This window comes from Oreochromis aureus, linkage group 17 (assembly GCF_013358895.1).
Source record: "Oreochromis aureus strain Israel breed Guangdong linkage group 17, ZZ_aureus, whole genome shotgun sequence".
NCBI classification, from domain to species: Eukaryota; Metazoa; Chordata; class Actinopteri; order Cichliformes; family Cichlidae; genus Oreochromis; species Oreochromis aureus.
Window position 1 is genome coordinate 22,157,294 of NC_052958.1, and position 143,372 is coordinate 22,300,665.

General features: G+C 40.9%; 7 protein-coding genes and 1 non-coding gene across 21 annotated transcripts; 2 read left to right on the forward strand and 6 right to left on the reverse strand.

The window, feature by feature from the left end:
• Positions 1-7,259: 7,259 nt before the first annotated feature.
• LOC116317972 (class II histocompatibility antigen, B-L beta chain-like) lies at positions 7,260-9,612 on the reverse strand. The gene is made up of 5 exons (XM_031736873.2): positions 9,532-9,612; positions 9,178-9,444; positions 8,618-8,911; positions 8,392-8,526; positions 7,260-8,058 (listed from the first exon to the last, which is right to left on the reverse strand). The coding sequence occupies exons 1-5, from the start codon at positions 9,581-9,583 to the stop codon at positions 8,009-8,011; spliced, it is 798 nt and encodes a 265-aa protein (XP_031592733.2). The 5' UTR covers positions 9,584-9,612; the 3' UTR covers positions 7,260-8,008.
• A 3,254-nt stretch (positions 9,613-12,866) lies between these two features.
• Positions 12,867-29,816, reverse strand: LOC116317950 (H-2 class II histocompatibility antigen, A-Q alpha chain-like). 3 transcript variants are annotated; one of them, XM_039600891.1, is made up of 4 exons: positions 29,659-29,816; positions 13,640-13,885; positions 13,222-13,503; positions 12,867-13,133 (listed from the first exon to the last, which is right to left on the reverse strand). In XM_039600891.1, the coding sequence occupies exons 2-4, from the start codon at positions 13,698-13,700 to the stop codon at positions 13,003-13,005; spliced, it is 474 nt and encodes a 157-aa protein (XP_039456825.1). In that variant the 5' UTR covers positions 13,701-13,885; positions 29,659-29,816; the 3' UTR covers positions 12,867-13,002. The 3 variants fall into 3 exon arrangements, with proteins under 3 accessions (XP_039456825.1, XP_039456824.1, XP_031592709.2); XM_039600890.1 differs by lacking the exon at positions 29,659-29,816 and adding an exon at positions 14,020-14,098; XM_031736849.2 differs by lacking the exon at positions 29,659-29,816 and having other exon boundaries at positions 13,640-13,930.
• Positions 20,495-25,506, forward strand: LOC116317949 (protein NLRC3-like). Its single transcript, XM_031736847.2, has 3 exons — positions 20,495-20,655; positions 23,000-23,028; positions 23,669-25,506. Exons 1-3 carry the CDS (start codon positions 20,495-20,497, stop codon positions 25,504-25,506), a joined length of 2,028 nt encoding a protein of 675 aa, XP_031592707.2.
• A 1,743-nt stretch (positions 29,817-31,559) lies between the features above and the next one.
• Positions 31,560-74,244, reverse strand: lrp6 (low density lipoprotein receptor-related protein 6). Of its 4 annotated transcripts, none has more exons than XM_031736859.2 (23): positions 73,798-74,244; positions 67,023-67,419; positions 54,123-54,320; positions 53,846-54,042; positions 52,664-52,795; positions 50,348-50,744; positions 49,891-50,062; positions 46,152-46,368; positions 45,774-46,063; positions 44,314-44,540; positions 44,055-44,239; positions 43,595-43,921; positions 43,150-43,352; positions 42,293-42,504; positions 41,052-41,242; positions 40,205-40,414; positions 40,001-40,126; positions 39,026-39,262; positions 38,661-38,771; positions 38,070-38,300; positions 37,811-37,947; positions 37,331-37,428; positions 31,560-35,966 (listed from the first exon to the last, which is right to left on the reverse strand). In XM_031736859.2, exons 1-23 carry the CDS (start codon positions 73,850-73,852, stop codon positions 35,666-35,668), a joined length of 4,851 nt encoding a protein of 1,616 aa, XP_031592719.1. In that variant the 5' UTR covers positions 73,853-74,244; the 3' UTR covers positions 31,560-35,665. The 4 variants fall into 4 exon arrangements, with proteins under 4 accessions (XP_031592719.1, XP_039456805.1, XP_031592718.1 ...); XM_039600871.1 differs by having other exon boundaries at positions 39,017-39,262; XM_031736858.2 differs by having other exon boundaries at positions 52,664-52,798.
• Positions 74,245-77,613: 3,369 nt separating this feature from the next.
• On the reverse strand, positions 77,614-88,549 carry mansc1 (MANSC domain containing 1). 3 transcript variants are annotated; one of them, XM_039600882.1, is made up of 5 exons: positions 88,292-88,549; positions 87,386-87,593; positions 82,734-83,060; positions 81,585-81,725; positions 77,614-80,603 (listed from the first exon to the last, which is right to left on the reverse strand). In XM_039600882.1, exons 3-5 carry the CDS (start codon positions 82,984-82,986, stop codon positions 79,519-79,521), a joined length of 1,479 nt encoding a protein of 492 aa, XP_039456816.1. In that variant the 5' UTR covers positions 82,987-83,060; positions 87,386-87,593; positions 88,292-88,549; the 3' UTR covers positions 77,614-79,518. The 3 variants fall into 3 exon arrangements, with proteins under 3 accessions (XP_039456816.1, XP_039456815.1, XP_039456817.1); XM_039600881.1 differs by having other exon boundaries at positions 87,414-88,549; XM_039600883.1 differs by lacking the exons at positions 87,386-87,593; positions 88,292-88,549 and adding an exon at positions 85,474-86,000.
• trnat-ugu lies at positions 80,845-80,917 on the forward strand. Its single transcript has one exon. It is a non-coding gene; the product is annotated as a tRNA-Thr (tRNA).
• Positions 88,550-89,278: 729 nt separating the features above from the next.
• On the reverse strand, positions 89,279-92,647 carry c17h11orf98 (chromosome 17 C11orf98 homolog). The gene is made up of 4 exons (XM_031736856.2): positions 92,491-92,647; positions 90,580-90,704; positions 90,406-90,503; positions 89,279-90,093 (listed from the first exon to the last, which is right to left on the reverse strand). Exons 1-4 carry the CDS (start codon positions 92,524-92,526, stop codon positions 89,978-89,980), a joined length of 375 nt encoding a protein of 124 aa, XP_031592716.1. The 5' UTR covers positions 92,527-92,647; the 3' UTR covers positions 89,279-89,977.
• A 7-nt stretch (positions 92,648-92,654) lies between these two features.
• LOC116317968 (NACHT, LRR and PYD domains-containing protein 12-like) lies at positions 92,655-112,950 on the reverse strand. 7 transcript variants are annotated; one of them, XM_031736869.2, is made up of 14 exons: positions 112,861-112,950; positions 112,591-112,695; positions 112,153-112,272; positions 109,497-109,732; positions 107,634-109,413; positions 102,803-102,976; positions 100,529-100,702; positions 99,930-100,103; positions 99,337-99,510; positions 98,749-98,922; positions 97,256-97,429; positions 96,481-96,654; positions 96,176-96,349; positions 92,655-94,183 (listed from the first exon to the last, which is right to left on the reverse strand). In XM_031736869.2, the coding sequence occupies exons 2-14, from the start codon at positions 112,686-112,688 to the stop codon at positions 94,156-94,158; spliced, it is 3,654 nt and encodes a 1,217-aa protein (XP_031592729.2). In that variant the 5' UTR covers positions 112,689-112,695; positions 112,861-112,950; the 3' UTR covers positions 92,655-94,155. The 7 variants fall into 7 exon arrangements, 6 of the variants coding, with proteins under 6 accessions (XP_031592729.2, XP_039456806.1, XP_039456807.1 ...); XM_039600872.1 differs by having other exon boundaries at positions 107,634-109,416; XM_039600873.1 differs by lacking the exons at positions 96,481-96,654; positions 97,256-97,429; positions 98,749-98,922; positions 99,337-99,510; positions 99,930-100,103 and having other exon boundaries at positions 107,634-109,416.
• Positions 112,951-143,372: the final 30,422 nt, after the last annotated feature.

Genomic DNA, 143,372 nt, shown 5'->3' on the forward strand with positions numbered 1-143,372 from the left:
ATTTAAAATAATTAAGAATAAGCCGAAGATAAGAAAAGCGTTAGGCTGACTATCAAGCAAGGACTAACTGGTAGAAAAGGCGAGGCTAAATAGGTGGGTTTTTAACCGCGATTTAAAGGAATGGATGGAATCAGACTCGCGTATAGCGATGGGGAGGTTATTCCATAAAACGGTGCAGCCAAGGCAAACGCGCGGTCACCTCTAGTCTTCAACCGGGATCTCGGGAGTACCAAGAGTGACTGGGAAGATGATCTTAACGCTCTAGTAGGGGTGTATGATCTAAGTAGCTCGGTAAGGTAGCTTGGTGCTATATTGTTGGCGATTCGGTAAGTAAGCAGCAAGATTTTGAATTGAATGCGGTACTTAACGGGAAGCCAATGCAGATCAGCAAGGACAGGGGTAATAGAGACACGCCGCCCACTACTAGTAAGGAGACGAGCAGCTGCGTTCTGAACAATTTGAAGTCTATGGAGGAGAGTAGAGTTAAGACCAAGTAAAGTGAATTGCAATAATCCAACCTAGATGTCACAAAGGCATGGATAAGCTTTCCAAGGTCACTATGTGGAATATAATGTCTGGCCTTGCTAATAAGACGCAATTGATGGAAACAAGATTTAACAACAGAAGACACTTGTTTATTGAACTTAAACGAGCTATCCAAAAATACACCCAGGTCACTAACAGTGTCTGTGAGGAAACTGTTAAAGGAACCGAGGCGCGCCACAAAGTTGGCCACGGGGACTCTACTGTCAAACACAATAATTTCCGTTTTCCTGTCGTTTAGAATAAGAGAGTTACCTGCGAGCCAATTTTTGACCTCACGCATGCACTCAAAGAAGCCATGGAGAGACATAGAGGGATCATCAGTTAGCTCGAAATATATCTGTATATCGTCGGCATAACAGTGATGTGCGATGTTATACTTCTCAAAGATTGTGCCTAAGGGCAGCATATACAATGAGAAGAGCAGGGGGCCAAGGACAGATCCTTGAGGCACGCCGCAGGAGACAGGTGCAGCAGAGGAGAAATAAGGGCCAAAATTAATCGAGAAGGACCTATTAGAGAGGTATGACTTAAACCAATCTAAGGCGGCACCTCCAATGCCAACTGTGTGCTCAAGCCTCGCTAATAGGATGTTATGATCTACCATATCAAAGGCCGAGGATAGATCTAGTAGGACCAAGACTGAAGAGCGTCTGGAGTCGGCAATCAGAAGGAGATCATTGAGGACTCTGAGCAAGGCCGTTTCAGTGCTATACCAGGGTTTGTAAGCAGACTGAAATTTATCATAGATGGCATTCGTATCCAAATATGGCTGGAGTTGTGAAAGAACGATCCTCTCCAGTATTTTAGACAGGAATGGAAGCTTAGAAATCGGCCTATAATTCCCAAGATCGTTATGATCAAGGTTCCTTTTTTTAAGAACGGGCTGGACAACAGCGTGTTTGAAGGCTAAAGGAACAGAGCCCACAAGTAGTGAAATATTCATTAGAGATAGGATGCTGGGTCCAATTACACTGAAGCAATCCTTAGCTAAACGAGATGGAAGGATATCATAGGCAGGAGAGGTGTTCTTTGATTGGTCAATAAATCGCTTGAGAGTATGGAGTGACACCAGCTCAAACTGTTGAAATGATGATGAACAACCAGGGGTGGGAATAAAACTCGACACTGAAGGGAGCGAGGACTTAAGATGTAAGACTTTACAAATAAAATGAGTTAAAAAATTTTCACAGAGAGAAGGAGAGCACGCCAGTGGCATTTCAGGACAGGGGTTAACCAATGAGTTGAAAACATTAAAGAGGGATCGGGGGTTATGACCATGAGTAAGAATAATTTTGGACAGAAAGGCAGCTTTGGCCATTTTGGCAGCAAGTTGAAATTGCAACCGGCTGGCACGCAGGATATCATAAGAAACCTGGAGTCTATCTTTCTTCCATCTTCTCTCATCCCTGCGGCACACACGTCGCAAAGCACGTGTAGAATCGTTTAGCCAGCATCGGGAAAAGGATCTAGGGTGCTTCATTTTAACAGGGGCAACAGTATTGAGGATGGAGGAGCATGTGGAAAAAAAGGTGCTAGCAAAGTCATCGGTCGTGGAAGCCAGGGAACAATCAGGAATGGAAGAGGCAAGTTTCAAAAAAGACATTGAAAAATTCTCCACAGTTCCAGAATTAATTATACGTGTAGGGCGTAGGAGAGCATCAGGGTGAAGTTCAGAAGTACATAAGTTCACATCAAAGATAACAGGAAAGTGATCAGAAATGCCAACATTGCTTATGTCCTTAATGCTAATGTCCAAGCCATATGAAAAAACCAGGTCAAGGGTGTGGCCCCTAGCGTGGGTTGGTTGATTAACCCACTGGGCAAGATTAAAAGAGTCCGTTAATGCAAGGAAGTCTTTGGCTAACGGATCATCATTACAACAGATATGAATGTTAAAATCACCCATAATAAGCACACAGTCATATTTAAAAATAACTGAACCTAGAAGGTCAGCAAATTCGTGAATAAAAGTCTTATTGTATTTGGGTGGCCGGTAAACCAAAACAATCAGAGAAGTTCGCGCAGCGGTCATCTCCAGAAGTTGAGCCTCGTAACTGATGTAGGAAGAACAGGGTAACTGTCGGACTTTGTATTTGCATTTAGAGACCGAGGCTAAACCGCCGCCTCTGCCGGTGAGCCTCTGAGAGCTAAAAAACACACAGTCCGGGGGGAGAAGCTCAGAAAAAGGAAGCGACTCACCAGGGCGAATCCAGGTCTCCGTCAGAAAGAGAGCATCGAGGCTCATGGTGGAGAAAAAGTCGTTTAACACAAAGGTCTTATTTACCAGCGACCTGACATTGAAAAGAGCCATCCGTGTCCAGGGCGTAACATCCGCACGAGTAGCACGTCGCAGGGCTCTGAGGTTGCTGTGGTTGACACCACGTCTGTGCGGGGCGATCCAGGTCCGAGCAGGTAAAGTGAACTGTATAACAAAACCTCATATTCTGTCGCAAAAATAAGGCACCTAAATAATCTCTGCAACTAACTACAAACTTCTTACAAACTATTTTTCATTTTCAGTGAGTTTCCAGAATGTGTTCACTTGTATTGGTTTATTTATATATATTTTAAACTTAGTTTTCACATCCTTGTTAATAAAAGTGTAGTAAGTAATCACACTTATGAAGTGTGATGACTTACAATCAGGTAGCTGTCTCAGCAACAATGTGTTTAATACGTTTATGGATACATTCTTTTTTCTAGTCTGGTTTTTTATTTTATTTCAGTTAAAAGAAAAACAGCATAGTTTGTTTAAAGTTTCATTCTACTTGACAAATGCACCTAATATGATTTTAGAGTGATGGATCATTAATAAGGCATATTTCAGCACTAAAAACAAGGATAAGAGTAATGCAGACTTTAAGCTCTGTACTAACTCTAAGAACCAAAAATGTGCAGCAGTGCGTCACATCTGAAAATGTATGTATGTGTGAAAAGTGCTGATACCACTGTTCAGCTTTACTGCACAGTATGAATAGTATTGTGGCAGCACGACATGGGAATAAAGTAAATACGCTTCACAGTTTAAAAGACAACGCCACCCTTGGAATTTCACCCAGAGAATACTGGAAGTAACACTAATCACCAAGAAGGCACTTAGGTTTGTTATACTCAGTACAGAGACGAGGTTCAATGATAAAACGGTTTGACAATTTATTAATAATTATTTAAAACAACATATAAAAGCACAATCATAAATATCAATGTACAAATGTGCTTTAAAAAAAAAAGGTATTCAGAGCTGAGGCTTACCAAAAAAAGAGAAGAAAACACACCAAGACACAAGTGCAGCACACAATCACACACTCACACTAATAAACTAAAAAAAGGCAGGTGTGTACACTCAAAGGATCCCACCACCAAGGCACCCTAGTCTCCTCCACGTCGGCACTCCGCATCTGAATAACAGAACGCCGACGTCTACTTTAAAAGGCTGGCAGCAGCAGGAAAAGTAACCTCCCGATAACAGTGTATGCCCCCCCCCCCCCCCTCGGCCAATGCGGATGCAGCCTGTGACACTCTCCACTCTGTGGTCAGCAGACTGCAAACACAATCTCCGAGAGCCCTTCTCGTAATATCAGGGGACTTTAATCATGCCTCATTGGACTCCACACTGCCCACCTTCACCCAGTATGTGACCTGCCCAACCACAGACAATAAAACACTGGACTTACTGTATGCCAGTGCAGAAGAGGCATACAGTTCATCACCTCTCCCTCCCCTGGCCAGATCTGATCATAACCTGGTGCACCTTGTCCCTGTGTATGAGCCCTTAGTGCGCAGGGAGCCACCAGCCACTCGCACAGTGCAGAGATGGTCGGAGGAGAGCGAGGAGGCTCTTAAGGATTGTTTTGAGTCGACTGTGTGGGAGGTGATCTGTGATGACCACGGAGAGGACATCGACAGCCTTACTACATGCATTACTGACTATATTCATTTCTGTGTGGATAACACCGTGCCTACCAGGAGTGTACGGTGTTTCTCCAACAACAAACCTTGGATTACCCCAGAAGTTAAAGCTGTCCTCAGGCAGAAGAGGAGGACCTTCAAATCCAAAGACAAAGAGGAGTTGAAAAGGGTGCAGAGAGAGCTGAGGGGACTGATAAGGAATGGGAAGGACAGCTACAGGCAGAAGATGGAGAACCAGCTTCAGCAAAACAATGTTGGTGAAGTCTGGAGAGGCCTCAGAACCATCTCGGGCCACAAACATCAGAACTCTCTGCCTGGGAGTGATGTGAGGTGGGCAAATGAACTGAATCATTTCTTCAACAGATTTGATTCATCCATGAGGCAGTCTCCAACATGGGCTGCAGACTCACCCACCCCCATTGCTGCTGTTCCACCTCAGACACTTCACACCTCCTCTATTCACCCTGCTCATTCCTCCCCACCCCCAACAACAGCATCCAATACACACTCAACACAAGGCTCCAGCCTGTCTCTCTCAACCACCCAGGTTAGGAGGGAACTGAGGAGGATTAAAGCCAAGAAGGCAGCGGGCCCAGATGGCATCAGCTCAAGGGTTGTCAGGTTCTGCACGGACCAACTGTGTGGGGTGATGGAGCACCTCTTCAACCTGAGCCTGAGGCTGGGGAGAGTCCCACAGCTCTGGAAAACCTCCTGTGTTGTACCAGTGCCAAAGACTTCACGCCCCAAGGACCTCAAAAGCTACAGGTCGGTGGCCACTGTGAGAATCATGTTCTTTGATTTCTCCAGTGCCTTCAACACTATTCTTCCCTCGGTCCTGAAGGACAAGCTAGAGAACTCTGGAGTGGACCATCACCTCACTACCTGGATTCTGGACTACCTCACCGACCGACCACAGTATGTGAGAACTCAGGGCTGTGTGTCGGACAGGGTCGTCTGCAGCACGGGGGCAGCACGGGGGCCCCACAGGGAACGGTTCTGGCTCCGTTCCTCTTCACCATCTACACTGCAGACTTCTCCCACAACTCCACCCAGTGCTTCCTGCAGAAGTTCTCTGATGACTCTGCAATAGTCGGCCTCATCACTGATGGGGACGACAAGGAGTATAGAGAACTGACCCAAGACTTTGTGGACTGGTGCCAGCAGAACTACCTCCAGATCAACACTAGTAAAACCAAGGAGCAGGTGGTAGACTTCTGCAGGCACAAACATCCTTCACTGCAACCCCTGAACATCCAAGGTATGGACATTGAGGCTGTGGACAGCTACAGGTACCTTGGTGTTCATCTGAGCAACAAACTGGACTGGACTCATAATTCAGAAGCCCTCTACAGGAAAGGGCAGAGCAGGCTGTACCTGCTGCGGAGACTCAGGTCGTTTGGAGTGGAGGGCCCTCTCCTGAAGACCTTCTATGACTCTGTGGTGGCCTCAGCCATCTTTAACGGTGTGGTCTGCTGGGGTGGCAGCATCTCTGCTGGGGACAGGAAGAGACTGAACAGGCTGATCAAAAGGGCCAGCTCTGTTCTAGGATGCCCTCTGGACCCAGTGGAGGTGGTGAGTGACAGGAGAATGGTGGCTAAGCTGTCATCCCTGTTGGACAACATCTCCCACCCCATGCAGGAAAGTGACAGCACTGAGCAGCTCCTTCAGTGGCAGGCTGCGGCACCCACGGTGTGGGATGGAGAGAGGTCTTTCCTCCCTTCTGCGGTCAGACTCTACAACAAAGACTTTAACTGATCAAACACACACATCCACACATGTGCAATAACACTAAGTGCAATAATCTTTCTGGCATCGTTGTATTTTTACTCAGCTGTATATAGCATTTGTATTCTATTTTTATCCTATTGCATATTTTATTCTATTTTATTCTACTGTATATAGTATTTTATTTTACTCTATTCTGTACAGTTGTGTACGGTATTTATTCTTATTGTATTCTAATTTTTGCTTCATAACTTTTGCACTGTCCACTTCCTGCTGTGACAAAACAAATTTCCCACGTGTGGGACTAATAAAGGTTATCTTATCTTATCTTATCTTAAAAACAATATCTGTTTACCACCAAGTAAGGTAATGTACGCACTACACTGAGTGAACACCTACCAGCCGAGATGGAGGCTTCAGAAGGGTAACCCGCAAATGATCCCTGCAACACCAAAGGGAAGTCAGGTGACCAAAAAGGAGATCACAGGTAAGCGATCCAGGAATGCTCAAATGGCCACTATTTATACTAGCGCCCCCCTAATGCGCCAGGCTGAAAGTGGGTTGAAACGAGAAATAACATTCATCCTGCCACAGTATGAAAGGGAAAACTGAAGTTTTACTACTGAAACACCGACATATCAGCCAAAGAAGTGCAGTTTTATAACTGACCTGATATTTCTGAACTGACCTCACAGCCCATTGTTCATTCAATGGGGTGGTTTCACATATTGTGCAATGTACTGTTTATTAGGTTGGGAAACCTGCAGTCAGCTGAGACTGAATAAGTCATTTGGATGAGTAATAAAACGTTTCTCTCACTGATCCTGATTCCTCACAGCAACACATCTCAAAATAATTCTTCTCTTACTTATTCGTACTTATTTATAAAAGTTCCACGTGGGTGTGCACACTGTGAGTAGCTTTTGAACCATCCTAGTGTTCCAGGGTTTTTCTACTTTTCCACCTCCATCACTGGTTAACTCGCAGGGTTTACTGCTTCATGAGGGTTAATGCCAGTATATACAGTAGTCAAGTATCATGTGAAAAAAATGACTTAAAATCTGAAACAAAACCTTTTTCTTCAAATTTATTTGCTATCATGGCAATACGGACAAAAATCTCTGAGGACCATTACCTACAAGAAGTTAGCACTGGAAGTTTTGGAAGGGAAAAGATAGTCCAAGCTGGTACTCAAGGTGTACTTAACAAATTGGCTCATGTTTGGAAATACAAACCTGGGCTGGGATGCTATGTAAAATGTAAATAAAAGTAAAATGCAATAATTTGCAAACCTCAGAGTCACATTTTATTCACAATAAAAGAAATAAAAAGCATAAAACAAATAAACGGAGAAGATGTTCAATTCTAAAAGAATTTCACTTTATGTTGAATTTACTGAGAGTCGTAGTGACTGAGAAAGAAAGGGGCAGCATCAGCATCAAGCATGTGCTTAATGCAGCAGGACGGCACAGTTGTTCCCATTTGCTTTATTTTCAAATGTCACAAGTGGAACTTGTGACTTCTACTATGATACCAAAAAGTCAGAAAAATTTTTATTAAGATGAGAACTCTGCTTTACTATCATGACTATATTACCACAAAAGCTGTCAAATAAAAGTCCAGTCACAATGCAGCTGTAAATGTATTCATTTTTCTATAAAACTATATTATAATGTATAAGAACTACATTACAAATGTATCCTCTGTCCCGTAGGTAAAAGATGCAAAGCCCCAAAACACCCACAGCAGCCATCATTATTCAGAGAGCTGTGATATTTGGGGCACCTTGGATGGCGCGTGCCCGTATTAATAGTGTTTGCTCAGGCTGTTAAGTTGCTCCAGCTTCAGGAAGGGATTCCACAGGAATGAACACTTGTCCTGTTAAAAAGAAGAACATATTTATCATTTTAACAACTCTACTGGTCAGATTTACTATGTAAGCAAAACTGAATGTTGTTGCAACCACAGAAAAGGTCAAATTTATAAACACAGCAATAACAGAATAGAAAACATGATGATGATGATGATGAGGCAACAGATCTACTTAATAACAATCTATGCTATAATAAGTATAGAAACAGTTTTTTAAGGATTCTCTTGAAAACAGAAAAGAGACAAAGTCAAGAAAGTTACTGAGTGCTGGGCACACCGAGGCTTTCAGTTTTAGATCAGAATATGTTAGAATATGCACACTTCCAACAAACTCCTTACTTTGACACACAGTGATGTATGCAGCAGACTTCTTATTGTAGTAGATGAATCCAGATATTGCAATAACAAATCCAATCACGAGTCCACACAGTCCAACAGCTATCTGAGTTCGTTGTGCCACTGGGAGGGAGGGGTCTGAAACAGTGAGATAAAAAGTGAAACTGGTAATTATGCAGCTTCAATTTTATCTCTCTAACTTTAATTGGCATCACAGCAGCAAACTTACCCCAGACCACAAACATCGGCTCAGAGAGACCAAGGTGTTCGACCATGCAGGCAATTTTTTCTGCTGAAGTTGGGATGTACTCCAGGTAAGAATGAGTCTGGTAGTACCAGTCACCATCAGGCATCACGTCAGAGTAACTGACGTCTGTGGTCACCTCCTGGCCGTTCCTCATCCACATCATTCTGATTTGTTTTGGATAAAAGTTGTAGGCACTGCACACAAGCGTAGATGCGTGCTCGCCATTAGGCCTTTTCACTGATTTTAGTTTGACGATGGGTATAGTTGTCAGATAATCTAAAAAAAAAAAATGTACAAAAAAAATACATAGTGTAATATATTGTAGCTGAGTATGTTGTCAATTATGGCATACTTAGAAATCAGCTGTAGTGTCATGCAACTGAGCAAAACTCATAAAGCACTATTGTTATTTACAGTAAAACAAATAAAATAATCTTATGTCATCAAAAATGATCATAAAAATATTTGATGTAAAAAGTTCACAGCATCAAAACCCTATTTAACATTTGATTTAAAACATTATTAAGAAACAAATCTCTTACCTACGTATTGGATGGCATCTAACGCGTCCGTACACAACAGTTTACTTTCATTCTTTCTATATAGTGCTTGAAGGGGATCACTGTTCAACCATTTTACAGCTTCAATTGAATACGCTGTGAATCCCGTCCAGTTGCCTCTTGTGCTGTTGTACTCCATCATCAAGTTTTTATTAAAAAAACTAGTTATTATGTACTCAATTTCTTCAAAGTGTGGCCCTTTGAATGTACAGCATGCTCTCCCTTGGTAAAAATCTTCATCTGTGAGAACTGAAATAAAAGGAAATAAATGTACTGATGTTAAAAATAATAATTAGACTTTAATATTTCATTGATTTGTTCAAACACAAAACTCACCCAGACTGAAAAGAGAGAAAGCCACGAACAGGATAAACTTATGTAAGTACATGTTTCATGTGTCTTATAAGATGATACAGGAAGAAGACTTAATCTGCAGCATTTACATGTTCACCAGAACGAGGAAGTGAAAGCAGTGGAAACTCCCTCTCTCCACTACATTTATCCTATGTTCAGCTAGCAATTGTTTGTGCACTAATACTAAATGAAGTGACTTATGTGGACAATTAAACTGTTGTTTCACAATCAGAAACAGTAGAGAGATGTGTGAGAATTTTGTGTTGACACTGTAAAGAAAAATGTTTTGAACTGTAGATTAAATCTGCATAAATCATAAAGATTTGACAAGTTGGTTAGTTTCCTCACCAAGTTTTACTTCATGTTACAGCTGAATGTTTTCTGGCTTTCATTCTTCTGCTGTTCTGGACCTTTGGCTAAAATTTAACCTCATTGTTGTTTTGTTAGATTTTCTAAATAGATGCTAAATAGATGAAAAATTCATATACAGAGACCGATATGAACCTGTCTCCAGCAGCAAATGAATGTTTAGAGGTTAAAATAGATTACAGAATTCAGCCTACAGAAAGCATTGTTAAGATATGCTTTCAATCTTCTTACAGCTCTTGGGAAAAACATTACTGAAGTTTTCTTGTCAGTAAAGTGAACTGTATCACAAAACCTCATATTCTGTCGCAAAAATAAGGCACCTAAATAATCTCTGCAACTAACTACAAACTTCTTACAAACTATTTTTCATTTTCAGTAAGTTTCCAGAATGTGTTCACTTGTATCGGTTTATTTATATATTTTTTAAACTTAGTTTTCACATCCTTGTTAGTGTAGTAATTAATAATACTTATGAAGTGTGATGACTTACAATCAGGTAGCTGTCTCAGCAACAATGTGTTTAATACGTTTATGGATACATTCTTTTTTCTAGTCTGGTTTTTTATTTTATTTCAGTTAAAAGAAAAACAGCATAGTTTTTTTAAAGTTTCATTCTACTTGACAAATGCACCTAATATGATTATAGTGATAGATCATTAATAAGGCATATTTCAGCACTAAAAACAAGAATAAGAGTAACGCAGACTTCAAGCTCTGCACTAACTCTAAGAACCAAAAATGTGCAGCAGTGCGTCACAACTGAAAATGTATGTATGTGTGAAAAGTGCTGATATCACTGTTCAGCTTTACTGCACAGTATGAATAGTATGAAAGGGAAAACTGAAGTTTTACTACTGAAACACCGACATATCAGCCACAGAAGTGCAGTTTTATAACTGACCTGATATCTCTGAACTGACCTCACAGCTCATTGTTCATTCAATGGGGTGGTTTCAGTTATTGTGTAATGTACTGTTTATAAGGTTGGGAAACCAGCAGTCAGCTGAGACTGAATAATTCATTTGGATGAGTAATAAAGCGTTTCTCCCACTGAAAAAGCTACGTTCAGATGAACAGAATCAACATTTAATGATTTACTGCAGTGATTGAGCATGCATCAAGACATGTTTTATAACAATTTTTTTCTAGAAAGACTCAAATCTGTGGGACTAGTGCGTTCATAATGAAAACTGTCAATCACCACCAGCGCCGTAGCTCCGCAAACGCACATAACGCACACTGCGTAGGGCACCAAATGGCCGGTAGGGCACCAAAAAAATCAGGGTCGTAAAAAAAAAAAAAAAGTAAACCATATTAATACTATAAATATCATATGCATTAATATGGTTAAACAATACAAAAGCAACATAAAACAATTTTCCCAAGAAAAGGGGTGAATCTGCTTTGTGCCCTGTCTCCAGTCTCCTCCTGGTGCCCCCCACTCCCAGTGGTCTGTTCTATAATGCCTCAATTCGGTATTGGTAAACACCTGTTTGAACATGGCCTCAAACGGCAACAGGAGTCGGGAGCGGAGAAAAGAAAGAAGAAGAGGAAGCGTGATGAAACTCAGGCGTCGCTTGCCGGTAAGGCAATGTTTAAATAATAATAATAAAAAGTTCATTATTGTAGCCCTTGCTTGCACGCTCATGTCCGTCAACTCTGTGATAGCTCCTGTTAGCAGTGTTCATACTGTGTTAACAAATGTTGCAAATGATTGATGTTGGGTAGTTTGTTTACGTTGTGGATATGAATATAGAATGGACTACTAAAAGCAACTCATCATGGTCACTCAATTGACGGTTTTCAGATAACGTTAGCAATCGTGAGACTAGCATTTCCCTCCTCAGGTTGCTAGCTGGCTAACGTCATGCATGCTACTGATTAACCTTAACTTTGGGATAGGTCAGTGATGCAGTCAAGTATTATTATCAGATTAGACAAGATTACTTTGTATGTTGCTGCATTTCAGGATATCTATAAAGACGCATATCTTATTTATGCGGCATAAATAAGATATAGGTTTCATATTACAGTGTAATATGAAACCTATATCTTCCAGTAATATAGATTTCCTACTTGCGCATTTATATCAAATTATGTACAGCATGTTTATATTGCCATTTGCCATTATGAAAATCTATACATGTAAAATATAGTTAGTAATTTTTAAATGTACCAGTGACTTACTTAATTTATTAGTCTTATAATGCAATTTTTCGTAGGCCTACTGTAGATTCAAAATTGTATTTCTGTAAAATCCCTGAATATTTTCTCTTGTATGCAGGGTCAATGCTTAAATATGTTCAAGGAGGATCTCAAGGACAGGATGAACCATCCAGTAGTAGTGCCATCCCTGGACATCAACCACCAGCCATTGTAGACCCTGCAACAATCCCTAGCCAAGAAGAACAAGAACCATCAACCACCAGTTCAGGTACAGTTCCATACACAAGTACCACTGAGAGTCCTGTCACTGAGAGACTATCAGAAAGTGACACTGTGGAGACATGTGTGCCCCCTTCAACCGATCCTGCTCTTTGGCCAGCTCACATTGTAGATGCTGATCGTGTTGAAATTGTGCGGAGAGGTCCTTTTAATGTCAGCTCTGATTTTAATTTTCCAAAGGGGCCTGAGTATTTATTTGTAACAGTATTTTTAACCTCCTTTAACCTTATTTATTTGTTTAACTGTCATGTTTGTTGTTATTTAATTAAACAAATTCCACTGAGAAATTCAAAAGTATTAATGTTTTTGTTTTTTTTTTTTAAGTGGCGGGGGGGGGGGGCACCATAAAGCATTTGTGCTTAGGGCACCCAAATGGCTAGCAACGGCCCTGATCACCACTGGTAATTTTAACACAGCATATAATAGTGATGCTAACTTGTACAAAACATAATGACAGTGAAAATATTTTTTTATTTATTAAAGAACTTTAAAAAGCCAATGAAACATACAGTATACAGCCATTACATAAGTGATGCAAATAAGAGACAGTTCAGGTTTGTCACAGATGAAAGTTATGCCCACTGGGAAACAAACTAAGGATTATGCAATCTGAGCTCTATACAATATGTAGTATACATCTCAACCAGCGGGACCAGAGTGCCCTGCTTTAAAACAAAAGTAGGTTCCTATGAAAACTCCAAGCAATCCAAGACTCAGGCCAAGTCCACAGAAGACAGCTGGACCTTTGCTGATCTCATCTGTTTCAACCTCTGCAGAGGACAGCAGAAAGAAATGATGAATTCTAAACATTAAACCGTATTATCTGTGCTAAAATATCTGAAGCTTCTTTGTTCTCACCCCAAAACCTGGTCTGAGGCTCATCCAGCGCTTCATGTTCCACAATGCAACTGTAGATGTCTCCTGTCTCTGGCACAAAGTTGAGGTAGGACAAAACATAAGCGGTCCCATCAGGATTGGACAAAGTTTTGATGAAAGGGTCTTCCACTGTTACTTCTACATCATTCTTGGTCCACTTTATGTTGATCGAAGGAGGAAAGAAGTGGTTGATGAAGCAGATGAGGGTATTATTTTCCCCTGTTATCACTTCATCTCTGGGGTAGATGATGAATTCTGGTGGTTCTAAATTAAATGAACACACGATTAACTTAAATTCAACTTTCTGGCTTTTGAAAAAAGAAACCTAATCTGTACTAAAAAGTCACAGCATAACCAGTGAAATATGAACAGGAAATATAACAGTTTGAGTTTCACTGACCTTTTTTCTTTATTACGGACTTGTCTGGCTTCCATATGTGGATGTGATCATTTTTGCACATACTTCGATAAAATACTGCATATTTGTAGGCGTCAGGTGGACGGAAACTTTGGTGAATTTTGCTCTCCCAAATCAGCTGATCTTTTTTAAAGTCTGCATAGTATACTTTATCACCATCGAATGCTGCACAGATTTGAGTATCACTTGAGTCAAAGCATCCATAGATGTGACAAAGTGTATGACTTCCTAGGATCAAGTGACAACACAGTTAAAAACACAGTGTTAAAATACTCTAAATTATAAACAAATAAAAACATAAATACAGCTTACAAGATGAAAGTTTATGGATGAACCAGTAATGGGGGAATAATGATACCTACTTTCAGCTGCGACGCAGGCTGCTGTAAACAAAATAATTATAATTTTAAGGAACATGTTCAGTCTGTACTTCTCAGTCTTCTGCCTTGTCTCGCTCGTCTTTAGTATTAAAAGTTACTGTGATACATGACAACTTCCTCATTGTTAAACAAATCATATAAATGTTGCTGGGCAGAACAGGAGGAGGGGAAGAGTCAAGTAGATCTTGCTGAACAACTTAAACTAAGATAAATGCAATTTATTGAGCAAACAATCTAATCCAAATTCACTGTGGTTACTGTTGGGGATGTTTTATGAGAGAGAAGCCAAAAATGCTCAAATTATCAGTTTTCACGATTTATCATTAAACATTTAGAATTTCAGATTAGTTTTACATGGTGCCATGGACCTCCATCTCTCGGACTCAGAGACAAAATGCTGCTACACTCAGGAAGTAAACACTTTTATTGCGTGTGGTAAAACCAGAATGTTAACATGATTGGTCAGCAGGTGGAGACTTTAGACCCTATGTCAGACTCACGTTTCTTCTTCTGCACCTTTTTGCACATTCCCTAACACCAGAATTCATAGCCCTGTTGTTCTCTAGAAAAGTCAGCACTAAAGTTTTATACCTTCCAAAACTATCCTACAATGCATATCTGTGTGCAATAAAGGATCAAACATAATGTGTGATACAAATTGAGGTAATTGTGTAATTTAAAATAATGGGGGTACATGAGCTTAGCAGATATAACAGATGGTAAGTGTTGATGGCTAAAGTTGACTCTACTCATCCTTAATAAGCTGCAATTCATAGTCTTTACAAGCGGGGGACAAGAAGAGCTTTGTAGCTTTTGCAGGTAAAGCAGAATCAATGATCTGCCTGCTCGTTGTTCTTATAATAAATTCTAGGTGAGGAGGAAAAGCCACTGGGCACAGGGAGAGCCAACACCCCAGGAAGGTTTGAACCCACAATCCTGCAATCCTAATTACTGTATTTAGTTAAATGCTGCCACCTGGCATAGCATTTTAAAATCAAGAGCAAACAAGTTCTACTAACTTTCAAGTTACTTTTTTCTGTTTCACAACATACAGTCAGGCTCCACACGTATTTAAACGACAACAACATTTTTGAAATTTTGGCCATGATACACCATCAAAGTGGATTTTAGATCAAACAAATATTCATGTGATTGTGTAAGGAGCTTGGAAAGAAACGTGTCTGGACTTTTTTAAGTTGGACTTCGTTAAGTTATCCATTTTGGATAGAGAAGACCCATCCTGGGCCATTTGACCTCAGGAAATCACATGATAGGGTGGGGCCAGGTTTCACAGTGGGTTCACCCAAAGCCTTGGCTGATTGTGACCCACACCCGTTTTCTCACCTTGGCTCGTGTGATTAGGTAGAGGATCAACAGGGGGTTCATGACCTTCTTGGGGGGACACTCCCATAAGGCTTAAATCTGGGACTCCCCACCATTTGACCTTAGAAGAGAAGAAGATTCTCGGATGAGAGATGAAACATCTTCAAGCAATGTACAGAACAAGACTCAGGGAGGGGCAGCCAATACCTAGCTGCAATATGTTTTCTGTAGTAAAATATTGTGGTCAGTGGTATTAGATGCTGAGCTGAGGTCCAACAGGAAAAGCATTCCTGCCTTAACCATTTTGGCATCCTAACAAGATTTTAAGTCTGTAACCACTGCTCTCCAGTGCACACTGATATAACACCAAGGACAGCTGACTGTGGAATATTTGGTATCAAGGAAATGTCTCAACTGGACTTTTTACAAAAGTGTCATCCTGTCATAGTACCACACTGGAGCTCACTGAGCTCCTGAGAGAGAGCGATCCTTTCACAGATGTTTGATTGGAACCAAGGGCGTAAATTTGGAATGGACAGAAGGGACATGTCCCCATCAATATCCAGCGATTATTGAATTGTCCCCACCAATAATTTGATCTCTTCGAGTAAAGAAAAACAAACCCGATAGAAAGAAGAAAAAAAAAGATCTGTCAACGTCTCATTCACCCAGCGGTGCAGAAAGATTTAAATTACGTTCGCTACTGGAGTCCTAACTTATGTGACAAATATGGCCAATGTGATTAGCTGTGCCTTTCAGGGAGCTCTGTTTAGTTTTAGCAGCAGCAAGCCTGCACTGCAAGGACCTGCAAGGAGGAGAGGAGGATGGCAGCAAAAAGAACCTGGATATAAGAAAGTATTTTTCAAAGAAACCTGTAAGTCGCTTAAAGTCAAGCTCACTCATAAAATGTGTCCGTCCTAATAACGTTACAGGCTATGCTAGGCTTTGGCCCACATCAGTCTAAAATTGTATGTAACCATGAATAACATGTTTTGGAAACTAACTGCACAACAGGCAGCACTATTAGTTATCTCAGTTTCTAATTTCTAATTTTGATTGAAAGTGTCAGAGAAAACGGCAGCCTAGAGCAAGCAAGGATATTAGTTTACAGAGGCTGTTAAAATTATATGTCTAATGTTAAAATGTTGGTGACACAATAATTTCATCCTAATGGCACTGACATATTCATAGGGTTGATTTTTGAGACAATATATCATGAGGTAGTCATGATTTTGCAAATATTCCACCTTGTAGTGCAGTTTGCACAAATTGTTTTAAAAATGCACTCACCCTACAAACATTACTGATGAGTCAAGATCTGCACAAATTGACAGAAACACTGAAGCAGCTACACATTTTATTCTTATTGTCATGTATGTCCTATTTGTCAGGTGACAGAAGAACCAACACAAAGCTCAGAGAGTAATGGTGATACAAGATCACAGGTGGAATTGGAAGATGACTTGTTGGTTCATGACTGTATTTGAAGCACATGTGTGACTGCATGTATTTGGAATGTCTCACTGTTATTTATCAGGTGACAGAGGCACCTCTGCCATGTTGTAGCTCGGACAGAGGTGAAGAGGCGAGGTCACAGGTGACTGACTGATGATTTGGTGCTATAGATTAATTAGTATTTATTATCATGACAATTGTTAGGCTGCTGATGTAAATTGATTCATTAGTGTACATTTGACAAAGAATCTGAATTGACAAGTCTCACTTTTTATATGGCACGAATCAATGTGTTATTTTATCAAGTGGCAATATGTCCTAGTGCAGTCAGAGGGGAAGAGCCAGGGCCAAAGGTCAGGCACATCAAGCACATAATAATAATTTTGTGGTAATCTTAGATGAGTAGTTTTATGGACAAAAACCACCAGGTCATTCAGTGTTCCCTTAGTGCTGTTGAGAATAGATTCCTTAATATACATCAGAGTTAAAGAGAATATAGTTTGTGATTGCTTGCAACATTATAATATTGTGGTTAATGAGTGTAAGAATACAAAATAGAAAATAGGCCTGGAATGGCAACAAAGAACTGGGGTGCAGGGCAGGAGGACAATCAACCCCCACCCCCAGGCCAGGAAGCAAGAGTTACTGAGAGTGTGGGGCAGACAAAGGACAAACGGACACTACCTTAAAAGGAGGTGGGGGTCAGGGGGTCAGCACCCGTGGCCACTGTACTAGTGTATTTCCATTGTGGGGGTGTTTACTGTAGGGGGGAGGAGACCAGAGGTTATAACTGTAACTGTTGTGTGGAGTTCTTTAGATCAGCCTTTAGCATAGGGCTGCATAGGAATGCAGTGTGCTGATCTCCAGATGCATCTGTAAGAATAATGGGTAATAAAAGGATTGTGTAAAACATGGAAACATCTCAGCGTGATCTCTACCAGACCAAAAGAATCACAGAGACCGGCGTTGTCTCAACAATTTGGTGCCGTGAACCGGATCTTGGTAGTTGATCTCCATTTGGACCTTGGCTGAAGCAGAATGGACACTGAGGGTATTGCCGGCAACAAAACAAAAAAACAAGGTAAGCAGAGCCTGTTTAATCGAATCTGCATATTGGAAATTAAACTAAATTTCACCCAAAAGTGTCCTGAACGCAGAAGTCCGTAAATTTAGATATGAGATGTGTGTAGAAGAGAGCTGGTTTCTCTAAAAGTAAGGGTTGGAGTCCCGGAAAGCAGGACTTTCTAAATTCCATTGTCCTTGGATGTGGCTGCCCCTCCTATGAGTTGACAAATTCATAGGCCCAGACGGCGTTTCTGGAGCTAGGTTTGCGGCCTGGGAAATTCAGGACCCCCGAATTCTACTAAAACAGTTTGAGGCCGAGGGAGCAGATTGGTTAAATATTCCTCCCTAAATTCTACTTTGTTGTGAGTTTGTGTTGGACATGTGCAGAGAATAGCGTGTGGCTGAATTTGAAGAACAAAAGGTGTGTGTGTGTGGGGTACTCCTTTGAGGACAAAGGAAAGGTGTGTAGGTGTGTGTGTAAGCTACCTGAGGACCAAAATGGAGGAGGTGTGTGTAAGTGCCTTGAGGGGCAAAATGGAGGTGAGGACCAAAATGGAGGAGGTGTGTGTAAGTGCCTTGAGGGGCAAAATGGAGGTGAGGATCAAAATGGAGGTGTGTGTGTGTGTGTTCCTTTGAGGGACAAAAGGGGAGACAGAGCGGATTACAGGGGATTATTGACAAAACAATAATAGTAATAATATGGAGAATTTGATCAAGAACTAGATGAGAGAAGTTGGGGAGAAAGGAAAAGAGAGGTTGGAGAAGTGGATTAAGAGGTTGATGTGCGGGTGTAAAACAATGGGGTAAAAAAAAAAGCTAAAAGAAAAGAAAAAAAGGGAAAGAAATGAAAAAGAAAAAATAATGAAAACAAAACAAAACAAAAAAGAGTGTGGAATTGTGAGAGGGGAATTGTCTCCAACTGGGGGGAGTGGGTGATACTGCAGGTCACCAGCTGCCCTTAGTGGACACAAAAGAAAAACAGAATAGGAGTGTGGTTGATGAAAATAAGTAATAATAATATGAAGACGGTTTTGTTTTTCTCAGTAAAGAACTGAGAACCTTCACAGACTCAGTAAAGAACAACTAAAATCTTACTTTTGGGGGTTTTAAGAAAGGAGAGACACACGGCTGGAATTAATTGGACATTACGACACAAGGGGAAGTGAAACTAGAAACACTGAAAACAGACACGGACCTTCAAAATAAAACAGGAAACACACCAACTGAACTCTAACACAGACGCAAACTTAACACAGACTGGGGAGACAGAACATAGGAACCTGAAACATGGAACAGGAAGGCACAGAGGACACAAAACACTAGCGATAATAACAAACAACCCAAAATAAACAAAACCACAGAATGTTAATAAACTTAAACATAAACACGGAGTCCACAGACTCCGGACCAGGACAGTGAATGATCAAGTTGTCTCAGTGTGTCACTTGCAGGTGGGGAGATGGACCTGGATCAATTCTCCACGAGCAGCAGTCGGAAGAAAATTATAGGTTAACATCATTAGAAACACCCAGCCCGAGTTTTGGCTAAACTGTTTTGCAGCTTCCCTTCCTCATCCTGAAAAAGCAAGCTCCAAGGCATCTAATCTCTTCTTGAAGACACGGAGTGCAGTTCCAGAAGCACAGGCATGAACATTAACAGTGGACAGCAGTCCAAGAGACAACAGCAGAGTCCTGAGCAGAGAGGTCCAGCAGCGCTATGGGCAAACGACATCAGAGAGAGAAAGAGAAGATCCATCATCACGACTGGATGGATGGAGATGCGGTTCCAGCAAGCTGCAACTTCACTGTGGGTGAAGGACTTTTGAGGAGACTGTCTGAGTTTGACATTTGCCATGTTTGGAGCAAAATGGCAATGAAAGAGACAGTGGGAGAATACATGGGACAAAGCTGAAAAGAAGAACTGCCATTGGACTGCTGGGGAAGAAGAGACCACAGTGAAAGAAGGAGCAGGTGAGGACACAGAGGAATGCTGTTTTAGTGTGGGCAATCAAATTGAGTTAAGGAATCCAGGGAGACAAACGACTGACTTGAAGTGGAGGATTGAAAAAGTGTCCAGACCACCACAAAAGGGGGAGGAAGACAAGCACTGAGGTATGCAAGTGGACTGCTGGACAAAACGGAAAGGCAGCACCTCACATGCACACAACATGTACTGGGGGTAGCACAAAATCATACAGGAAGTGGCACACATCACAAGAGGGTACCTGTAGAAGGTGTTAACAACACATAGCATGGTTGTCTATGGTAACTTGCAAGCATTTAGGGTTTAGCTGTACCTGACTAAGACAGAGAATTTTAAATTTTTATTTAGGTGTTTCTGAAACAAAAAGGTGAAGCAAAAGAAATTTTGTTTCAGAAAAAAGGGGGAAGGTAAATAAAATGACATACATAAGTACAAAATGCATGAATAGGAAAAGTTTGGAGGATTTAATTGACTGATGCATTTTGCACGGAAGGAGATCATTCATAAGATGCAGACTGAGACCTGAAGAGAAGGCTTCAAGAGGACCAGATGGACGACCAGTCTTGCCCCCAGACATCAGAACGAGAGCTATTGAAGAGGCACATGGGTTGGAGAGAGCACAGCTCGATGCATGAAGCTCGCTGTCGGAAGCCTGTTGGGTACGTCTGAAAGTGATCAAAAGAAAGTGGTCGGAGCCGAGGTGGACAGGACATCACACGCTGTTCGACTGAAGGGCAAAGGCGAAGCCGGGTACTACTGGAGCCAGTGTGCAGTAGCTGAGGAGCCAGGAAGGTCGGTGAAGGAACAAGGAGCAACTTGAGCACCAAAGGGGGAATCAAGCCCTGACTCAGTCCAGTCAAAGAACACCCAGACCTCAACCACGGGGGCAGAATAATCCCCTGGTCTGTGGCAAGGTCTCAGGGTAGTCTACCCCTGAGACTGAAGAAAGAAGAGGAGGAAGAACGCAGGGACTCACCCCACGCTGGAAAAAGAAGACTGAGGGAATAGATGATGAAGGCCATCTACTTCATACCACCCTTTTCAAGCAGTTAAACAGATTTTATCTCAGGAAGTGAGGAAAGCATTCACACCAGGAGAGTCTGGTCAGGTTTAGGAAACCAGTTATGCTCGAGGATGAAGGAGAGCTGTGATGTGATCTCTCATTTGAGAGATCAAAAGGGGGATTGTTGAGAATAGATTCCTTAATATACATCAGAGTTAAAGAGAATATAGTTTGTGATTGCTTGCAACATTACAGGGAGTGCAGAATTATTAGGCAAGTGAGTATTTTGTCCACATCATCCTCTTCATGCATGTTGTCTTACTCCAAGCTGTATAGGCTCGAAAGCCTACTACCAATTAAGCATATTAGGTGATGTGCATCTCTGTAATGAGAAGGGGTGTGGTCTAATGACATCAACACCCTATATCAGGTGTGCATAATTATTAGGCAACTTCCTTGCCTTTGGCAAAATGGGTCAAAAGAAGGACTTGACAGGCTCAGAAAAGTCAAAAATAGTGAGATATCTTGCAGAGGGATGCAGCAGTCTTAAAATTGCAAAGCTTCTGAAGCGTGATCATCGAACAATCAAGCGTTTCATTCAAAATAGTCAACAGGGTCGCAAGAAGCGTGTGGAAAAACCAAGGCGCAAAATAACTGCCCATGAACTGAGAAAAGTCAAGCGTGCAGCTGCCAAGATGCCACTTGCCACCAGTTTGGCCATATTTCAGAGCTGCAACATCACTGGAGTGCCCAAAAGCACAAGGTGTGCAATACTCAGAGACATGGCCAAGGTAAGAAAGGCTGAAAGACGACCACCACTGAACAAGACACACAAGCTGAAACGTCAAGACTGGGCCAAGAAATATCTCAAGACTGATTTTTCTAAGGTTTTATGGACTGATGAAATGAGAGTGAGTCTTGATGGGCCAGATGGATGGGCCCGTGGCTGGATTGGTAAAGGGCAGAGAGCTCCAGTCCGACTCAGACGCCAGCAAGGTGGAGGTGGAGTACTGGTTTGGGCTGGTATCATCAAAGATGAGCTTGTGGGGCCTTTTCGGGTTGAGGATGGAGTCAAGCTCAACTCCCAGTCCTACTGCCAGTTTCTGGAAGACACCTTCTTCGAGCAGTGGTACAGGAAGAAGTCTGCATCCTTCAAGAAAAACATGATTTTCATGCAGGACAATGCTCCATCACACGCAGCCCAAGTACTCCACAGCGTGACTGGCAAGAAAGGGTACAAAAGAAGAAAAACTAATGACATGGCCTCCTTGTTCACCTGATCTGAACCCCATTGAGAACCTGTGGTCCATCATCAAATGTGAGATTTACAAGGAGGGAAAACAGTACACCTCTCTGAACCGTGTCTGGGAGGCTGTGGTTGCTGCTGCACGCAATGTTGATGGTGAACAGATCAAAACACTGACAGGATCCATGGATGGCAGGCTTTTGAGTGTCCTTGCAAAGAAAGGTGGCTATATTGGTCGCTGATTTGTTTTTGTTTTGTTTTTGAATGTCAGAAATGTATATTTGTGAATGTGGAGATGTTATATTGGTTTCACTGGTAAAAATAAATAATTGAAATGGGTATATATTTGTTTTTGTTAAGTTGCCTAATAATTATGCACAGTAATAGTCACCTGCACACACAGACATCCCCTAAAATAGCTAAAACTAAAAACTACTTCCAAAAACATTCAGCTTTGATATTAATGAGTTTTTTGGGTTCATTGAGAACATGGTTGTTGTTCAATAATAAAATTATTCCTCAAAAATACAACTTGCCTAATAATTCTGCACTCCCTGTACAAATTTTTAGTTAATCTTGAAAACTTAGATTTTAGACAAGGTTACGACTCTCTCACTCCATGACGGTGTAAAATTTGGTTCTCAGGGGACAGTAAACCAGTTCATGGCAGGCTCATTCCTGAATATCCTTTCAATTCTTCTCATCTGAGGGTGACAGTTCAGGTCTTCTTCCAAACCATGGCAAAATAGTGACATATTCAAATAACTTGTACTTATGTACAATTGCTTGAACTGACGATTTAATTAGAAATGGTTCTAAAAAAACTTACCAACCTGTGTACAATTCTACAAATCTACAATTCTTCGTCTGAATTCCTTGGACATCAGTGGACCCAGAGCTGAACTCCAGACTACCGGTAAGAGCAGCTGTGTATAAAGTAAGACTTAACATCTATCTGCTGATGGTCTCATTTCTGAAAACTGGACTTCGTGTTGTGATATTTGTTTTCTTTCACTATATTTTGTGAGGTTGGGTCTCATTTACAACAATGCATACACACAAGTCACAAAAAAACCCATGATTTATCAATATTTTTGTACCTGAATTTGTTCGCACTTCACAAACAAATTCAGAAATCCCTCTGACCACTCCCTTCATCAGTTCTAATGCTGTCTTTACCTGATCTACTTGCTTGTGATCCCTTTATTTATATAAACTATAAGAACAAAACACACCCAATCATATGTTGACAATATAAATTTAACATTACACTCTTTTTTTCACTGCATTTAGCTTCTCACATGGTGTTGATAGATTAGGGTTCATGGTTCTTACCCTTCTTTTTTCTTCTTTTTCTTGTATTGTGTTAGTCTGTTGTTTCTGAACAACTCTGATGTACTAACAAACGCACAGTGGTAAGAACAAAAGAGGCCAGTAATCATGTTTCATAAATCTGGCATGCTGATTTTGCATGGGAATACTTTATTTTTTCGAAGGGTAAGAATGATTGCATGCAAATATTAGTTAATGAGGCCAATGATTATTCTTTCTTTTAGCAGATGTTGGTCTGCAGGAGGTTTTAGATGAACATAAGATCAGTCTGAGGAGGAGATGTGAACGTGTGACTGAAGGAAGTGATGAAACAGGAAGTAGAACCCTCCTCAACAGGATCTACACTGAGCTCTACATCACAGAGGGACAGAGTGAAGAGGTTGATATACAACATGAGGTGAGGCAGCTGGAGACAGCTTCCAAGATCCTCTATGACACTCCAATCAGGTGCCAGGACATCTTTAAAGCCTTACCTGAACAACAGAGACCCATCAGACTGGTTCTGACAAATGGCATCGCTGGTGTTGGAAAAACCTTCTTAGTGCAGAAGTTCACTCTGGACTGGGCAGAAGGTTTGAAGAACCAACATGTCAGTGTGGTGATTCTGCTTTCATTCAGGGAGCTGAACCTGATCAGAGATGAGCAGTACAGTCTTCTGGAGCTGCTCCATGTTTTCCATCCAACATTACAGAAGGTCACAGCAGAGAAGCTCGCTGTCTGTAAACTTTTGCTCATCTTTGATGGCCTGGATGAAAGCAGACTTTCATTGGATTTCACCAACAGGAAGCTCATGTCTGATGTCACACAGAAGTCATCAGTCAGTTTCCTGCTGACAAACCTCTTCAAGGGGAATCTGCTTCCCTCAGCTCTCATCTGGATAACTTCCCGACCTGCAGCATCCAATCAGATCCCTCCCACATATGTTGACAGGGTAACAGAAGTACAAGGCTTCACTCGTGCCCAGAAGGAGGAGTACTTCAGGAGGAGATTCAGTGATGAAGAGCTGTCCAGCAGAATCATCTCACACATGAGGGCATCCAGGAGCCTCCACATCATGTGTAGAATCCCAGTCTTCTGCTGGATCACTGCTGCAGTTCTGGAGCACATGTTGACCACAGAGCAGAGAGGAGAGCTGCCCAAGACCCTGACTGACATGTACTCACACTTCCTGCTGGTTCAGACAAAGAGGAAGAAGAACAAGTACCTCGAGGGACATGAGACAAGTCCACAGGAGCTGATGGAGGCTGACAGGGAAGTTCTCCTGAAGCTGGGGAGGCTGGCCTTTGAACATCTGGAGAAAGGAAACATCCTATTTTACCAAGAAGACCTGGAGCAGTGTGGTCTGGATGTCACAGAGGCCTCAGTGTACTCAGGAGTTTGTACAGAGATCTTCAAAAGAGAGTGTGTGATCTTCCAGAAACCAGTCTACTGCTTTGTTCATATGAGCATCCAGGAGTTTCTGGCTGCTGTCTACATGTTCCACTGTTACACTGAAAGGAAGACACAGGTGGTGGAGGACTTCCTGATAAATATTTTTCCTCATTTATTTGGTGATGATGGTGATGATTATAATGATGATGACATGAAAAGCTCCTCTTTGGATGTGTTTCTCTGGAGAATCATGGAAAAATCCCTCCAAAGTAAAAATGGCCACCTCGACCTCTTTGTTCGTTTCCTTCATGGCCTCTCTCTGGAGTCCAACCAGAGACTGCTACGAGGCCTCTTGGGTCAGACAGAGAACAAACCAGAAATCATCCAGAGAATCATCAAGAACCTCAAAAAAATGAATAGTTATGAAATCTCTCCTGACAGGAGCATCAATATCTTCCACTGTCTGATGGAGATGAATGACCTCTCAGTGCATCAGGAGATCCAAGAGTTCCTGAAGTCAGAAAACAGATCAAAGGAGAAACTCTCTGAGATCCACTGCTCAGGTCTGGCCTACATGCTGGAGATGTCCGAAGGGGTTCTGGATGAGTTGGACCTTGGGAAATACAACACAACACCCGAGGGACAGAGGAGATTGATTCCAGCTGTGAGGAATTGCAGAAAGTTTCGGTGAGTCCAGATGTGATAATAGTTGTGCTTATGCTTATCCTGTCCCAGATCATGGGGGGCACTCTCGGATAAGACTCCCAATCCTCTCTTTTAAAGCTTCCTTCCAGTTGGACATCACCTCACCTAGGAGGCATTCAACAGTCATTTTAATCAGATGCTGAACCACCTAAATTGGATCTTTTTAATGTGCAGGAGCAGCAGGGTATTTACAGTTGTCTCAAGGCACTTTACATTTTAAGGTCAAGACCCTAAAATAATACAGAGAAAACCCTAACTATCAGACGACCCCCTATGAGCAAGCATTTGGCAACATTAGGAAGGAAAAACACCCTTTGAACAGGAAAAAAACTCTTGTAGAACCAGACTCAGGATTTATCACGAAGATTTTTAGATGTTAAAAATCCACATCCACATATTTAATTGTTATCATATTTAATCAGGTTCAGATCTGATACTGTCAAATGTTTGGTTTCATTTCTTTACTGCTTGACAACAGGCAAAGAGATCATCTTTCCAAATGGAACTGATGAACCACTGATATGAATAACAAAATGCCAAACAGCAAGACTCCAACTCAAATGTACAAAATAAATATAAAATGTCCCATTTATAATAACATGTTTTCTAATATTTTTGTCATTACAGACTTTCTAACTGTTGGCTCTCAGCAACTCACTATGAAATTGTGGCCTCAGCCCTGAAGTCCAGCCCTTCCCATCTGACAGAGCTGGATCTGAGTGGAAACCACCTGAAGGATTCAGCATTGAAGCAGCTATGTGCTGCTCTGGAGAGTTCAAACTGTAGACTGGAGACTCTAAGGTCATTTCAATGGGATTGCTTTTATTTCTGGAGATATCTCAGTTGTTTGACTTGTGAATTAAATTAATCTCCTTACAAAGGAGTCCATTGCTGTCCAATATACGTCATCAATGGTCATGGAAATGAAATAATAAGCAGCTATTTGAATTATTAATGACTTTATCTGTTTTTTTTTTCCTTTATTCAGATTGAAAAACTGCAGGTTGTCAGAGATCAGCTGTGCTGCTCTTGTCTCTGCTCTGAAGTCCAACCCTTCTCACTTGAAACATCTAGACTTGAGTGACAACAATCTGCAGGTTTCAGGGATCATACAGCTCTGTGGTTTTCTGGAGAGTCCAAAGTGTACACTTGAGACTCTGATGTGAGTTCATTTAGAGTCTGTTACTTAGAATTATAATAATGTTACAGAAGTCCAATATGCCTGCTCAAACTTAGGTAAAGAAAAACATGAAATTCAGTATGAAATATCTCATGATGAAGTCCTGACTTGTGTCTTATTGGAAGCTTTGGGATATAGTGGAATCAAATTGGGAAACAGCTAGAAACTATCTGGAACTCCCTAACAAAAGAGACTGTTAAAAGGTGCAGGAAAAGAATGCCAGCAGGAATGCCAAAACAAGAAATACAAAATAGTAAGTTCTTTAGTTATTGTTTGTATGCAAATAGTGAGTATTTAATCATTTAGTTTATTTGCCTAATAAACAATATAACGCTTTGTTATAAACAAGTTTTTACACATCTATTTCTTTCCCAAGCACTCTACTTCCATCCATAAAGCTGTAAATTTTCTTTCAATTATATTTTCATTTTTCTTTTCCGAAATTTAGTTTGTTTTCAAAGAAGGAAAATTTGATCTATTTAAGATAATGAAAGAGACACACACACAAAGAAAGCGAGATTAAAACACATATTTTTATATGTTTAACATATTTATATTGTACTGATCCTGTAACCCTGTAAGAGACTTGACTGAGGTCACCAGCATGATGTCTGTTGATATGAATATGTGTTTGAATGTCATGCTGACCTTTGCATGTGTGTAGCTGAGATGATTATGATCCACGATAACAGAATGAACAGTCACTACTCATTTCACAGAAGCTGATTGATTTTGGATTCAGTAATCCTGAGGTGCACATTTAAAACGTGAAATCATCTGAATGAATTATCAGTGATTTTATCTGCTTGCTTTATTCAGATTGGAGAGCTGTAATTTGTCAAATATCAGCTGTGCTACTCTGGTCTCTGCTCTGAAGGCCAACCCTTCTCACCTGACACATCTAGACCTAAGTAAAAACAACCTGCAGGATTCAGATGAGAAGCAGCTGTCTGATCTCGTGAAGAACCCAGAGTACAAACTACAGTTTTTTAAGGTCAGTAGAGAAGAGTTAGTCCATGGTGCTCTTAGCAATAGGGGGGCGGCGCGCGAACATTTTTCTTGTAAAAAAAGGGGGGCCTCGCAAAAAAAGTTTGGGAACCACTGTTCTAATATGAGCTGTGATATTAACTGTATTACTTCTCCTCAGGAGAGGAGAAGTAATAGAGAAGCAGAAGCAGTAGTATGGCATCACATTTATTAGTAACAAGTGAGATTTAAAAACAAAATCAAAATAATGTTTTTAAAAAGATTTTTTTGTTCACAAACTAATAATGCTATTTTATCGGTGCAGTTAGTATTATGATTAGGTGATTGATTGATGGCATTACCTTTAGCTCCCTCAGTTGAGCTCTGTATTCATTTGCATAATGAATGCAACACATAATGTGTAGGGATGGGGTGATCCGATATTATGTACCAGTATCGGTCCGATCCTGACCTAAATAACTGGATCGGATAGCGGAGAGAAATAAAAAATGTAATCCGATCTATTAAATATCACAAAAGCACCTGACAAAACTTGCGACACGGCGTAACCCAGCTCATGACCTTAGCACGTCGGAGCAGTATGTGTCACGTGATAGAGCGGCTGTGGCGTGTGAGACCTGTTCGCAGTCTAGTTGAGCATTTGGAGCCTCGCTATCAAACCGGCATTTCATCTCCGAGAAAGATATCCATGAGAAGTAAACCAAAAGAAAGCCAGACAGAGGAAACCAGCAGATAAACAACAGCAGCACGTTTAAGCTTGATAAGCTGTTGTTAGAATTTATTTAATATTACTTTCTACACTAGGATCCTTTTCTTCATACCTGGCAGTGGGTAACTGTGCAGGTGTGGGTGTAGCAAAGTTTTGCCAGGGGGCCAGGTAGGGCATTAACAGGGAAACGGGGATTTAAAGAAATACTTTTCTTTGTTATTCTCATTTAAAGTGTCTAGTTTTTAATAAATAATTATTTGAATTTTACCACCAAAGTTTTCATATGATGTAAAATGTATAGAAGTCCATTAGTGTATATAGTAACTATTAAGTCTAATATATACCCTAGTAAGCTATACTACTTGATGTTGATGTTGAATCTATTTAATTATTTTTACAAAAATAATTGATTTCTGTGCATTTATTTTACACGTGCATTAAATTAAAGTCGATTACGTCGATTAAGCATCATGAGGCGGAGGGTGGGGGGCGGTTCCCTATTTTTTTTGCTGGGAGTAGGCAACCCTATTAGTTAGTTTGTTTAATATTTCTGCTAAGTAGAGGTATAACAGAATAGCTTTAGTGTTTGTTTGTTTTAAACTCGAGTATGAACTTATACAAAATGCAGATATTTAAAAAAAAAAACAGTTTTATTGATTATAAAATACACTATATCGGATTCATATCGGTATCGGCACATATCCAAATTTATGATATTGGTAACGGTATCGGACGTTTAAAAAAAGTGGTATCGTGCCATCTCTAATAATGTGTTCATCATTATGCTGGAATTTTAGATAAAAACAAAAAGAAATGAATGACTGAATACTAGTTCACATTCTGAAGCTGCTAAAACTAAACTAATTCCCAGTAAGGAAATTTGTGCTTGATGGTGTAGTGCAGTCATGCTGGCCTACTGGCAGTCCTATGAGACCTGAGATTGGCTGTGTGCAGTCTGTTTGCACTGTGCAAATCTGTAGAAGACCACCTATGGTTCTTAAGTGCTTAGGAAATGGTTGTCTTTTTTGGAACAACCATTTTGTGCTCTGTTTCTGACATCCCCGATTATATGAAACTTGGCCTTCAATTTGGAGACGGTACTCCAAGATAATGGCTCACTCAAAATAATGCTGCAATGCCAGTAGGGTGCATGCTACTATAGCAAAATGGAATTCCTCATGTTTTAATTATAAAATAATCTAATATTTAATGACAAATAAAAAGTTTTACAGTGAGTATTAAATTTGAGTTTTGAAATTTACCTTAAAGCTTTAACTTTGATGTTTTCTCTCTCAGACCAACTGACGATGTGGATGAAAAGGAGGACAGAGCAGAAACTCCAGGATCCAGTCTGTCTAGGAACTCCAAAAATCTTCCTCCACACTTCAGGAATGAACATGGACCCTCAGACACAAAGAGGTGAAGAGAACTGTGAGAATCTGTAAAGTTAACAGTAGGGTGGGGGAACCCTACATTCATGGGTGGTGTCAGGAAATGACTCACTTACAAATAAGTCATGTAATAGTTTCTTTTCTAAGCTCCAGAATATTTTCTCTGTTATAACGACTCTTTGTTTAGTTTCCCAGTTACAGTAGATAGATCTCCATCTACCAATTAAGTCCATAATTTCATCAAAGAGAAATTAAAGAGTCAACAAGGTCTGCATTTGGAAAAACCTGTATCAAAATGTAAATTGTTCTCACACATGAAACTGTAATACTTCATAAATTGGGTTCATTTATTTTCACTAAGAATGTTGCTGCTTTAGTTTTTTTCACTGTATACACTGATAATGTGAGAATGCTGTAACCAGTTTGATTTTGTAATAAACAAAATTACATCATCAGCAAATAATTTAGTTTATTCACTGTCTGTCCCATTGTTTTTCTACAAATGTATGGGTGTGTTACAGACCAATCTTTTGAACATGTTGGGCATGTTACTGCCCAATAACAGTAACATGCACAAGAGACCGAGAAAATTTCCTGACTGGACCTGTTGCACAGGTGACATCCTATCACGGTACCACGCTGGAGTTCACTGAGCACCTGAGAGCGAGTCGTTCTTTCACAGATGTTTGTAGCAGCAGTCTGCATGCCCAGGTGCTGATTTTATACACCTGTGGCCACAGAAGTGATTCACCTAAATATTGTATTCTTCATTCAGACCATGGGACTTCAGGTTTTTTAGATATCAGCTGTGCTGCTCTGGTCTCAGCTCTAAAGTCCAGCCCCTCCCATCTGAAACATCTGGACGTGGAGTCCAGATATTAAGCAGCTGTCTGATTTTGTGAAAAGTCCACACTAGAGGATTTGAGGTCAGTATAGGGTTCAATTTAGTCCATGCGAATTTCAGTATTGTGCTAAATACATTTGGTATTAAAGTAAAGCTCCTCCTCACTGGCTGTTTTTCACAGTAAAGCAATGAATGGAGACTGATGACAAACAATGGTCAGCCAATTAGATCAGCCAGAAGCTTCTGGTAACCATGTGTCTGCATTGATGTGTAGATAACTGCTGTTGTTGGTAGTTTCATTGAGATATAGCATGACAGCATCCATGTTTTAAGTCATCTGATATTTCAGAAATACATGAATGTTCATCAATACACAGAGACTCTTGTTTCAGCAGGGATTCAACATTTTTTTTACTGAAGTATTCAGGATTGTCAGCGATTTATTCCACTGTGGACTTGAAATGTACTCAATACTAAAAGTTATCATGTCCGCCCTGCCTTCTCTCCACAACTGACTTGGTGTTCCCATTAGTTCACTGCTTCAGTGACTTTGAACTATGGGAAGTGGTTATGTGGTTGTTTTGTGCTACAGCTCCACCCTGTGGAATGATGAAGAGCTGCAGTTGATGTTTCAAACTTCAAAAGTTGATGTCACACAGCCTGCAGCCTAATTGGCATACACAGATTATCATTTCTTACAGTAGACAGTTGTATTCCCATTTTCTTTTAAACACAATAAAAGTTTTTGTTTTTTTGTTTTTATTTCTGTTCTTAATGATCAGGCTAAGGATGCAAAAAATACTAAAACTAAAGACAAATGCCTTAAATCTGATTTATTGGTACCTTCTCATATTTTGATGTATTGTGAAATCTAAATAACCATGTTTTTGGCATTTCTGCCTACTAAACATGAATCAGGACACAGATGCAGAGTTCACTCACTTTATATTTAACAAAAAGAGAAAAAAAAAAAATCAGCATTTGATGAGTTACAACAGCTTATGGTGGCAGCTGGATGGGCTGTACAGGTCCATCTGGTTTACAGGTAAAGCAGTCATCGTATAAAAAACGTACAGTTAGTGGAAATTAAACGAACATGACGAACCAAATGTTGGTCGTCTCCATGAAGCACCACAAGATCAAAACAGATCCCGACAGTTTTCCTGTCGACCCGCCAATAAACTGACAAAAGTGCTTTTAATGGGTTTTTTTAAACACCTTTTTACATTTCTACTTCCTGGAACCATTTTCATCCACATTCCTCGCAATCTGCACAGAAACGTCCCTGGATCTGCAAAGCCTGACGGTAGTCAGAAGGGACGTTTTCTTGGTAAATTCCTCCCAAATACAACAATCAAACTAGAGCTGCTACATCTCTTTAAACCAAGATTTATCCAAATTATTTTATTTACCAAGTGGAATTCCATGTAATATTTATCAGGACAAATGACTCATCCAATCAGTAAACTCATCATTTATTCCCTCAAATGTTTCTTTTGTACCTTTTAAATCCTTAAACCTGCCATCATATGAAAAAGTTTTGACTCCAATTCCAGTCAAGCTTTTAGATTGAGTAATTCTTAACAGTATTTTCTTCACATTTGACTTCCCAGATCACAGACTTGACACAACAAAGACTTTAATAAGCTCAAAAAACTCTTCATGGAAGCAAATGCCGATCAGAGGAGAACACAGAGGATCGAACCGTTGCAGATTATCAAATCAAGGGTTCATACTATGAGTTCTTGATTCGTGTCAGTCATCTTTTCTTTATCCGTCTTCACACAGTTTAAGTCAGCTACAACGGTTTGTACAGAAAAAAGTTTGATAAAGCTCAGAGAGCAAATGAGAACCTCTCCCAGAGCAGATCATTGTAACCAAAGAACAAAGAAGCTCTCGCACAGATATGGACACATGTCGAGACTGTTTGGGGGCAGTGGGCAGCTAAAAATACTAGGATAGGACAAAACCGGAGTGTAACAGTTTCTTAAAAGGAACTGTTATCTTTAAAGAGCAGCAAACTGGCAAAGGGGCCACAAGTCCCAGAGGGGGAAGAAAAAAATCTGAGATTAAAGTACTGTACTGGGTAATGTTATTGCACTGATGAGTGTATAATCCACCCCGTCAATGCTAATATGCAGATGATAAATGAACGTAATCATATCAAGTTCCTTAAACCCAGAAAAGCTGTTTTTGTCTGTAGCAGCTAAGCATCTGTACAAATATCTTAAACATAAAACATATTGCAGGGGTGTTTATTAGGAAGAAAACAGTTCTCACAGATTAATTTATTGAGAAGTCATTAAACTGTAACATGTCTCTGAACTTCACTGGCTCCGTAGAAGTTTGACCCCAGAATATCTTTCTACTTTCTACTGTCTGCAGATCATGAAGACATCGAGTGATGAAATGAGAACACTTCAGTGGAAATATGAAATTCAGCTAGTCTCAACAGGACGCATCAGAATAAAATCACTTTATCGCTACATGATACGTGCGGAATTTTGTCAGTGACTGAAAATTTGTCCTCATTTTCAGACTCCTGAATCTCAAAGTCCTGGCTTTATCTTTTTTTTTTTTTTTTTATACAAACTCCAAGATTAAATACTTTTTTGTTTTTGTTTTCATGAATAAAGGATGGGGGGGGAAAAGCAACACAAAACAATTATCAAGCAAGTATCAAGACGAACTGAAGTTTCTGCTTGCCAGTGGTTTGGAGTTCTGATTAAAATGTTAAAATGTCACGTTTTCACTTGCACCCTGTATGTGGATCTTGACGACAATAAGGTGAATAAAAAGCCAGAAAAATGTCTTAAAAACTGCATTTCGTTGCCCTGTACCTGTGACATGTGCAATGACAATAAAGCTGAATTCTATTCTATTCTATTCTAAAGACAAACACTAAAAAAAATGTGTAAAACATCAGATTGTCTTCGAACTCATGCTGGTGTTATTCATCTCCCTCAAAAGCAGGAAGGGAAACAAAACTTCTCTGACGATTCATGAAAAAAAGATTGAAGTTTACACATAGCGCAAAGACACGAATAGACTGACAGACACGAGCGTCTCATGTTTCTCCTCTGGTCCCAACATCTGCCTCCACGTTGTTTGACAGAAAAAAAAAAAAAAAAAAAAGATTTGGCACAACAGTCCTTCAAACATCAGAACAACTTTAAACAGACAAGAAAACCTGGATATGTTCTTCGACTGGACTGATGGGAGATTGTCACCGTAAGTTTGGAGTGATTTTCTGTAGAAAAATATAATGAGGCAATATAAAAAAAGACGGAATGAAAAGTACTGCAAGAATTCAATGGATAGATTTACAATGATTTTCTATATAGCTTATAAATACGTTATCTACACAATATGTGGTACAAAAATACTATATAGCATTTAGTGGGCACTGGATTTCATTTGTGTGTTTTTCCTCAAAGTAACAACATAAAAAAAGGATATGAAGCTGGTCAGGCACAACATCGTGTTCTTGAAGGGGAACGCTGCTTCCTCCACACGTGAGGAAAAAAAAACAACAAAAAAAAACAAAACAGAAGTGGAAACTGAAGAACGCCTCCTGCGTCCACTGTGCAGCTTTGGCTCGCTTCAGTTGCAGTCGGGCATGAGAACGTTTCAATGAGAACATAAAACACAAGCGTACGTTTTGGTTTAAATCCTGTCTGAACACCAACGGAGGGGTTTGGGGATGTGAGTCATGCTGCCTCAACGTGTTTGTGTCGCGTCTACAGAGGCTCCGGAGAGACACGAGCGCACACATGAAAATAAGAAGAAAAAAAAAAAAGTTTTTTTTTTGTCAAGCACTGCGTGGAGGTCACTGTGAGCACGACAGGTGCCAGTGGAGTTTGTTATAAATAACATGTAACAGGGGCTCACACCTGTAGTTTACAATGCACTGCATGTAGGTTGATGGTGCGCCACCATGCAGTTTGCAGTGAGAGCCGTGGAGCTGAAATTTGCTGAATGAATATGCAGAACCTTAGACGAAGTTTGCGGAGCGCAAAATATAGCAGGTATTGCGCTGCAGGTCGTTAGAGGGCAAATATAAAGCTGCAGTAATTCACAGGGACATCCAAGTCAAATCCTTGTCATGACTGTAGTTTTCCCATTGAAGCTTGTATTTGGCCTCATGTAGTACTTTGCAGTGCGGCAGAGTTGGTGCCAAAACTCTCTGCAGTGTTTGACACTTAAAAAAAAAAAAAAAAAAACCTTGTGACAAACAGGAACATAGCCAAAGGGCCTAGAAAAACAAACAAACAAACAAACAAACAAACAAAACAACAGAAAAAAAAAATCCACGCTCGTGTCGTCTCTGGGGCTCTCAGAGACCAGACCACAGTTGTTTGAACCCCTGCAGCGTCATCGATACTCAGAGTGGCTTCTGGTTTGATTTATTGGTAAATATGTGCCTTATTGCTCAGACCGAGTGTCCTGGATTCGCGATCTAACACATGACTCACACCCACACAGACGAACCGTTCAGTAAAAGAAGGAGAGGTAAGTTCAAATCAAAGACCCAGTACCACATTCTCTCCAGCCGCTCCTCATCCAGTTTACATGGTAACTACAGAGCAGCGCGGCGGTGGGAGGAGCCTCCGGGCAGAGCTCTTCTCGTCCCTGTAGCTGTCGATGTTTTTTATATTTGGCATCATAAGTTAAACGTCCCATTGATTTGTGTGCTTTGTGTCCTTCAGCCTCTTTTCTCCTGGTTTAAGGCAACTTATATTTGTGATGATTTTAATAAAACCTTTTCATAAAAAATTTACAAATTTCTTAATACAAACCTCTATGGCATTATCAGTAAACACTGTATAGAAAATATATAAATATGCTTTTCTCTTTTCAATGTACAAATGTTCTGCAGCTCCCGGTTCACTTTTCCCTTTTTCGTCCTGCATCTCGCTCCTCCTGTTACATCAGTCTCTCTTTCCCGTTTTTTACCTCATATATGCACAATTGCTATTTACAGTGAGGGGGCGGAGCTGTGAGGAGGGGGTGGGGGATCACAGGGGATTTGGCTCACGAGGAGTCCGTGCAGGGCGACGGTGGCGGCGGATAGAGGTGATGGGAGTAGCTGCGCTCGGTGTAAGGCGACGGCGGGCAGCTCTCACAGTTCTCCTCCGCCGACAGGTACTGGCTGCGGGGCGTCGGCGGTGGCGGGAAAGGCTCTGAGTCGTAGTTGAGGTCGCTGGTGTAGCCCTTGGCGGCGGCGCTGGACTTGAGCGGCGCCCGGCGTCCCGGAGTGTAGTCGCTGTCGCACACGTCGGTGCTGCAGGGGGTGGTGGGAGGGGCAAAGTGGCGGTAGGTATACGGCCGGTAGCTGAAAAAGACAAACAGCAGAGTGAGAACAAAAAACATTTTCTTTTTCCTGCTTCTCTCACTGTGGTGTAGAGAGGTCAAAGGTCACATCCTGACTCATAAACATGGTTCAGCAGTTAATGGTGGATACATTTTCACTGTAATAGTGTTTTACATGCTTGAAAAGCAGAGCAACAGCTCCAACTTGTGGAGAAAGAGTTAAATGCCCCTGTGAGGCGTTCAAGAAGGACGGAACTTCAGAGACGAGACGCAGACTGAGCTGTTGGGCCACAATACAAGGTGTGTTTGGAGGAGTGAAGAACATCGGACCAACGGTCAAGCATTGCGGCGGTTCTGGATTACATGAAGGAGGCTAACACCTCCACCCTTTGTGTATTGTGCTTAAAAGACGGGCCTGGAAACCAACCGGTTTAAATAAACTATCTACCAAGAAGAGTTGCTGAATATCAGCCAGAATTATGCCAAATGCTTGTTAATGGCCACCAAATGCATCTGATTAAATGTTAAAATTTGCACCAAATATTTGAGAGGGGTGTTCACATATAGCTGAGCCTGTGTGAATTAGAGAAAATCAAAAATCGATTTAGAATTCAAACTCAAAGGTTTATGCTGTGCAATCATTCTACCTGAGAGAAAGAACTCCACGAAGTCATTAATACCAGGACATACGTGGCATCTCTTTACTTTATATAAATTCTTAACTTGAAGATGTCGGACTCTGTTCATCTTCTGAATTATTGTGGCAACAAAGCAAACACACAAAGTCACTTCTAGGATGTTTGTAACTGATTAAACTTCTAATGAAAAGCCAACATTCAATCATAATTTAGTTTCGCAACACTGAGGGGAAAGTCAGGTTGGGACTGACTATAAGGAAAAAGTTTCTGTTAGCTGCTGCAGTCGGTAAGAATCTGCTTGTTCAGTTGGATTTAAGAGGAAAATGGAAAAATGGTTTCACAATTTAGTTTCTTTGTGGCTCTGATCTGACAAACATTTAAAGCTGCTACTAAAATTTACTGTCATTATCAATTTGGTTTGTGGCCCAAAAACAAAACAAATATTTACAGCAAGCTGAGAAAAAGCACCAGACGCAGCTTCTTTCCACAAGAATCTAAACGTCCTCCTACATTAACACACGCTCGGTCTCACGTGAAGAAACTGACAAACAAAAAGAGGCCGAGGGTCCCTGAAGGCATCTCCGAGGGGTAAACGTTCGCATGTGTGGCAGGAATTCTGATTACATTTCCAAACCAGCTCCATTACTCTGGAATTCTCTGAATACACAACCAGAGCACTTCAGGGATTTCAGGAATTCACTGCAGCAGACGCTGTTTGGAAGTCCCTGACAGACAGAAGCATACAGACCTGTAGGATCTGTGCGTTGAGGGGCTGTTGGAGGAGTAGCCGAACTCCACGGTGTACTGGGAGCGGACCGTGGCAGGAGACGGAGGAGGGTTCAGGATCTGCGAACAAAAAAGAATAAGAGAAATTTACCAACTTGACCCAGGACCAGAGCGTCCATGAGGAGAGAGGCTTAACGTGCAGCCTTGAAAAGAGAAAGCTCAAATAACGCAGACACTGCAACGTTAGCTGCTTTTTAATCAGCGTGAATCCAAATCTACATTCAGTTCAAACTGAAAACAAATAAATAACTTCATTGTTTCATTCTTTAACAAAACCTAAAAAAAAGAAAGTTGTTCCTCAGACAAACAGTGGGGGGCAGCGTTTGCTAGTTTAGGCTCATTTACAGCACAGTCATGCTTCCAATCAATGGATCCAGCTAAGGACAGCAGGTAGAGTCCTATAGAAGGAAGCGGGGAGAGTAAGCGTGTGTTTGTCTCTCACCGGTGGGAAGTAAGTTCCCTTTGTGCTGGATGAGCTGCTGGATGAAGCTCCGGTGACGTGAGCGCGATCATAGGGCGGGCCGCTGCTCCCACCCATGATACTGAGGGAGCCAATCACAGACTTCCCCCTGGACATACCTGTCGATGGGTTTATACACAAACATCAGCAGCTATTTAAAAACATGAATTTCAGATTTTCGGTCAGTTTAAGAAGAGCAGCGGGAAAATTTGCCATGTGTGACCCAGGATGACATCATCACCTGGCAGCGAGCTGGACAGTGAGCTCGGATGCGGCACGTATCCCAGCGGCACAGACGACGGCCCGTGAACCACGAAGTCGTTGGTGACCGTCTCGCCGTCGTCCTTCATCTGAGGACAGAGGACCCTCTGACACACAAAGTAGATGGCGCCCACCACAAACAATGCCATGACCACGGCCACGATGGAGCCGATGGTGTTGTGAGGAGGCGGCGGTGGCTCCTCAGTTGGATCTGAAATCACAGAAGATTTTTTTTTTAATTTTTACTTTATATGGAAATATAAGTTCTGGTTATTATTTTACTAATATAAGATGGAGACATGAACTGATTCAGCTTTGGTGCCACACACAGGTGTACTAACTCTTGGTGTACAGTAAACCTGTGTGGGTATGTGTGTACCCCAACTCTTGGTGTAGTACACGTACGTATTTATTCATAACTATTAGATGTTTTTCTGTTTCAGTGATTTGGAAGTCTGACAGAAGCACCACAGCTAAGATGTTCCCGCAGGTCCAAACAGAATTGATCAAATTAAAAAAGATAAACCGGATCAATTCTGTTCGGATGGTTTGTTTGTGTTTGCAGACTCACAGCAGCCCGTCTCATCTGAGTTGTCCATGCAGTCCATGTTGTGGTCGCACTTCTTGTGCTTTCCAATACACTGGCCGTTAAAGCAGGTGAACTGATCAGCGGGACACCGAACTGCAGACAAACATTTAGTCAAAAGACGCTCAACAGACTTGTTACAGCTGCCGTTTGTGGTCGGGCCACTGATATTTAAACACTGTGGCTCTTTTTGACTTTTATTTCAGGAGTGAAGCGTTTAGAAATTATCAAACAAATGTTGTACACTCTCACAGGTACACACAAACAAGCTTTTAAAATTAAATCGCTGAGGAATTAAAGTTTTACTTTGCGGCGTTCCTGCCTCAAAGATTCCGTCTTACCCGGCTCACCTTCACACTTGGTCTCGTCAGATTTGTCCTGGCAGTTGATCTCTCCATTGCAGCGAAGGCTCAGTTCAATGCACTGCCGGCTATCGCACTGGAACTCTGAGTCAGAGCAGACCGGACAGTCCTCCTCATCGCTGCCGTCGTCGCACTCGGCATAACCATCGCAGCGCCAGGCCTGCGGGATGCAGTCCACCTCGCCGGACGTGCAGGAGAACTGCTCCGGCGAACAGGTGGGCGGCTCTGAGGACGACACGGACACTGGTCAACGTTGAAACTGTATTCAAATATATGAATATATCTATATCTCATATCAATCTATACCTACATTAGGGCTGTGCGATATGACCATCATATCCTGATATAAGACATTTATCGTCCCGACAGCGATATATATCACAAAAATTTTACATTTTCTGTAAATTCTGTGAATCTCGGGCAACTCGACTTGCGTGAAGTGGAAAACCTGTTTGTAGGTTTACTTTTTAGCACCTGACGGCTCTTTTTAGCTTCTCGTCTGTGAACACTCTGCGTACTCTTTTACGTGATTCACATTATTTTGAAAAACCTCAACAGGATCTACAGCTTTATTGTGAAACGTTTATGTGGAAAATAAACATGCGGAGGGCGGAGCCACACAGTAGTTTTATCGTCGTTGTTAACGACAACACATAAAAACAATCGCTTGTCCGGCCGTAGTGTGGTTATATTAAATATAAGAGAAAGAGAGAACTTTAAGAAATTAATTCTACAGTGACCATCAAAACGATGAAAAAATATTGCTGTAAACAGTTTATTTTGTGTCACCACAAAACAAACAATAGACTAATATGAAATGACAGACATTTTCATATCTGATATATAGTTATATCGAACAGCCCTTATCTATCTATTTTATTTTATTTTATTTTATTTTACTGAGAGGAGGGTTGCTCAAATCTTTGAGCAATCTTTATTAATGCTGATGATTTTATGCTTCACCTCCACATGAAAGCTCGTCGGGCAGCAGCACCAGGTGAACAGGACATGAGCAACGCGTTGTCCCGTCTCCTTTCACGATGCAGATGTGGGAGCAGCCGCCGTTCTCCCACGTACACGGATGTTTACCTGGAAATCACAGAGCTCAGGTGAGCGTGGTTTCAGTTTGAGGAAATCGTTTAAATCGTGCATGTAAAGCGGACTCACTGTACTCCCTCATGTCGAGCTCGTGGACTGCGTGGATGTCACTCAGGTAGGCGATGCGGGCCTGGATCTTGGTACGTCCCTCCCTCGTCGTCTTGTCGATGCGTTCGATCATCTGCTGCTGTTTGTCGATCCAGTACAAGTGGTTCCCAAAGACGGTCAGGCCCACGGGTTGCAGGATGTTCGAGTCCGCAATCACGATGCGATTGGCTCCTAAATCATTTCAAAAAGGTGCCGGATAAAAAAAAAAAAAGAAAAAAAAAAAAGAACAAGGTTGTAGGGCAAAAACTTCAGGAGCAAAGAAACGGGAGAGAAACTGAGGGGTGAGGCAGAGGGGAGGCGGGAGGATGGAGAGCGATACACCGAGGTCAACAGCCAGAAAATCTGCTCATCAAGGCGGAGTCCCAGAGGCACAAAATTCACAAGAGAAAAAGGGAAAAAGGATTCACAGCCTCCTGCAGCTAAAATCTGCAGGGCCGAGTTTCCTTTAGGAGGAAACATTTGAACCGTTTACATTCCTGCCGGCCGGCAAGCGGCACCGGAGAATCACAGGAATGCCGGGCTCCACGCCAACCCCCACCTCCGCTGATTTCTGACATTCATGAAAGTTTGTTTACTTCCTGTTTAGGTTCGTACTGCTGAGCATTAGTTCAGAATCCACAGGAACAGATTTGATTTGAATGTGCAGCAGGCTGAACTCCAGTTTTAAATAAATTCCTTTAATCACTGCTAAGCTGGAAAACACCAAACTCAGTTTTTATGACGAACTCTGAGCCTCTGGTCGATCTGCAGTAAACCGTAAAATATTTGGACAGGTGACACTGAAGTGGACCCGACAGCCCCAACTCACCCGAGAGGTCACTGCTCTCGATGCGGCGCAGGTCTGAGTCGACCCAAAACAGCTTCCCCACCTCGTTATCGATGGCCAAAGCGACGGGCTTCCCCAGGCCACTGAAGAAGAGTACCTCACGCTCTGTACCGTCCAGCGCCGCCCGCTCGATCTTCGGGGAGCGCTCCATTAGATTGGTGAAGTACATGTACCTGCGGGGACATAACGTACCGGCTGTGAGGACAAAGACTGGATGTTTGTACACGTTCTCCCTCTCGCTGCTCTGAAGTTAACCAGAACATCTGCAGACTTCATCTCTCGACCGCAAGGCCTGAAACTAACCTACAATTATGGCTCAGAGCGAGCGAGTCAGAGCCGGCGAACTGCAACAGCCCGACAGAACAAACATGGAGGACAAATTAGAGAGCGATTAAAGGCAGAGTGCACACACGCCGCCCTACAGAAGACCTGCAGGTGGGTCAGGTGACATTTTCTGGATCTAAATCAGATTAACTACAGAAACACAGGAGGATGAAAGAGCTGATTTACAACCAGGAATCATGTTAATGTTTGTCATTCAAGCGTTTCTCAGCTGTTTAATGTTGAATCCCGAACAGATTTCAGTTTCCATAACGATTTTTTTCTGGCCTGGGATGGTGTAAACAAAGAAGATGAAGTACCCCACAGTATTTGTTCCAGTTTATTACCATTACATGCCCATGCTACAAATACTGGGTGTTTTTGTCTGTTGTTAGGTGGTTGCTAGGCAGGATGATAACATCATAATATTTGATCCTGAGACAAACCTTCAGGGTTTGATTTATACTTCTGTGTTAAACCTACAGCACAGGTCCATCACACTGCGACCTGATGCTTTCCAGAAACAAAAATACAACTCATACACAAAGAAAAACACAAGAATCTGAAGAAATCAAAGATTTGAACAAAAAATGTATTTTTCGTCACTTATATTCATATATGAATATACTGTTGTTTGTAAAGGATTTAATAATATTTATTACGTTGTGTTTTTGAGCCTCTGCGGCCATGCTGACAGGGTTGTGCATTTACATTTATTTTTGTTTGTCATTTTTGTTTTGATTGGAAAAAAAATTAAAAATGGAAAATGTGTTTAAGAAAATGTTCAATAAAAAGAAGAAAACAATTCCTGTGTTTTCTCTGTGCACTGGCCTGAAAAAAGTGCCCTGATGATGATGATGTAATGATGGGGATTACTGTTGTGTGGCCTCAGTGGTACTGACCCTCTCTCTGGGTTGACGACTATGGCCCGCGGCTTGTCGTGCTCCCCCCGCAGCACCACACCGACTCTGCTGCCATCGATGCGGGTGACGTTGATGACGTTGGTGACCTCGCTGGTCCAGTAGATGAAGCGGCTGTAGATGTCGATGCTGAGATCGTACAGCTGCAGACCCTGACTGTGTCCGCCCAGAGAGCCCAACACCACTGTCATGCTCTGGAAAAACAAACCAAAAGCGGGCAGTTTGAAATGTTTAATCTGTAAGAGACAAATGAAGGTTTTTTTTTTTTTACTGCCCACACACACACGCTCCAAAACGACACCAGAAACACCCTCCATCAAGAACAACATCAAAGCGGCGACATATCGTTTGCACATGCTCACACATGGCCCTCCTCTCTATAGATGCTGTCACTAAGGTCGTTTGCGATGTTTATTTAGGAACGACTTGAACTCCCCTGAGAAAACTGCAGGTTTAAGGTTTCTGTCTCATCTCTCTGTTTACCTTCAAAGTCTAAGATTCATGAAAAATGTCAAGACATTAAACTGTTGCAGTTTACTGAAACTACAATATATCCCATGATGCTCAGAGCTGATTATACAAAAAAAATGCTTAACAAAAGCCAGATTTAGTCGTTAGCTTGTTTCTCGTAGTGGATGTAAACTGTCTCCGTTTCTGTTTAAATGTGGTGAACTCATCAGGTTAGGAAGAATCACAAATGTTAAAATTAAATTGTTAATATTAAAAGGAAATAAATCTGGACTTTTCTGGGCCTGAAACAGCGCTTAAAACAGTATGAAGGTCAAACTGACTTCTCCAGGGACCGGCAGTGGTTCCAGTTTTTCCAATGGATGCAGTACCTGGTTCCCGTCCTCCTGAGCACGGCGGATGACATTTTGCTTGGAGTCGATCCAGTACAGCTGCTTGTCCAGCGGGTCGTAGTCGATGGCGCGAACGTTCCTCAGGTTGTGGATGGGCAGGATGATATCAGGGCTCTGCTGCTCGTCAATCACCATGCGGTTGATCGCTGTCTTCTGGCTGAAGAGCAGGAAGGATGTGGGAGCTGAAAGACAGAAACACGTCAGACAAAATTCTTAAAGCTTCTGTGGGGCAGAAACAGTAAACAAAAATAGCTCAAGCTATCAAGCTCAAACTTCAGCTGAGTCTGAGATGTCCCATAAAGGCCACCATACAGAAGTCAAAGATGACGCTTGCTGTTTCGGTTATTTTATTTCTCTCAATCTAGGTGTTAAAATAACTCTGTATGATGTTTGTATACATGCGGGAGTGTAAGCATCTTCTCACCGCTGCAGGTCTTGTTGTCATAGTTGAGGGAGAAGTGGGCGGGGCAGCCGCAGACAAAGCTGCTGACAGGGACAGCAAGGCAGAGGTGGGAGCAGTGACCGTTGGTGGAGGCACAGGCGTTCCAGCCGCCTTGTCTGGACGAGTGAAACACCAAGATGTCCATGACGTAATCCAGGTGACCTTGGATGATGGTGCGGTTCTGCCCGCTGGTCTTGTTGGCACGCTCAATGCTGCGCTGGCTCCAGTCCGTCCAGTAGATGTAGTCTTGATACTGGGTGAGACCGAACGGGTGAGGGAGGTCGTCGGCAATCACCTCACGGTCGAGACCTAAAGGGTACGAACAAAGTAGTAAAAACTTTGATGCTTTCTATCATTTTAATATCACACAACACGAAGTGTGCTCTGCTGCTCTAACATGAGCTGAATGGTTAGGTTGGCAGTTATGAGATTGAGAGATTACCCAGCATGTTGGAGGACTCGATCAACGTTGTGTCCAGGTCAGTCCAGTACAGGCGGCGCTCTGCGTAGTCGATGGTGAGTCCGTTGGCTCGTCCCACGTCGGCCACCAGCGTGATCCGTCCCGTCCCGTCCATGGCCGCTCGGTCGATCTTCGGCTTCCCGCCCCACTCTGTCCAGTACATGTACCTGCAGAGAGGAGACAGGTCAGCACAGACCACACCCACCATCATGACCTGTAGACCGCTTCCTGCGGTTCTCACCCTTCGGCTGGATCCAGAGCCAGAGCTCGGGGACTGTCCAGATCCTTCCAGACCAGAACCTGCCGGTGCTGCCCGTCCAGTTTGGCTACCTCGATGCGGTTCGTGCCAGTGTCAGCCCAGTATAGGTTCTTCCCCAGCCAGTCCACCGCCATCCCCTCCGGATAATCCAGACCAAACTCCACCACGTGCTCCAGAGCGCTGCCGTTCATGAAGGCCCGGCTGATGGTCTGCACAGGTCAAAGGTCAAAGTAAAGACTGGATAAACAACAGCAGTTCACAATAGGCCTGGGTATCCTCACTGATTTCTAGAATTGATTTGATTCAATTTTGACTCAGACAGCCAGAAATATCATTTATCAGTACTGACACTTGTGAGACTTCATCAGAGCTGTAAACATCGCAGCAGATGCCTTTGTGTCAAAGTAAATGAGGATAAAACACAGAAAAACATGAAGGAGATTTTCCTGGCCTCGCTTTTTATCGCAGATAACCTTAAAAATATTCTGCTGTAGATCAAAAACTGAAGAAAACCAAGAATCAACATATGGACATTACCTGATGCTACTGAAGCAGAGCAAAGTTACAGAGGTTTTATTAAGAGACACGGCCAAGCGTTTTGCAGTTTGGCAGAATTTGTAAAAGTTTTAATTTCTTTGTTATTAAAAAGCAGAAATGAGGCTTTCTTGTTGGAGGTCATTTTTGGAAAACAAAACAAAACAAAGAAGTGACCGACAGCACTGTAAACAACGGTAGACTAGTGCGTAATAAGCAAGCAAATAATACAGAAAACAGTGATTTGAGATGGGAAACTGTTCTTGAAGTACAATTAGGGAGAACTGGGCAGGAAGTGCGATTTTTATCATGGTGGAAGCAAAACAGCAAAAGTAAGAGGGAATTTATGACAATGTTCATCAAATATGAAGCGTAGTTTTGATCTTCTTTTGCTGCTGGGTCAGTGAATTTTGGTTGGAGAGAGAGAAAACCTGCAGCTTCAGAATCAGTGATCTGTCTTTTTTTGGCACCGACGGCGTGTCCATGTACATGGCGTCGGGTGAGAAAGCCGACATCTCACACATTCTGTGGCGCAGGGTCCGCGCTCTGTGTTTACGTCTTTGTGTGGAATTCGTTTACCTGCTCTCATTTGCCGTTTTAGCTGTTTGGTGGTTGTTGAAATAGTTTTATGAGCTTTAACCTCAGATTCTGGCGTTTCTGCAAAATACATTTATATTTAGAAATCGATTCAGGATTTAATGAATCGATATTGCTTTATTCACGCTAAAATTTATTTCAATCTGAAAACTGATTATTAAAACCCACCCCTAGTTCACAACCAAGGTTCTGCTGTTAGAGAGACTGAAGAAAAAAACAAACTGACAGAAGAAAAGATTCAGACAACGTGAGGAAGAAAGAAAAAAAAAACTGAGGACGACTAAAAACAAGTATGTGAAAATGAGTCCCACCTTCAGAGTGATGTCGGTCCAGTAGATGCGATTGTCGGTGACGTCAAAGTCGAGTGCTGAAGCCTCCTTGACACCAGTGAGCGGGATGGCCACATTGTTGCTGTTGGTCTCCAGGGAGATCCGGCGGATGTCTGTGTGACGAGAGAAGAGCAGGAAGGCCTCGGGGACGATGCATGTCTTCATGTCGGCAATAAGCTCCAGGCCGATGGGACAGCCACACTGCACGCCCTGAGGCTTGTACAGACAGAGGTGACTGCAGCCGCCATTATCATCCGCACACGGGTTCGTACCTGAGCAGGTGAAGCAGAAAGTTAGCATCCTGGGAGAAAATGGGGAGGTTTATTTGCTGGAGACCAGACCATCATCAGCTGGACTCACCAAAGGCTTCGTGTACATTCGTGGCTTTGAGGCCCATGAGGTCGGGTAGCTGGTCGATGATGAACTCTCTCACTGCGGTGCGTTTGTGCACGCGCTCGATGCTGCGCCGCTGCCAATCTGTCCAATAGATGTAGTCTCCAAGCAGGGTGAAGCCAAAGATGTGAGGAAGCTTGTCCTCCACCAGCACCCGTCGCCCCGTCCCATCCATGTTCATCACCTGAAAACACAAGGTGAGAAATTTTAGTCTGAAGGAATGAAAAAGGGGGAAGACATCAGGGGAAGAGCATAATAAAGAGAAGAAATATAAGGAAGAGTATGAAAACAAAGACAATAACTGGAAAGACGGAATAAGAAAGTAAAGACAAAAAGGAAGAAGTGAGAATAAAAAGAGGAAGCCAACCTCCAAATCAGAAGATAAGAAAGAGTAAAGAATAAAATGAAGATATAAACAAAATAAGGAGAAGATGAAAAGGAGGAAGAAAAAAAAAATGGGGATAAAATTAAAAAAATTAAATGTTATGGTTTGAATAAGAGTTTGATGTTTGCTGTATTAAAGTGCTGACACCAGCAGGAAGAGTTTATAAACCTGCTTCCAAAGCAGGTTGCCGTATTTTCAGCATGTTTAAACCAGCATCAAACTATAAACTGAAAATCAATGTAGTCGCCAAGTTCCTGTAAAACAAAGGGATGAGCAGAGGACAGACCAGGTCCCTCACAGAACATTTCCTCCAGCCAGTGCTGCACAGATGGGGGGCTGGGCAGACTCACTGTGGATACCGAGTACGCTCATAAGGGCTCAGGCGTCCTGGCAGCACATCGCAGAGCCACTAATTAGAAGCAACAGCCGGAGCAAACAAACAACAGCAGCATATGGGCGCCACATTTCCTCCTCTTCTTCTGCTCTCACACAAAATTTGACATCTCACTTCGACAAACAGCAGGACAGAGCGCTGTAAAGACCCACTCCACGGGACACAAGCACAGAAAAACTCACACATGAAGCTGCAATCGATTAAAACAAAGACTGAATTCACGTTACAGCCTCCACACACTGACGCACCATCAGAGGAGCTCCAACACACCTCCATCAGCACCACCAAACATGATGCATAAGGACTGAGTCACTGCAGAAACCATGTGGACCCTCAACACCGCTCATTTTAGCCATTCATTACACTTAGCCAACAACCTAAATGACTTTTTTACTTTTAGTTTAACATTTCAACCATCTGTGACTTTAACGATTCATCTGTTCATGTATACATCAATATTTTAACTTTTTAATAATAACAATAATATTATTTAACACTTTATTATTATTATTGTTATTTCAGCGCTTAAGCGCTTTCAAAGTGTTGTACAGCTATTTGAAAATAAAAAGATATACTACACTAAGCCACTTGTCTTCAGCTCCTTTAGCTTACTTTAAGCTAGTCATTTGTTAAATTAGATAAATTAAACTTTTTATCCAGCACATTTAACATTCAAAAGCCAACTATTTGTTACTATTAGTTAAATATTTAGGTTCTTCAACTGTTTCTAATCGTTTCTCTTTTACTTTTAAATCACTAATTTAACCAACATACTCATAACTTAGCTGTTTCAAGTGTTTATCCTTAAGCTAAATATTTTATCAGAGAAAATTTCACCTAACCCAGTTATTGTTTTTTTTAATATGAGTAAACTTCTGAGCTGTATGTGCAGGTAAATGCAGTTTTTTCCTGTATTCTCTTATACACACTCTTAAAAGTTCTTTGTGTAATTAAATCATAAAAAATAAAAGCTTTACACTTTCCTGAGCCAACAAACCAAAGCACAAAGATTAAAGTGAGAGGAAAAAAAATAAAACATCAAACCCAAGACTCATTTTTAAAGGCGATTCTTTTTTAACTGCAGCAGTGTTGGTGAAACAGGCGAACACATGAAGAGGAGTTCAACTCGATAAGATCATTTCTGAAACATGCAGAGAGGCTCAAAGTGTCAACAGAGACAAATATGTGAGGAATTTGCAGAAAAGAAAAAACAGTGAGGCCTGTAATCTGTATAGCGTCCTTCCACCTATCAGCGCAGCGTGGAGCAACGCGATTCGCTGCTCCCAGAACAGCCCCTGTGTGGCCGGCTGCCATCTTTCAAAAACATCTCCACACACTGGGCCTCGGAGGAACGTGGTGTATAAATATAAGACGAAGTTTCCATCCTCAGCCCGATGGCCTCAGCCAAAAGGTCTCCGCTGGTTTGGGAGTTGAGACCGCAGCGCGGCGACGGTTTCAGATTCTGGGTCTATTCTAAACAGAGGCGACCGCAGCTGGAGTGCAGGCCGCAATCGGAACCAGATGTGGGATCTCACCGCAAAAGCTAGGTCCTCGGAGAAACCGGGGGGTGCAGAGGCCCCTCTGCCGGGGCACTGCCATCAACCCCATCTCTGAGGGGGTTTAAGAAGGGGTTCAGGTGGGGTCAGATGAAAACCAGAGACATAAAATCAGCTACAAACATGACAGCATGGCGTGAGGACGCAAACCACAGAGAGAAAGAGATCAGACTTTTACTTTCAGACCCAGCTGGACGGTCGACACGGAGCACAGCTGCCATGAGCACAAAGTTTCACAGCTCTGCGACGAACAGAGAGCTGAAGAGACCGTCCAGTTCCAACGTTTCCTCTCACAGGAACAAAAACAAAAACAAACAAACAAAAAAAAAAAGCATTGAAACATCAGCAAACCTTCAGGCAGCCATTTGAAAATAAAACTGTAAACCATTTTAATGCTTATTGTTCACTCTAGTGCTTTTTTTATGCTCTGAATGTTTTTAGGAGAAAATAAAGTCAGCACCAGATTATTTAAAAGGGCAATCAGTGAAGGTTATTCTGCAGATATTTGCTTGTACTGTTCCTTTAACGAGCCGCTCACCGTCACAAGTTTAGGGTGATTTCATGTTCGGTTCAGCTGTGGTGGTTTGAATGTTGGGCCTCATCAGCACAAAAGTTACTAAACTATCACCAAAAATCAGGCTTAATGGCAGAATCTGATGTTAGATTTTTTTGGACGGGTTGAAATTATTGAAATTCTCAATTTCTATAAATTAATTTATAATGATGCTTCAAAAAAAAAAAAAAAAAAAAAAAAAAAAAAAAAACCCAGCCCAAAATGAGTGTTGAGTCAGGAGAAGAACGACTTCACTGTCATTTTATGTTCAGGTCTACAACACCACAAACAGGAATCCTAATTTCATCATAATTTCACAATGATTGAAATATTTATGCAACTGTTTAACCTGAAATCCATGTTCCTCGTGTTTTACCTGTGCCTGCATGTGAAGCACCATTACCACCAACAGGAAGCAGTAATGTACCTACAAGCTGTTTACCAGCCAAGATTAACTAACAGAACTGAAGAACAACTGCTAACTACAAGGCTGGATTGATCTAACAGTCCATAGTCAATATCCTTGTCTTTCACATCTTTGCTTGACCTGCCTGCCTCCAACACACAGATTATTTTACATACAGGACAGCTGGTGGCGTTTCGAGTGACCCTATAAGAAAACTTGAGGCTCTGTGGTGACAAAAACTAAAAAGAGAACCTGTCTGAAAACGGTTTCCACCACCCTGTTTAAAATTGACAAAAGATTGAAATCATAAAGGCTGACTTTTAAGAACAGCAGATCAGAGAACCATCAGGACACCAAGACTAAAGAAATATATTCTGGACATCAGAGTAAAATCTGGAGCTCAAGCACAAACCTCGATCTTGTCCGTCTTGGCATCTCCCCAGTAGATTTTGCGTTCTTCGTAGTCGAGTGCGAGGCCATTGGGCCAACCCAAAGACGTGTTCACCATCACCACTCTCTCCAGCCCATCGAGGTCGGCCCGCTCGATCTTCGGCACATCACCCCAGTCGGTCCAGTACATGTACCTGAAAAACAGGAGGGGAAAAAAAACTTTAACCTGACCTTGTTGGTTTAAAGGAGTCAAAAACACCTGAATTTCTACAAAGAACGTTTTAAAATGATTTCACAGAATTAAACTTCCGACTCTGAAGTTTTGTTTGGAATCACTCCAAATATGAGATTCAGATCTTTGAAATCTTTGATTGAAGCCTCATCTAAGAATTTTGAAAATCCTGACATATGTTTATAAATATTTTGTGCCTTTATTCAGATCATAAAACTCTTTATTTTCTTCCAGATGTTAGACTCACCCAGCCACGGGGTCTAGAACGATGGCTCTGGGCTCATCCAGGTCCTCAGAGATCAGGATCTTGCGCATGGTACCATTGAGCCGGGTCACCTCAATGCGGTCAGTCCCAGTGTCGGTCCAGTAGAGGTTCCGGGCGATCCAGTCGACGGCGATGCCGTCAGGGTGGTCCACCTGAGATGTGACCACGAACTGAGCGTCGCTGCCATCCAGAAGGGAGCGGCGGATGGCCTTCACGTCGTCATCGGTCCAGTAGACGTACCCGTCCACCGGGTCATAATCAATTGCAATGGCGTGACGGATGTTGTCCACCTGCAGGATGATGTCAGTGAAGTCCGGCATGTCAAGAGAGATTCGCCTCAGGTCGGTTCGCCGGGCCAGAAGCAGCATCTCCGTCGCACCTGAGGAGGAACACAAAGGTAGAAACAGGGTAAGAACATCATCACTCAAAGTTTATTTACAAAATTTTAATTTATCCTTTTAGTAGACATCTCACTGGGATTAAAAATCCAGAGTTATCCTGACAAGACGGCCACAGACATCAACACAAATACAGCTGTCATACACTCTGAACAGAAACGGTCGTAACAGCTCAGTGGTTCATCCCTCTGAATCCTTTCCTGCTTCCTGCTCCTATAATTTACCTCAGGTATCCAGACATGAGTCTGCAGTGGTCCTTTTTACAGATTTAGCCTAAAATAAAAGACACACTACTGCATCACCTTTAAAAAGATGCCGATTCAAAGAAATGAAGATATCACAGCATTAAAGTTTCACCTAGGCTACTGCAGTATTCATAAAAATACAGATCAGCAATTATCAACATATTTACTGATAATTTTATAGACCATCTATGGTGTCGTAACAATAACACATTACAGTGGCAGCCTGAACCATTTTTCCATCTCAGCTTTCAACAAGTATGAAGCTGTTGGATAATCCGCCCACAGCTGAAAATATGATCCATGCAAAATCCATCCACTCTGGACCAAGTTTAGACCTTGAATATTGCAGAGAACTAAAACTAAGTGTGATCATTTTGGTCTTGAGTAAAACTGAAATGTAAAAACTGTCCAGTGAAAGTCTTTAGCCTTGTTTGAGACCATCATGTCTACCTTCTTTAAAGTTAAAAGAAATGTAAAAGATATTTGAAGGTTTTGATATCTTACATATAAAGAGCAGTGTAAACCCTGAAGGGGAATGACTGCAGGTCTGAATCCACCTGGTGAGGATTTTCTTTCTGTTAGCACATAGCTAATTAAAAACATGCACAGCAGAAATGAACCCCGGGGCTCTGTGTGAAGGACTTTTACTTGCAGTCCTGATATAACACCTGACTTCATTTCTTTAACATGCAGAGAAGTAACAAACATCGACCCTTTAGCTCACCCCCCTTGGCTGAAATGGTTAAACCCCAGCAGTGAAAGGGGGCATTGTCTGCAAGGGGATCATGTGATCCCGTCTCTCACAAAGGCCTCCCCGCCTTCAAAACTCCCATTGCTCTGCAGGCGAGGGTTACTGAACCCGAAAATGTAAATAAAAGGAGGCAGAGGGCGGGGAAACGTTGGGCTGCCGTTCAAACGGCCGGCCCCGCTCATGGAGGCGGATTACCATAGCAACAACAGGTCAGCCCAGCACCACCTTCTGCTTGTACATGTCTACGATGAAGAAGAGAAGGAGGAGGTGGTGGAGAGTGGGAGCGAGCACGTTATCAGGAGTTTTTAAATTAGAGGAAAAGCTAATGAGGTTTGGCAGCAGAGAATCTGCCGGCTTCTCTTCAAGCAGGAACACAAAGCTCAAACACACTAATGAATCCAATCTGCCTGCTCGGCCTGGATCCTTGTAAACAGTTATACAAGCGCGCGTTTTGTGCCTTTTCCCTTTTTTCTGGGTGAAAATAAAAGATAATCTGCAAGCGTCGACGTTGCTCACTGACGCACTTCAGGAAATATTTGGACTCTTTTTCTGTTTCCATTCGAGTGTTTCTGAAGCCAAACTGCACAGTCGGCGAGTTTAATCTGACTCTCTGGATTATATAGACCTAAATATACACCAACCACCTTATTAGGAACACCTTTGCAATCTAAAGCAGCTGAGCTCTACCACAATGTCTTTGTCCTTATGTTTGTCTGCAGTTTTTGTTTTATTATTAGTCAAAGTCCAACTTTTGACTTTACTATTAAACCCAGACTAAAATGCTTCAGGTAAAAGACAAACAAAGAAACAAACAAAAAAGAAAACCCTGAAAAACAAACAACGACTAAAAATCGACAGAGTGCGTCGGGAACCGACAGACAATGAAGGCGGAGAGCATTCTTACCATCTCTGCAGGTCTTGCCGTCCTCCAGCAGCTGGACCCCGGTGGGGCAGGCACAGCGATAGAAAGGCCTGACAGGTGAGAGGAGGCAGAGGTGGGAGCATCCTCCATTGTTCAGGGAGCAAGGAGTGTTCACTGCTGCCACGAAAGGAAAAAAAGAAGAAAAAAAATCCAGTTACCTTAAAGTTACAGCCTCACAACTGCACTTTACCCTCAGCACGACACTCAGGAAATCATTCATGTGTTCCAGCTGACAGCTCTTACATCAGACACTAAAGGATAAACATCAGGCAGAGAAGTGTGTGTTTGGGTGGTCTGCATGTGGCTACAGCACTGTGTCCGAGTTATTTCACATAACAGAAGCATTTTTTTGGCATTTCTAATCATTTAAAAGCAAAAATGTGTTTTTCATTTTGAATACATAAAAGTCAACTTAAAAAAATAAAAATAAAAAATGGACATATAGAGACCTCGCTTGTTTTAAATGATCTTTTTATGTTTTAATAAGATCATCTTCACTGAAAATGGTTTTAAGGACTCTAACAAGGTTCCTGTGCACTTTTCAACAACAAATCAAGGACTTTTTAGGAACAAAACACAGAAGACTAAACAGCATTTTCACAGCGCAGTGATACCAAATCTGTCAGTGTTTGGCTTTTTAATTGGTGCCACATGTTCTCAGTGAGGAAACTTTGCTGTTGTTTGCCTTGAATTAACACGGCCAAGCTATTGTTTGCACAAACCACAACACCTCGACCCTCATTGGGGTTTTTAAAGGATTTTCTAGAGCTTTTTTTTCCCCTGTGAATAATTTAACCCTAAGTATAAAAATACACAGGACGAGGAATCTGATTGTGTTTCAGATTCTTTATCAGCGAGCCAACAAAAACATTTGTGCATCAATCCGATGAGGTTTGCTGCAGCTGGAGCTTCACAGACTCCACATGTTGGATATTCTCACATCTGGATAAAGGATGTGCCTCTGTTCGACACCTGAAGGGCTCTGTGCTCTCCACAGCCTGAAAGAGGACTGTCTGATCACAGATGAGGACAAGTGAAGACAGAGGAAACACGCAGCTGTTAAACACATCTGCAGAGAGGCCTGGTTTGTCCTTTTCAAAGCTCAGATTCTTACCCGAGTGAGTCAGTAAACATGTCGGGGGGGATGAAACTGTCTGGACTCACCAGTGGGTTGTCTCTTGGTGCTGAAGACGTGGATGTCCATGGGAGAGAAGATGCTGGAGTGGACGACACGCTGGCCACCTCCCGTCTGCTTCCTGCATGAGTGGATGGAGTGGGTGGTCCAGTCAGTCCAGAAGAGCGTGTCCTCAAACAGAGTGAGGGCAAACGGGTGAGGCAGCTCCCCTTTAACCACCACCTCCCTGAAAACACACGGCATGTTACAGTTTTGAAAAAACTCATCACCCAGCTTCAGAAATCCTAAAGGTGGCGTTGCATGTACCTGAAGGAGCCGTCCAGGTTGGATCGGTGGATGAAGCTGTGCTTGGCGTCGGCCCAGTACAGTTTCTGCTGGCTGTAGTCCAGCGTCAACCCGTTGGGCCAGTAGATCTCCTTATCGATGATCATGGAGCGATTTGTCCCGTCCATCCCCGCCCGCTCAATCTTTGGGATCTCGCCCCAGTCCGTCCAGTACATGAAGCTGAAGACACAGAAAAACGACCATCACAAACACAGAAACACTAATCACTCCACACTAAACAGCGTGCCCACACATGGAGAGACAAGTGAAATTCACACATCACACATGCACCTCATCGTTTTCCACAAACTACTGCAGAACCAGCACAGCTCTCAGCTGTGCAGTAAAAGATGGATTTTTACACACAGCAACATAACCTACAAGTTTTGACTTTTTCATTTTAAACCATCATTTTCATGAAATGAGACAATGATGGTCACGCAGTACAAAGTTTAGAGAACCTAAACATCATCTTCCCTCCCTCCCTGCATTACATCATCCTCCACTGCTGTCCACAAACTACTGGCTGTTATCTATTATTAATCTGTGCAGTGGTTTCTAAATAAACTACAGGATCATCATAATAAAGAGACAGCGCAGCTCACCGATTTCTAATAAACAACATCAGTCACAGAACTCGACAGTAAACTGAGTCAAAATAAACTCTGTTCAATTATTGTTCCTGCTCTGACTTATCAACGGCCAATAACAACGATCAGGATGTATGACGAGCCAGCAGGAGCTAAAAGCTGCCATGTGCAGGAAGCAACTCATTTAAACTATGAAAGTTAAAACTAAAAAAAAAACAAAAAAAAAACACCTGAACATCTCCGCTCCAGATAAATACTATTATCTAGAAACCACTGAAGCTACGTCCTTCAGATGTTTTATTGTAAATATCTGGTAGTACGGCTGAGTGAACGCAGACTCTTGGGAGTGGAGCTCACATTAACAGAATGATGGATGCTGGACGTCCCTGAAATATTTGGATGTGTGATCTCTGTCAGCAGATCTGAAGGCCTGTAGAAACCACAGTTTGCAGGCAGGTGGCTGGTATTTGATTTCCAGCCTCTCAGACAGAATATTCTTCATCAGTCCAAATAAGCTGAACTTTTTCACTCTCTCTCTTTGGTAAAGCCTCAATATGAGGAAAAAGTGATACTCGGGGTGACACCATGTACCAAATCTAAATATACTACTTTTTAAAAAGTTTCTGGTAATATAATATAATGCAGTGTGTGATTGTGTCCTCTGTTATTTTTAGGTAGCTGTTCTCATCGTTAAAGTTTTCCACTGTTTTTAGTGCTCGTCAGGTTTAGTCCAGGTCGACTCACCTCTGCAGCAATGTTGGGCTGAAGATTGAGATCAGAAACTCTACCAAAGCCGATTAAATCACGAACAATACCATCAAACCCTGATTAAACAGTTTCTTTTTCTGAATAATCAGTCGTTTTTTGCAGTACTTTTTGAGGTTTCAGGCTGCTTTGTGAAAGAAAAACTGTTTTAATGTGCTCTCTCAGAGTCCGACAGCTCTAAAAACCATGTCTTCCTCACATGAAGCACACATGTGGAGGTGTTATGAGGAAGGCGGGGCTTCCTGCTGTGCAGCTAATTCTCCTCTTTGTTTGCCTTAATTACCATCACAGCTGGACAGCCTCTCTTTCCTCCACCCAGATCCCACACCTCAATCTCCACCACCTCCCCCCACAGCCCAGGCGGGGATGGAGAGCAGAACAGACCCCTTTATCCTGAGACTCAGGGCTAAACTGAAATCGAACATCAGCAGATCCAGAGAGGCTGATGGAAAACTCACAGCTGGAGTTAAAACCTCTGAAGTTTGAAAACTGTAACTGGACCCTGAAAGTCTTCACAGAGGGAGCTCACTCAGACGTTACTTTGAGTTCGTGAGCAGCTCAATTTTCCTGGAAACAAATTGTAGGTGTGAGTGATCGTACAGCAAAGGAGCTGTGATAAGAAGAAGCTAGAACAAAGCCAAAAGAAAGGAAAGTCGGATTATTCTTGCAGCTTCATATTTATTCCTGGAATCTCTGGTTGCCTCGAACACCCTGTTGACCAATTTCTATGTGACGGACTCGTGTGTAGTACAGTGTACAGTACTTACAGTGCATATAGTCACACTTTGATGTGTTTTAATTGACTGAAAGATGAAAAGAAGCCCACTGATCACACACTAGCCTAGTTGATTTTTCGCCCTCAGCTTTAAGGCTTATACATTAATTCCCATCAATTAACTGGATATTTGGGATAGCAGTTCACTGTGAGTCAGTGTGATGAGTAAACTGACACACAGGTGAGCCATAAAAGGAAAGTACCGTCACATCCTGTAACTTCATGTTTCTGAATGAAAAACTGACCCAAAAACGGAGCTGCTGGGCCTCTCCACGTAATCCCATTCAGACAAGACAAAAGCTTGAACTGAAAACCTGCCCAGCAGCCTTTAAACACAGCAGCTGGTTGGGTTTCACTGCGAACAAAGCAAAGCGGCAGCGGCCAGATGAGCCGTTGGCTGTGACAGGCCGGCACCGAACGGTTTCAGTATCTCTTCAAATGAAGAGCTGTGTCCTCAGACGGCACGAGCAGCAGCAGCAGCAGCAGCAGGTAGGACTTCAGAGCTCTGAAACATTCAGGGTGTGTTTTTCCCTGCCTGAACAATGAGGCCCCGGCCAGGCAGAGAGGGGAGAGAAAAGCTGCAGTGAAATGCCGAGCACACAACACATCCCCTCACCACAAGAGCTGCATTGTGTTTGGTACCTGATGCATTAATCATCCCGGTTGAACCGAGTCCAGCTCTGCGTTCCACCGTGGATTTGAAGAACCAGTTTTCCTCAAAGACTTTGCTGCTGCAACACAATGAACCCGACTGCAGAAACACTCGCCGCTTCACTTCACCAGAAAAACTTTATTACAAACACTAAAAATGTCCCTGTTTGAAGCTTCTTATGAGCAGCTGTGAACTGAATTCCTGCAGGGTACAGGACTAGCTTTTGTTATCAATTTTTAGCATTACAGAGTAACAAAGACAACTGCAACTTCTTCAGACTGCAAGGAACTCAATCTTTAATGCCCAAAAAACTGTAAATAAAAGACGGATGCAGGTAGAATAACATTGCCAGGTAAAGCGTTTCAAGAATATCACCAAAGCTGGAGCCCAGACTCCTTGCACCCTTTTCTTCAATGTGAACTTTTGTCTTTTTCACAGTTTAATAAAAACAAAACAAACAAAAAAAGGACCCGCCTGTCGCCTGTCTGTTATTTAGGACTTGTTTAAAGATGAGATGATGGTTTCAATTCCTCTTTGAGGGGCTTCAGACTGGGGTGTAAAAGCACAGAATTGAACCTTAAGAGTTCCTTGCATAGTTCACATTTATTTTCTCGAAGTCAAAGTTCTGCGTTTCTTAGAAATATAGATCATGTGATGGAGGAACTATGAATACAGCAAAATGTTATACAACTTGATTCACTTCCTTTTCATTACTAGAGCTGGGCGATAGAATGATAACGATATGTATTGCAAAATAACTTTTTCTATCGAGAAAAAGTTAACTATTGCGATAGGCCTCATCTCTCTTGTCCTCTTAAAAGAAAACAAAGAACAGCCAATCCAAATTAAGTACCGCAGAGCCGAACCAATCACAGCCGCAGCGTCACGTCACATGACTTGTTACGTACAGCACAAGTGCCAAGGCGCACATGTGTATTGGGAAGCAGCCAGCCGGGCTGCCCAGGTAATGGAGGAAATGAGTTTGCCGACTAGAGAAAAATCAACCGAGAGCGTGAGCGAAGGTTACCGAAGAAAAAAAACAGATGATGGTTCCAATGCTGAAGAGATTGTCGAAGGGAAGGGCCACAGAAGTTCCGTAGTGCGAAGGTATTTCGGCTATTTCAAGTCTGACAAAAAACAGAGTAGCGCGCACTGTAAATTGTGCCGAAAGCAAGTCTGGAAATACAATAAACCGGTGCATGCTCAATCTCTGACTGAAAGCGCTAATTCGTCATTCGGCTTTTGTCAGACTAAAGTCACTGTTAAAACAGTTTGAAAAGCTAAGCTATACAACAAGGAGAGATTGAGAATTTCCTTTTAGTTCTCAGTTTATTTGGTATTTACAGAAGTTAGTCAATTTTGTCTGTTCTTCTGTAAAACAAACTAAGATTTATTTTTAGAATTAATATTTTGTTTCTAAGTGGAATTGACAATTTAGTGGTCTGTTTTGTTTGTTCTATTTTGAAACTTAAACGCTTTAGCGGCTGCCTTTTGTGTAGTTTGCAATATTTGCCTTTATTTATCTGAAACTGAAGTCTCATGTTCTTTAAGTACATCTACCCTGTTGAACTTATTATGGGAAATAAATATTTAAATCAAAACAAGCTGCTGATTATTTCACATTTTACTTGTGAGCAACGGCACATTTAAATCTTACAAATATACTTATTTGGCTTATATCGTGATATATATCGTTATCGCCTGAAATGGAAAAAAAACATATCGTGATATGAAAAAAAAAATCTTATATCGCCCAGCTCTATTCATTACCAAAAACTAGTTCAAGGTTAGGCAGCAGTTTTAAAGTGCTTCTCAGGAAAATTACAGATGAAACAACAAACAAGTCCAGCTACAATCCAACACCATCCACTTCAAAATTACAGTGTGTCCAACATCATTTAGCATTTGCCTCATGACATTAACATACAGAAACAGCTTTCTAAGGCATCAGCTGACTAATGTCTTCTAGGCTTTAAACTGAGATAGAATCACAGATAAACAAGTGTCTCAAAGAGCCTTTTGGTTCCTTGGAAACTTTCTATCTTTAGTCTATGGAAGTACAAGATCTGACTTTTTCCTGCTTTAGAAACAAAGGTCACTGTGCTGGAGGACATGTTTAAACCCAAGAAGGTTTCTGGAACTTTATTCTTTTTTTATACTTGACACCAAAATCTAGTTCAAGTTTAAGTATTGGCTTTGGACCACAAACTAAAACTGCCTCAGGGGAAACTTAAATATGGGCCAATGAACAATTCCAGCTAAAGTTTAAAAGCTTCTACCTTAATATTTTGTTGGTGTTGTCATGAACTGGTACTGTCACAAAGTTAGGGATAAAACAAGTCCAACTAGAACCTAAAATGGTCCCCTGAACTTTAGTGCGGCCCTCATCCTTAACACATGCACCTTTTAGTACAAGTCCAGCTAGATTTTAATGTGTCAGTTCTTATTTTGGCACAAAATAACTCAACAGGTTTTAATGCATCTTTGCAAAGCTTCAGACTGAGGCAGAAATACCGATAACAAAGAGCTCAAGGTTTGCTGGAACATTCCTAAACTACGGTCCCAGGAAATGAAAGTTCTGGCAATTTGGGGTGCTTTAGGAAAAAAAGATCATAGAGGTTGCTTAAAAGACGTTGGGCATTGGAAAATTAAAAGATCCTGGAACACTTTTCGTATTCTTTAAATCTTCAGAATAACTATAATCATTTTTATAATGCAGTCATCAGCCCATCACATGTGGAGGGAGTTTATCTGTCCACAAGCTCACGGCTGAGGGGTCTACCTCCTCTCTGCAGAAACAACATTTTCTCCCCTCATCCATGACTGAGTGGAGCTGGCGTGTTGCTGCTGCAGTACCTTCGTCTGGCTTTGTAACCGCTGGAAAAACAAAACAGCTGCTGCGGCAACAATGGGCCTTTGTGAAACGCACGCAACCAAACAAAACAAGAGAAAACAGGGACAACTGCATTGGAGAAGGAGCCTCAGAGCGCGCTGCTGCCGAGCTAATGAGACGCACAGTGGGGACTGCGGCTGATTAAATCAGAAGCTGCTGTCGTTGTTTTACTGGAGTGTAATCACAGCTTTGTTCAACACTGCTCTTCATCCTGCCAAGTGTTCCTCACTCATGTTGGGAGAGTCATCAATCAGATCACATCCATGTTTAACATTTAAAACATGTTTCCTCCATGTTTCAGCCTCTGTCTGGACCAAATTCTGCCGCTTTCTCTCAAAACAAGACAGTAAAGCTGAAAAAACGACCTTCAGCTGAACCTCACTTCCTCTGTGATGAAATGTTTGTTTGTCTGCACTTGGTCATTTACCCTGAGTCGATGGATTTAATATTAAGATATTTTTTATGAACAGGGCTCGCAAAATTGCTAGCCCGACGTCCCGGGGCTAGCAATTTTTCCAGTTGGGCTACCAAAAATCCATCTCAGCCCTGCCCGTTGGGCTATCATAGGAAGGAAAAATATGTGTCAATGCTTTTGCATTCTTTCGCAAATGTAGCTGGGTAATTGTGTCATTGGCATCGATGAGCCACTGTCAATATGTGACATATTGAAATCACGTTTGAATTTGCGCTTGTTTTTTGCTTTCACTTTGCGATCGCGTGAACTGTGTATAGAGAGCAGCAGTACCGATTGTAAACGAGGTGTACCAACTTTAAAATAATCACCTGTCCTGTTCACCGGGTCTTTTATAAATTACTCTGGGTTTTAAACATGCTGTGTAACTTTTTCCCAGATTAAATGCTTTTTATTTCCAACGTTCCAATGAGATGTTCCTCGACTCTCTGGATGCCTCAAACAGCCTGCAGAGTTTTATGTGACAGACTCGGGATGAATTTAAAATCCAAAGGATGCCTCTCCTCTACTGCTAGCATCATCAGTGAGCAACACTAGCTAACCTTAGAAATGGAGGTCTCTAAACATCAGCGAGTGAACAGCTCTTAGAACAACACAAACTTCACTCAAGGTCAGAACTAACAGTCAGCACGTGGGTAGTTACAGTAACAGCCGGTTAGCTGTAACTGGGCGGCACAGCATGTTTCTGACACTGTCATCATATCCAGGTCATCTTCACTAACATTACTCTGAAGCTCAGGTACACAGTGTAAACTCTGCTCTGGAGAGCCTTGAAATGCTCTGACACTGCTGAAAATAAACAGATGAACACTCGTAGTTTTCTGTTAATATCCAGGTGAGGCTTTGGAGCCAAAGGTAAAGTGAACAGTTGTTGGAAGAGTACTCCAATAACCCGGGTTCATCAGACAATCATCAGACAAACAACTCAAAAACAAACCACACAAAAACAAGAGTGGAGCTCAGAGTGAAGTATCAGAGAGGGATCAGCCTCCTGCATGTGCCAGCGGCTCGGTGAGACTTTTATCTCCAACACAGCGGTGGATCAAACAGCGAGCGGGAAGAGTTTCCATGAATAGAAACCCAAGAGAGAAGAGAAGGGAAGACGGTGAGAGGCAGCGCGACGGGCCCGAATTTAAATAAAACTAATGAATACATTACAGGCCTCTTTTATCTGCACCCTAATGGATTTACATCGTAATCCAACCGCTCCAAAGAGGAAGACGCTGGCAGCGCTGGGATCCTTCCACCTGCTGATCCTAATCCACCGCTGAAGCTCGCGGCCTCGACATTGTCATGGTCAGCACTCACTCCTCTTCCTGTCCTTCATCAGCTCTAAGATGCTCAGGCAGAAACACCAAACTTCAGGAACACAGGAGAGTTTGAAAGTGCCATAAAACCCATTTTAACAATTTAAATCAATAAAGCAAGAAACTGCTAGATGTCGTCTGTTTTAGACCGTAAAGTGGGAATTATTTCCAAACAAGCTTTCATTAAATTGTTTTTATTATTTTCTATTTTTATTAAATTCTGCAGTAAATACACAGGCATATCAGCCTGGAGACCACATTCTGTGTCCCGTTTAGACCTTTGTGTTTTACACTTCATCTTTTTGTACTTCCACTTTCAGTTGCTGGTAAGGTTTAGGAAAGGCTTGTGGTTTGGGTTTAGGCCACAGCCGTAATCTTGTACATTGCAAAATGAGACGGTCCAAGGGCAACAGCCCCGTCTCACCGACGCCAGCGCAGGACACTTTGTGGGTAAATGAAACTTTCAGAAAACTGCATTATTTCACACCCTGGGAGTAGCCGAGTTCTTCCTGGCTCAAATGGGGCTCTGGTGCTTAACATATTTAACAGAAATCTGCTTCTTCCTGCCATGACTGACTACCTGATAAACAAAATGTCGATTACATTTACGCAAAAAAAAAAAAAAAAAAAAAAAAAAAAAAAAAATTTAACAAACCAGCAGATTATTAGTATTTTTCATTTTCCTTTTGCTCTTTAGTGGGTGCCAAAAATAGAAATACACAGGAAAAAACTCACAACCACCATTTTTTAAGTGATCCTTAAAAAGAAAATGCTTAAAAAGAAAAAGAAAAAAAAAGTGTCCCGACAAAAGGTTTGCGCACTACTAATTGTTTCCACCATTTACAACAGTGCCTTAAAGTGCAGTATGAAGAGTGTGTGAACCTGCGTGCTGTATACCAGAGCGCGAAGTTTTTGCACAAAGTACTAGATGATTGTACAGGAATACACACAAAGTACTTCAGAAAACTTTACTTCAACAGAAACCTTTTTAAAGACCAAGTCGCCTTTGTTATTTTTGCTCTGCATCTTTTTAGTTTACATTTTAACTGCACAATTGTGAGCTTTTTGTTATGTACGAAAGCAACATTTTTTTTTTTTATTTCATTCATTCGTGCATTATTATTTAATAAATGCTGACAATTTATTTCTGAGTAATTTTTTATGTACATCTACAGCTGTAGGTTAATAAAAGTCCCTTTGTGATATCTGGGACACGTCGCTTTCAGGGCTCTACAGTGCGACCAATTTGATTTGATCACACATGAGACCTAATTTCTCAATGGTGAGACTAAAAAAAATCCTAGGTGCGACCAGCCGTTCAAGTAAAAAAAAAAAAAAAAAAAAATTCAGTCTCCTTGCATGGAGACAACAGACACACATTATGCACATATTGTGGTCTAAACCAATCAGAGATAGTCAGGGGAGACCTCTCTGATTGGCCGTGGTCCAGATATTCCTGTCGGCCGGTGCGTCAGGATAGACAGAGGTGACTAGGTGCTGCAGGTTTTGTCACTCTCCGGCCAAAATTCACTGAACCAGCAACAAAAGATCAAAAAGATCAAAAGATCACTTCACATTTGATAAACATCGTCATCAATTCCCTCTTACTTTTGCTGTTTTGCTTCCACCACAATAAAGCTCACACTTCCTGCACAGCTCTCTCTCTCTCTCTCTCTCTCTCTCAGTGTACTTCAAGAACAGTTTCCCATCTCAAATCTCTGTTTTCTGCATTATTTGTTCGCTTATTACCCACCAGTCTAACGTTTACAGCGATGTTTGCCGCTGCTTTTTTTTTTTTCCCCCTAAAATGACCTAATAAAGCTAAATTGCAAAATGCTTAGCGGTGTCTCTAATAAAGCCTCTGTAACTTTGCTCTGGTTTACTTCAGCAAAATCAGGTAATGTTCAAAGTTCTTGGTTTTCTTCCGTTTTTGTTCTACTGCAGAATATTTTCAAGGCAGTTATCTGCTATAAAAAGCCAGGCCAGGAAAATCTCCTTCATGTTTATCTGTGTTTTATCCTCAGTTACTTTGACAAAAAGGCATCTGCTGTGATGCTTACACTTCTGACGAAGTCTCACAAGTGTCAGTACTGATCAGTGATCAGAATTACAATATTTCTGACTCAAAATTGAATCGAATTGAACAGGGAATCGACTCGTGGACCGAATCGAATTGGGATCTTGTGACTCAGAATCGAATGGATTATAGAAATCAGTGACGATACCCAGCCCTAGCGAGTAGCCTAGGCCTGAGAGAAGTGGATGTAGCTGTGGGTAATGAGAAAAGATGAAAATAAAGATTGATAACTTTTTTGTGAAGTAAAGGCCTGATCCGTCTGAAATTCATAGCCAGTCCTCTGACATGGAGCCATAAACCTCTCAGGTTATGTCTAACACTGGTCCGGAGACAGCATCAGATAATGAGCCACAAACGATCGACTCCGAGCCAGAGCGCACCGAAAGTAAAAGGGGGAAAGTGTATACATTTCAAGGACAGTGGCTTGACCAGTTTCCCTGGCTAAGATAGAGTAAAGCTGAGAATATGATGCACTGCATTTACTGGCGTGAGTGTGGAAAGACCATAGCCAGCAATACTGCATTTGTGACTTTGAATTGAAATACTGAAAAAACAGTGTATCCAGAAAACACATTATATGCCGCGATAAATGCACTGCCCAACTGTCCCCTCTGTCCACTGCCTTTCAGGGCCAGGCAGCAGCAAGCAGGTCATTAAGTTTAACATTGCCTACAATATTGCCAAAGCACTTTAAGCACAAGCACTTTTTCAGGAACTTATCTTTCTTGTAGAACTGTGCTCCAAATAAAGAACTTTGTTTTGACAAGATTCTTAGGTAATCATTTACATACAAATTAATACTGTCTGTATGGACAGCAATCTTCCCTAAAAAATAAATAAATAAATAAAAGGGAACATGTGAAAGTGCGATATTAAGCAATGCAGCTGAAAAATTTCAGTTCCACCTAACTCTTGTGCTGGTGCACATAAGAAAAAAAAAAGTAAGGCGCACCAGTGCAACCATGGCAAAAAGTTAGTGAAAGCCAGGACTCTAGGCTAAGAGCTGTCTTTTTGTTCTTACTTTATGGGGTAAAAAATATCAAGATACATATTAAGACTGAACGAAAATATTGACGATATGCTCACGATAGCCTCAGCCTATCGTCGATCACGGTTTCGACTATGTTAGAAAAAAGGAGAACAAAAACATTTTATTTCAATAAAAAAACCACAACGGTGAGGAGGGAAACAAAGAGAAACTGGCATGTTTTTTCCACTATACAGTGGTCCCTCGTTTATAGCAGGAGTTACGTTCTAAAAATAACCCGCGATAGGTGAAATCCGCAAAGTAGCCAACTTTACTTTTTACGATTATTATAGATGTTTTAAGGCTGTAAAACCCCTCACTACACACTTTATACACTTTTCTCAGACAGGCATGAACATTTTCACACTTCTCTCTTTTTTAAACACTCTCAAAATTCAAACCTTTGTAGAAAAATAAGTCCAGTATTATAGGATGAAACCAAAGGCACCCACGGTCGCCTTTGGCGGTGCAAAACGTTTCGTCAACATTGTTGTGTTTGTTGGGGAGAAAAACTTACAAACATACAGTACAGCACTTCAGAGTCACACTGCTAGCGATCAAAGATTTATGTAAATTTGACAAGCTGGACGCATTCTGTACTGTACAAGAGACACGGCACAAGATTGATTGACAATGGTCTACAGCCAATCAGGACGCAGAACACAATGCGCTGCAAGAAAAAAGACAAAAAGCATGCAAAAGCACAAAAAAAAAAAATCTGCGAAACGGCGAGGCCGCGAAAGGTGAACCGCATTATAGCATGGGACAACTGTAACCGTGTTTAAAGGCCGGTCCAGTGTTTTTCTGTCTGACACACTCAACCAAACAAGAAATAAGTTAAAAATCAAAATGTCTCTTCCAGGGAAGATGAAAAAAAAAAAAATCTCTGATGTAAAGTTAAGTCTTTTGTGCGATTTGGTGCATCTCAAATAAATAAATAAACCAAAACGTAGCTATATTAATATTCAAACAAACAAGAAAAGAAGGTAAAATATTCCCACCAAACAAAACTTTATCACTTTATCAACAAAACTGTTTACTTTATCAGGTTTTAGCAGTTTGTTTTACAATATTACCAGTGGTGCTGGAAATCCGTTCTGAAGTGTGCTTGTGGCTGACATACACAGCTAAATGTGTGACATCAATGGGAAACGTTTTTCATGCATTTTCCACCAAGCCAGTGGATCATCTTCTCCGTCTACGACCTCCTCGCTGAGGTAACAGTCCATTTCTATCTGCGCCTTCTCCTCCAGTGTGCAATTTGGCAATTAGTTCATCCATGTTTGGACTTCTTCTGTGTTCTAAATGTGCAAATCAATCCGTGAATGATTACACTGCTCTGCCCATCAAAAAGCTTGCGCATTCGCAAATATATCGCATATCGTTAGTTACTGGACTGACGATTGTTGGTTGTAAAATTTTTACATATCGCCCAACTTTAATACATGTCATATATCACCATCCAGCTAAAAAATATCGACATATGAATTTTCGTCTATATCGCCCAGCCCTAGATCAGCATCTCCCACCAGATATCCTGCATTTTATTTGTATTTTTTAATCCATCTGAGACAAAGCAATGCATTTATTACTGGACAATCTCCTTGCTCTTATTTTCAAAGCTCAGCTACCGACCAGCTAGCTCGGCCACTTCCTTACCTTTAGACTGTAGTGGGGACACCCCTTAATATATTGTCTTAGTCACATTGTCTTAAATACAATAAGAAAAGTACAATAAGTAATTAGTAACAGACTAACAACTAAGAGCATCACTACAATGCATCATTCTGTTAAGATGTATGTAACCTACTGCGCAAGTGTCCAGGGGGAGGCATGGCTACGCACAGGCGGGAAAAGGGGGCAGAGGTTTTGTGTGTGGGCTTTTCGGTTGTTGTAAAAGGAAGGCATCCATTAAGGTGGAATTCTAATGTCAACTGTGTGACTACTGGACTATCAACATGTCCTCCTCAAGAGGACAATGAACCACCCCCCACAAAAACTGTTGAGAGATAACAACAAAATCCACAAATGTTGACCCAACCCCACCAAAAGACCAGCTGCTAACATTTTGGCCTAAAGGGATAGAACCAAAAAATGCATTTTTCAGACAGAAGAAATGATTATTTTGTTTGAACGAGGAATCATACAAAGCTCCAAGAACAAAAACAGAGCTGGAAACGAGCAGATGAGAGTAGTGTAACATCATCTGCCAAACCTCTCAGTAACCTTCAAATGGATCAAGGATCAACTTGGAACCAAACCACCAGCTACATCCTGACATTCTTCTCCTGCAGACCTGAAACCAGCCAGATGATCAGACTCACCCTCGTTCTGGATCCAGGGCGATGGCTCTCGGCTGGTCCAGCTCCTGCCAGAACAGAACCTTCCTCAACGATCCGTCCAGCTCAGCCACTTCAATCCGATTGGTTTCTGAGTCTGTCCAGTAAAGTTTACTCCCTAACCAATCGCACGCCAGTCCATCTGGGGAGGCCAGACCTGATACCACCGTCTCCACTGTGCTAGCCCCCGACTGGTTGAAGAAGGTGCGTTTGATGGCCTCCTCGCTCACATCGCTCCAGTAGATGAGGCCCTTGGAGAAGACGTAGTCCACAGCTGCGGCGTCCTCCAACCCTCCAACCACCACCGTGGCGTTAGCCTTCTCATGTGCCGCATCCACGAGCCGAAGATCTCGCCTATTCGCATATAGTAATAGAGGCTCACCTGGAAGACACGGAAATATCATTAGGATTGCAAAAATCAAAAAAACAAAGATATAAGCATAGTTTTACAACATAATGCCTCATGAAACTGCCCTGAACCTCCACCATCTGCATGTAAACAACAAATATGTTTCAGAAAGCAGCAGTCATGCTGTATTCCTAGAATATTTAAAAGTAGAATGGGAGGGAGAGCCTTCAGTTTTCAGGCACCTTTTCTGTGGAACCAGCTTCTAGTTTGGATTTGGGAGACAGACACTATCTCTACTTTTAAGATTAGGCTTAAAACTCTCCTTTTTGCTAAAGGATATAGTTAGGGCTGGATCAGGTGACCCTGAATCCTCCCTTAGTTATGCTGCAATAGGTGTAGACTGCTGGGGCATTCCCATGATGCATTGAGTATTTCCTTTTCAGTCACCTTTCTCACTCACTCACAACATGTTTTAATAGACCTCTCTGCTAAATCACACTTGTTATTAATCTCTGGCTCTCTTCCACAGCATGTCCTTCATCTTGTCTTCTTTCTCTCACTACAACCGGTCGCAGCAGATGGCCCCGCCCCTCCCTGAGCCTGGTTCTGCCGGAGGTTTCATCCTGTTAAAAGGGAGTTTTTCCTTCCCACTGTCGCCAAAGTGCTTGCTCATAGGGGGTCATATGATTGTTGGGGTTTTTTCTCTGAATGTATTATTTTAGGGTCTACCTTACAATAAAAAGTGCCTTGAGGCGACGGTTGTTGTGATTTGGTGCTATATAAATAAATAAAATAAAATTGAACTGAAAATTGAATTGAATCATGCTTCTTTCCTTTTAACACAATGCTGGTGCTTAATCTAGAACTGGTTCTGATTGATCCCAGTGCCAACAGTCAGGTGCTACCTGAGCATGAGGTTAGAGCCACTAGAATCAGTGATTACAGGAAAAATACATCAGTCATCTCCACTATGATTTGCTTTCCATGGAAATTATCCAAACTTCATCTAGAATTGTTATATAATCCTTTTTAAACTGTCAAAATGTGGACTGGACTCTGGACTCTCAAGCAGCACCAGCAGCACTACAGATCTGCATCTGGGAAAAAGGATACCCTCAATGCAGGTGCCAAATGTGGGACTGTCTCTAGAGATGGACCGATCCGATATTACGTATCGGTCCGATACTGACCTAAATTACTGGATCGGATATCGGAGAGAAATAAAAAATGTAATCCGATCCATTAAATATCACGAAAGCACCTCACAAAACTTGCGACACGGCGTAATTCAGCTCATAACCTTAGTACGTCGGAGCAGTGTGCATCACATGATAGAGTGGCTGTGGCGTGTGAGACCTGTCGGGTCTGGTTGAGCATTTGGAGCCTCGCTACCAAACCAGTATTTCATCTCCGAGGACATTATCCCAGAGAGAAGTAAAGCAAGTGTGTAAGTTCATCTCTGATTTTTTGTAAAGCATTCCCACCTTAAGCTTAACAACGGATATATGGAGCGACTGCCTCTCTCTCTCCTGCTGCTACTTCAATCATGAAACTGATCAATGATCAGCTGATCGGCTTTTCTGTCGCGACTCCCGTCTCTCTTGTTTGTTTTTGGTCAACTTTGCACCAGAAAGAGGAAACCAGCGGATAAACAACAGCAGCACGTTTAAGCTTGATAATCTGTTGTCAGAATTTATTTAATATTACTTTCTACACCAGGATCCTTTTCTACGCAGCTGACGGCTGGTAACTGTGCAGGGGCGGGTCTAGCAAAGTTTTGCCTGGGGGGCCGATAGGGCATGAACAGGGAAAAGGGGGCACAAAGACATACTTTTCTTTCTTATTCTCATTTAAACTGTCTAGCTTTTAATAAATAATTATCTGAATCTTACACCCAAAGTTTTAATCTGATGTAAAATGTATAGAAGTCCATTACTGTATATAGTAACTGTTAAGTCTAATATACCCTAGTAAGCTATACTACTTTTTCCTTTGGGAAGGTACCATCTGTGCAGTCTGCAGTTCTGTTGAAGAAAGATGTTGAATCTATTTAATTATTGTGAAAAAATAATTGATTTCTGTGGATTTTCTTTTATACGTGCATTAAATTAAAGTTGATTACGTCGATTAAGCATCACGAAGCGGAGGGTGGGGGGTGGTTCCCTATTTTTTTTGGGTGGGAGTTGGCAATCCTATTAGTTAGGTTGCTTAATATTTCTGCTAAGTACTCTTTAAAATACCAGAATAGGGAGGATGGTGTAGGTTTACGTTTATTAGATTGATCAGTACTGCTGAACTATAAAATAGTTTTTGCATACAGGTATAACAGAATAGCTTTAGTGTTTTTTTTTTTTTAAACTTGTACAAAATGCAGCAAGATATTAAAAAAAAACAGTTTTATTGATTAAAAAAATACACTATATCGGATTCATATCGGTATCGGCAGATATCTAAATTTATGATATCGGTATCGGACATAAAAAAGTGGTATCGTGCCATCTCTAATTGTCTCTGCATGTTTCCACCAAAAACGGTTGGTGTTTGTGCAAAAAACGCAACACGGCTATGGAGGATCTCATTAAGAACGTCACCAGTGACTGCAGACCCAGCCCACACATTCTGTCCACCGTGACATCTGAGACAGCAGTGCTCTGTGATAGTCATCTCTTAAACCTCTTGAAATGCGGACTGGTTCCCAACAAGCACTAATGTAGAACCAGCTCTGTCCCAGCAGCAGAAAAAGTGTTACACACGCTGTGGAAATATGGTCCAATAAGAGGCCCGCCATCTTCTCAGCAGCCATGCCTCCCCCTTTAGCCTTGATGTTTTCTGTTCAACAACCTGACTGAGGCAGAACACACTCTGAAAGCGAGCAGCGCAGTCCAAGCACGACACGGCGTGCTGACGAGCAGCCGGAGACTCTCAGCGGCATCCTGGCTCTGAGCCCAACCCACAATCTGACACATCGAGGCGACCATGAGCCCCACGGCGCCCGCTGCCTGCTGGCCTGTTTTCACTCCACTCGAAGGGGGTTGGGGTGGAGGGGGGTTTCCTTCTCCAAATATTTATTGAACCAAGACATCAAAACTTCAATTTCAGGTCCCTCCAGGCTGCTTACAAGCCAAACTGTGCCAGAAGAAAACATGAGGAAATCCGACTCTCGGGACTCGCTGACTACACACAGAGCTGATGTTTACCTCCATTAATCTGCTGAGCGCGTCTTCACTGACTGACTGACTGTTCTACAAATAGAGACAAATGTCCAACATCAGAGCCCAAAATAATCAAGACACTGCGGACACAGCTGAAAGCTGCAGGTACTACACGGATTGTGAGCAACCACACGTGAGGTAAAAACAAAACTGTCAGCCTCAAATTTCAATCCGATACGGTTACTCCTAAAAAAAAAAAAAAAAAAAAACTGAGCGAATGGGGTTTAATATTATTACTTACTATTAGTCTTACTTTTCTGAGTTGCCTTTGAGTCTGAACCCATCTTATATCGCAACATCAGTTGGAAAGTATAAAAGTTAATTTGGAAAGTAAAGTGACTTTATGCCGTCTCTTATTCATAAGAGGTTGAGAGCGTGTAGCTCAACATGTTTGATTTGGCTGATTTTTGGAAAAACAATCAGAAGATCAAAATGAATCAATGAAAGAACAAACAAAATCCTTCATTTTCAGTGCATGTGATGATCTGAGCTGTGATTGAAGGTTTGGGCGAACCACAAAGATTTTTAAACTCAAACTGGGCGGTCTGAAGTTTGGGAATGTCTGGCTTACAGTGAGGTGGCAAAAAACTGCACATAAATTATCCTTGGCAGAAAAAGTTAAACAGACAACCTGAACTACGACATCTCAGCCGCTTGGTGAGGTCATCATCCACACAGTGAACAGACACTCGTCCAATCGGTTCATGGGTTTGACTGTGACAAATTACTGTATGATCATTTCAACTCTTCTAACTCAGCAAAGAGCTGGACTTATTTACAGGATCTGTACCCATATGTGGTGCCATATTTTCAGAATAGTGGAGATTTGCACACGAGTCACCTGCAAGAGTTTTACTTACCCTGTTTTTCCTTCATTCATACTCACATTTAAATATAAAGTTTAAGTGAAGCTGAAACCTAAACAAAACTCATGAATAATCAATAAGGGGGGATTGATGGAGAAACTGATTCAGGCAGAATATATAATGACTCCTGTATGTGTATGATCTGATCAATAACCACCCAATCACCAGGCTGCATTACCACCGCGTCCCATTTAAGTCGTGAGTCAGAAAAAGAAACTCGAGCATGCAGGTGCAGGTGGTGGGATTAGTTAAACCCAGCTTTTTTTAAACTTGGCTCTAGTGTTGAACCGCAGCACAGCAGAGAGCAACGCGAACACCCTGAAGCCTCTCTGCTCTACATACGTCATTGCTGTATTAATATTTTTAATCTTGGACTCAAACTCATTTTATGGAACTTGCGCAGAAAATTGTCTTTCTAGCAATTTTTTCTAAAATTTCTTGCTCGTTATCAGTTGCTTTTTAATACTTTTATATATAGCCTTTGTTTAACTTTATTTTTGATAATCTGAGTTTAAATTAGTGTTTTTTCCGTTGCCTTGGTACAACTTGCTTATTTCAAACAAATATATTTTCATTCCCACTTTTTCTGTCTTTTATATTCCTGATATACAGTGAATCAATGTTTATTCATCCCAGATGCAGAGTCTATAGAAACAAGTCATAGAAGACAAGAAACAAGATAAAAACTAATCAAATACCCCCAATCTCCATCCCACAGAGTGATAACTACACCAGTGTCTCCACAACGAAGACTGACAACATGCAGCGCCAAATCTTTTATCTGTTAATCCCACTCAGAGTTGGACTTTGAATTCTTGCTGTAATCTGAATTTAACCAACTGTTAAACATTTGTTCTGGTACTGAAGATCCAGAAATGTTCGTTTAAATGACACTTACACCTTACATTCGTGCTTTGGTCTCATTTTATCCTTAATGTGTAATTTATTATATATTAACTGTTGCAACAAAAGGAATGACCAAATATAGGATAAAGAAAGCATTTTGTATATTTATCTGATTGTCCATTGTTACGCTCATATTTCTGGTGTAATTTGATCACAAAAATATGGGGGGAAAAAAAACTAAATACATAAAAGATAAACCTGATATTTAAAAATATTTGATTTCCAAATTTTTAACACACCTAATTATTGGGTAACAGTTTGACACTGAAACCTGTGGAATGAATATGTGATATGATAAATGAAAATAAATCAGAGGAGGCAGCGTAAGTTATTAAGCTGTATTTCAGTTTTTAACACGGTTTCCGTTTTTAACACAGATAAAAAACGTGTTTTTTATCTGTTTTTAAAAAAATATCATCTCTCACTGACCTATAAACTTTCTTTACATAAGATGGCTTTATGTGCTTTATTTTTCATCCTCTAGTGTTTACTGGATATTATCAGGAGCTCCTCAGGCCAAGATGATGATCTGTATGATATCGTGTGAGATGTGCTACACAAATAAAGTTAGGCCTGCTGAGTTGCTGTGATATAGTATTTCTGCTCTACTGCACAGGCGCGCTGTGTAGCAAACACTAAACTAAATTTAACGGAGCATTTTTAATGGCGATGACACCTTCATAAATTTACTTAATTCGGATTACTTTTCTAAAGAGATCCACCTCGGACTCATGTCCTGGTCTCATTCTTTACATCCTTTAGATCCACCTGGCAGTTCGCTTTCATTTCTGGTGTAATCTTAGTTTAGAGGGTTTTTCTTTTCTTTTCTTTTCTTTTTTTGCAGTTTTACTGTTTCTTTAGTGTCAGATTTATACAAATAAATTCATTTCTCACAGATGTGTCCAGTCGTGTAGCTGCTCTTTTGTGTGTAATGCTTTACATTTATTGGCCTTTCTTTTCTTTATTCTGTTCATTGTTATCAATAAAGTTATTTTTCCATGTAGATGGTTTATTAGCTATTAGCTCACTGATGCTAACCAGCTCGCTCCCTAGCATTTGTTATGCTAACTGCTGTTGAGCCCGATCCAGCCTGTTTTCAAGTTACAAAACACAACCAGGAGCGACCAACTGCGCCAAATACATACTCCCGCGACAAAAGGGTGCGCTGGAAGAGAAGCTGGCGGTGCTGTGAGTAGTCTCTGGTGGGGTATTTTCCAGCTAACAGGGCTGTTTGTGGTTTCTCCTCCAGCAGCAGCAGCAGCAGGCTAAGCTAGCTCGCTCCACTCGGGAGAAATCCGACCCGGAGGCCGAGCTCCAAACATCCACAGAGAAGGGAAAAAGCTCCCCTGGGCTGCCAACACCACTTTTTCGCGTCTTTTACGCGCGGGGACGTGTGGGTAAAAGTCACAGTGTGGACACAAACTCACCTCGTATGAGAAAACAAAAACTACACAACAACAGAGTCCGCAGCGCGACACCCATCTTTCTCCCGATTCTCGGCCCAGCCGCGGCGGCTCCTCAGCGGAGTATTCCCATTGCTGCGGCCGCTTCCTTGGCTCAAAAAAAAGCGGATTTCCCAGAATATTCAGGTCGATGTTCGGCTCCGGTTCGCATTACACCGTGCCCGCTTCCATCCCGGCTGGCTGCTCGCTAACTGCGTCGGATAAACTCTCGGTGTTTCACATTGTCCTGCAGGAGCTCCGTCGTCTCCTTCCGCTGTGAGGAAGCTGCCCCCCCCCTCTCCAGCCTCCGCCTCCACCTCCACCGCCACCTCGCTGCCCGGCTCTCTATTGTTGTTCCGCCTCACAGCCGCAGGTACGCTCACAGCACGGAAACGTCCCGCAGAACCGACTTCGAACCCCCACAGAACCCCACCCCCCCAACACGGACGTTAACCCCACATTCCTGCGGGACTACTTTATCACACGGACAGGGGCCCCAGAAAACAGGGCCCCAATATCATCCAACGGCAGGGGCGTTTCCAGGGGTTTTTCATCAGGTGGCACAAGGCAAGGGGGGCTCAGGAAATCGTTATATACTATATCTGCTTTTTTAAACCAAATTCAGTCATTTGGTAAAAAGCTTCTAATCAGCTTTGTTTGTTAAATCCCTGCATCACAACATATCTTAAAAATCTAAGTCTATGTAATGCCATAAAACATCAGAAGAAACACATTTTCACCAGAAACCCACAATAATTACAGATATAGATTAATCTGACACTTTTGTTTGATTTTCACACAAAAAAGCCATTATGTGGATTATTAAAAAGTGTGAAAACTGATATTGTAAATAAACCTACATAACGTAATAGATTTTACAGTGCTTCTGTTCTTTTTCTTAAGAGAAAAAGAACAGAAGCACTTTTGATTCTAAATTTTGGATTTTTACACTTTTTACTGACCTATAACATCTGATTTCAGGTTTTCTCAGTTTCTTCACACCCTATAAAGTTTACATGTTGCATTTTTCTATTTTTGATTTGCATTTTAATGTTTTATGCCTTAGAGAGGCAAGGTTGAGATGGGCAACAGCAGACAAGAAACGGTGGATAGACATGGAGCTGCCAGGCAGGATGTAGTACATGAAGAGATGATGGAGAAAAATGCTGGGGATAGTCTGAGATGGAGGCAGATAACCTGTGGTCTGTGGTCACCCCAAAAAGGACCTTTTAATTATATTAATTTCATGAAAGTAGCATCCCAGTGCCCAGAAAGTAGATAATCACTTTTTACAATATTATTATTGCTTTATCATTATTATCATTATTATTATTATTAAGATTTTATTCATGAAATATCAGCCCCAGTTTCAGGTTTCAAACATCAGAAAATGCAAGATTTCTCAAAAGCTTTCAGAGGGAGAAAGTTCACTGAGGATGTGAGGCCTCAGATTACAGAGTACACTTCCTATTTCAGAGTAACAGCTTTTCTAAAATCTCTTGCTGATTTAATAAAGTGTGGATCACTCTTGTCTTATCTAATGAATGTATCTGTGGGAGATGTGGAAGTGAAAGCAGGGCTGAAAAATTACAAGCAAGGTGGACCGGACGCAGATGTCCAGCAAAGAGGAAAGGAAAGCATCTCATTTACAATATTTCAGAGTTTAATCAGCAGGTCAGCAAAACTGCCTCACAGTTTCAGGAATATGAGGTAACTTGTTAACATATTAACTACCTGATCACGTGCCCTTTCATGAGTTCAACCACAATATCCATCACACTATTTGATCAGTGACTGAGTTCTTAGGATTGGGTTTAGACTTGATAATACTTTTGTAAGTATGGCGAATATCCACATGAAATTTCAAGTGCTGAAAAACTCATTTAAGCTCTGTTAAAAACTTGAATCATTCGAGTGTCAGTATCATGAGATAAATCATTACTTGAATAAACTGCACCAATTTAATGTTATTATGTAGATTTAGAGCAACAGGAACAAGCGTTGAAACCATGGATGTTTGATCTGTTTTTATAATAATTCAATGAAGAAAACTTTAAAAAGTGCATTCTGGGTAAACTTTCAAGACTCACGTCAGCATGTGTGATCAGTGGCTGCTCCCTGAAGTCAGAGCATATCAAAGGTCTCTTTTTTACCTACATTTGATGCCAGGCTCATCTTTTAGCCATGATTCTTTAGGAGTCAAAATCATTCCTGAAACAGAGCAGATGATCACTTTCTGCCAAGCGGTGTTGAGAGCAACTCTGAAGCACCTGTAGCATAACAAACAGCTTTACTACAAATGTTGAGGTTGTGGACTTCATTGGGGTCATCATAAAACACATTACAGGCAACATTTCAAAGGGTAAGAAGGTAAGTATGCTCCTGGTTAGATGAATATGATGTTTGTTATATTTATGATGGCCCCGATGAAGGCCGCAAGCACATTAGAGTATTAAAGTTTATTTTTATGCAGTCATGACCAAAGGTTTTGGCAGTACCACATATTTAGTGTTTTATACATTTTGCTGCTTCACTTTTTATCTAGCTTTTTTTTATACGTGTTTGTGATCTAGTGAAGAACAATGGTAAGAAATCCAGTTTCAAACACTCACAGGAGAGTCAGTATAATATATGATTTAAGTCCACTATAGTAAATATTACAGTGCTGAGCAAAGATTCTTGATTTGAAGTTTGGGAAGCTTCCTGGCCAAGGATCCAAAATGTTTATTTGATAATCTCGACGCCTCTTAGTTACCACTTTTATCTTGCGACACAAGACAAAAGACATCCTGCTGGAAGATCATCACCAAACTGCTCCTGGATCACTGGAAGAAGTCTGAGGATGTTTTTATTCTAGTTTTTGAGTCAAATAGTGATAATCTTGGAACTGTGATAAAGCAGGAGGATCACCATCTGGGGCCCGGAAACTGACAAACAGAAGGGTCGACACTGTAAACGTTAACTTTTTGCATACATATTAGCCCTGAGCCATATTTATGGCCAATAAAGGTCTTTGAAACTTGTGAAATGCATATGATTGTTCTTCACTAAATCATAAAAAAAATTTAACCTTCTTCAAAATAATTTTTGTGCAGCGTACATAAATATATCTGGAAAAGTGATATAAAAACTTGAAATTTTGAGGAATTGTCAAACACTTCCCAACCGTTGAGCCTGCAGCATGAATTTGTCCAAAGATGGAGCTTGGCTGGACACGATAGAGAAGAAGTTTGATCAAGAACAGCATCGACCAAAGACGTCACTCAAGTTTATGAGAAATCTGCAATAACATAAGACTGAGACCTTTGGGAGTTTGTTTGCAGTTTTTAACAGAGATTAACTGTGTTTTTTCAGCTCTGAAAGAAGTACGAATGCTCAAAAACTTATAAGTTAGATAAATCCTAAATTTGACAGCAAGTTACTCTGAAAATACACATTATATGAAGGTAGAAGCATGGCTCCATGACATATATTTAATTTGCTGTAGATTTAAAAAACAGATGGGTCAGGTGGAAACTTTTCTCAGATTCAGGCTGATTATTTTTGTTGTTGTAATGAACCTGCGCCCAGTTTGGTTAATACAGAACAGTAATAAATGTGATGGTGTGATAAATGTGAAATTTTATTTAACTTGGAACAACTTTACAAGATTAATTTTGATTATTTGCTGGTGGAACACCCAGACGATACAAAATCACAGCGGTTCTATTTAAAATCAAACACACTCAGGAAAAAATAAATCTGCAGACTCAGAAACTGTTCAAAAATCAACAGTTTTTTAATCCTTACAAGAACAAAACATCAAAGTTCAAACTTATGCAAAAGCATCACTTCACAAAACAAGACCAAACTATTACCATCCATGTAATTATTAATTAGGCAATCAAAGTAAAAATCAGAGCAGTATCAGTGAAAACGCCTCATTGGTGCAGCTTCAGTTTATCGGACTGCTGCTGCTGCCACCTGGTGGTGAAGTGACGCTATAGCAGTCTCGTTTCTGCACATCCAGTACAATACAAATGTCATTATAGGAAAATAGTGCGCAGCAAGTGTCCTCTTACTTATGAAAAACAATCAGCAGATCATAATTATTTAAAAAAAAAAAAAACAGGATACAATAGTGCATCGATTTTCAAAGGATTGCATCCATCGTTTGAATATTTATCCACATGTGAAATACAAAATACAAAAACACCACAGTGAGAGAGTGAGTCTGACATCTACACCGGTCAGGTGATTTAAGAAGCAATCACAGGCTCGTATGGCTGAAGCGTGTGGGAGGAAGAAGACATGCAGGTGTATACACAAAGGGCCCCGCGACCCCGTGGCGAATGAGAAGAAGGCCAGAATCTGAATCAGAGTCCGCTCGTATAGTTTCTTCTCGCCAGTCCACTTCAGAAGCTTCCTGAGTTTCTACGAGTAAAAATATTGCTGTTTGTTCTTTGCTCCATCGTCAGCTGAAGTTTTGGACCAATGAGCTTCCCAGCAGGACTCTGAGCTCATCATGTGATCTGAGAGGCCACAGAAGGGCAGTGTTACCGCCTAAAGTCTGAAGGCTGCTTCAAAGTTGCACTATCACTTAATAAGACTTAAAAAGATCGAGTAACAACTGAGGAATTTGTCTCATGAGAAGTCAAATAATCTAAAAAAAAAGCCCAAAAAATATCTCAAAGTTTGATTTTTTTTTCACAAAATAAAAACACCTCAAATAAATTCTAAGAATAGTTTTTAAATTAAGAGATATTTTGTCTTCATTGTGAGAACTTTTCAATATAAGTCTACCATTTTTTCTTTTGTTAAAACCAATAACAGAAAAATTAAGGTATGAAGTCCATGATTGGTCCGTGATGACTTTAAGGAGGCGGAGTCTGAAATGGAATGAGGTTGGCATCCTTGTACTTTACCTACAGACTGTATATAAAAGATGGACATGGTCACTTAAGGTGAATAAAGTTGAAATAATCAGCAGTGAAGAAATCATGTGACTGGTGAGTTTGTTGAACGACTTCTTTGTTAGAAAATCTGGAATGGGCGGAGTTTGTTCGCTATTGTTATAAATATAAAGTTCGGCTAGCTAAGCCAGCTTAGCTTAGCTTTTACAGGGTTTTTCTTTCATCAAAATTGGTCTTATGACCAATTTCTTTAAATAACAAAAGTGGTGATCTCTTTCAAAACCCAAACATACGCAGGAAATTTTATTTTCAGATATTAATTGAAATGGCACTCATGAGTTTTTGATAGTGCTAGCTGAAACAGCATGGAGGCCACAATTTGTCTACTCAGAAAAAAAGTTACAAAAGTATGAACACACAGCACCCCTTGGTTTCTCTTTCAGCTTGCCTCCAGTTTTAAAATAGCAACATGGCAATGGTCACAAACCAACAGGTAATATCAGTATCTGTGTCTATCTTTTACATAACATTGGTGGTTTGGGTGTTAAAAACAACAGAAAAAAATGTTGCTAGCAAAGCAGTGCGCTATTTTTTAGAAGATCAAAAAGTGACAGCTGTTTTAAATGCAAAGAAACTAAATATTATGTGCACTCTCCGGCCAATCACAATCCAGTGTTCTCCACAGTATGACATACCTTTCAGGAGGTGATGCAGGTGCTCCATTATTATGTAACTTTGTGCTATTAAACTAATTGAATAAATTCAATAAATCTCACTGCCCCTCTGGGCTTCCGTCCTTGAAACGTTTTCCTTGTCACACCTCGTAGTGCAGATCATTGAGTTCCAGTCTCGTGTAGTGGCGTCTGTCGAAGGACTCCATTGCTTTGCGGCCTCCAATGGCGAGGGCCATTGTGAGGATGGCAAGCACCAGCACCACAAATGCCACCATGCCGCTTTTCATTGCTCCGTGTGCTGCTATCCCTTTGCTCCTGGCAGCACTTGAGTTCTGGAGGACGTGGTCAGACTGAGCAGCACCTTTGGGGACAATTAAAAGAGTTGCTGCGGGCGTTGCCCTGGTGGTGGGCGCCTCAGTGGTGGTGGTGGTAGTTGTAGTAGTTGTTGTGGTAGTGGTGGGAGTGGTTGTTGAAGGAGGAGGGGGGTTCGTGGTGGTAGTTGAAGGAATAGTGGTGGTTGGAGGTGTGGTTGTGGTTGTTGTGGTAGTTGTGATAGTTGTGGTAGTCGAAAGTGTGGTGGTTGGAGGTGTTGTGGTGGTTGGAAGTGTTGTAGTCGTGGTCGTGGTGGTTTCAGTGTTTGGCTGAAGTTTTTCAGTAGTTCTGTATTTGGCCTCCTTGTTCATTGTTACAACAGGAAATGAGGTGTTTGGAGTGGTGGTGGGGGTGGTGGGGGTGGTGTTTGGGGTGGTGGTGGGGGTAGGGGTATGGGTTGTGGTGGGGGTGGAAGTATGAGTTGGCTGGGTGGTGGTGATACTGATAGGATGAAATTTTCCTTTCCTGGAGGTTTTATTTTGCTTTTTGGTGGTTTTGTTAGGCTTTTTCATGGAGGTGGTGGAAAGAGGTGGTGCTTTTGGAGTGGTGGGTGATGAGGTCACTGCTGCCATTGTAGCAATTATGATGATGGGTGGAGGTGTGGGGGTGGGGGTGGGGGTAGGGGTTGAGGTTGTGGTTGATGGTAAGGTAGTGGTAGTTGGTTGTGTTATGGTAGTGGTTGTTGTCATTGTGGTAGTGGTTGGTGGCATTGTGGTAGTGGTTGGTGGCATTGTTGTTGTTATACTTTTTGGGGTTGTTGGTTGTGCAGTTGTTGGCGTAGTTGGTGGCAGTGTGGTGGTGGTTGTGGTGGTGGTAGGGGGGGGAGGTCTCACAGTGGTTGGATGAAGTAAACCTGTGCAGGAAAGAAAACACAAAGACATAAACGTAAAGATTTGTATAGAATTGTTTGGTCAGCAGGGGGCAGCAAAAATCCACAATCATCCAAAATTCAACACAAACAAGAAAAAGTGAGTTTTAGAAGGCTGAAAAAAAATTATACTGACATTTGATCCAATTTGGTAACAACCATCCATGAATGGTTTGGGTTTAGTGGTATGTCACATATTACAGGTGTGTCTCAAACTGATATATAGGGCTCTATAGCTCAGGGGTTAGAGCACTGGTCTTGTAAACCAGGGGTCGTGAGTTCAAATCTCACTGGGACCTTGACTACATGCTTCCTGTGAAAGAAGCATACTGTCGTTTAACTTAACGTGGGGCTGCATGGCGTGCTAACTCGCTAACAGAGATTTGCTGCGTTAATGCGGTTTTGGAGTTAACGTCATTTTAACGAGATTAACGTTGACAGCACTTATTAAAACGTTAAAAACACAAGAGCCTTATTAAACGCAGAGTAGTTTGGGCCCGGAAGCAGGATTAATCACAACAACACTTAAAGACCGGATTTAGAATCACTGATTAACCTAACCCCACTAATTGCATGTCTTTGGACTGTGGGAGGAAGCCAGAGTACCTGGAGAGAACCCATGCAAACTCCACACAGAAAGCACAGCCAAAAATGTGTGTGGGGAGGGTAATTGATGAACGTGACTGATCTTTCACAGGTATCAATATAATATCATTATCATTAATTTTGCTTTTGTTTCTTTAAATAATAATGAAGTGAAGATCCTATGGTGAAAAATGAAAACTATTTTCTAAACTAATCAATAATACTTATAGTTCTGGCTTAAATTTACTTATTAAAAATCTTCAAGAATCCGAAGCTTAATGTACGCAAAGCTGGGTCACTCATGTCTTTGTTCATCATGCATTTAATCATCATTATTAAAGTCATTTTCCATGTTTACAATGAGCAGAGTATCTGATGTACCTTTATAGATGTCATAGGTGTTGATGGCATCCTGAGCCTTCGTTAAAGGACAGTCCTGCTCCATCTGACAGTGGAACAGGAAGCAGTTCTCCTCGTCAGCGTGTTTGTTCCCGTTGAAAACCACCATGTTGCATTTGGCACCTTCAGAAACACAAAGTTAGTTTTTTCCTTTCACTTTTTTGAGTCACAGTTTTTGGCTTATAGTGGTCTGCTGTGGTCTTTGAGACTGATGAACCTACCATAGAGAAACTGTGATATATCCCACGGTAGCAATGGTTACAAAAAAAAAAAACACTGACCAAAAACCAGATGTAGTCTTTAGATGGTGACATGTGGCTGTCAAAGCCAGTAACCTGGGTTATACTTTCTCTGACTGAATTAGGTATACATGATGAAACAAGAAGAGCAGGTCCCCTTTAATGAAGCTTTGATTTTTCTTCTGTCTGGTTTTGAAGGTAAATTTTTAAATTTACAATCTGCACAATTTACTTAAAACTTTCACCACCAGGGGCAGCGTGACCTCAGTTCTCAGGCTTTCCTCAGCACTATACAAAGGTATCTTGGACATACAGTCATTGCGGTTGTTTCTATAGATCCTGGTGATGATTTCGCAGGGGTGTAAATGGAGGGAATGAGCATGGGGTGGCACCAGCCCACCCTGAATTATAATTGGTCCCCACAGCTGCCGCTGGATTGGAGTAGTGTCAAAATTGGAATGTAACCTTTTGTACATTTCCTTAAGTAATACTTTTTAAAACTGTACTTCTTACTGAAGTACAGTATTTCTATTTTATGCTGCTTCCTACTTCTACCAGACTTTAGATGCCAGTATATTACTTTATACTCCATACCATTTATTTTAAAGCTTTAACTTGATTAGTATTATCCAATAATATTATGGATAGAATAATGAGTGCTTTTACTTTAGCTACCAAGCATATTTTGATTATGTTTTGTACTTTTGTACTTTTAAACTAAACAGCAAAATCTGATTGGATTGAGTCCAGTTCAGGGTTTATTGTTAATCTGAATATCAGAACACTATAAATTCCAGATGGTTCATGCTTCATGGTTCAGACACAGTTTTTTTAAACATATTTTTAAAAAAACATAACCTTTGACCCCATGTTCCCCATTCACTCTGCTCACCTGGTTTGACTTCTTCTGAGCAGCAAGCGAGGACGCAATCCCGCTCAGTGCGGACCACCCGGGCATCCATCGCTGTTGTCTGTCTGTTTAACGCTAGCCTGACGTCGACTATGGCGCTCTGGTGCTGCCTGGAGAAACACGTCTCCGGTTCCAGTGCTGACACGGGAAGTGATATCATCACTATGAGCGTGAAGGCAGCGTAAACAAACAGCATAAGCGTCCCCGAGGGTCGTCCAGACGTGGGAGGGGTCATGGCTGCAGTGGGCGTACTCAGATCAGAAAGGCCTCAGTGTGCAGAGCAGGACAGCAGAAATCCACAGAGATGAACTGCAGAGCACAAACATACTATTATTAATTAAGTTTAATCAATGATATCATCACTTTAAGTGTTTCACAGCAAACACTCAGAACAACAGAGGCAAGATGACACTCTGAACAAGAAAAAAGGGCAGGAAACGTCAGGTGGATTCGTTTGGAACCATCGTTCTAAGTCAAACCTTTTAGTACATCTTATTAAGTCTTTCTTGGACTTTGTCTGAGACTTCAAACCCTTGTCAGAATGTCTAAGAGTCCCAGATCTGTCTTGGACCACAAAGAGAGCAAAATTAGATCTGTGGAGAGAAAATAGAAACCTAAAAATGGAAGCTGCTCCTGAAGGAGGTGGCGGGGCAGTTTCTTTTTTTAGATTCCTACTGAACGAGGTCAGAAAGATGTTTGAATCAGAGAGAAAAATGTGGTGGAAGAAGCATTCAGACCGCTAATCTAAAGATATTCCAACGCTGCATCAAAAGTAAGGAAAAGGAAAAGAGGCCACGCCTCTAATAATGGAAACTTTAAACCTACAGAGACCACAGCAGGCTGTACATTTAATATGAGAGTCTTTGGGGATTGACGCACTGTTGGGGTCCGAGCTGAACATTAGAGGAATCGTGCTTTCAGTGTTTCATTTTTCCACTCCGGTGGTTGAGGCTTACAGACAGAAGTGCAAAAATCTTTTTAGAAATTGTTGCGACTGAAAATCTGACGTAGATCCTTAAAGAGGGCCCATTCTGCCTCACCTGACATCCTGCATATATATTTCCTGTTCCAGCAATGGCATATGTTCATGAGGCTATATCAAGTCACCAATGGTTGTAGCTCAGGTTCATTCAGCTGTGTATTTCACAGGTGGATGCTTACAGAACAGGTCAAATGTAAAATGCACCAGTCGCACCACATCACATTCTTTAAGGGTATAATTGATCCATCTACACTGAGTGGTTTTAAAGTGCATCCTGCATCCAATACTGTATGTCACATTCATCTACAGTTAATGTTTAACCAGACCGGTGTGAGCGATGGTTTAGCTCACTGGGAAGAGCAGGTGATCCATGTCCTGTGGGGCTAATGCAAAGACCTGGGTTTAAATGTGCCCCAAGGCTTTTTGCTGCATGTCTTGTAGTTGTCGTAGCTTTCCTGTCTTTTCGCCATTGTTTTACTGCAATAAAAGCCATCCCCAGATATGTCCACACAGCATAACTGACAATGCTGATCATGTGAGAGAGAACAGTCCTATGTATCTTGATTAAAAATGGCTCAGAGGTTCCTCACAGTGTTGCTGGACTCCATCCAGAGTAAACATCTAGTTAGACACCATTTTTCCAAGATAGAGTCGACTACCATAACCTCAGTTTTGTCATCCAGGCCTTTAAGTCATGCCTGTAATTTAACTAGTTGATTTGTTTCATGGTTAAATACAGCTGGGTGTCTTCTCCATAGCACTAAAAATGTTAGCAGGGCTTTTTAAAATAATATTGCATAAGAGAACCAGAGGATCTACGAATCGATGAAGTCATCAAAACTTAGAGAGCCCCTGATTAGACTGATGGGGACATCAGAAGCCTCTTAAAGGTGGATTTCACCATATTTAAGTTTTTCTATACTGCTAAGATGGTACAGAAGAGGACTGTGATTACATATTACTCCTTACAGCTCTTATTAGCTCAGGTGTTATCTGTGGTGAGGTAACCGTTAACCTCACGTTACAAAGTGTTCTACATCCTGATTATCGTGTTTACTCATGGAGGGTGTAATCAAAAGATTCTGAGAACACGTCCATTACCACTTACACTGTGCACTCCAACCTCAACCTCTGTTTCAAACTGCCTTGATGTTCATGTGAAAGATCATCACAGGTGAGGAGGTTTAGAATTAGACTCTATACAGTATGATACTGTGTGCACTTTTCCTGTAGCTAATTCTGGAAGTAAACCAGGTGCACATTTTTGCATTGAGTCTCCAACTGACTTTTGCCATGTGCAGACGGGCTTTTATTTTAAAAACACATCAAATCCACTTTGTAATTCCTGTTTGTCACTTCCTGCCCACTTCTGCTCCGTGCAGCCTGATGCAGAGCCTATTAAAAAGTACGCCTGGTGTGACTTTAGGCTGCTGCTGGGATGCTTCTCTGTGGTGTGTCTGCTAAGCACATTAAAAACGCAGTGTTTTTGGCTACATAAGCAAAATTTACACTCATTTATTTTTTTTTTTCTTACCAGATTTGCTTTCCTGTGATTTCATCCATGTCCTCAAAAATTTAAATATAGTTGAAAGATCACTGTTTGGATTTGGTGGAATAAATCCAGCTCCCATTGCACAAGTACAGAAGATGAAGAGGACCTTGTTTCCATGTACGCCCTTCTTAACACGTTAGTTTGTCTAAAGAGTTTTGAGTATTTAATAATTAAGAGCAGAAACTCACCGTGCTCACGTGTCAACAGTCCTCCTTTAGATGCTCAGCAGCTCTGTGGGTCCACAGTCCACAGAGCAGGACTTTAGCCTGTTTTTCTGCTACGACGGCTCTCCTATCAGCTTTACAGCTGCTGCTATCTGAGCCACTATCAGACAGATTAGCGCTCCTTATTCGCGACGACATGATGACCCTGTTTTTATGTCGGCATCATCCTCTACCCATCAGGAACCCTCAACATGAACTTTTACTCACAGCAGTTTAACCCTCAATCTCCATCTTCCCTGTGCTAATGTGTTATATTAGCTTAACCATGAGTCTGTAAGTAGCCACCAGGCAGCACATCATTATATGTCAACTAACTCGACTTCACTAACTCCAAATATGATTTCATCTTTTTAGAAATCCACGTCAGAACGTGGTATATAATCTTGTTAGTCCTCGTTTTAATGGGTGCTTGGATGAACCTTTCCTGTAACATCCAGGAGGACTGTCATGGTGATCATTTTATTAGTTTTTTTTTTTATCTAACGCCTCACAGTTTGTCTAATTTTAAGGGCCAAAGGACAGCTTGGATCTAGAGATGGTTAATGACATCAGAGGAATCGGTTATGACCTTAAAGGTGCACGTGAAGAGAAATTCTAACAAACCAGAGTTAGAGGTGAGTTTAATCTTTATTTGTTTTTTTATTTAGTCTTTAATTTCGTAAAATCTGCAACAAAATTAATTAAAAACATAAGAATGTCATAGTGTGTATTCTTCCATGTCATATACAGCCGCCTCACATACTATTATGTCCACGTAAAAGCCTAAAGAAATCAACAACAATTTCACAACCTGTCGAGTTATCTTACCACTAAATCAGGAAAATAACTCACTATGTTTATAGTGAACAATAAGGCTGTAATAAGCCTCATCAACTAAAACTAGCACAGAGCTTAACAAAATGCATCATTGATGTAAAAGCAGAACAGTGATGTAATAACCTCACAGAGCCGGTTTCATGACTCTGACAACATGACAACTCAGGGGCTGTTCGGGCACATTCATTAATAAAAACGTAAAAGGAGAAGAAATAGTTTTAATTCTTAACTCATTTCTTCTTAGTTCACTGTAATAAACTTTAGTCTGACATTAAACTTCAACAGAGTTTAAATAAGTGAGTTCAGGGCTAAGCGTAAATTACCTGCATGGCTAAAAGTTACTACCTGAAAAATGAATAAATAAAAAGTTTTTTAGAGATCTAAAACCTGAACCTTATTAACAGTATGAAAAGCCAAAACTGTGACTTCTGCGATACTTTTCTGATTTCAGACTATAGTTTCAAGTTTAACTAAATAAAACTCAAAGATTATTTTTTAAATTTTGCCTTTTATTAGAATCAGACTTGGCAATCACAAGTCATTAGCCCATGAGCCAAAAACTGCAACAGTGAAAAAGCTCAAGCTCCAGCAGCTATTCCATCTTTTAAATAAAATCTATGATTGAGGCACCGACTCCATCCATACATCACATCAACAGCAGAACACAGGATGACGTCACACAGATATCCCAGCTGTTATGAAGAGAGGAAATAAACGTCAATTTATAACATGGGAGTCTATGAGGACTGACTTTGTGGAGCCCCTGCTGGACGTCAGAGGAACTGCAGCTGTTGTTCTCTCAGCTCCTTTTGGACAATAAGAACTTGAGAGCACCTGCCCGGGCTGAGCCTGAGCTCAAGGCCAAAAATCATCTGTAATAAAGTGTGTATTAAATGAAATGCGCTGCACACATGACCGCATCTATAAGCTGGAGTCTTAGCACGAAGCTAATGTGTTGCTGCACGCAGCACCTGCCCTTCAAACCTGCCCTGTACTGGTTTTACTGGTGCGGTAATGGAGCCTAACTGGGACACGAAGCGGCTGAAATGCGTTTTGTTACCTGAGCGGTCAGCGAGGACACAGATTACCTCGGCGCCGCCTCCATCGTCCCTCCGGCGGTCAGTGCGATGTGATGAGTCGGTGTTTGTTCAAACCAGCTTAGTTCCAGTAAGAAGCCTCAGCCGTCCCGACAGGACATGACGCTCAAACAAAAAGAAGGCAGAGGACGCGTTTCTGTTGTCTTATTAACGAACCCGGCTGCTCTCCGCCTGCAGAGGATGGAGGACGTTACATGATGGCTGGTGCGGAGAATCTGCTGCTTGTCTCCTGAGTCTGACCCATTTTAGTCTTTGTCCTCTGGTAGGGGGAGGGAAGGAGCCTGCACCCCCAATCTGAGGCTCACCACCGTCTGATGTTCCTCCAAAAAGCCCGAAAAATATTAGAGGAACAGCCGGAGAAACGGCAAACAAAGAGCTTCAGATGTTTCAATGAAGACACAGTTTATATAAGAGCTCCATACGGAGCCTCATCAATAATTACATCTGATCATGAACAAAACATCTGAGAGAAAGGACGCCAGCGTGAAGCGGATCAATAGTTTATAAAGCCTCCAACACGTATGGAAGACCATTAACGCCTCTAAAACATTACAAAAACAACATAGGCCTAAATTCGACTGAATGTATGGAAGCCCATAAAGACATTGGAGCTTAAATAATAAATAAAACGATTACAGTAAGTCAAAATCTGGACAACAAATTTTGAAAAATATGGAAGCCCAATATAGCCCCCTGAAAAAATACAAATTATGGGATGTATAAATAATAAATAAAAATAGATAATGTACGCTTATTTAAACCCTTCAAATAAAATGAAAAAGTAAAACAAAACTGAATCTAATTTATCAAAAGTATGGAAGCGCATTAAAGATCAAAAATACAAAAATTAGATAAAAGAAAAAAAAAACCTGGTCGTGGAGGGCTAGTGCCAGTTACAGCTGTTATGGGGTGGGGTACACAATGGATGGATGAATGGACTTAAATGGAAGCGCAATACAACCCTGTAAGTAAAAAATAAAAACAAATAAATAATGAGAACTCCCTGGAGCTTTCTGAAAACATTTTATTATCTATCTATCTATCTTAAGAATATGGGGACCTATTAATATTTAAAACAATATTATTTAATTTTTAATAAGTTTGGAAACCCATTAAAGCCCTTTGATAATAATTGAATCGCAATGATGAACACAAACATCTAGAATTAACTGGACTAAATGTTTGGACTTACTAAAAGGTCAAAAGGACAAAACGTTTATAAACAACTCTCCAATAAATAAATAAAGTATATCAGAACTATGGAAGCTAATTAATTCTGAAAACATTTAATTGTATATATTTTTATACACAGCTCATAGAAATCATGAGAGAAAATATTTCTTAAAATAAACCTGAATTAACCACCTAGAAAAATGTAATAAAACTTGACTTGATATATGGAAGCTCATCAAAGTATGTCAGAAAACACAAATAGTGACATACATAAAAAAAACAAAAAAGCGATCCTATGATGTTATTTCCCAATAAAATGTCATTTTATGCAAATGAATGAAACTAAAAATAAAATTAGGAGTTGGTGAAAATCTGTAATCAAAAAATAAACAAAAGAAAAATTATACACATATCTGTATCTCAACTTCAAATATTACACTTACAGTGACTCCTCAACTGAAGTCAGCAAAAATTAAATGAGGATTTATCAGGTCCTTATTTGAATGACGTGTCAGAAATGAACATAGTTTGTGTTAAACTGTAACAAAATTTTCTTTCAACATAAACTGCTACCAAACTGTGTCAGGAAAATAATAAGACAAATATTTATGAACCAACAACTAAAGGAGGTTAAAAAAAATCAGAATTATTATATAATCTAAATTATGAATAGAAACTTCTGATGATGTATAAAATTTTAATGAACTAGGTGGAACAGAAGGTTAAAGGTCAAAGCTCATGACCCATTTAATTAAACAAGCTTACATGATGAATGCTGTAACAACCATGGGTCCAAATGTTGCCCTCAAACTCTGCAGGTGCTGCGACACTAACAGAGATATAAAATAAAACCCCAATCACATATGGAAATCCATTTCTGCCAAACAACAAAACGAAACAGTGTAAAATGCCTTTGGTTAGTCAAAAATTACAAAAATATCTTCAGACAGTAAATTTAAAACAATTTCAGATTTTTTCACATTTTTGCCAGTGAAGTTACATTTTTAATTCTCACAAAACTTTTACATCATAGAAAGACATTTGGTCTTTTTACTAAGTTACTTAGAATCACCTCAGGTTTTTTTTAAATTATCGATTAAAGCTGTTTTGGTTAAAAATTTGCAAAAAATGACATAAAAATAAAACAGCGTGAGCCTGAAACGAATTCAGATTTATTTACAACCAAAATAAGCTCAATTAATATTTGAGGGGAAACATCTTTTTTTCTGCATTTTTGGCAGAAAGGGGCTTCCATGTCAACTGTTGTAGTTTTTTCTTCTGCAGAAACAAACTACAGGACCGACGTCCTGATTGTCCATTAGTCTCAAAGTTGAGGCACCGGCCTGGACGTCTGAGCAGGGACTCATAGTGCAGACATGTCTTCATTCAACATCCACCATCTCTACGTCGTCCTGGCATCCGGACGCCTTCTTGCTCTTCTTCTTGGTCTGAGCTGATGAGGTGTCGTGCTTCTTCTGTGGTGCTGCTCTTGATTCCACTACAGAGAGTCGAATAATGAGCAACTTTATTTTTGTGTCATATTCTGGAGATGTTACATTTTTTCAATTTTTCCATAAACACCTAGAGTGTATGTACATTTTCAGGAATGTTTGGCTCCTTAAAATAAGATTAATTAATGTAAAGTAATAAACGGAGCAATCCCAACTGGCCCTTCATATGTTCAGGTCTAAAGCTTAGAGGACCACACAGGTCTGGAAACCAGAGCCGCACACTAACACTGACTGAAGTACCCTGGAGAAGCTGAAAACACTTAAGGAGAGAGTCAGTCAGAAGGTTTGGCACTCTTTACCTTCCATAGTGGCCTTCTCCTTCTGCTGGTGTCGCAGCTGTTTGATCAATTTCCTCTTCTTCTTCCCAGACAGCGTGATGTTGGCTCTCGGACTCGTCCTGGTGGGACAGAAAATGTCACAACGTGCTGCGGCCATGAGAAGGTGGAGGAAGGAGAGGGTCAGCTGACACTCACCTTCTCTTCTTCAGGTGATGGATGGTGATGAGACCTTCATCCACCACAGCTCCCACGATCTGATGCCGCTTCCTCTTCTCGCGGCTCAGAACTCGCCGGCGCTTGAAAAGCTTCTTCCCCAACTCCTGCAAGAGAACCACGACACGTTCAAGGAAGGCAGAAACACTCGAGTGTTTAGAGTTCCTCATCAGATATGAAGGAACAAACAACAACAGCTGAAACATATCCAGGCTTTCTTTGACACAAACAACTTAAACTCAGAGACAATGCAGATCCGAAACAGACCGTTAGAATCTAAATCAGGGGTACATGAGAACTGGGCAAAAAATGCTCTGTGGAATATTTTGTTCTGAAAGTTGGAGTTGACATTCTGAGGACATGTGAGATCAACATTAATATGGTAATAAGTGTTTTTTTTCACTGAGCTCTGTCTACTTCAGTCACACTTTATCACACAAGAAAAGCTACAGAGACACGACCCAACAGGTTGTGTTTATGAAACATCTGCAGCAGAGAGTGATGTACATAACCCACTGTAATCAAGACACAGCCACAGTTTGTTATTGATGCATGTAATGTAATCACACTTGAAGCAGATGGTAAATAAATCAGTGGAAATGTGTCTTGCAGCCGATTTAAACTCAAACCACAAAGTTAGGTTAATGTGTTAGCAGCTACACTGAAAACCAACACAGAGTTGTATGGATTTTTAAAAGTAACAAGTACGTTAAATTTAAAGTCAGAGTTTTAAAAAGTTTCAGTTTTCCTGTAAACGGGGACCGCTGATCTTGATCATAGACACTGGACATGGTTGCCACAGTAGAGTGGGTTTTCCACAAGTGATTTTTGGTTGTATCACATTTAATATGGCAGACAACTCTCAAGTAACATGCATATGAAGCCGTAAACAGATGATCAGTTCTTTTTCTTCAGTGAGAGAACTGCAAACTGCAGATGAAGTCTTCAAACTACAAACACAGTAACAACAGCACATATCGTTTTTGTTTTTTTTCCTGGCATACATCCACCCATTCTCTTTCACTTATCTAATTCCAGGTCGTGGGGTTGGGCGGGGGGCTGGAGCCAATCACAGCTACCATAGGGTGAGAGGTGAGGTACACCTGGAATAGTCGCCAGCCTGTGTCAGGGCTCACTTTTCTGGCAGTTTAGCTTAAATAATCTTAACATGTTGGGTTTTTTTTACTGCACCCGTTTCCTGTTTTCACAGACTGATTGTAACACCAGCGTCAGTTTATAAAGAGATAAAAGTACCATTGAGCAGAACTGAGTTTAGCTCCACAACAGTCACGGTTTCCCACGTGACCCGCTTGGAAAACGTAACTGTCCATTGATGGCTTAAAAGGATTTCTCCACCAGACTGTGGAAGAGAGACCTGAACATACTAACGATTACTTCAAAGTTTAAAACCCGCAGCTGCGCATCTGCCATGTTAGAAATAAACAGCCATAAAAATAATAATTTAAGCCATTAGAGCACCTTTGCTGGTTCTGGTTATTGTAATAATCTATTCTTCTTAGAGCTGTAGCGGCTATTTGTCTCGTGACGTTTCGATCGATGCAGTTTACCCGCCGTCCACAGGGTGTCCCAGTTTCCTGAAGTTACACTGAGCTCCATTGACAAAGCCACCGCACCAACACATTTAAAACAATTCCTTAAAATGTTTTTAAGGCCATATTCGACTTCCCGTACCTGACACCTGACAATACTGGAGAGGAAACTGTCTCAAAGGACTGATCCATTATTATAACTGTAGGGGGCTGTGAACAAAACTTTAACATCTCATGACCTGACGAACACTCCTCTGTCTGACTCATTATTGTTGTTGTTATTGTTTCCTGAATGTGCCCTCGGCTCCAACCGACTAACAGAAGAAAAAACAGGATTTCTTACAGTTTTCGGTTTGTTTATTCCTCCCGGAGGTGCCATGCTGACCAGCTCACATGGAACACAGACTTCTTCTTCTGCGCTCTAAATCCTGGCAGCCCTCAGGCCACACGGCTCCTCACTGCCCCCCGCAGGCGTGACGGAACATTACAGCGAAGCCTGGAGTTCAACAGCAAAACACCGTCACGTAAAAACAAGAAATTACAAATTTTAACTCAGACATAGTTTACACACAACGATAAAAATATGAACGTATAAATTATTATTCTTGTTATAGTAGTAGTTACAATAGCATTACTGTGCATAACTTATTTTTGTCAGAATTATTCTTAAACTACATTTTTTACAGCATTTAAAATATATTCACAATTTTTAATTGGACAGGTCAAGTGTAGTTTATTTATTTATTTAGTGCTAATCAATTTTGCAACATTTTACTAAGCAACAATGAAGTAAACAAAGGACTACAAAAAGTTTGACAAAACAGTTACAGACAAATGAATAAATGAATAAAAAAAAAAACACAATAAAAAAAGTTGATTTTTTTTTTCTTAAATAAAAGTTTCACACAGCCAAGTTTTTAACATTTAGTTGCTCAACGCTCACATCCGGTGGCTACATCGCCATAATACAACCCCACACATACACATGCATCATAATTAAAAATATATAAACTTCCTTATATGTTGCCATTAAAATGTAGATGAATAACCACAAACATTCACATATTTTAGAGCAATGTTGGTGACTTTTACAAAAAATTACAAAAATGTTTTGCAATTTTTTAGAAAATTTTTAAAATCTTTTTTAATTGTTAATTTAAAAAAAACATTCATTTAAAATTTAAGAATTCATTATAAAAACATTTACTGAAGGCTGTTCTTATGACTAGTTTTCTTTACTGTTAAGTAAAAAGTTGTGTTGGCCCTGCAACAGGCTGGTGACCGCTCCTGGGTATGCCACAGTTCTCCATTATTCCACTGTGTGGCACTCAAATTCAAAACAACACGGTGATGAGCACAGACTTTACAACAGTTCAAACTGAGGCATACATAACTGCAAGTGTTTTAGTGTCATACACAGAAATAATCTGCAGAGTTGCTGTGGTTCAGAATATGCAAATGAAAAAGAAGCAGCTGTGAGATGCTCACCTCAGCAGGTGATCCATCTACATGTTTGATTTAACAGATTTTTATGCTGTGATTTTTGTGGCTATATGCTTTTATGATGTTGTCCCTCATAAAAAGGGATTTGTGTCTCCTCAGAAAACAGACGTGTAAATGAAAATGCATGAATCCCTACACTCTGGAGCTGCTAGAAGATGTGAAGAAATGAAAAGATGAAGTCAAATACAAGTAAACTAGGTGTGTGTGTGTGTAGGTGTGTGTGTGTGTGTACTGAGATTCTCCATAGAAGGACAGAGCAGTTTCAATCTAGAGGGACAGGCAGGGATGATGGTGTACTCTACATTGAGCATGATAGTAGAACTGTTCTCAGAGTTCACCTTACATCACTGGGAGGTGGAGAGGAAGCTCCACCTCCCAGTAACATGGCCCAGTCAGAGCACCTCTACACACAAGTTGTTGCTGGTTTAATCTCTCTGTATCATCAGGACACAACTCATCCTCTCAGCAGACATCACACTTTCTACTCCCACTGCGAGAAAGATAATCACTCCCAGAACAGAGATGACCTCCACCTGCAGAAAGAAAAAGGAAGCGAGAGGGTGTTTTTAACTGTTTCCAGCGACCTTTTGCATCAGCTGTCAATCCACGGTGGAGTACATTCAGCATAAAGAACAGTGTACAATGGAAATAAACTGCTGACCTGAACCTATGAAGGTAAATGTGGTAAAAATGTGAGACGTAGAAGAATAAAATGTGAATATGTCTATAAAATATCTAAAGTCGCCAAAAATATTTTGCACACTTTTTCTCTGTGGCTGAACTTACTAACAGAGCAATATGTATGGCAATTAAATAGTTATTAAATTTAGCAACTAAATAGTTATTAAATGTAATACTTATTCCTTAAAATAACAGCCAGTGATTTGCAACACTCAGTTGTAGGGCTGGGTATCGTCACTGATTTCTAGAATCGATTCGTTTCCAATTCACAAGGTCCCGAATCGATTCGATCCACGATTCGATTCAATTCGATTCGATTCGATTCAATTAAATTCGATTCGATTCGATTCAATTAAATTCGATTTGAATCTGGGAAATTTTGACAGTCAGAAATATTATAATTCAGATCAGTACATTTACATATTTTTGTATCTATAAAAAGGAAGCTGACACACGCAAGACTTTATCAAAGGTGTGAGCATCACATCAGATGCCTTTGTGTCAAAGTAGCTGAAGATAAAACACAGAAAAACATGAAGGTGGTTTTCCTGGCCTGGGATTTTATAAAAATATTCTGCAGTACATCAAAAACGAAAGAAAACCATTAATCAACATATGAACGTTACCTCTGATGTTACAGCGGTTTTATTAGAGACACGGCTAAGCATTTTGCATTTTGCATAATTTTAAAAAGTTTAAATTTGTTCAGTATTGAACGGCAGAAATTAGATTTTCTTTTCGGAAGTATGTAAAAGGGAAAAAAAAAAAACAGCGGCCGACAGCGCTGTAAACAGCAGTAGACTTGTGCGTAACAAGCAAGCGAATAATGGAGAAAACAGATTTTTAGCCGGGAAACTGTTCTTGAAGTACAGAGAGAGAGAGAGAGAGAGAGAGAGTGGTGGAAGCAAAACAGTAAAAGTCAGTGATTTCATGACGATGTTTATGTGAAGCGTAGTTTGGATCTTCTTTTGCTGCTGGTTCGGTCAATATTGTTTGGAGAGAGATAAAACTAACAGCTTCAGAATCAGCGCAAAAAGGGTGTGAACACAAAGCGCGGACCTGCCGAAACATCAGAATCAACGAGCTGTCGGCTTTCAGCCCCGACCGTGTCCGTGCAGTTGTTGTGCCAAAAAGTGATTGTCTGCCAGAAAGTGATTGTCGTCCACGGGAGCGGGTGAGAAAGGTGACATCTCACTGATTCTGATCCGTGGGTCCGCGTTGTGTGTTTACGTCCTTGTGCAGAATCCGTGTACCTGCTCTCATTTACTGTCTTAGCTGTTTGGTGGTTGTTGAAATTTTGTGAGGTTTCACCTGAGATTCTGGCGTTTCGGGCAAAATAAATTTATATTAAAAAAAATCGATTCAGGATTTTAATGAATCGATTTCACGTTATCCAAGCCAGAATCGATCTGAATCGATGAATCGATTATTAAAACCCACCCCTACTCAGTTGGTCTTATCTCAGAGCTATCACAAAGGTGAAACTGCTGTTTATTGTTGAAATGAGAGGACATCATGAGATGAAATTCAATGCTCACAGGTTGATAAATGAGGAACAGTGTCTTTGTACAACTTGTAAGGCTGTCAGATAGAAGTCGACTTTATTTCATTTAGATATGAACGCAACAATATTAGCCATTTTCACATCAACTCAAATACACAATCACATCAAGCCTCTGGCTGATCTGATTGGTGGGAGTCAGCCATTTTCTTTTAACACCTATTCTGAAGAAAATGTCCACTGAGAAGGCTGCAGGTTTACAGGAAACACCAGATCTTTGCTTTCATGTGATCATAACAGTACAACTGAAAGCAGCATGGGCTGTCCCCAACTCAGTACTTACCTCAGATGTTCCAGAATGCAGTGTGGACTCTTCAAAAGATCAGACAGCTGATTCACATCTGAATCCTGCAGGTTGTTTCCCCGCAAGTACAGATGTTTCAGATGGGAAGGGTTGGAGGTCAGAGCAGACGCCAGAGCAGCACAGCTGATCTCTGACAAACTGCAGTAATCCAGACTGAATAAAGAAGAAACTATAGATTTTTAAAAAATCACAATTTTTGACTTTATCAACCTTTCTCATTGCAAAAATATTTATTTATTTATTATTTCAGATATTTGGTAGCAATGAGCAGTAAGTGAACTGACTTCAGAGTCTCCAGTCTACAGTGTGGACTCTCCAGAAAATTACACAGCTGTCTCACTCCTACATCTTGCAGCTTGCTTCTACTCAGGTCCAGATGTTTCAGATGGGAGGGATTTGATTTCAGAGCACAGACCAGAGCAGCACAGCTGATCTCTGTCAACCTGCAGACCTTCAGTCTAAATCAAGAATAAAACATTCAATCAATTAAATTTTATGTATATAGCACCAAATCACAATAGCATATGGCTAGAGTTCCTTGATATTATATATAAAACAGGTAGATATAATCTTTCATAACCCAATTGGATGTGTTTAGATTTTAAATGTGGAGCACAACATTACAATGTCCCAGTCACTTAGCTTTCCTCAAAAAAGGAAAAAGTAAATTGTATCCTTCTGTTACTGTGGACCACCATCATCTCAGCTTTCTACACACTTGAAACACGAGCACATACTACCATGCTGATGATCCCAAATCGAGTCTTGTACTTTAGAACCAATACATTATAAATGATTTTAACACTACTTCAGACAACATGTTTCTATCAATTATCACATATAAACATTGTACATGTACAACATTTACATTGTAAAGCTACAATGAAATTTCCAGAAAACAAAGGAATATTTTTGGCTTACATTTTCAAATGTATTCTGTGACAACAAATAAAAAAAATAAATTATTATCAAAAGAAAATGTAAAGATTTATGGATGGATGTTGTGTATATTCATAAATTATATGAGTTAAAATTGTGAGATCAAGGAAGTAAACTGACTTAAGAGTCTCCAGTCTACAGTGTGGACTCTCCAAAAAACCACACATCTGTTTAATTCCTGAATTCTGCAGATTGTTTTCACTCAAGTCCAGAAGCTTCAGATGGTAAGGATTGGACTTCAGAGCAGACACCAGAGCAGCACAACTGATCTCTGACAAACTGCAGTCCACCAGTCTGAATCAAGGGGGGAAAAGAGATAAAAAACAATGATGATCCTATCAGATGTGTTCAGGTTTTAAACATATAGCTCACTTTACTATGTCCTAACCAATGAGCAAATAGCTCTATTTCTGTGTTTTCTGTGCATTCATGTATATGTGTGTCTTTGTGTCTATTCAGAAAGATCAGTATCAATGATCAAACAGTGGATTAAATAAACAAAAAATATTTCTTCCTCATCAAAATAAAACAAATATTTGTGCGTGTGTGTGTGTGTATATATCACCAAAAACTGCATATCTTTGGACGGTGGGAGGAAGCCGGAGTACCCATGCATACTTCACACAGAAAGACACCGGCCTGATGGTGGAACTGCACTAAGGACCTTCTTGCTGTGCGGCAACAGTGCTAACCACCGTGCCTCTACACACACACACACACACACACACACACACACACACACACACATATATACAGTGGTCCCTTGCTATAACGCGGTTCACCTTTCGCAGCCTCGCTGTTTACCGGATTTTTTTTGTGCAATCTTGCATGCTTTTTTTTTTTTCTTACAGCGCATTGTGTTCTGTGTCCTGATTGGCTGTAGACCATTGTCAATCAATCTCGTGCCATGTCTCCTGTACAGTACAGAATGTGTTCAGCTTGTCAAATTTACATAAATCTTTGATCGCTAGCAGTGTGACTCTGAAGTGCTGTACTGTAATTTTGTAAGTTTTCTGCCCAGCAAACACAACAATGTCAACGAAATGTTTTGCACCATCAAAGGCAACCACGGATGGCTTTGGTTACATTCTATAATACTGGACTTATTTTTCTATGAAAGTTTGAACTTTGATAGTGTTTAAACAAGAGAGAAAAGGGTGAAAATGTTCATGCCTGTTTGAGAAAAGTGTATAAAGTGTGCAGGTAGGGAGGGGTTTTACAGCCTTAAAACATCTATGATAATTGTAATACAATAAAGTTGGCTACTTTGTGGATTTCACCTATTGCGGGTTATTTCTAGAATGTAACTACCGCAATAAACGAGGGACCACTGTATATATATGCCTTCACCGTCCACTTCTTCTCATGCTTCTCATGTTACTTCATTCTGATGTTGTTATCACTTGGTATAGCTACATCTATCACTATGGCTGTGTAGACACTAATATATATAATCTTTATATATTGGCTTATTGTTATTAAAAATATTAGACTTATTTATATTTAGAAAGTTAAAGGAGGAAGTAATTTTTTCCCCATTTTTGTTTATTTCTGTGTGATTTCATAGATATGTTTGATCCTTAATAGTAAAATTAGGCAACAAGTAAACTTACCTCAGAGTCTCCAGTCTACAGTGTGAACTCGCTAGAAAATCACACAGCAGGGTCACTCCAGAATCCTTCAGCTTGTTTCTACTTAGGTTGAGATGTCTCATATGGGAGGGGTTAGACTTCAGAGCACAGACCAGTGCATCACAACTGATCTCTGACAAACTGCAGCTTTCCAGACTGAATAAATAATAATACAATAAAATAACTGATATTTCAATGAGATGCAATCAGCTTTTAAATGCAGAGCTGAACATTAGAGTCTAAAATGAGTACACACTAACTTTGCCCTCTTGTAAATGAAGATCATCATCATGTCAGCCTTCTATACACATCATTGAAATATCAGAACAATATTAAAATGCTTATTCATGTCAACAATGATGAATAACATACTTGATACAGCATCATAAAGTACAGATAATTTAAACATGGCATCTCACAATATGCCTTAAGTCTTCATCAAATTTACTATTAAAATGTTGTCTTTTTGACAACAAATAGGAAAAAAACAGAAGACAACAAAAAAGAAACCTTTATGCATTCAGGAATACAATGATAAAATTTACAGTAGTAACAGCCAGCCAAACTGACCTCAGAGTCTCCAATTCACAGTTTGTGCTCTCTTGAAAAATACACAGCTGTTTCACTCCTGAATCCTGTAGCCTGTTTCCAGCCAGCTCCAGATGTTTCAGATGGGAGGAGTTGGACTTAAGAAGAAAGACCAAAGCAACACAGCTGATCTCTGACAAACTGCAGTGCTCCAATCTAAGTCAAGAATAAAAGATGGAGATAAAATAATTCATAATCCAGTCAGATGTTTTCAGGTGTTAAATGCGCAGCTCAACATTACTGTGTCCTGTACAATAGGCAAATCACTAAATCTGTATTTATTTATATGCTAACAAGTGTGTATGTGATTGTTTGTGTATAAGATTCAATATTAATGCACAGTGACAAAAAAAGAAGCTAAAGAAGCTTTCTTTCATCAAACTTCCATATTTCGTATGATAAATCTAATGTCTCTTGCAACAACATATCAAATTATTAAAAGCAAATTTACAGCTGTTTTGAATGAAAATTATGTAGAAACATAACTTCCATAATAATAAACGTAAATATAACATTTTATGTTAAGAATTATTATTATAAAATTTGTAGTGATAAGAGCCAGTAAGTGAACTGACCTAAGGGTTTCTAGTTTGCAGTACGGACTGTCCAAAAAACCATGCAGCTCTTTCACTCCTGAATCCTGCAGGTTGTTTTTACTTAGGTCAAGATGTTTCAGATGGGAGGGCTTGAACTTCAGCGCACAAACCAGAGCAGCACAGCTGATCTCGGACAAACTGCAGCTTTCCAAACTGAATAAATAAAAAAAATATGTGGATTCAATAACTGATAATACAATTAGATGTGTTCAGATTGTTAATGTGCTGTTCAGCACAATATTCAAACACGTTCAGTGATAAATGACATGCTAATAACCTTAATCAAGCCTCTTATAACAGAATCAACACACTATAGATACTTCAAACACTGCAGCTAAAAACAGACACACAATCTCTGTGTGTGTGTGTGTTTATATGTGTTCTGAGGAACCAACCAGCAAAGAATGTTTCTTTTTCATTAATCATGCTAATTGCAAACAAATTTAATGTGTTTTATGACGGCAAAACAAGTTTAGGAAAACAAAACAGAAAAGAACATTCACAGCTATATGCATGAATATTATATAGATACATAAACTATAAGATTTACAGTAGTAGCTGACAGTAAGGGAACTGACTTCAGAGTCTCCAGTCTACAGTGTGGACTCTCCAGATAAATACAAAGCTGTTTTATTCCTGAATCCTGTAGGTTGTTGAAACCCAGGTCCAGATGTTGCAGGTGGGAGGGATTGGATTTCAGAGCAGAAACCAGAGCAGTACAGAAGATCTCTGACAGATTGCAGAGCCTAAGTCTGAAGAAAGAATAAAACATGGAAATAAATTATTGATAATCCATTAGGATGTGTTCCGTTTTTGAATGTGCAGCTCAGTACTACTATATCCTAGTAATTCTTTTACTACTTTTATGGATTACCATCATGTTAACCTTCAAAGATCATCCAAATGATAACAAAAAGTTGATCTATGTGCTTTTGTATACAATTCAGTTATTTTTTGTCACCTGCTGACTTAGTAACTCATGCATTTATGTCATCCAGGCTTGAATACTAGAGTAGTCTTTATTTTGATATTAGTCATTCATCAAACAGAATGTAATATTAGGCAAAGATAACCTGAGTAAATACAAAACACAGTTTTGAAATGATTTTAAACAAAAAAGGTCTCCTAACCTACCTGGCCCTATGTTAAAAAAAATAATTTCCCACCTTGTAAAATCATGAATTAACTGTGATTAACCACAGCTGAGTTCGATTTCACTACCCACACCTAGGCTGGATTTTAACTCAAGAAGTCACCAAAAAAGAACCTCTCTGACAAATGAAGTAGGTTAAAAGATTTTGAAAAAGCAAAACTAAAGAAAGAAATCTAAAGAAACAAAGCCATTGGTATCTCTCTGTCTGCAAAAGGTTACAAAGCCATGTCTAAGGTTCGAATTGAGATGCTTTGAAAGGCCATTTATGCTGGAAAAACCTCCAGTGTGGCTGAATTGAAACAATTCTGCAATGAAGAGTTTGCCGAAATGTGAAAGACTTATTGCAAGTGCTTGATTTTTTTATTTGCTGCCAGAGGTAGCAGAACCATAACCAAGGTTTTATGTTTGGCTCATTAGTCTCCACTATTAGACACAATGTATTCTAGCTGTCAAAACACACACCTCAAGCACATTATTTTTTAGTTAGACTACGGTCTACAACAAACCCAATTATAATCATTACTATTGTTTTGATGTTTGCCCGGGCCTAAGCTTTTTTTTTTCTACATTTGAAGTTTTTACAATAAAACTGTTTAATTATTTATTTGTTTCAATTCCTCCAAAAACATTCTCAAGTTTCTAGATCCTTTAAACAAGAACAATTTGTGAAAACATCCATTTATTGTAAAGGTTGAATTTTAAAGGGAAAAGATAATTTAGCCATATTTGCTAATGCTTGTATTGCCATCTTTTGATGTTAAAAAGCTACTGGATTTACATTTGTATTTGTAAGAGTTTCGCTTTCAGAAGAATATTTAAATGACTCATGCAAATGTGAATTACAGAGTCTGTGGCACACAGTGTACTGAAAATTGCACAAACTTTAATACAGAAAGAAAATGTGTCTTATGCCTATGGTTGTGATAGCTGCTACCAGAGTTTATTTTAAGCAGACAAAGATATTATGTATGTGAATCTGTGATGTTGAAATGTGCTATTAAAGCTAAACAGCGATGCACGCTTCATTTTCAGCCACCCTCTTGGTAGTATGTTGGTTATTACTAAAGTGAACTGGCTGCATCTTTGTATATACATTAAAATGCATTGTCTGTAGATCATCCTGTGATTGCGACATTACAATAGCTTGCCCCACTTAGTAAATCTGTCTCACAGCATATAAAATTAAATGCATCTTATTTTCTCACAATTTACTGTTGTGATCCAGTGGGACTCTTTTCCTCCTCCCTGTTTAGGATTTCTATGACTGCATACCATATTTCATACCATGCCATACCAAATACCATATTTCTGAGATTTTTAAGGCCAAGTACAATAACCCCACTTTTATCTGAAATTAGAAAGAGGAAATTATAGGTCACCAGGTCTTTTATTTTTAAGCTATTCCTGCAGTTTTAGTAATTGGTGAATCTGTGCCTTCTAATAATAGTGCCTGAGTGAAGCATGTATAATGCTAGCAGAATTGGTCCTAGCACAGAGACCTGTAGCACTCCATCATTAACCTTAGTGTCTGAAGAAAACTCTCCATTTGCATGAACAAAGTAGAACCTATTAGATAGATATGATTCAAACCATACCTTAATTACATACAGAATGCTCTAATCACTGTAATAAAATATTATGGTATTATGCTCATATGCTTAAAAAATTATCGAAATAAGAAATATTTCAGTGAACTGACCTCAGAGTCCCCAGTCGACAGTTTGGACTCTCCAGAGCAGCACATAGCTGTTCCATTCCAGATTCCTGGAGGTTGTTTAAACTCAGATCCAACTCTGTCAAATGGCAGGGACTGGATTTTAGAGCCGAGGCCACAATTTTATAGTGAGTTTCTGAGAGATCACAGTAAGACAATCTGTAATGGAACATATATTAGAAAACATGTTATTATTAAGATTATACTTTATGATTACTTGCAGCATTTGATGACAGATAAATAGGAACTTTCTGTTTGCTATTTTGTTCTCAGTTGTGTCTAGCAGATCTTGTCTGACTGTTTGCGCTGAAACATTAATTGGCCTCTCGGAGACCTGCAGACTTTTAATCTTTGTTTCACTGTAATCTGCTGATGAAGGAGATAAAATAAAGTTTAATACCCCAGTTTTGTTCACAGTCTCTCAGTGTGATCTGATACATCTGACTCCACAGTTATCATGAGGCCATATTCATCACAACAACATTTTTACCATTTTTGATTAGTTCCAGTTGGAAAGATTATCTCTCTTTGCTGTCTACCTGCTGTTTCTGTGACATGTCCGTAAGTGGAAAATATAGAGTCTGTTTTCAAACAGTGCAAACATGAAAAGTAGTTACTTAACAGTATCGGAGACTGGGAGAACAAAATAGAAGCAAAGTAACTCTTTTTAATTAAAAGCTAAATACTAAACCGAACACACAGAACCCCACACAAAAGATAACATAAAGTGCAAGACTTAAATAATAAATGAAAACAAGAGCCACTGGGAACTTTAAAAACAAAAACAAAAACACACAAATAAAAGAAATACTGATAAGATAATTTTCTAACAAAACAAAGAGCCAAACTCAAACATGAATTATGCCCAAAAACAAAAGGAACCATGACCTTTCAAAAACCTCAGAGCTCTGGTTCCCAGACCCAGGGGCCATGACAGCAAGCAGTGACAAAGTGCTCTACACAACAGCATTCGATGGTTTGCATCAAGGGTGTAGATTTGGTTTTGGCATTGGTGGGGACGGATGATTCAACCACCGAACCCTGCCCTGTTTCTGTTTTTTTTTCCTTTTTGTCTTTGCTTCTTGATAAAAAGGAGAAATATACTTGCCTACATATGCTATTCTACATGCTTTTAAACCATTTAAAATTGCAATTCATAGTTTTATATGTGAATTATATAATGTTAAATTACTATTAAACAAATGACTAAGTATTTTAGACTTTAGTTTACTTCAGCCATATTCCATATAAATCAGGTATCATACAAAAATAAAAATAGCTTGAAATACAGTCATGACAATAAAAGAATATGACTTTAAGGACTTAAGAACATTACTTCAGTTATAGTACACCAACATCTCTAATATACATTAGCACTAAGGGAACACTGAATGACCTGGTGGTTTTTGTCCATAAAACTACTCATCTAAGATTACCACAAAATTATTATTATGTGCTTGATGTGCCTCAACTTTGGCCCTGGCTCTTTCCCTCTGACTGCACTAGGACATATTGCTACCTGATAAAATAACACATTGATTCATGCAATATAAAAAGTGAGACTTGTCAATTCAGATTCTTTGTCAAATGTACACTAATGAATCAATTTACATCAGCAGCCTAACAATTGTCATGATAATAAATACTAGTTCATCTATAGCACCAAATCATCAGTCAGTCACCTGTGACCTCGCCTCTTCACCTCTGTCCGAGCTACAACATGGCAGAGCTGCCTCTGTCACCTGATAAATAACAGTGAGACATTCCAAATACATGCAGTCACACATGTGCTTCAAATACAGTAATGAACCAACAAGTCATCATCCAATTCCACCTGTGATCTTGTATCACCATTACTCTGAGCTTTGTGTTGGTTCTTCTGTCACCTGACAAATAGCACATACATGACAATAAGAATAAAATGTGTAGCTGCTTCAGTGTTTTTGTCAATTTGTGCAGATCTTGACTCATCAGTAATGTTTGTAGGGTGAGTGCATTTTTAAAACAATTTGTGCAAACTGCACTACAAGGTGGAATATTTGCAAAATCATGACTACCTCATGATATATTGTCTCAAAAATCAACCCTATGAATATGTCAGTGCCATTAGGATGAAATTATTGTGTCACCAACATTTTAACGTTAGACATATAATTTTAACAGCCTCTGTAATCTAATATCCTGGCTTGCTCGAGGCTGCCGTTTTGTCTGACAGTTTCAATCAAAATTAGAAATGCTACTCTGAGACTGAGATAACTAATAGTGCTGCCTGTTGTGCAGTTGGTTTCCAAAACATATTATTCATGGTTACATACAATTTTAGACTCATGTGGGCCAAAGCCTAGCACAGCCTGTAACGTTATTGTGACGGACACATTTTATGAGTGAGCTTGACTTTAAGTGACTTACAGGTTTCTTTGAAAAATACTTTCTTATATCCAGTGATGGGAATAACGGTGTTACAAGTAACGGCGTTACTAACGGCGTTACTTTTTTCAGTAACGAGTAATCTAACTAATTACTATTCCTATCGTTACAACGGCGTTACAGTTACTAACAAGAAAACGCGGTCCGTTACTATTTTTCAACAAACAGACGGTTGAAGCTGTGTTCAGCTTACCGCATCTTATATCAGTTGCACGGAAGTAGCTGTAAGTAATCTGGACGCTACAGCTTTAAGCAGCTGCGCGCTCCCGCGGACGGCAATCACGATCACTGTCTAGCACAACAGCTGGAGCTCAGGGGGCAAAACAATCGCATTAGTGCTGCTGTTTGACTGAGGAAGAATAAAGTAGTCGTGGTAAGTCAATCACATGACCACTTAAAGACAAAGCAACAAGGTGATATATACCAGTTTTTAAATTGTGTCGATAGGCCACGTAAAACCAGAGTCATGATAAACAATATATACGCGGCGTTTTTTCCTCAATAGTTTCGTCACGTTACTGTCTAAGGACAGCGCTAGCAAGCACTCTCTGCTTATGAGCAAAAAAAAAAACAAAAAAAAGTTTTAGGAGTGACGTCGAGAGAAAGAGAGAGAGAGCAGAGAAAGAGAGAGAGCGAGTTTTGAGATGTGAGATTTGTGACGTTTAGCGTGTTTGGAGTGTGTAGTTAATGTGTTGTCTTGTGTAGTTAGTGTGCAGTGTTGTGGATAGTTTTGTGTTGTGTGTCAGAACAATGAGGCGACTGCTGTCTCCAGGTAGAAACAGAGGTGATACACCTGCTGCTGTCAGGCCTGCAGGTATCAGGCTGTGATGTTCTCCTTTATAGTGAACAGAAATGATTTTTTTGGAGTGGCACAAATAATTTGTGCGGCATCTTATTGAAGAACAGCTGATTGTTCTGTAAATAGTTTGAAATGTTATTTATAAAAAGGGTAAAAAGTAAATGGATGCAAATAACTTTGTTGTTTGCAAAACTTGTGCATAGGATTTTAAAATTGACAATTAATATTTGCATTTGAAGTTATGAAATATGATTCATTAAACATGTTTGTGGTTGTTACAGTAAAAATATAACTTTTTCTACTCTGATTTTATGTTTTTTGTCTGATTTTAGATCAATTCTGGTTATACAGTATGACAAAATGAGAACATAACTGTAAATTCAGGCACGTGAGGTTGTGCTAAAAAGAATGATACCAAACAAGGCAAAGTAAATAGTTTTTAAAGGGAAAATGTGGAGGGAAAATCAAGAGTAGTAAAAAAATGGCCAATTATACCCTGGACGCCAGAGGGTTAAACGTTCTTTGTTTTTTTTTTTAAAGTAATGCAATAGTTACTTTTCCAAGTAATTAATTACTTTTAGAATATTGTAACTCAGTTACTAACTCAGTTACTTTTTTGAAGAAGTAACTAGTAACTATAATTGAATTACTATTTCAAAGTAACTTGCCCAACACTGCTTATATCCAGGTTCTTCCTTTTTGCTGCCATCCTCCTCTCCTCCTTGCAGGTCCTCACAGCGCAGGATTGCCGCTGCTAAAACTAAACAGAGCTCCCTGAAAGGCACAGCCAATCACATTGGCCATATTTGTCACATGAGTTAGGACTCCAGTAGTGAACGTAATTTAACTCTCTCTGCACCGCTAGGTGAATGAGAAGTTGACAGATCTTTTTTTTTCTTTCTATCGGATTTGTTTTTCTTTACTCGAAGAGATCAAATTATTGGTGGGGACATTTCAGTAATCGCTGGATATTGATGGGGACATGTCCCTTCCGTCCATGCCAAATCTACGCCCTTGGTTTGCATTGTCTCTGGTGATATTAGGGTCGGCCCATTCCACGAAGCTCTCTATGCACTGTTCTTGAGACGACCTGTAGCTGTTAACTCTGCAGAAAATCATCAGTCTCTGCACACTATGCACTTCAGCATTCACAGACCTCTCTCTGATTTTATATTGCCTACCACTTTGTGGCTGAGTTGCTGACATTCCCAATACCTTCAACTTTTTTTAATGATACCAGTGACAGATGACTGTGGAACATTAAGTTGCAAGAAAATTTTATTACTGGATTTCCACAAGTGTCTTCCTATCACGGTAACACAGATAAATTAAAAATGATAATAATACTTCATTATTATTATTATTATTATTATTATTATTATTATTATTATTATTATTATTATTATCATTATTATTATTTTACAGCATTTGAAACAAGCTTAGCATCTGTGACAAACCAAACTAATGTGTATGTAAATTTGCAATAATTAAGTACAATGCTGTTATAAAAAACAATAGTCATAGGGAGAACATTTGAGGAACTTAAATATAAATCTACACTGATTTATAAGAATCATCATCTTGACTCACCGAACCTTTCTGCAGTTCCTCACAGCTGGAATCAATCTCCGCTGCCCCTCATATGATGATGTGTTGTACTTCATCATGTCCAACTCATCCAAAACCTCCTCTGACATCTGCAGCATGTAGGCCAGAGCTGAGCAGTGGATCTCAGAGAGTTTCTTGTCTGATCTGTTCTTTGACTTAAGGAACTCTTGGATCTCTTGATACACTGAGATGTCATTTATCTCCATCAGACAGTGGAAGATGTTGATGCTTCTGTCAGGAGACATTTTATTACAGTTCATCTCCTTCAGGTTGTTGATGACTCTCTGGATGATTCTGGGATTGTTTTCTGTCTGACATAGCAGACTTTCCAAGAGTCTCTGGTTGGACTCCAAACAGAAGCCATGAAGAAAGCGAACAAACAGGTCCAGGTGGCCATTGTTACTTTGAAGGGATTTCTCTATGACTTTGCTCAGAAAGATATCCAGAGATGTTATATCCTTTTTTAGGAACTCCTCCACCACCTGTGTCTTCCTATTTGTGTAACAGTGGAACATGTAGACAGCAGCAAGAAACTCCTGAATGCTCAGATGAACAAAGGAGTAGACTGGTTTCTGGAGGATCACACACTCTCTTTTGAAGATCTCTGTACAAACTCCTGAGTACACTGAGGCCTCTGTGACATCCAGACCACACTGCTCCAGGTCTTCTTGGTAAAATAGGATGTTTCCTTTCTCAAGATGTTCAAAGGCCAGCCTCCCCAGCTTCAGGAGAACTTCCCCGTCAGCCTCCATCAGCTCCTGTGGACTCGTCTCACATCCCTCGAGGTACTTGTTCTTCTTCCTCTTTGTCTGAACCAGCAGGAAATGTGAATACATGTCAGTCAGGGTCTTGGGCAGCTCTCCTCTCTGCTCTGTGGTCAACATGTGCTCCAGAACTGTAGCAGTGATCCAGCAGAAGACTGGGATTCTACACATGATGTAGAGGCTCCTGGATGTCTTCATGTGGGAGATGATTCTGCTGGACAGCTCTTCATCACTGAATCTGCTCATGAAGTACTCCTCCTTCTGGGCGTCAGTGAAGCCTCGTACTTCTGTCATCCTGTTAATATATGCAGGAGGGATCTGACTGGCTGCTCCAGGTCGGGAAGTTATCCAGATGAGAGCCAAGGGAAGCAGATTCCCCTCGATGAGGTTTGTCAGCAGCTCACTGACTGATGACTTCTGTGTGACATCAGACACGAGCTTCCTGTTGGTGAAATCCAGTGAAAGTCTGCTTTCATCCAGGCCATCAAAGATGAACAAAAGTTTACAGACAGCGAGCTGCTCTGCTGTGACCTTCTGTAATGTTGGATGGAAAACATGGAGCAGCTCTAGAAGACTGTACTGCTCATCTCTGATCAGGTTCAGCTCCCTGAATGAAAGCAGAATCACTACACCGATGTCTTGGTTCTCCAAACCTTCTGCCCAGTCCAGAGTGAACTTCTGTACTGAGAAAGTCTTTCCAACACCAGCGACGCCGTTCGTCAGAACCACTCTTATTGGTCTCTGTTGGTCAGGCAATGCTTTAAAGATGTCCTGGCACCTGATTGGAGTGTCATGAAGGATCTTGGAAGCTGTCTCCAGCTGCCTCACCTCATGTTGGGTATGAACCACTTCAATCTGTCCCTCTGTGATGTAGAGCTCAGTGTAGATCCTGTTGAGGAGGGTTCTACTTTCTGTTTCATCAGTGCCTTCAGTCACATGTTCACATCTTCTCCTCAGACTGATCTTATGTTCATCTAAAACCTCCTGCAGACCAACATCTGCTAAAAGAAAGAAAAACACTGAGGCTAAACAGTCCAGTTTTCAGACATGAGTCCCTCAGCAGACAGATGTTCAGTCTTACTTTGTTCACAGCTGCTTTGACTGGCTATCTGCTGTCCAGCTCTGGTTCTGGATTTTTTTCCACAGTGGGGACAGGAGGAGTCTCCTGATGTAGCAGACTCTTCCCAGTATGAGGTGAAGCACTGTCTGCAAAACCAGTGTCCACAGCTGGTAGAGACTGGATCCTTCAGGACGTCCTGACACAAAGCACAGCAGGACAGCTGTTCCTCCACAGAAGCATGACTCATTTTCTTGTCTCTGTGGACACCAAGGCAAAAATATACGATCAGTAAAAAAAAAAAAAGTTAAATACCAGCACTGGCTTCCAGAAAAGCTATAGTTCTGTGTTATTATCATCGTTCTGTCCTTAAATATATTTCATTTCTGGTTTCCTTTGAGCTTCAGCAGGGAAATCACATTTGTACTAAACACATAAATGATAGAATCTGTGAGGTGTTAACATATAAATTATATATTAATCACTAAATATAAAGACTGTTGTTCATGCCTGCAGCTGTGCATTAATTCACCATTTAACCTTAGAATTTGTGAATTGTTCTTAAACAGTGTTGTATTGATTATCTGTGGACTTTTAGTCTCACTTTATGAAAACATTGCTCTTCCTGATGTGGGCTGACCATCAGCTCAGTTCAGTCTCTTACTCTGTGTGTGAGGGCTGAGGTTCAGTGCTGAAGTTTGGAGGACTATCTTTGGACCAGTCACTCTTCACAGACAGATAGCTGGATCCTGGATACTCTGCTCCGTGTCTGTGCTGCTGACTGTTAGATTTGTATTGTGATTGTCATTTATGCTTAGAAATATCTACTTATATATTCTTAGAGTTTTATAATTAGGTGTAGATTGGTAGAGGTTTGATCCTTAATAGTCTGCAAGCTTTGTGTGCATTCCAGAGCTCTCTGACTTTCACACCCACATTTTAGGAGCATGGGAGAGGTCGTACCTTGTCTTATTGTTTTATGGTAGGATAAACGTATCTATATCTGTTTTAGGCTAAGTGCCTTTTGTTTAGATGGACGGCTCTGGGGAGTCTTCCTGGGGTCACAGTTTGACCCCCACGCACAGATACACACACACACACACACACACAAGGTATTCTTTGTTTACATGTATACCTATATAAGAGGTCATATGTTAATGAACCTATGCATATTCATGTAACCACAATAAAAGAGCAGTGTTACGGGAGAGCGGACGAGAGCAACTGGGGTCAAGTGAAGGAACGGCGCCTGTCCAGTTCTCTCCCGTGCACGTGAAACATAAAGAACTTGCCTACTCGTGTCTTGCTTGCTGTGTAATTACATTGTCTTCAACGTTCCAGCGAATAGGTTCAAGCTACAAACCTATCACTGACCTCTGGAAACACAAACAAAGAATAAATCACACATTGTCCTTGTGCATGATCCTGTTGTTGGGCACTGAGCTGCTCCTCTCTCAGGGTCGGATTTGTGGGACTGAAGTTTTGGATATTTTCAGTAAACTCAGACAAGCTCAAACTACAAGTCAGACCTTCACAATTAAACTAGACTGAGACTACGTCCACATGTACATGGGTATTTTTGAAAACTGAGATTTTCCGCTTTCGTTTAAAAAAAAAATCCCATCCACATGTTCAGTTTTGAAAAAATATCTCCGTCCACATGTAAACGCTAAAAACGAAGTGCAGGCCAATCAGAAGTCTAGAAACCTGGGAGGGAAAAACTAAACAGGGTTTTGTACCCTCACAAAACCTTAAGTACTTCCGAAAAGTTTTTGTTTTTCTGGAAACGCAGCTAATTTTGTGTTACTTTTCAAGTACCATTTTCAAGAGCCTTCATCATTTCAAATGTTAATAACTAAAGATAGTATTTTGGTTGGTGTAGACTCACAACTTAGGAATGAACAAAATACATACAAAATACATAAATTTAATAATAAATTAATTAATTTATTCAAAACCGACTTGTGAGAGCATCTGTGTTGAATGTAGAAGCCATGTACGTCCGAAGTTCACTCTGACGCCTCTGTCTTTCTAAATGGAGGGACAGTAACTGCGTGTGTATATGTTTACTTGTAAAAACTACAGATGGTAAGATTAACAGCAACAGTATTTTGTCTATATCTGCCATTGTAGAAATTAATCTCTTATAAACAACGTGGCGCACAGCGTCACGTCAAAAAAGGCGCACACCTTTGACGTTGCGTGACTAAATCTCCGTTTTTCTCGTCCACGTAAACGCAAAAACAGAGTTTTCGAAAATCTCCACCCTGGCAGGAGTTTTTTAAAAATCTCAGTTTTCAGTGATTGAAAACGCCGTTTACGTGTGAACTAAAGGTGCAAACACATAGAAAAATCAGTGTTTTCAAAAATACCTGTATATTCCAAGTTTCAAGTATACTATTAAAATTTACGATGAGGTGAACCAGAACCAGCTACATTTACAGTCTGGGATTAAAAAGATTTCAGATCTGGATCACCCAAATGCTGATGTTATCATTCTCTTGATGAACTCTAAACATAATTATAATATACATTTTTTTAGTCTACAAATTAGTACTATTGATTGAGTTTGGTAACACTAAATCAGCAGAATCTACTGACTAGACCCCCCAAAGCCTCATTTGAAATAATAGATTCAAAACCATCTTCAGCTCAGTTCAGTAGTTCAGTGATTACTTACTTTGTGTCTGAGGGTCCAGGCTCAGTACTAAAGTTTGGAGGACTAGCTTTGGAGCAGTCACTCTTCACAGACAGACAGCTGGATCCTGGATACTCTGCTCTGTGTCTGTGCTGCTGACCTCTGGAAATACAAACACAGAATAAATCCCACATTGTTCTTGTGCATGATCCTGTTGTTGGGCACTGAGCTGCTTCTCTCTCAGGGTTTTTGTGGCTGAAGCTCTGGATTCAGTAACCTGAATCTTTTCCTCTTCATCATGTGTGGTACTTGAATCCGAGTCTTTTGATGAATTTAGGCATAAACATAATCTAAATAATAAAATTAAAACTGAGAATTTTTGTAAAAGAAATCCCCACAAACCTCATTTGTAATGATATGAAAGGACTGCAACAATTAAAATCCTCTTCAACTTTGCTTACAGCAGAAATAGTTTCTTACTTTATATCTGAGGGTCCAGCTTCAGTACTGAAGTCTGGATTTCCACCTTTGGACTCTGGAGGTTCTGCTTTGTCCCCCTCTTCTTTCAAATCACTCATCTTCGGTCTGAGAGAAAAACATCCGGTCTATAATAAACTCAAATGCCTTATAGATTAATGCATCTTTATTTCCCGTGACAGTAAACAGACACACAGCTGACACAGCATTGACCATCAAGCAAAGATTTACGTTCACCCCCATCATTTTGTTTGGATAACATTACAAACTCACATTAACCAGATGCACAGTAGTCGTGGTCTTCCTCCTGCTCTGTGGCTCTAAAATTCGGTCTGAATTCACTGAATACTTTCAGTTTCAATCAGTAGCCCTTCCCTCTCCGTTTATATGAAATCACATGACATATCAGTTTCTTAAAGAGATATGAGCACCTCTCTTGTTTCTGGTTTTGGTCCCTCTTGTGGTCCTGGTGTTGTCATTCCAGCTGCTGTTTTGTCACCAGCCTGCAGCTCACCGTATCGCCCACATTCACACTTTCAACCTCTGCTGGGAATTCAAATACTTATTTCAAATGAGCATTAAAATTTCCCTCCATCACAGAGCTCCCCTCAGTGACAGCTTCATCATCCTCAGTCAGACAGACCTAAAGCAGAGCTGCTACATTGCTGCCCTCTACTCTTCACCTGTACAACGCCACTTACATTCCACTGTGTAGTTGTATGCCATGTAAATATCCCATCAGTTTAACTGTAATCAGATTATCTAAGTTAAACAAAGGATTTGGGGAAAACAGAAACTCTCATTATCACAGGACCACATTCCTTTATCTCAAGTGTTATTGACTGATGTTTATTCCAATGGTCCATAAAATAATGAGAATAAAATATTTTCCTCCAGTGTAGCTTCTCTTCTAATGTATCTCCTTCCTCATTCTATTCAGATGAATATCATGAAGCTTATGCCCTAATTCCTATTATGCAGAAAACTAATGAAGAAACATTTTATTTCAGTCACATTATCGAGTCTTTTCTGAGTATTTTGAATTGTTCTGTGCAGATAGCATTTGCTTCTACATGTACAATTACCTTTTCAATTCTAGAAGACTTTCAACAGCTTTTTCAGTTTTCAGTTTTATTTGTCATATGCAAGTTAGCACAGGGTCAACATTGCAATGAAATGTATTTGACAAGCAAAAGACAGTCACTCAGCAGAATGGTATAGTAGAAAAAATAGTAAAGAGCAAAATATTAATTATTTATATTAATTATATTTTCCTTGATGTTCTGGACACGGGCTCCCAGGAAACTATGAGCTTGTTCTAACATTTCTAATTATTGAGTCACCAATGATGAGAGTTGTCTACTGCTGTGTGAGAAGTCTTGGCTCTGAGCTGGTTGTCCTAGAGGTAGAGTACCTGGGACTTTCACAGGGACCTGTGGCTGCTGGGTGCAGGTTTTAGAGGCTCTGGCACGTGGTCAGCTATGGCAGCCACAACATTATGTTATTGGTGTTCCATCCTCCTAACACCTCAAACCTGTTATATAGGGTGATGGATCGCAATGATGGTGACTGGGAGGATTTTCTTCCTCATTTTCTTTTCACCTGGATGATAAACCAGGGGAAAGAATGTTTGGAGTCAGGTCCAAACATGTCTGTGCTTTAGGCCTGACTCCAAACCTGTGTCATGGGTCCTCATGGTGGATGGAAGTAAACATAGCTGACTTCAGATGTGTGTTTGTCGAGGGTCCAGGTCATGAAACTGTTTTTGGGATTGTTTTTTACAGGACCAGCAGGAACCAAGCGTAAAATCCATAGAGCAGAAGATGGCAAACAGGCATGTTAGTTGTCAAAAAAATTTAGTTATTAAGCAGAAATTAAGCAAAACACAAGAAGAAAAAGGAAAACAGGTAGACACAAAATGGTTAGCAGTTAACTGCACAGCGTCGTGCTGCAATGAGATCAGATCAGACAAATGCATAGCCTCTCTCAGCCAGGATTACTATTTTTGTTTTATTGATGATGTTTTATTATTTTTTCAGACTTTAATCAAAATAATATGAAGTATATTGCAAAGCAAAAAGTTTAAGGACAGGAAATTTTAGTTTTTGTTGTGATCAGTTTGAAGAGTCAAGACACCGTCCCTGAAAGATCCACATTAGCATTACAATGATCTGTAAATATGTCACTCGACAGAAGAGCAGTCAGCACATGTTTGAACAATTAAATAAAATAGTTTTGTGTTTGGGTTTTTTTGTTTTTTTTTACAAAAATGGTGCTTTAGTGTTTTAAAGTGAGGATTTGTTGATTTTGTCATTTTAATCTGAAAAACTGTATTTGTACTGATTGTACAAATCAAAATAAAACAGGAATATAACTGAGCACTGACAGGAATGATAACATGCAGATGCAGGCTGGGGTAGGGTTAGAGTTATAAAGTCAACAGTAACTCCAAAATTCTCATCATTCCACAAAGTGAAGCTGCAGCAAAGAGAAACGGCATAATGATAACCATAAACTTTAGCTCACAGTCAGCCTGGAAGTGGAGGTGGTACGTGAGTGTGGAGATTAGCTCAGCTGTGCAGTGGTCTTTTTTCAAACTTTTATCAAAGGTGAAATCATTTTTATCTTTTAAATACTTTGAACTGGTGATCCATGCTTTTATTACATTCCAGCTGGACTATTGTAACTCCTTATATGTTGGAGTTAGCCAGACCTGCCTTGCAAGACTGCAGTTGGTCCAGAATGCTGCAGCTTGTTTTCTGTCACAAACTAAAAGACGTGAACATATTTCCCCGGTGCTTGCCTCTCTTCTCTGGCTCCCTGTTCACTTCAGAATTGATTTTAAAATTTTATTGTTGACTTACAAAGCCCTGAGTGGACAGGCTCCCGGGTATTTGTCTGAGCTCTTGCAGCCTTATGCGCCCTCTAGAGCTCTTAGATCAAATGATCTTTTGCTTTTAGCCATACCAAGGTTGAGGCTGGTTCACAGAGGTGATCAAGCATTTGAGGTTGTATCACCTAAACTGTGGAATAATCTAGCCCTACACATCAGACAGGCTCCTACCATCAGTCTTTTTAAATTTAATCTTAAAACACATTTCTATTCACTGGCTTTTACAGTTTGAAAGTTATCTGCTATTTGGTGTTTGGTATTAATATTATAATTTAGTAGAAGTGGTTTTGTATTTTTGTACAGCACTTTGGTAAATGTTGTTGTTGTAATTAAATGTGCTATATGAATAAATAAACGATAAACGATGAATGAAACAATGTGATAAGAATATTGACAACATTATATGAGAATATTTGAAGATCTACTAATGTACATTGATCTTTAATGTTAACTGCACTCACCAAACCTTTCTGCAATTCCTCACAGCTGGAATTAGTCTCAGTTTTCCCTCTGATGATGTGTTGTACTTCTGCAATTCTAACTCATCAAGAACCTTCTCTGATATCTGCAGCATGTAGGCAAGACCTGAGCAGTAGATCTCTGAGAGTTCCATTTTTGATCTGTTCTGCAACTTCAGGAACTCTTGGATCTCCTGATGTACTAAAGGGTTATTTATTTCCATCAGACAGTGGACAGTGGAACATGTAGACAGCTGCAAGAAACTCCTGAATGCTCAGATGAACAAAGCAGTAGATTTGTTTCTGGAAGATCACACACTGTACAAACTCCTGAGTAGGGATGGGTATCGAAACCTGGTTCTTGTTGAGAACCGGTTCCCACTGTTTCAATTCCTTGGAATTGTTTACCATTTTTGCAAACGATTCCCTTATCGATTCCAGTCGCCCCGAATGACATCACCACGTTGTGGAGCGTCATTTACCTGGCAGGAAACACGGCGCCTAAGCGGCTCAAACGCTCAAAAGTTTGGTTATACTTTACGAGAACGGATGACAACAGGGCAACTTGCAATACTTGCAAAGTAGATATTTCATTTAAAGGAGGAAACACTACGAATATGCAAAAGCATTTGCTCACAAAACACGCGATGACCTTAAATGAATGTCATGTTTTTAATTCCGCTCCGGACTCGTGAATCTCAACCCAGCAGCAGCGGTAACGTTTGCACGTCCTCTCCTGTTAATGCGGCAGGTAAATAATCAGCTAACAGTGCATATTATGTTAGCGCGATCTGCCTTATTACAAAACCTGCCATTACTGTGCATTTAGGTGACCATGATGAGAGAGACAGACAGAGTCTGGCTGGCTCAGATGCTGGCAGTTCTCACTGCAGTCTACCGGTAGCGTCTCCTTTCAGGCCAGGATAGACGAATGTCACCAAGCAGTGACTAAGTTTGTGGTCAAAGACTTGCACCCATTTGCCACAGCAGATGCCCCCGATTTTCGGTAAGTGAATGTGTTTAATTGTAGGCAGGGACATTACTGGATATTCTTGTGTAATTGCTACTGAATAATTTATGTTATACTTTGTTATTGCTACAGAAGAATATTTACTTTATTATTTTACATTTACAATTTTTTTTTCCCCGGGGACCCTGTGACACCCCATTGAAGAGCCGTAGGCTGTGGATCTCTTAAGATCTCAGTGTTGGGTTTGTAAGGCCATGTTACTCCTAAATTTCTATCTTGTTCAAAGAGAAGATATAAAACAAAGTTCTAAGCTAATCGACCTTAGTGTTCTCCTTTTTTAAAAATAAGAATCGATAAGAGAATCGAATCGTTAAACAGAATTGAAAATGGAATCGGAATCGTGAAAATCTTATCAATTCCCATCCCTACTCCTGAGTACACTGCGGCCTCTGTGACATCCAGACCACACTGCTCCAGGTCTTCTTGGTAGAACAGGATGTTTCCTTTCTCCATATGTTCAAACACCTGCCTCCCCAAATTTAGGAGAACTTCCCTGTCAGCCTCCATCGGCTCCTGTGGAGTTGTCACGTGTCCCTTGAGGTACTTGTTCTTCTTCCTCTTTGTCTGAACGAGCAGGAAATGTAAGTACATGTCAGTCAGGGTCTTGGGCAGCTCTCCTCTCTGCTCTGTGGTCAACATGTGCTCCAGAACTGTAGCAGTGATCCAGCAGAAGACTGGGATTCTACACATGATGTGGAGGCTCCTGGATGTCTTCATGTGGGAGATGATTCTGCTGGACAGCTCTTCATCATTGAATCTCCTCCTGAAGTACTCCTCCTTCTGGGCGTCAGTGAAGCCTTGTACTTCTGTCACTCTGCCAACACATGTAGGAGGGATCTGATTGGCTGCTGCAGGTCGGGAAGTTATCCAGATGAGAGCAGAGGAAAGCAGATTCCCCTCGATGAGGTTTGTCAGCAGCTCACTGACTGATGACTTCTGTGTGACATCAGACACAAGCTTCCTGTTGGTGAAATCCAATGAAAGTCTGCTTTCATCAAGGATGTGAAAGATGAACAAAAGTTTACAGACAGTGAGCTGCTCTGCTGTGACCTTCTGTAATGTTGGATGGAAAAGATTCTGCTCTTCTCTGATCAGGTACAGCTCCCTGAATGAAAGCAGAATCACCACACTGATGTCTTGGTTCTCCAAACCCTCTGCCCAGTCCAGAGTGAACTTTTTTCCAACAAAAGTGACAGCGTTCTTTAGAACCACTCTGATGGGTCTCTGTTGGTCAGGTAAGGCTTTAAAGATGTCCTGGCACCTGATTGGAGGGTGTCCCCTTGGAAGCTGTCCCCAGCTGCCTCACCTCATGTTGGGTATGAACTCCCTCACTCTGTCCCTCTGTGATGTAGAGCTCAGTGTAGATCCTGTTGAGGAGGTTTCTACTTCTTGTTTCATCAGTTCCTTCAGTCAGACATTCACATTTGCTCAGCCCAGTTGAAAGAGCAAAACCTGGATGTATGTGGGGAGTTTCTCTGATTTCTGAAAAAGGATCATTGAACAGACTCCCAAAGGTATTTTTTGGCATCTCCCTTTAACTGGATTGTTTATCATTGATGTTTATTTGCTTTGTCCTTATGATTTCTTGGTAAAGTATCTAATTCCTTGTTACCCTGATAATAATATCTTTATCTTTGAAAGCCAGAAAGATTGAAATAAAAATTTTAAAAGTTTTCTTAGACCAAAATTTAGACTAAGATTTTGAAGGCTTTTATGATGTTTTAATGGTTAAATAAATGTTTCATATTTTGTATATTTTCCTTCTTCACAACTGCAGCCATCTTTTCAGAGATTCCACCTCACAGTTGTGATTCTGCAGTGTTTTGGTGATTAACATGTTGGTCGTTTGACAGCAAACAAAAGCAAAAAACTGTCACGGTTTGCGAGGCAAGCCGTGTGGGATTTAAAAAAGGACCCAAGATACCAGCAGCTTCTGATGTGAGTGAGCTTTATTGATATGGTAGGTGAAACAAACAGGAATGTAATGTGCATGAAACAAAACCCAAGGACAACCTAAACTGGGAAAAACTAACCAAAGCACAGAACTGACATGGAGATGCAGGCGGAAAACACAGGGCTTAAATACACACAGGGCAACCAGAGAATGGGAGACAGGAGGGTGACACAGCCGGGATTAATCGTACATAACGAAACAAGGGGAAGCGAAATTAGAAACACTGACAAGAGACACGGACCTTCAAAATAAAACAGGAAACACACCAACTGAGTTCTAAACACGCAAACTTAACACAGACTGGGAAGACAGAACATAGGAACTTGAAACATGGAACAGGAGAGCACAGAGGACACAAAACACTAGGGATAATCACAAACAACCCAAAATAAACAAAACCACAGAATATTAATAAACTTGAGCATAAACACGGAGTCCACAGACTCACTATTACAATTAAACATACACATTTAATCTGTGATCACCATTGAAAACAATCTTTCTGATTTTATGTCAGAAAATGTCAACATCCATTGAACTCTACTGTCAAAAATCCACCAGTCTCGATCAGTATGGCACTTTTAAATGTCTGCTGTCTGTTGAACAAGTCTTTTATTATTAATGATTTAATTTTAGATAATAAACTTGACTGTTTATTTTTAACTGAAACATGGCTGGGTTCGGATGCACCAGTTGTTCTCACTGAGGCCTCCCCACCAAATTTTAATTTCTCTTTTTCTATTAGAAGTGGTAAGAGAGGTGGTGGGACTGCATCTTTAACCAACAACACACTCACCACCAAACAAATTTTATTTGACCATTTTACCACTTTCGAATTCCACGCTATTGTTTTTAGCAGCCCTCCAGTTTTATCTGTCACAATTTATAGACCACCTAAAGACAGTGCTGCTTTTATCAAGGAATTTTCAGAATTTTTAACAAACATACACTCAAAATAAAACATGATAATTTTAACCGCTGATTTTAATCTGCACATAGATAATCCTTCTGACTCTACATCAAAAGAATTTTTAAACATTCTTCATTGTATGGATTTTACCCAGCACGTCAAGCAGCCGACTCACAACAGAGGACACACTCTGGACCTGGTCATGACCCATGGGCTGTCCACCAGTGTGTCCTCTGTTGTTGACTTGGCTGTCTCTGACCACTACTGTGTGTTTTTTAACATCACCGGTTTTATTCAGCGGGAGACCTCAGTGCGAACTGTGAGGAGGCGCTATCTGAAGTGGCTGCAAATTTTACCAGGGTTTTAGACGAATGCCCCCCTGTGATTTTACCTGCACCCTGTGATTTTATCAACCATCAAATACTTTGCGAGCAACTTAAAAAGTACAATAATACACTAAGGAATTCAAGAAATTCATACTTCGCCAAAATAATCAGTAATAACAAAAATAATCCCAGGGTCCTCTTTTCCACCATAGATCATTTATTTAACCCTGATTTTAACAGCTCCCAAAGAACCCCACAGACTCACTCTGTGAGCAGTTTGCAGACCACTTCAGGGGAAAAATCAACACCATCAGATGTGATATTTTATCTTCTCGTGATATGATTTTAAACACATCTGAGGGCTCGATTGTACCTGAGGAGACACTGGACAGCTTTGTCCTGGTTAATGCTGAGAATCTTAAGAAAGTTTTCTCCACAGTGAGACCCACCACATGTCTTTTAGATCCAATCCCCTCTTCACTTTTTAAAACACTTTATGGATTTTTGAAGCTGAGCTTTTATACATGATGAATTGCTCTCTTCAGTTGGGTGTCTTCCTGCTGCCTTTAAACGGCGGTGGTGAGGCCCTTCTGAAGAAGAGCAATTTGGATTGTAATGATTTTAATAACTACAAACCTGTATCCAACTTACCATTTTTAAGTAAAATTTTAGAAAAACTTGTTTTTACTCAGATTAATGATTTTTTGAATGATAGACAGATCCTGGAGATATTTCAGTCTGGATTTAGGGTGAACCACAGCACAGAGACCGCTCTCCTAAAGGTTTTAAATGATCTTAGATGTAACTGGGACTCCCAAAAGCTCTCAGTCCTGGTGCTACTGGATCTAAGCTCAGCCTTTGATACAGTAGACCACGCTATACATTTAAACAGACTGAAACACATGGTGGGCCTCTCTGGTGCTGTACACAACTGGTTCACTTCCTATCTCTCAGACAGAACTTTTATGGTGTGTATGGATACATGCTCCTCTAAGATCCATAAAATGACATGTGGTGTGCCCCAAGGGTCGGTTTTAGGCCCTGTACTTTTTAATTTGTATATGCTCCCTCTTGGCGGTGTCATCAGGAGGCATGGAGTGAACTTCCACAGTTACGCTGATGACACTCAGCTGTACATCTCCGTGTCTCCTGATGACACCAGACCAATGGATGCCCTTTTTAACTGTATTTTAGATATAAGATCTTGGATGGCAGAAAACTTTTTACAGCTTAACCAGGACAAGACTGAAGTTTTAATCATCGGTCCTGAGGCTCAGAGAGAGAAACTCTTGTCTAAATTACAGGCATTTTCACTATGTCCTTCACTACAAGTGAAAAACCTGGGTGTTATTTTTGACTCTGAGCTTGGTTTTATCCCACATATTAAACATGTAACCAAAATTCTAAAAAATAGAATTTGGGAAAGGCTGAGTCTTAAATCGTTTTCCACACAAAGTCTTGCTCTGTATTTTGTTTTCATGTTTGTTAAAGCAGAAAATCCCCTTTTGCATAAGTATGTGGTGGCTGTTACGTAACAGTGGCGAAAGGCATCAGAGTCTTGACAGCGCGCTTAGCCAGCGCGGGCTGTTCAGTGCGCAGTCCTATCCAGAAATCTATGGGCTCAAAATGTGGTCATAAATATTTTGTACTTGTAAATCAGTTTTGTACTTGTAAATCAGGATTTGTATGTGTAAAAAGAATTTGTGCGTGCGTAAAAAAGATTTGTATGTGTAAAAAAGATTTGTGTGTGTGTAAAAAAGATTTGTATGTGTAAAAAGAATTTGTGCGTGCGTAAAAAAGATTTGTATGTGTAAAAAGAATTTGTGCGTGCGTAAAAAAGATTTGTATGTGTAAAAATAATTTGTGCGTGTGTAAAAAAGATTTGTATGTGTAAAAAGAATTTGTGCGTGCGTAAAAAAGATTTGTATGTGTAAAAAAGATTTGTGTGTGGACTTAGCCAAAAACCCCCCTGCAAGTTACAAGTACGAATTTTGACCCTATTTTTCTTCCTGTCATCTGATTGGTCAATGTCATGTCAATCACAAATGTAACAATCCAATCAGAGAACAGATGGGTTTGGCTGTCGGAGGGGCACTTTTTGAACTGCAGGTCCTTGAAGGAATAAATGCCCTTTACATGCCAACCCAGCGTTTTCCTTTATCACCACGAAGGAAAACAGTCTGTGGTCGTCCGAGTTTGGTGATTTTTTGTGTCACAGGTCTACGTGCTTTATACAGGGACTTCCACAGCCTTTTCAACAGCGCTGCGGACCGCGGGGGGGCAGTGTTTTGGAAATGACAGTCTTCATTACAAAGCTTTGTTCGTTATGAATTAGCATACATGTTTTTATTGAACATTTGAAGAACTAGCAAAAACCAGAAACTGTTGTAGAGGACATAAAGTCAGAGATAGAAATGACAAGGAGCAGGTGCATCTAGTACAGGTAGAGCTGCTGCAAAACCCACAGAGCTCAGCAGCCAGCGCAACAAATTCTGGATCCTTTGCTTTTAGTTAGCAGTTAGCATTAGCAGCACATCCTGCGTCCGATGTGAAAGGACCTTTATGCTGCGCACTGTGACTCACAGCAATGGTCCCGGGTCAGCCCTGACTTTGTGTTAAACTAATCCTAAAGTAATAATGGTATTTCTAACCACTGACATACCACAACTTTATCCTTTCAACAGCTGCTGAAAGTAAGGGGACCTAGCTGCTATCGGATATTTATATAGAGATCCTCCAGCTTCAAACTGTATTACCCTTCAAGGACCTGCAGTTCAAAAAAGTGCCCCTCCGACAGCCAAACCCATCTGTTCTCTGATTGGATTGTTACATTTGTGATTGACATGACATTGACCAATCAGATGACAGGAAGAAAAATAGGGTCAAAATTCGTACTTGTAACTTGCAGGGGGGTTTTTGGCTAAGTCCACACACAAATCTTTTTTACGCACGCACAAATTCTTTTTACACATACAAATCTTTTTTACACACACACAAATCTTTTTTACACATACAAATCTTTTTTACGCACGCACAAATTCTTTTTACACATACAAATCCTGATTTACAAGTACAAAACTGATTTACAAGTACAAAATATTTATGACCACATTTTGAGCCCATAGGAAATCCGCCAGGGTCTTTTGAGCGTGTTCAACTTTTAGAGATCCATCTGTGGCGATCTCAATTAGGCTCTCCTGGTCAGACGGTGATAACGAAGTAGACACGGCGGTGAACGGATGACGTATCCAATCATTTGAGCCGTCCGTCTCTGGGAAGTATCGGCGTAACTGCACTGCCAGCTCATCAAGGTGCACGTTACATTCGCGCTTTACACCTTTTGATAGTGTGAGATCATTTGAGCACAGAAAATCGTGCAGCACGGGAAAGACTTCAGTGTTGTTTGTATCCATGCAGTTCTTCCAAAGGTTTAACTTCTTTATCATGGCCTCAACTTTATCTTGAACATTGAATATAGTTGCAGAAATGCCTTGTAATCCGAGATTGAGCTCATTCAGACGAGAAAATATATCACACAGATAAGCCAGGCACGTAAGGTACTCTTCATCATGCAAATGTTCAGACAGCTCAAAGGGATGGTTACTGAAGAAAACTTTAAGTTCATCCCTCAGCTCAAAGAAACGGGTCAGCACTTTCCCTCTAGATAGCCAGCGAACCTCTGTGTGGAGTAATAATGTCTCATGCTCGCTGCCCATCTCATTGCACAACGCAGCAAATAAGCGGGAGTTCAGCGGCCTGGCTTTCACAAAGTTAACCATTTTTACACTCGTGTCCAAAACATGTTTCAAACGTACAGGTATTCCCTTTGCAGCAAGAGCCTCTCGGTGGATGCTGCAGTGTACCCAAGAGGCATCTGGCGCGACTGCTTGCACACGCGAAACCACACCTCCGTGTCCAGTCATGGCCCGTGCGCCATCAGTACAGATGCCAACACATCTGTCCCACACGATGTGTGTTCATGAATGTGTCCACCTTTTGAAAACTATCTGCGGCAGTTGTCCTTTCTTCCAGCGGTTTACAGAACAGCATGTCCTCCTTGATGGTTCCTTCATAAATGTAGCGCACATAAACGAGGAGATGCGCCAGGCCAGCCACATCCGTGGACTCATCCAGCTGTATTGCATAAAATTCACTGTGGCGTATGCGCAGAAGTAGCTGCTGTAAAACATTTTCTGACATTGCATTGATGCGCCGTGAGACAGTATTGTTTGATGATGGAATGGACTGTATCGTCTTTTTTGCCTTTTCCCCCAACATTGTCCCTACCATATCTAAAGCAGCAGGGAGAATGAGGTCCTCCATAATAGTGTGGGGTTTGTTGGTTTTAGCCACTCTGTAACTGACCATGTAAGATGCTTGTAGTCTGTTTTTATTCATAAGATCTGGCACTTGAATGCAGGTTTTACTTGTTGAAAGTGATTTTAGCTGTCGCTCAAAATATTCTCTTGGTTTATTTTTCAAATGATTTGGGATTTGTCTCTAAATGTCTGCGCAAAAGTGAAGGTTTCATTGAGTTCTGAGACAATACTTTTGCACAAATAACACATTGTGGCCGGGAAAATCCACCAGTATTTATTTATTTATTTATTTATTTATTTATTTATTTATTTTTAACCTGTCCCGTTTGGTTCTTTTGCCATCAGAATTATTGTCTAAAGGCGAAGAAAGATGCCCAACGGATTTACTTTACCAAATGGACCATCCCAGCCTTGCCGTAATGGTCCATCTGATTCAACTTTTTATTGTTTATTTTATTTTCACTTGCTGAATACGGGACAGACTTGACTGGAGGAGAGAACGTGGAGAAAGAAAGAGGAAAGAAAAAACCTGAGAAGAGGGACGGGGAAAAGGGCAAAAACAAAACCAACAGAATAAGCAGACAAAAATACATATATCGATCACCTGGATCACCTGTTGAGAAAGAAAAAGAAAGCAAGCAGAAGAAAACGAGAGTAATAAACAAGATCACAATGATATATGGGAATATGACAGTAAATACTAAATATTAAACATTATTGTGCAGCACGTGAGATCGACAGCGCACAGTGTGCTTTGAGGTAGGAGCCAAAAAGGGTGTAGTTTGTGTGTGTGATCACCCGTGTGTACACCTGTGAGCATGAACGCTTGTTTTTAAAAGGTTCCTTCATGTAATGATCTGCTAGAGGGTGTGGGGGCCGCTGCCCCGACCTCCAGGGCATGAAGCAGGTATGGAGGAGATCAAGACTCCAGACATCCAGAGGCCCCCAGAACACAAGAGACCAAGGAAGACCAACAGAGGGCAGCCGCCACTATCCCAGAAAGAGCTGAGGAGAGTCCCAGATGAGGGGTCACTCAGCAGCCATGAGCAGAAGCCAGGGGGTTGAAGTGACGTGCCCGTGAGCTCCGCCGGCAGCCAGCTGTGCCTGAGTGGCCGAGCCCCGGGCCGTGAGGCCGAGGGCACCCCATCCCCAAAGTGGCCCGAGCGAGCCCCAGGCTCCAGGCCCCAATAAGCAGCCGCCAAGGAGTGAGCCGGTGGGTACCTGGGCGCCCACCCCCGGAGACAGAGAACCACCAACGCACCGATGTCTGAGGGCGTCCGCCACCGGCAGGGGAAGTGGTGGGGGAGATGGGCCTCAAACCTTGGAGGGCCTGAGATGTCCCCAGAGAGGTGGCGTCTGATACCCAACCTGACATATAGACACAGACAAACAGGCACACACAGATACAAACATCTATTCCCACCCTCATGCTCTCATATACAATTGCTCAACACTCACCCAACGTGGAGACAGACATAGAGAGACGCTGTACACACAATCACACTCCCCAAGCGCACTCTAAGCCCCGAGTCTAGGTACCCCTGCCCTGGAGGGGAAACTGCACCCAGACTCAGGTGGTGTACCCTTTTCCCTGCGGTGGGGAGAAGCAGACCCGCCCGACTCCGCAGCAGCAGGGAGGCCCCATACACCAGACCCCAGTCGGACGGCCAACTCCTCCTCCTAGCCCCCTGCTCCAGCAGGCCGCAGAGAACGGGGGTGTAGGAAGACTCCAAACCTCCCTCCACCCGCTCATATGTACTGTTGATGTATGTGTGTTCTAAGGTGCATTTAAAACCCAGGAGGGCATGGAGCCACCTGCCAGAGCAGCAGGTAAGCGTATAGCCCCTCCTGCTAGCCCTCAATGTCTACATGTATTTAAAATTGAGAGGTGGGCAACGACGCCAGGGGTGAGGTGTACACCCTGATGGTAGTTTGGAACCGTGTAGCGTGCCCACCTCCAAGATCCTATATGTATGTGTAATGAGAGTGTGAGTAATGTGAATGTCTAAGTTGTGGGATAAAATTGAGGCAGAGGCAGCCAGAAGGGGACAGAGGGGGGGGATGTCTCCTCTGCACCCTGGTGACACACCCCTACCCCAAGGCCCTGCATGTGTGGGTGATTGTGGTGGAGCGGGAAGAGGGAGGCCGCTGGAGATGGGGAGGGAAGGAAGGAGGGGCAGTGACCCCTCCCTGGGGCCAGCTCCCCGCTGACCCCAGTAGGCACCCCATGCTGTGCAACCCGCCAGGAAAGGGGCCCAGGCCCATCCGGACCGGGGCCCAGTGCAGCAGCGCCGCCCGGCCCCACAGAGCCCGGGACAATTCACCTGACCCCACCACAGAGAAAACTGCACCCACCCCATCATCCACTCATCTTCCAGACTACACAAGACAATAGACGCCCAGGCTGAGATCTTCCTCCACCTCTCCTGTATCCCCCCCTCCTGCAGAGAGAGTTCCTGAAGAGAGGAAAGCTCCTGCAAGATGTGACAACCTCCCCACCAGTTGAAGAGCCCCCAGGTGGCTCGATGCACCGGGCGGCACCCGCGCCAGGGCCGGGCCCCATACACCCACCCGCCCACAACCTCGGCAACACACCAACCAGGACCCAAGCCCCTGAGGCCCGGCCAGGGCCCCAGCCCAGAGACGGAGCGCCCCCAGAACCTCACGCCCATCCCGGACCCACCCAGGGGCAGCCAGGCTACCAGGTCAGTAACCCACGTCCGTCAGCACAGACCCTCCCCTAGCCCCGCTGCACGCAGCCACGAGGAAACCGTCACCTAAGAGCCAACAGAGCCCCTAATTGGCCATGACCGCTACCCCGGTTGAGCCCCCAAGGAAGATGCTCCTGGGAACCCCCGACGCCCTAAGCCTGTCCCTACCCCCACACCAATCACAACAGTGAAGGTGGGACCAAACTATGGCCCCCCACCCCCACTAGGTGATGGAGCTGATCAAAGGAGCCCAGAGCAATTGATCTGATGTGGTGGCAGAGGCTGTATCAAGACTAATGTAATCTAATAGATAATTTCTATATTGGTTAGAATTAAGATTATTTTTATTTTTCCAGTTCATGAGGACTGTTTTCTTGGCTATGCATAGGGCAGTGAAAACCATATGGGCTATATTCTTTTCCGTAGTGACATTATCTAAGCTGCCCAACAAACATACTAAAGGAGAAGTTGGAATGTTACATTTCAGACACTTTGACAAGTCTTCACATATCTCACGCCAAAACTTCTGAACTGGTGGACAGAACCAAAGAGCGTGGATATAATTGTCCGTGAATTGGTTTGGCAGTGTGAGCAGTTGTTGGTAGACGTAAAGCCCATCTTGAACAGCCGATGACCTGTATAGTGCACTCTATGTAGTATTTTGTATTGAATTAATTGAAGACTGGGATTTCTAATTAAATGAAAGGTTTTAAGCAAATCTGAGACCAGAAGTTTTGGTCTAAGTTAACTGATAAATCCGCTTCCCATTTTGCAATAGGAAGTGATATTGATTCATCTGTTTTAGAAAGCATTCTGTATATTTTGGATAGTAATTTGGGGTTTTAAGAGTAAGAAATTGAACCACACTTGGTGGTGTTTGTAATTCAACTTGACCCGGTTTAAATCTCTTTTTACTATGGATTTAATTTGTTGATATTCTAAAATCTTTTCTTGTTGATCCCATATTGTGTAACTAGTCTGTCAAATGAAATAAATTCTGTTCCTTCTAGTATATGTTCTAAATATTTGATTCCTTTACTACTCCAATCTGAAAAGTTTATCATATTATTGTTTTGTAATATGTCAGGGTTGTTCCAGATCGGTGTACGTTTGCATGGGATTAATGGAGACTCTGTCAACTTCAGAAACTCCCACCACGCTGTCAGAGAGGAGCTGATGTTGACGCTTTTGAAGCATTCATGTCGTTGGATGTTTGAGCTGATAAACGGTAGATCTGAAATCTCTAGATTATTGCAAAGTGCTTGTTCTACATCTAGCCAAGGTTCATCTAAGAGGGTATGTTTTTGCCATCCTGAGATAAACTGAAGCCTGTTGGCCAAGAAGTAGTGCTGAAAGTTAGGTAGTTCTAATCCTCCTTTATCCTTGGTCTTTTGTAGTGTTTTTAAGCTTATACGTGGGGGCTTATTTTTCCAAAGGAATTTGGACATATATGAATCTAGAGATCTGAACCAATCTTTGCGGGCGGTTTAGTTGGGATCATTGAGAATAAATAATTTATTTTTGGTAATACCATCATTTTTATAGCGGCAACCCTTCCCATGAGTGATATGGGTAGACATTTCCACCTAGCCAGATCACCTTCTACTTTCTTTAAAAGTGGGATATGGTTTAATTTAGTTAGATCTGCAAGCTTGGGAGAAACATTAATACCTAAATATTTTATATTTCCGATTGCAGTGAAGTAGAAGAGGAATTATGGAAGGAGCAATTAATCGGAAGGACTGTAGATTTTGACCAGTTAATTGAGTAATCTGATATTCTTGCAAAAGAGTTTATCAGTTCAATCACCCCAGAGAGATTGGTTTGTGAATTTTGGAGAAAGAGTAACACATCATCCGCATAAAGGCTGATTTTATGTTCCACGTTCTTGCATTTTATGCCCTTAATTACTGAATTCTGTCTAATTGCTGCTGCTAGTGGTTCGATAAAACTGCCAACAGTGAAGGGAGAGTGGGCATCCCTGCCTGGTGCCCCTCAGGAGACAGAAGCTGGAGGATGTCTGGTCATTTGTTCTGACACAAGCTGTTGGGGAATTATATAATATTTTTAACCAGTTGATGAAAGAAGATCCAAAACCAAATTTGTGTAAAGTTGCAAATAGAAATTTCCAGTTAACTCTGTCAAACGCTTTTTCTGCATCTAGAGAAAATATTGTAGTTTCAAGGTTTTTACTGTATGAGTAGTCTATCAAATTAAGTAATCTACGTGTATTTGTTGATGAGTGCCTACCTTTTATGAAACCAGTTTGGTCAGGATGAATTAAGAGGGGGTTATTTTTCTAGTCTCTTTGAGAGAGCTTTGCAGATTATTTTAAGGTCTACATTTATAAGGGATATTGGACGATAGCTTGAGGGATATACAGGGTCTTTGCCTGGTTTTAGCAGGAGATTAATGTTTGCAGAATTCATATTTGATGGAAGTCTGCCATTTTCTTTGATTTCCAACAACGTTCTGTAAAAACTGGTGTTAGAATCGTCCAGAATTTTTTGTAGAATTCTGCAGGAAAGCCGTCTGGACCTGGAGCCTTATTATTGGGCATATTTATCAGGGCTTCCTGGAGTTCACCTGGCGTCAGTGGCTAATCCAGTGCCATTGCTTGAGTGTCTAATAATTTTGGGAGAGTTATGTTGTCTAAAAACTGATCAATTTCCTTTTTAGGTGGGTTTATTTGTGGTGAATACAACGTTTTATAGAAATCCCTGAAAATGTTGTTTATTTGTTTCGGTTCATATATTGTGTTCCCAGATGAATCTTGAACAGCACATATAGTTGTTTTTCTTTATTTATTTTTAGCTGGTTTGCTAGAAATTGACCGGATTTATTACTATGTTCATAATTTTGTAAGCGTAGTCTTTGTACTAAGAATTTTGCTTTTTATCAATTATCTCATTTAATTCTAGTTTTGTTTTATGTATTTTGTTCAATGTTTCCTGATCTTGGTGGGACGCGTAGGCTTCTTCTAGTGATTTGATGGTTTTTCTAATTCCTGAATATTTTGTTTTCTTTTTCTTTTATGTGATGAGAAAGAAATTATTTTACCTCTCATCACGGCTTTCCCTGCTTCCCATAAAACAGAAGCTGATGTTCCGGGAGTGTCATTAAAGTCTAAATATGAAGTCCACTCTTTTTTAAAATATTTAATAAAGTCTTCATCTTTAAGCAGTGATGTATTAAATCTCCAGTTTTTACTTGGCGTAGTATTATTCTTGTGCATTAGTGTTAAAGATACAGGAGCATGATCGCTGACAGCTATAGGGTGAATCTCAGTGTCTGAAATGTCACTCAGCAGTGAGCTGCTGACCAAAAATAATCCAGACGAGAGTAGGAGTGATGAACATGTGAGAAAAAAGTATATTCCTTACTGGTGGGGTGAAGGGAGCGCCATGCATCGCAAAGACCAAAGTCGCTCATATACTGTTTGATTATATTTGTGGACTGCCAATTACGCTGAGTTCCTGCTGTATTGAGCCTATCCATTTCTTCATTTAGTCCAAGGTTGAGGTCGCCTCCAAGAACAAGTGTGCCATCTAAGTGTTCAGAGAGTGCACTGAAAAAACTGTGAAAGAATGAGGGATCATCAACATTTGGACCATATACACTTACAATACATAGCTTTTTATCAAGTATAGATAGTTTAATGATTAAGAATCTGCCCTCTGGATCTATAACTGTATCGAGTACTGTGAAATTAATATTTTTATGTATTAAAATTGCTACTCCCCTTTGTCTAGAATTATAACAAGCTGAGAACACATTAGGAAACTCAGGTGTTTTAAGTTCATTCGAACCTCTAAGAGGTCTGTGGGTCTCTTGTAAAAGGACAACATCTGCCTGTAGTTTTTTGAGTTGGTTAAATATTTTTAACCTCTTTTCTCTGGAGCCAGCTCCATTTACATTCCATGTAACGAATCTCAGTGCACCCATAGATGTCTGTGTATAACTAGGGGTGTATGCTGTGTGTGTCGCTTAGACAGGTGGAGAGAATACATCACTTGTTCATAAATAAAGAGAAGGAGAGAGAGAAAGAATATGTGGCGAGATGCTCCCTGAGTCTGACTATGTGTTTGCATATTTACTAAGATGAGTACGCTTGGCTTAAGTGTGTGTATCCTATACGACTGTGTGCGCTGTCTGACTGATGTAAATGTGCTGCCGTTGAGCGCATGACTGTGCGTGATCGCATAAAGCGTATGTGTTAAATAAAGGATGTTGTTTGTGGATGAGTGTGGAAGCAGGTGATCGAAGCAGTGAAAGAAAGAAAAAAGAAAGAAACCAAGGACAAGAGTGAGCAGCATAAAAACAAGAGGGGAAAAGGAGAGAAGAAAAAACAAGAAGAGAGAGAAAAAAAAAAAGAAAAACCGGAAACATTCTAATCAAACCATTGACGGAGAGTGACGGTGTTAATACTGCTATGATATCACACCTAAGATGCGATTTGATACTGGTAAGTTAAACAGATGTTAATGCAAGTTAGTGGATGGGGAAAGGGTGTAGCGGATTCTTATCTGGTGTGAAGTTAATACAGCCACGGAGTGATGTCGGGGTCGCGGTGGAGCTGTCCGTCCACGTACAGCCGGTCCACAGCGATGACAGCGCGGGAGCCCTTCTGGATGAAGCCGCGTCGGATTGGGAAGAGGACCCTGCGTCGTTCCAGGATCTCTTTGGGGAACTGGTCGTTCACGCTGAAGTCCGTTCCTTTTAATTCCCTGCCGCTGCTTTTCACATGTTCCTTTTGTTTGAAGTGGCGAATTTGGCCACGATAGGACGTGGTCTCCGGCCGTAGTCCGAATGGGGCCGAGGCGATGCACCCTATCGAAGACGATGTTCTTCACCGTGTCCTCCGGCAGCTTCAGGTGGTTTTGATGAAGCTTTTTTACCGTGGCCTCCGCGTCCTCTCCAGCAGCTTCTGGAATACCAGAAAATACCAGGTTATCACGCATGCTACGAGCTTGTAGATCAATAACTGTTTCTTTTATTTTTTTATTTTCTCTATTGAGCTGGGTAACATTTTCTGTGAGACATTTCACCGACTCCCTTAGCGTGGCATTTTCAGCAGCGAGCGTTTCCACCTGCTGCTGGCTGAACTCCAGGGATTCTCGCAAGCATTTAAATTCCCGGTGAAGAATCTCCACCAAGGACAGCCTTGCGTCGAAGCTGGACAATCGCTTGTCGATTGACTCCAGCATGTCGGCAATATCTTTGCCGGCTGGCGATGTTGTGCCGGGGGAATCTGCCGGGCGAAGTCTTTTCGACGATGGCGTCTCAGATTTGGCCGGGGAAGATGCACTCTGGGCCTTCTTCATCACGAGATCCTGAAAGCACTGATCAATGTAATCTTGGAGAGCCTCTAAACTCTCCCCGTTGTTCTCCAGGGTGTTGGAGATTATTAAGACAAATATTGTTAGTTATAAGACAATTGATAAGTGTATTTGGTAATACTGAAGCTTAAAGGAATTTGTACAAATCTAAACTACCATTCGCTTAATTTTCCGCCAAAATCTCCGGCGTCTGACGTCAGTTACAACATGAGTCGCTTACCTTGTCCGTCACTTCCGTCACTTACCTCTCTCCACCAATATTTATACACGTGAACCCCAGCGAAATATAATTGTCATCATATTTGCGCTTCTTTGATGAGGTTGTGTTACAGTCGGAGCTGTCATGCTTTCTCCCACTTTGACGCTCCGCATCAGACACTTCATCACTTTCCACATGACTGGCTCCAGCTATGCTAGCCACTTGGCTAGTAACCACAGATACATCCGTGCTAGCATCCAAATCTGATGAACACATTGTTGTTGAACAATCACCTGTGCGGTCACTGGAAAATGCATCTTCAGATATGAGCTGATTGGTTGTTGTGGCCGGTGTCTCTGTGGTAGGGCCTTTTTTTCTTGTTAACCACTTGTCCATTTTCACGCTGCACTGAATGCTTGGAGGCAACTTCAACTGTTAGGTGTCAGTCATTTGGGCAAGTCACGCCCATGTATTTTGTCAGAGCTATTTTTTTGCTGAACACCAGAGGGTGGTATATAGCCATGTATTTGATAGCCACAAAACTGCATTAGCGCAAATTTCGGCTTTTAAAATTTGTGATCCCCACTCCAACCCCGACCCACGCGTACCCCCTACAGCCACTTGCGTACCCCCGAGGGTACGCGTACGCTAGTTTGGGAACTACTGGATTACTGTAATGCCCTGCTCTCTGGTCTCCCCAAAAAGAATATTTCACCTTTACAACTTTTACAAAACTCTGCAGCTCGTGTGCTGACGAAGACCAGAGGGCGGGCCCACATTACACCGGTTTTAGAATCGCTGCATTGGCTCCCCGTGTGTTTCAGGATCGATTTTAAAGTTCTTTTATTGGTTTTTAAATGTCTTAATGGTCTTGGGCCTTCTTATCTCTCAGATTTGCTTTTACCATATGAACCCTCGCGGATCCTGAGGTCCTCTGGTACTGGCCTTTTGATTGTTCCTAAAGTCAGGACACATACTCACGGAGAGGCAGCTTTTCAGTGTTATGGTCCTCGTCTGTGGAACAGCCTGCCGGAGGAGCTCAGGGCCGCAGAGAACGTACATGTTTTTAAGAACAGGCTCAAGACGCACCTTTTTAATTTAGCTTTCACCTAACGTTTATTTATTTTATGCTTATTTATTCTATCCTGTTATTCTATTTATATTATTAATTTAGGTTTTACCTAATATTTATTGATTTTATTCTTATTCATTTTTTATCTTCTTACTCTATTTATATTTATATTGTATCCCATTCTTATTTATTTTATCTTTTTATCCTGTATATATTCTTATTGGGTCATATCTCCAGTGTTTCCTCGGAGGGGGCTCTCTGCACTGTGGGCTGTGATCGACCGTGGCTGCTGGGGCTCTGTCGGTCTTCTCAGCCTGGCTGGGGGGCTTCTTTGCCTCCCTCCTGCTGCGTGCCCAGCCTGGAGGCTGCGGTCTGTGACCGGCTCCCGGTGCAGACGGCTCCCTGTGATAGTGTTTCCTCACCTGGCTCATGTGTGCCCAGCCCAATTTTACTCTTTAAGTGTGTGTGTGTGTGTGTGTGTGTGTGTGGGTGTATGTATCCATGATCATTTATGTTAATGACAGTGTGGGGAGTGAGTTGGAGGGTGGGGTGGGCTGCTTTTAACCATATAAAGCACTTTGTGCTACATTTCTGTATGAAAAGTGCTTTATAAATAAAGATTGATTGATTGATTGATTGATTGAATAATCAGAGAAAAATTACAAGTGTTAGCAAAAATGAAACTAAGACATAAGAGGCTGAGAGGATACTGTCAAATCATCCGACCGTCCGTGTTTCTGCAACACAGAGACGGAGAAAAACAGGTGAGTACATCAGGATTTATTTACAGAGCTCTAACTGTCCACCCTGTTCTTCAAACATCATCATCTCAGCTCCACAACACTGACACAGCACATAGTCAGTGCACTGCTGCACTCCGCAGTATCTTTTCCGCAGTATCATGATCTGAAAACTAGTCAGCTGTTTGGACTCACCTTCGTTAGTGACTGACGGCGCTTTAATGCAGCGCCCTCTGCAGGCTGATCAGAGACCTCCACTCCAGATGGAGTCCATTCCCCGGTTCATCCTCCAGCCTTCCCCTAAAAGTGGATGGGAATTTTAAAGATGATGCAAACTGCTTATCCAAAGATGAAGCTCTTTAAACACTTATGTTAACAAAAGTTGAGATTCTGGAAGTTCACCTGATTGACCAGCAGAGGGCAGCACAAGCAAACAGCTTCAAATGGAGCAGCAGAAGAAACCTTTTCTTAAACCCAGGTTTCAATGCAGATGAAAATGAAAGTGTGTAACTGCATTTGTTTCATTAGTAGCCTATTTGTCTTAGCTTTACATCTCTCAGCTGTTTTACTTTTGAAAGGGAGAAAAGTTTGAAAGATTTTGTAATTAAGTCAGTGAAACATCTGAGAATGAGGTCACTTCCAGATCAAAAAACTCTGCCCATGGACACTGTTACACACTAAATCACAACAAATAAGACGACAGGGCTATATGCTCAAAAAGTGAGAGGGTGTGTGAGCATGTGTGTTCTTGTTCCTCATTTCATGCTCCAGTGTGACAAAGTCCGTCCAGTCTGCATCTCCAGTCTGTCCATCTTAACTTTCAAGGAGAGAAGCTCAACTGTTTCTTAGATTTTCAGAGTTGTGCAGTTCATACAGGAACTGCAGCACTGTTGCTGTTTTCTAATCTAATCCAACATTATTAAAAGAAAGATTTAAAAAAGCATGGCTGACCAGGTGCAAGAACATGATCTTGATTTTTGAACTTACACATGAGCTTCATGTTGGTGTGAAACGTGTCAGTCCCCTTCTCCAGCTCTTTATAACTTGTGTCCATCCATCGCTAAAAGTAACTGCTTGTTCTGCAGAACCAAATTGGGGAGAAGGTGGTTATGTGTTGGGGGGAAACAGCAGCATGGTATAATGTGATTACCTCAAACAAAACCTGTCTTACTGTTTCAAGTTCTGTTATTGCCTCTATTATGACCACATTATTTGGGGTAATTGTACATTATACAGTGGTGCACGTTGTGGGTTTGTGCCTTTTGAGGTTTTCTGTCGGAGGGCACTGGCAAAATCCAAAGCTTCTGCACATTGCTCAACATTTCACATGAGTTAAATGTGTCATATTTTCTGCACATTTTTTGGATGTCTCATTTTATGTAAATATTACTGATTATATAAATTTGAAGATTACTGCTGACTTTCTGAGTATTTGTTTTGGTGACTTACTGCGATTATATTTTATAAAGATAACATTGTGAGAGCACCCTGACAGCTCGACCCTATCACTATGCAATTCTAATATTCACTTATTTCCTGCACTGTAATGTTGTCACTCACTCTGAACATGCACAAATGAAGGTTTACATTTAAGTAAGTTAAGCAAAGGTAAAGTTCAGTTTGCATCTATTTGCATGGACTGAGTGAACCTGGTACCACACAGCTGAACATGGACATTATCTTTAATGTGTGTGTGTGATTTAAAAAAAAAAAAAAAATTCAAACTGTTGTTAAAATCTCCCAATTCTTTTAATCTTTAGGCTGAAGGAAGGACAATACTCGGTGTATAAATGCTCAATCAACGATCATTTATTTCCATACAATTCAACACTTTATGAGCTTAAACCATCCGGATGGGGAGACATACATGCAGAGGGTCACAGCAAATCTCAAACTGGTGGAGGGTTACTCAAACTCTTATAGCCTCTAGTGGCCCCCACCTAGTCGTAAAAGCCTAAACATTCACATTCTTCCTCTCACACGGCGCCTAAGTTATGACCTCGGCTCCTTGTTTTTCTGCTATCAGAACAGAGAGGCCCTGACTCTCTGCACACAGTATTTCTTATAACTCAGCAGTATAATACATCATAAGACAATATCTTTCATTCACAATAAATCAGCAGTCTAATGTAATACAAATCAATTTAACAAATGTAATAGTTATCACCTTCTTCTAATTCAGGAGAATAATGCAAACTAAAACTACATAATAATTTCACAATCTTTAATTAGGGGTATAACATGCCATAAGATAATATAATAATCTCACACTGTGTAGTGCAAAAAAAGTTATTCTGATTATTAAAGTATTTGATACCTGTTTGAAACATTTTTCTTCTGTAAGCTCTGAACTTCAGCACCATCAGTCTGAAATAAAGTATGGTTACCGTGCACCGACACAGTTAGGCCCAGCCTGCAGGGCTGCAGTGGAAATGCTGTCACTGATGATCAAATGCTGCAATACCCAATAGAGCATGCTTATTCAGAAAAAAAACTGCAGGCAGAGCGACCTATCAGGGCATCTCAAGTGAGGACAGCAGCACTTTGTTATGTCCACAGCTTCTAGACTTCAATTTGTCCAACGACTTTGAAGCCTCTGAAAATGGGAGGCTCTATAAGAATATCAGTAACTCCTAAAAGCTATGTACAGTACTCTGATTATACCCTTTGGATTAGAGCTGAAAGGCTGCACATCCATCATTATTGAGAATTTGTATTTAAAACGCATTTTTGTGGTGGTGTATGCGAAGTTTTTGCAGAATTGTGCAGTTGTTTAAATATTTTTGGACTGAACTGTAAGTGTCTTTTCACATTAACACAGTGTTCATCATTTATTTCACACTGGAGATGCTGAAGCTCTGAAGTTAGAGAAAAATGTGTAACTGTCCAAATACTGAGAGCCTTTTTCAGCATGAGAATAATTACAAATGGATGAAATGAATGAGGAAGTGATCACGCTCTGAAGTCATCCTGTCACAGTCACAGTGGTTGAGTTAAAATCCTTTGTGATGATGTAAGGAGATCAGATTATTAATCTTTCAAGATCCACACAGATCAAAAATCTACTGTTACTCTATTGTCAAATATCCACTGTAAAGTTACAGAACATCTATTAGAAGTAAAAAAAAATATAAAATACTCATTTGCAGTCCAGCAGATAGTCGATTAAAATAATCTAATCTAATCAATCTTTTCACCAGAGTGCTTGACTGCAGGGCCTAGTTTAAATAGTTTTAAAGGACAGACAGACAGAAACAGAATCTCAGAGTAAAAACCGTTTATAAAACCAAGTTGTTTATTTCAGCCTTTCAATGTTTCCATGGGTGAAAGAACCACACTGTTAAATATCCATCAAATGTTTTTAATTTCATATCGTTCACAGAAACATTAGATAACACTGACAAGAGTGACAATGTCAGCACCAGATTCAAGTCAGCTTCACTTTAATGAAATGTGAAATGAATTTACAATAAATTAAAAACTGGTGAATGTAAATGGAAAACAAGACTGAGATTGTTGTCTGCTGCAGTTAACCTGGGCCTTTAAGGTTGAGTTTTTTTGTAGGAGAAGAAGAGTCTAGGGGAGGGCAAGGTCTTTTTAATGTACTTGAATCCTTTGTTATATCTTTAGTTATAATACCCTTAAATGCATCTGCCACAGATGGGTTATTAATGCACAGTGCACCACCAGGCCTTTTGAACTGGGATGATTCTCTGTTTGAGTCACCAACACACATCCAATCTTTACTGTCAGAAACACACCATTTGGAATGATCACATCCATGTTTCCATTCACCTGCAGCAGTTTTTACTGAGTCAATGGTGGAAAGGTTGTATCCAGCTTTAGTCATATAAGTGTTTTCAGGGTTGCTGTTCCAGGTCTGGATGTATAAATTACTCTTTAGTGTGTCAGCAATGGCGACATAAAGATCTCCTTCTGCAAAAGCAAAGACAAACATCCAGAAACCACGAGACAGTGTTAAAATAAATAAAATAAAATAAAATTTAAAAAAGAAAAGTAAAGTTTCACTCAAGAGGAGTGATACACCTCCTGTTGTCAGGCCTGCAGGATTTTGGTCTGTGGTGTTCTCCTCTGTCTTGTGGCGAACAATTTTCTTTTTACTGGCAAAAATAATTTCTTATTCTGACACCTGATTGTTCTCTCATTTTAGTTATAGTAATATTTTTAAATGCTTGTAGAAAATGTAAAAAATGCCAGGTGTATTGGCTGCATTTTTAGATAAATAGTTTTATATGTTTACAAAATGTCATGGTCCTGAGTCTGACGACTCAGTGTTTTGTGTTCCTTTATAATATTTTATATTCTTGCTTATTCTGGTTATGTCTTTCATTAGGATTTGCTATTTGTTAGGTTTCTGTTCTGTGCCTGCTGTGGAATTATATAGCATTATATAGCTTTTTAGCATTATACTTTTCAGCATTATACTGTTTAAATATTATACTTTTAAGCAGGCCCCTGTGTGACCTTAGGAGCAAGAATAATTGAAGTAACATCACAGGAAAAAGATGCATAGACGAGATACTAAGAAATAGCACAGAAGTTGCAGTAGATGGGAGGGGGGGCAAAGGGGAGCATGAAGAGCAGTCTAACACATTGGATAAGTATAGATCAGAAAAGCAGAACTAAGGAAGAGAGCGTAAACCCCCGGCACCACACACACACTTCACACTTACAAAGCGCACACTCATGACACTTGACATGACCCACCCACACACACACCCCTACAGTGCAGACTAAAACACACACACATTGCAGACAGAGACATGTACATCACACACACACATTCACAATTAAGATATGCAATTAAGATAGGGCAAGACCTTAAAAGGAAAGGTAGAAGACGATAGATAAGAAGTTGTTTTGATTGAAACTTTGTATGACGTATAGGCAAACGTGATATCAGAATAACAGGAGAGGTGGGAGGTAAATAAGGAACTTTGGAATAATATAAATGTAAAGTTCGAAGGACTGCCCTTCGAATCTGCAAGAGGCTTCATGTTGAGCAGATTCTCTCCTTTCCCGGGGCTAAAATAAAGAAGTTGATTGGATTGAAGAACGCTGTCTCGAGTCGTTCGTTTTGGTTTTTCACCAGCTCAGAAAAAAAGGATCGGGAGCAGCATCAGTACGGCGACATGAGCTAGCTGGTATATAATGATGTGCTACGTGATCGCTAGCTAAACAGCTACGCTAGTGTAACATTAGCACAGTGAAGCTGAAGGACGAACGATGGCCGCTAATTTTTTTCCACTCGATAAAAGTTAACGTGAGGGATTCTGGTGGTTAGGGACAAATGCAATTGCATGGCAGGATGCTATAAACGGACCAAACTTCAGTTAGGAGAACAACTGAGATAATCCATCCACAATACGAGGTTAGTCATTAATATACTGCAACAACATGGGAATAGAGCAGCTGCGAGAGTATTATGCATTAATGAATCAATGGTAGGGAAGTGGAGGAAGCGCAGTTTTTGGCTTTCCCCATATTCCAAAAGCGCTTCGTCTCTTTGCTATTACTGTCGCCCTGCATAATTTGCAGATGATGTTGTTTGCAGCCGCTGCAGTGCTTTCGACCAAAACAGGCGCAGCTTGATGACACCATCAACATGCGCTATCGCGGTAGAGCGGTATAGTCAAAATCTCTACCGCTGGCCAAATTTATATCGTTTCTACCGTATACTGTTTATACTGCCCAACGTTTATACTGTCCCCTACGTACTAGCTAGCACGATGGAGTTGCTATACAGCTAGGTGGGTGCTATGATGTTACTGATAGTGAACTTTATTTTATTCATAAGGTTAGTTAGTAGAGTTGCCAACCGTCCCATAAAAAACGAAATTGTCCCGCATTCAGAGAAAATATTACATGTTTTGTATTGAGCTGAAAAGGAACGCAGTTTGTCCCGTACTTCAGTAGAATGGAAAAAGACACAAAGCTGGAGTTATTCTGTGTCTTTACGCTGCACAGCTGCCTCTTCTTCTCTCATTCTCTCCCCCTCCCTCTCCTGTTGCTACTTCAATCATGAAACTGATCAATGATCAGCTGATCGGCTTTTCTCTCTTGTTTGTTTATTGCCCACTTTGCGCCAGAAAAGAGGAAACCAGTGGATGTCGCGTTAAACAACAGCAGCACGTTTAAGCTTGATCAGCTGTTGTCAGAATTTATTTAATATTAATTTCTAGTATCAGCTGATGTTTGCTGGAGCCACAGCTGTAAAAGCTGCTGGTCATGATATCGGTTTGGATATGTGGTGAGAGGGAAACATGAAGATGAAACCAGGAGATGTCCTTACTGAATCATCAGAGCTGAACAGGTGATGGAGAAACAGGTTTACCTTTTAGGTGACATTAATGAGTTGAAGGGAAGTTATGAACTGTTGCTGAGAGACAAATAACACCAGGATCCTTTTCTACATAGCTGACAGCTGGTAACTGTGCAGGGGCGGGTCTAGCAAAGTTTTGCCAGGGGGCCAAGTAGGACATTAACAAGGAAAGGGTGGCACAAAGAAATACTTTTCTATCTTATTCTCATTTATAAATGTCTCGCTTTATTAAATAATTATCTGAATCTTACAACCAAAGTTTTTATCTGACGTAAAATGTATAGAAATCATACATATACCAACAAGACAGTGTACATCACTGTCACCACAGCTTTGTTTTCATTCAAAGGCTTTATGGCTTTAATACCTGGTGGGCCGGTCTGTAGTCAAAATGCCCGGGCTGATTTTTTGTCCCAGTCCAGCCCTGGGCACGACACACAGTGAATTAATCTGAGAAGGTGCATTAAAAAGTAAATGGCCGGGCCAGCGGTGCACATCGCAAACTAGCTCGCACTGACACATTAGTTGTGCCGCTTCTTAATGACGGTATCTTAGCTAACAACCCCAACTACCAGATTCAACTTGTGGTTGACTAAAAATAACAGCCTACCGGTGAGAGGGACGTTGCTAGCTGGTAGTTTTTTCAAGCAATGTTGAAATTTCCACATTCCGACACTTCAAATGCTTCAGGAGCTGTCCGCTCAGCGCCGCATCAGCACCACAGAAATACATGGATACATCCGAAGACTCAAGACTGATCAAACCAAAAAGCTTTAATGAGCAGCTGGATTTGTCTCGCATTAACTGGCTGAGTTAATGACAGTTAATGCAACATTGAAATGCAGCTGATTGAACTGAAAACCTCGACTTTGTGGGGGTCAAAGTTTGCAGAACTACAGACGCAGCTGGAATCCACAGCTGTGCGTGTTCATGGAGCTTGAATTTTCACCTGCTGGACATCACTACCTGACAAGTTTAACTGTCTTCAGAACATTGCAGAGGCCTTATTGACAGTATTTGGCTCTACATATCTATGTGAGCAGATTTTCTCTTACATGAAGAGCGTCCTCAGGTAGCTGTCTGAATGCTGGACACTCGGAGATCTGTGTCCCTGAGTGGGAGACCAGAGATCACATTAACATGTCTCTGTATTAACAAACATGCCATATTGGCTCAGTTTATTTTTCTGATCATTGTTGTGAGGAGACCATAAATAGCATTTGTATTTTCTGTTGTACAGTTCATTTGCTGTTATGGAGTTCTTGTTATGGATAAAAAGTGTCGTTTTTGTTTCAAATTAGCTGATAACTATTCGCTGATAGCCGCCAACATCTGTGAACAATTATAATTGTATAAAGTTGTTCTATAAAGTGTGTAACTGTTCATATAGAGCATTATTAAATTTATTGCTAATGCGATCATATGGCACATTGACTTCTGAGGAAATTTTAGGTGGCACTCATCATCAGAAAGGTTGCCGACCCCTGATCTAGAGGCATTTCTCCCATCTCCACCTGTAGGGCATTGAACTGGAGATGTTTTAAAAGCTCCACAGCACACTCTAAGGGCTTCCGACTGCAGAACATCCAAACGTCTCAACACAGAAGGAGCTGCCGAACCATATGCCACACACCCATAATTGAAGACCGATCTAATTAATGCCTGGTAAAGTCTTTTCAAAGCAGAAGAGCTCGCTCCCCAATCCCTCCCAGCTACACACCTCATAACATTAATAACTTTTTTGCATTTGGTTTCAATCTGGTCAATATGCTCCCTCCATGTCAGTCTTGAATCAAACACCACACCTAAGTACTTAAAAGAGCTCACTTTTCCAATTACATTGTCATACAGTTTCAATGTCAAAGTCTCACTCACTTTTATTTTGGTAAAGAACATCATTTTTGTTTTTTCCACCGAAAACCTGAATCCCCAGTCAAATCCCCACTCAACCACCATATTTACAACATCCTGAACCTTGCCCACTAGGTGCTCAATATTTCTTCCTTTTTTCCATAACACACCATCATCAGCGAACAAAGACCTGCCAGTTCCCTCAGGAACATCAGAAAAAACATCATTGATCATTATAACAAAAAGCATGGGACTAATCGCACTGCCCTGTGGCGTCCCATTCTCAACCGTGCACTGACTAGAAATTGTAGACCCAATTCGCACTTGGATCTTCCTACCAGATAAAAAGTCTTGGATCCAATTGAATGTCCTGCCACCAATACCCAACTTAGGCAACTTGATTAGAAGCCCATCCCTCCACAACGTATCATATGCCTTTTCTCTGTCAAAAAACACTGCCAAAACAGACTCTTTATTGGCCTGCGCTTTTCTAACAACATTTTCAAGTCTAATAATAGCATCAGTTGTGTTTCGAGCTGTCCTGAAACCACTTTGATAATTGGCTAAAGCCACTTTACTTTCCAGCTCAAAAGACAGTCTTGCCATTATCATACGTTCCATTAACTTGCACACATTTGAT

Coding starts and splice junctions, on each gene's coding strand:
- mansc1 (XM_039600882.1), bottom strand. CDS start 82,986: ATGACCCCTCCCACGTCTGGACGACCCTCGGGGACGCTTATGCTGTTT. Junction 81,726..82,733: donor CTCAGAAGAAGTCAAACCAG/GTGAGCAGAGTG, acceptor GTGTTTCTGAAG/GTGCCAAATGCAACATGGTG. Junction 80,604..81,584: donor CACCTATGACATCTATAAAG/GTACATCAGATA, acceptor TTTCCTGCACAG/GTTTACTTCATCCAACCACT.
- LOC116317972 (XM_031736873.2), bottom strand. CDS start 9,583: ATGTACTTACATAAGTTTATCCTGTTCGTGGCTTTCTCTCTTTTCAGT. Junction 9,445..9,531: donor TTTCTCTCTTTTCAGTCTGG/GTGAGTTTTGTG, acceptor CTTTTATTTCAG/TTCTCACAGATGAAGATTTT. Junction 8,527..8,617: donor GCCGATGTTTGTGGTCTGGG/GTAAGTTTGCTG, acceptor TCACTGTTTCAG/ACCCCTCCCTCCCAGTGGCA.
- LOC116317949 (XM_031736847.2), top strand. CDS start 20,495: ATGAAGCTCGCTGTCGGAAGCCTGTTGGGTACGTCTGAAAGTGATCAA. Junction 20,656..22,999: donor GTAGCTGAGGAGCCAGGAAG/GTCGGTGAAGGA, acceptor CTTGGACATCAG/TGGACCCAGAGCTGAACTCC. Junction 23,029..23,668: donor AGCTGAACTCCAGACTACCG/GTAAGAGCAGCT, acceptor TCTTTCTTTTAG/CAGATGTTGGTCTGCAGGAG.
- LOC116317950 (XM_039600890.1), bottom strand. CDS start 14,074: ATGTTCCTTAAAATTATAATTATTTTGTTTACAGCAGCCTGCGTCGCA. Junction 13,886..14,019: donor AGCCTGCGTCGCAGCTGAAA/GTAGGTATCATT, acceptor ACTTGATCCTAG/GAAGTCATACACTTTGTCAC. Junction 13,134..13,221: donor GCCTCAGACCAGGTTTTGGG/GTGAGAACAAAG, acceptor TGTCCTCTGCAG/AGGTTGAAACAGATGAGATC.
- c17h11orf98 (XM_031736856.2), bottom strand. CDS start 92,526: ATGGCACCTCCGGGAGGAATAAACAAACCGAAAACT. Junction 90,705..92,490: donor GAATAAACAAACCGAAAACT/GTAAGAAATCCT, acceptor GTTCTCTTGCAG/GAGTTGGGGAAGAAGCTTTT. Junction 90,504..90,579: donor CATCACCTGAAGAAGAGAAG/GTGAGTGTCAGC, acceptor CTGTCCCACCAG/GACGAGTCCGAGAGCCAACA.
- LOC116317968 (XM_039600872.1), bottom strand. CDS start 112,688: ATGAGTGATTTGAAAGAAGAGGGGGACAAAGCAGAACCTCCAGAGTCC. Junction 99,511..99,929: donor TGCAAACTAGAAACCCTTAG/GTCAGTTCACTT, acceptor TTCTTGACTTAG/ATTGGAGCACTGCAGTTTGT. Junction 97,430..98,748: donor TGTAGACTGGAGACTCTGAG/GTAAGTTTACTT, acceptor CCCTTGATTCAG/ACTGGTGGACTGCAGTTTGT.
- lrp6 (XM_039600870.1), bottom strand. CDS start 73,852: ATGGGTGTCGCGCTGCGGACTCTGTTGTTGTGTAGTTTTTGTTTTCTC. Junction 67,420..73,797: donor TTTTTGTTTTCTCATACGAG/GTGAGTTTGTGT, acceptor CGTGTCTTCCAG/GTGAGCCTCTATTACTATAT. Junction 39,263..40,000: donor CGACGAGCTTTCATGTGGAG/GTGAAGCATAAA, acceptor TGTCGTCCTCAG/AGCCGCCCACCTGTTCGCCG.